Source organism: Pinus tabuliformis, chromosome 2_1 (assembly GCF_031772625.1).
Source record: "Pinus tabuliformis cultivar Carrire ecotype Pingquan chromosome 2_1, CPIR1, whole genome shotgun sequence".
NCBI classification, from domain to species: Eukaryota; Viridiplantae; Streptophyta; class Pinopsida; order Pinales; family Pinaceae; genus Pinus; species Pinus tabuliformis.
In genome coordinates, this window is record NC_142299.1 from 19,507,787 (window position 1) to 19,651,965 (window position 144,179).

Sequence of the window (144,179 nt, forward strand, 5' to 3'; positions counted from 1 at the left end):
TGGATGCTTCGTCTTTGATTGTGACTCGCTTTTCTGCCTTCATCCTTGCTCTTTTGTCATTCAAATTTGCCTCAAAGCTGACAGCAATTTTCTGCATTTCCTCCAAGGTAGGTGGATCTCTGTCTCTCAATGAATACGCCATCTCCGGATCAAAACCATCTGGGAACTTAGGAAGTGCTAATTTTCTAGATGGCCTCAAATCATCGGGAATAGCATTATAAACTGTATTGAACCTGATTATGTAATCTTGAACAGACTCACCCGGATTACGCTTGAGGTTGTTGTATTCGGCATTAATTTGAAGCGGATCCTTTCTGATTTCCCACTGATCTAAAAACTGATTCTAAAGTGCTTCCAAAGTAGTAATGCTGTTAGCTGTCAATCCTCTGAACCATTTTCTAACTTCTCCTGCAAATGTTTGCACGAACAACCGCATGGTGACATCTTCCTCATCTAACTCATATAGATCAAAGAATGTGTTCATCTTGTCAATATGCTGCTGAGCGGTAATACTTTGTGGAGTGCCATCAAACATGGGGATTTTACTTTGGTAATCAGCTGGCATATCATGAAGATATGCAGGTAAAACCAATGGGGCAAATCGGGCAGCCATTGCTCTAGGTGGGGGAGTAGGATAAGTATGAGGTGGAGGAGCTGTGATAAAGTTTAAGTAAGGATTTTTTTGGATTCTAATTAGTCATATGCCCTTCCTAGGATGATTTTACCATAGAAAATGACCAAGGAACCCATATGCTTGATATTAGATTCCCTTAACCAATGAAAGTATGACATGTCACCACCCCTTGGGGTTTTAGCCCAAAAACTAGGATCATCAACTTCAAATTCACTTTTCTCTCAAACCAGGAGGAATTACGTGGTGTGCCATGTCAGAGTCCTATAGTGATAGGATTCATAATTTTGAATTGGCTAAGTTTGAGCCTTGTAATATTGTGCATACCTTTGCTTTCTGCAAATGTTTTCCATATTAAAAATTGAAAAAAAGTAAAGAGGGTATGCCCTAAAAGAAACTCAAAGGACAAAAAGAATAAGAAAAGATCAAAAAATGAAAGTATATGAACCCCAAAAACAAAAATAGACCATGAAAATATGCAACTCTAAATGCCACTACTATTTTACTGCTTTACTATCTTAAATAATGTTTGTGTGCAGCTTGTCATACATGCCACAACCCATGGTAGTCAAACTATTTAATCTTGGTTATTTCATGCTTTCAATTTTATGTTTATAGTTAGAGAATAAAATCTGACCAAACAGTTTAATCTTGGCAGATCATTAGATAGGTAGAGAAAATAAAAGGAGCTCATCAGTTTAATCTGAGCCCTTGGATGATATAAGGTTAGAATTAGATAGTTTACTTTTCAAAAGAAAAATGAATGATAAGGGTCTACTAGCCTAAATGCACCCAAATAAAATGAAGAAAAAATGGTAGGGTAAGTAATGGGTAAGTAGAAGAAAGGTTGTTGAAGTATAAAGTTGATTGGATAAAAGCACATTTATCATGCTTGATTATATGTTTCAATGTGCATGAGCATTTAAGAAGACAAAAAACAATGGTTTACAAGTTAATTTAATTAACTCCCCTTCATTCTTTTCACCCCTTTACTTACTAATTTCCCCATCCACAAGTAAGTTCTAGTACTTAAAATCCTTCAAGTCATAAAGGCTCAGAGCATTTCTCTGACTTTTGGTGGGACCAGACCCTTGGCTTAATGACTTATGGACATCAAGTGTTAGAATTCCCTTCATAAAATTCATTTCCCCTCATTACCCTAATAAAACCCCTTTTCCTAAGGTTAAACTTCATTTGCCTAGGAAAAGTAAATAACCCCAAGTTAAAATTCCATTTCATTCAAAAAACCCACAAAAAGTGCTTTATCCTAAGTGTAAGTGTATGTGAAGAAAGTGCATCAATATTACATTATGCTTAGTGGTATGTTCACTCTGCACATTCATTTCATATTAATTTTTAACTTAATTATATAAATCCCTGATATACCTTTTCCCATATATTAAATAAATCCCCTGTATAAATATCCCAACCCTTAGTTTTAATATAAACTGTACTTTGTCCCATATTCCCAACAAAACCCACTTAATACACCAGTGCGCGGTAAAGCTAAACTAATCTCGTCATTAAGCCTCGCCCGATTGTTTAAACCCATGATTAAATCCTAATTAATCCCAAACTGCCAAGGATTAAAGCTATGGGCCCCCTCGAAGCCTATACTCATATCATCCACGCACATCCCTCGCCCGACTACCGTTCAATCATCATCGCCCCACATCCGACGGTCCACAACCATATTGGTTTCACTCAACGGCCGACCATTACCCGCCTGATAAGGTGGTTTTCCCTGGCCCCCCAACTGCTACGTGTCACACGCTAGCATAGATCAGGTGACCCCTCCCAAATACTACCTCCTCCACAAAAGCGGTGCGATGGCTTGGGAAACCACCTCCCCGCCAAACCCAAAAAAACCGCCCATTGTTCATTCATAAATTACCCGCAAAAAAGTGACCATTGCTCAATAAAAAGCCTGAGAAGCCCTATTTTGCCTTTTTTCGCTCATTTTCTGTGTAAATCTCTGTGAACTAGTGCGACAACTCCAAATGCTGAATTCATCAATTGACCTCCAATTCCACTCTTGAAGAAGCTGCATAGACCCCAATCAAGCTCTCAAATCCATACAGAGCCATTCAAACTTCTGCAATTGCCGTGAACTTTGAATTTGAAGTTAACTCACCCAATTCCAGGTATTTGAAAACAAATTACCAGTCACCCTTTCAAATTTGAAAATGTTCAGTCTATAAAGTGTTTTAATTAAGTAAAATTAATCGAAATTACTTTAAAAGTTAAATTGTGTGCCCAAACCCTTCTGAAAGTTTCCAGTTTCCTTCAAAACCTTTGAATAAACCTATATTTCCAAATTCAAATCCACATGAACTGAATTATGGCTGGCCCCGTCGCCATGGATGTCAGACCTATCACAACTCCCTATTTGGACCTTGACCACCTCCCCCTAGCGGACAGGGATTTTAAAATCAGAGACACAAGTTCATATGAAGTCCTGTTCAAAATTCATTGTTTGAGTAAAGATAGATATCTGAACCATTCTGATGACATTGGCCTTTGGACTCCAATTTGCCTAAATGCCAGTTTCCCCAAGTACATATATTTCCTGAAATTGTCCATATGTGCCATGCCTATTACATTCCGAGCTAGAGAGCTATAATGTCCCATGACCAAAAGGTTTTGTTCACAATTATAGTTGAATCAATCAATGAGATGTTACAAGTCCAACCAGGTCCAAACTTGACCCCGCTCTCAATCGGAGATTTGTTAGACCAGTACACCGAATTGAGTCCATCAAAATTGTCCCAAATGTGCCAAACTTTCATTATAGAAGAGCAGCACATTCCTAAAGATGCCCCTCCATATGTTTCTGCCATTTTCTTTGAAAGGGGCAAGCATATTGTGACTATGATATCATATATTCTGGGCTGTACTACATATGAATTTGTTGATGAGCTCGTCCTAGCCTTCATGTCTATTTTCACCCCAGCAAAGCCTCCTTCTACTTTGTACAATTATGCCCAGTTCATAGCTGAAAGGATGCATGAATAGTTTACCAGAATGCACAATGAGAGAGTATTCAAATACTCATCTGTACTTTACCATATGTTTTTGTATTATCAGTCAGACAGGTTCCCCTTCACCCTCTAGAAGCTGGATACTAGAGGCCACCCCAGATCTGTCATATTTTGGACACCATTGTTCCATAAGTATTCATCACCATACACATATACAGACTTCTTTGACTCTTTTTTCCATCTAGTCATGACTATGCTGACAAGAAGTCCTCCACCTAGAATAAGTCAAGAGATCAAAAGAGTCCTCCAATTGTCTAAGCAAGGTAAGGTGGGAGATTGGTACCTTTACCAAAATCACACTGAAATAAGAATCTATGGTTTCTAGTTAGCCCCATACAAACTCCCCAAATACCTCCCCATGAGGTTATTTGCTCTAGAGTATTATAGGCAGATAATGAACTCTGATGAAGTCAACTTTGTCTCAGCCAAGAAAAGAACTCAGTTCAAAGTCAAAAATCAGTTAGGCCCTTTCATTTGCAATTCTAGAGAAGCAGGGCAGGAAGCAGATCAGATTCTACAACAAATGAAGTTCCAAAACAGTTTTATGTGGAGATATGACCCTCAAGGGTTTATGACTAAACTTAGACAAAAGGTCAAATTGGGGCCTTACATTCATCACCCCATACCAGAGATAGAAAGATATGCCAATCAATCTGAGTGGTTGGAAAACACTCTCATAGACAGGGATAATACAAAGGTAGATGTTGAAAATACCTTGTGTGATTTAGAAAGACAAGCTTGATGAAAGCTCATTGCTGCAGGTACCACAACAAGAAGCAACCATGAGTACCCCTACTATTTTGCAGACTCCTCAGAATGAGGAAAATAATCCTAAGAGGAATAGAGAGGGAGCCTCCAGTTCAGGCATGGACACATCCAATGTGCAGTATGAAGCCAACCAGAGCAAAAGGCCAAGGCTCAATCCAGTTTCAAAACAGGAAGACACAGAAGGCTTAGCAAAAGTAACTAATTCTGAGCTAGACATGAGCAAGGGCACAACTCGATTTGGAGAAACACAGGACCCATCTACATCACAGACTCAAATGTTAGAAAGGGAGCTTAGTGTAGAAGTCTCCTCTTTTAGTAGGCCTGTTGATGAGGATAAGTACATAAAGGACAGGTTCAAAGAAATCAAGATGAGAAATGAGAAATTGAAGGCACAGTCTTATGCATAGTATCTCAAACTTACACCTACAAATCAAACCAGGTTGATGTCAACTTTTGACATCAAAGAAGGAAAGATGTAGATGTCCTTCATAAAACCAACTGTACAACAACCAAGAACATCAACAGATTTCAAGAAGATTGATTTTGAGCTATTGGCAAGGGATATTCATCCCATTGACCAAATTGAATTTCACAAACATGCTGGATAAATGATTTACTTCACCCTTACTGGAAAAGCCATAGCTGCCCATCAGTTGCAAAATTCATTGAAATTTTTTTTAGCTCAGTACCAATTGGAGAAGGCCTCCTCACAAGCCAAACACACCAAAATCAAGTCTTTGGAAGACTTAGTCATTGAATTGGGACATGATCCCAAAGACATCAAGGCCACTGAACAACTGATCAAGAAAAAGAATGATGACATTGCAACACTCAAAAAGCAATTGAAGATACCTCAACTGTAGCATCTCCAGACACAGGAAGTCTTGGAAAACTAAACTAGGCATGAAGAGTTGATGGACTTAGTCCTCAAACTAAATGATCAGTTGAGGGAGACAAAGAAGGAATTGGGCATCCTAATCCAATTAAATCAAATTGATATTGCCTCTACATCAGTGAATGTCATCCCAGCAGTATCAACGGTTGTTCCTTCTACATTGGCAGCCTCATCAGCTCTCACAGCTCCTATGGCCACAACACAACCACTTTCCACAGAGTCTACATTAGCAGCATGTACATCAGGTGAAGAAGCAGCAAAGTTAGTTAAAGCTATGGAAGAGATGTCCATACAGGCAACAAAGATGAACAAGCTCAAAGAAAACTCGACAAGCTTGGAAACTGATTACAAGCTTGCCAAAATCATGCACAAAGAAGAAGTGCAAAAAGTTGCGAGGATGAATGAGAGATTGAAAGCCATGGAGAAGGACCTAACATTGAAAGAACCCCTTGGGCAGGCCAAGGAACTATTATGGGCCAATATCATTGACTCTGTCAATGATATTTGGCCATCTATTCAAGTGATTTTTGAACAGATAGATTTAATAAAGATGGCTACAGAGGCCATCCAAAGAGTAAAAGAAGAATTAGGAGAAATGCCTGAAGATGCTACTAGAATTATCCAATTCCTTAACAGTAAGAATAAGTATGAGCTTCAAGAATTAGAAATAGATGATAGAATAGAGATAATATTGAAGGTGAGAAAAATCCTCTCCGAGAGAAACTTAATGCTAAACTTGGAGGACAAGTGTCAGAATATGCAGGTAGCCATTGACATATTTATGGCTAAGTTTCAAATTTTGAGAGAGAAAGGGTTACCTAGTCCCTTAGTAATAAATGACAAGCTCATGACACAACAGGATTACAACAGAAAAATCAGAGAGCTAGCAAAAGAACAAGTCAATACATCATCAATCAAGGCATTGCCAACATGCAAAGTACTTTATCAGACATTTGAAAACTTGTTTTACCTCCAGCATGAGGTAAAACACTTGTTTATCAATAAGCCTACTTTTTCCAAGTACACCGAGGCAGATGAAATATATAGGAGGATGCTAAAAATCCAATTACCTGATGCTAAAGTATGGGAGAAATTAACTGATTTACTGTAAGAAATATGCAGTAAAAAGGTTAAAGTACAGTAAAAGTAAAACAACCAGGTAAAAAGATGAAGACAGATCAGAAGAGTTAAAGTGTATCAGTGTCAAAGTGTATTAGATGAAAGCCTAAAGTAAATGAAGCTTCCAGCATGAAAGATCAAACAACAAAGCAGCATAAAGGGCTAAAATCAAACCATAAAAGCCAGCAGTACCAAAATAAAAGGGACAACATGAAACAGTTCAATAGCTGTCTCTATCTTATTACAAGAAGATATTTTTATTTCCTAGATTAAATCTCAAATTAGTTTGAGATATTCTATAATAAATTTTTGTATAAATACTTCACAATTCAAATATGTAGGGTGGATTCTATTAGACATTTCTATATACTTTTTGATCAAGAAGAACTAGAAGGTTATTATATCAGTTGATGAGCCAACAAGCTAGATTGATTAATAAAGATCAGAATGTTCCAAGGATTCATGTGTTGAGTGAATATCAAACAAGTATTTTCATGTGTCTTTGTCATTTTCTCAAATTTATTCATAATCTTATATGTGTCTCAATCTAAATGCTATAACTGGAAATATATTTCAGAACTTGTTTAAATCACACTCTGTTTTAACAGTTAAGCATTTGAATGTTTTCTTCTGATATTTAAATTAAAGAATTCTTAATTTCTCTTTAGTTTAAATTGATTTCATAAATAATCTAGATTAAAGGATTCTTAACTACCCTTTGATTTCGATTACCCCTACCTTCCTCATTCATTATCCGGGTCTGAGAACCCTTAACTGCTCTCTCACCCTGAGTGAAACCCTTTCACCCCTCTGTCTCAAACATCTGAAATACACTCTACTATCTTGCCCTTGGAACATCCCCTTTAGTGAGTTTATCCAGCCTTGTTTCCTTATCAGTTGACTCCATAGCCCAATGGTCTGAAAGACATCAATTTATCCATCTGTTTAAAAGATCCCACCACCCAATTTCATACAAAATCACAACCCCTTGAACAATCATATCTAGCCTAAAACATCTTAACTATTAAATCGTAAAGAGAGAGCCCTCTCTGAGCATCAGGAAGGCTAGGTCCTGATCTCCAAAAGTGGATAGTGGTTACCTTTGGTTTTTCCTTCTTATTACTTCAAAGGAATTATCAGAGTGATAACATGCCACATACCATCAGAAACATATTTTTGAGGAAAACCCAATGACATGGATCTCCAAGCCAACCTCAAGGATTTACCATTTCAAAAACACTCAAAAAAGTCAGGTTATGTCCTCAATCTAGGGAACCCAAACCCGAGGACGTTGGTTTTCAACCATCCAATTGTGGAGCTACCAACATCATATAATTCAGATAGTTATAAGAAGCCTTCATTGTCAAGTTGACATCAATGACAGGTGTTTCAGTCAAAGTCAAACCCAGGCAAACTCCATGGGTTGACATCAATGACAACACCATCCAACAAGATCTCGATGGTTTGATCCCAAGTTTATTAATGCTTATGCTTCATCAATCTCTTATGTTTTCACATAATTACAATCTTCAAGCAAGCTCACTTATCTTCCATGTATGTAGATATGCATAAAACTAATCACTTATATTTATTATTATTATTTTTGCAAGCATCTTTCAACAAATTCATGGAAGTAGGGGTTGTAAGTGTGGGAGAATTCTTTATGATATTGAAGGAAAAAAGGAACTTAGAATTTGCACTAACAATAAAGTATAGGTATATACTATCCTCCAAAGATTGGAATCATCATTATCTCATTCAATTTACTCCATAATAGTTTTAGGACATTCTTTAATCATAATTCGAATTCAATCAATGTAGAAAACTCTTAGACCAAACAATTAGAAACTTGCTTTCATCCTTTTCAAAATAGCATATGAAGTGACATTGTTTCAAAAAATCAATTTCTTCTAGGTTCTAAGAATGAAAAACGTGGAATCAAACCAATTGGCGAATGAAGCATTAAGGAACAAAATTGAGGTGTTAATGCTTTAATGGCTCATTGATTTACCAAACCATCACTTAGAATAGTGGATCAATCAACTACAACCACAACAAATTTATGAATGGCACATGTTTACTGTGAGGTAGCTCATATTCCTAGGTGATCCGTAGCTGAATGTTAGTTTTTTTGTGCTAATATCAACTCCATATTTATAAAAATATTCTTGTCAATTGCTTCATGTGCATGGTTCCCTTATAGTGTTTGTGATTCAAAATAGGTAAATTTATGTCAAGTTTTATGTGACATTCATAAGAAAAATAGCATAAAAATGAAGTGTTGAACAACAACAAGTAAATGAACAACAAACCATCAAGAATAACACTTAACACAATGTTTTGATAAAGGAGTTCACCCCTCCTGGGCTACATCTCCTTGGTCTAGCTTCCATGGCTTGGGCCTCTGTATTTGATCAAAATGGAAAAAAGTACAATTTACAATGCTCTACAGCTCCTGAAACCTGCTTCAATGGACTCAGAGCATCCAAAAACCCCTAATATGACTCTCCAAACTCCTCAATTGGACTCTGGCTGATCTAGGCTTGAACTCCTCTCCTGGTGGCCCTAGGGTTCCTTAAACTTCAACGTGGGAAAATCACATACAAAAGTGCCTCTCTGCATTTGCGACCTATTCCATTATGTTAAGAGCCTCTCAATCATCTAGGAACACCTTTTCTTGATCCTCATTTGGTTGAATTTTGCCCAAGTTATGAGAGAAACAATTTTCTCCTAGTAAACCTCCACTAAAACTAGAGGAACTCCAGTTAACTCTGCTAATTTTGGAGTTAAGGTCAAATTTGGGGGCATCACCAAAAACATTGTCGAAATTAACTCAAGTTTAATTAATTACTAAATATGATTAGCGCTAATCGCACGGATTAAGCGAAGGTATCACATGCCTCACATTAAATGTTAACTGTCCGCCGGTTTCAACTGACCACCACCTTAACCTTAACCTTAACCTTCAGAGTTTAATGCGTTCACATGTATGTGGTGAGTGTTATGTGTTGTCCGTCGGTTGTTAACTGTAACGTCCTGCCGGAGCATTCACATGGATTACACTAACCGTTGGGGTCGTGGTTTATGTTGGAGCCGCCGGATGTTACGTTAACTGTTTGCCGCAGTAGTGTTCACTTAGAATAGTGGATCAATCAACTACAACCACAACAAATTTATGAATGGCACATGTTTACTGTGAGGTAGCTCATATTCCTAGGTGATCCGTAGCTGAATGTTAGTTTTTTTGTGCTAATATCAACTCCATATTTATAAAAATATTCTTGTCAATTGCTTCATGTGCATGGTTCCCTTATAGTGTTTGTGATTCAAAACAGGTAAATTTATGTCAAGTTTTATGTGACATTCATAAGAAAAATAGCATAAAAATGAAGTGTAGAACAACAACAAGTAAATGAACAGCAAACCATCGAGAATAACACTTAACACAATGTTTTGATAAAGGAGTTCACCCCAACTGGGCTAAATCTCCTTGGTCTAGCTTCCATGGCTCGAGCCTCTGTATTTGATCAAAATGGAGAAAAGTACAATTTACAATGCTCTACAGCTCCTGAAACCTGCTTCAATGGACTCAGAGCATCCAAAAACCCCTAATATGACTCTCTAAACTCCTCAATTGGACTCTGACTGATCTAGGCTTGAACTCCTCTCCTGGTGGCCCTAGGGTTCCTTAAACTTCAACGTGGGAAAATCACATACAAAAGTGCCTCTCTGCATTTGCGACCTATTCCATTGTGTTAAGAGCCTCTCAATCATCTAGGAACACCTTTTCTTGATCCTCATTTGGTTGAATTTTGCCCAAGTTATGAGAGAAACAATTTTCTCCTAGTAAACCTCCACTAAAACTAGAGGAACTCCAGTTAACTCTGCTAATTTTGGAGTTAAGGTCAAATTTGGGGGCATCACCAAAAACATTGTCGAAATTAACTCAAGTTTAATTAATTACTAAATATGATTAGCGCTAATCGCGCGGATTAGGCAAAGGTATCACATGCCTCACATTAAATGTTAACTGTCCGCCGGTTTCAACTGACCACCACCTTAACCTTAACCTTAACCTTCAGAGTTTAATGCGTTCACATGTATGTGGTGAGTGTTATGTGTTGTCCGTCGGTTGTTAACTGTAACGTCCTGCCGGAGCATTCACATGAATTACACTAACCGTTGGGGTCGTGGTTTATGTTGGAGCCGCCGGATGTTACGTTAACTGTTTGCCGCAGTAGTGTTCACTTAGAATAGTGGATCAATCAACTACAACCACAACAAATTTATGAATGGCACATGTTTACTGTGAGGTAGCTCATATTCCTAGGTGATCCGTAGCTGAATGTTAGTTTTTTTGTGCTAATATCAACTCCATATTTATAAAAATATTCTTGTCAATTGCTTCATGTGCATGGTTCCCTTATAGTGTTTGTGATTCAAAACAGGTAAATTTATGTCAAGTTTTATGTGACATTCATAAGAAAAATAGCATAAAAATGAAGTGTAGAACAACAACAAGTAAATGAACAGCAAACCATCGAGAATAACACTTAACACAATGTTTTGATAAAGGAGTTCACCCCTCCTGGGCTACATCTCCTTGGTCTAGCTTCCATGGCTTGAGCCTCTGTATTTGATCAAAATGGAGAAAAGTACAATTTACAATGCTCTACAGCTCCTGAAACCTGCTTCAATGGACTCAGAGCATCCAAAAACTCCTAATATGACTCTCTAAACTCCTCAATTGGACTCTGACTGATCTAGGCTTGAACTCCTCTCCTGGTGGCCCTAGGGTTCCTTAAACTTCAACGTGGGAAAATCACATACAAAAGTGCCTCTCTGCATTTGCGACCTATTCCATTGTGTTAAGAGCCTCTCAATCATCTAGGAACACCTTTTCTTGATCCTCATTTGGTTGAATTTTGCCCAAGTTATGAGAGAAACAATTTTCTCCTAGTAAACCTCCACTAAAACTAGAGGAACTCCAGTTAACTCTGCTAATTTTGGAGTTAAGGTCAAATTTGGGGGCATCACCAAAAACATTGTCGAAATTAACTCAAGTTTAATTAATTACTAAATATGATTAGCGCTAATCGCGCGGATTAGGCGAAGGTATCACATGCCTCACATTAAATGTTAACTGTCCGCCGGTTTCAACTGACCACCACCTTAACCTTAACCTTAACCTTCAGAGTTTAATGCGTTCACATCTATGTGGTGAGTGTTATGTGTTGTCCGTTGGTTGTTAACTGTAACGTCCTGCCGGAGCATTCACATGGATTACACTAACCGTTGGGGTCGTGGTTTATGTTGGAGCCGCCGGATGTTACGTTAACTGTTTGCCGTAGTAGTGTTCACATGGAGGGCTGGCCCTCCGAACCGCCAATCTTAAAACTATCAAACCATAAATATGTATGGCATGCCATAACTATTAAGTAACACAGTTAGCGGAGATGGTATGTCGTGTGGACTGTGGAGGGGAGGTCGTGGGGTTGAACCCCGACACCTCGATCAAAAATTTTAACATACCATTGTAGGGGCACATGGCGGCCTGTCAGCTTGCCACATGTCACCTTCCCATTGGTTCTTCCACAACCAATCATAAGGTGTCACATCACCAAGATGCAAACCAATCAAATTGTGACACTAGGCGATCCCTCATTGAGCGTTGACCCTGTTGACTTGCACAGTCACCTACCCTATCATCTGCCACGTCAGCAATACGGATCGCTGACTAGGCAGTACGTGCAATTTTTTTTACTATTTGGTGAAACGGTCAGCGGACTCTAACTTCCTCATACGAACTCCATTTTGAATGAAATGAGTTACGTTGGGATCATATCGTTGAGACGGATGCGTTCATTCATCTTTTGAGTGATTATGAGCACTTTGATTTTTGAGTTAATTCTTGCCCCTAATCTAGATTCTAATCACCAGGGCCTTGTAGTGATGATACCCTTTCTCCTCTTATGCATGGTTAAGCAACTACATAATGACATAATTAAATACTCTAGAGTTAAATGCTTCCATGCAGGTGGTATAATGGCACTCTTTAGAGTATTTGGTGGATTTGTGTTGTGATGCTCACTTGTGCTTTACCAATCAAGATGACAAGCCCAAATTTTAGGCTTTGGGGTTCAACAAATCCAATAGGGTTTATGAATTGGACTAAAAAATAATTGAACTTCATTCCAAATTTATTAGTTTGTTACAACCCTGCAAAAACCATCCAATTTTTCATTCACGTGGGATCAAAACAAAGTAAGTCAAAGATGATGATGGTTAACATCCAATAAGACTGAAATGGTCTATTGGATCATAAGATGGTAATAAATTACTCAAAATTATTTAACATTTATTTCTTCGCTTGAAAAGTGTAGAAGCATTCTAAAATCACAATAGTTTTTATCACTTAAAAGGTAAAAGGTGTTGTTAGTGTGACAAATATTTTGAAATTTAGATCAAATATGAATACAAGTTGGACAATCTAAGAGAAGTGCAAAAATGATAGACCCTTGCATCCCTTGATTCTTTGGGTATTTGCCATCATCTAGTTTCATTATGAAGCTCAAGAGAGCTTGTTCTAATTTTAGCAATGTTTTATCTTCTTTACACTAGTCAGGACAAATATTTTATTTTTGAAGAGAGATTCCATACAGGCTGGTAGAGTATTTAATTAATGGAAAGACCTGTGAGTGATTTTGGAACCGACGTTTCGAACTAGCAAGGTGAGTCCATCATCAGGGTAATGAGATCTGCATTTTGAGAAGAGAGAGTCAAGAGAATGAGAACCTATTAATAGAAGGATGGATAGCTTAACCTAGGTTTGGAGAGGTCGGCTTGATTTTCATCCATTTATTAATAACTGGAATAAATAAATTTAAATTTTTTTATTTTTATTTATTATTATTATTTTTTTTAATTAAATTAAATTTAAGACTATATTAAAAGTAAATTTTTTTTATTTAACTAGATTAATTAGACCTAAATTAAAAATAAAATTAATTTAAATTAAATTTCAAATAAAAACACTTTAATTTGTTAATTAATTAATTAATTAAATTAATTTTCAAATCTAGTTTAATTAATAAATTTAAAACTATATTGATTAATCAATTAATTAATTAATTAATTTTTTAAATTGAGCTTAATTAATAAATTTAAAACTTCTCTTCTCTTCTTTTTTTTTTTTTTTTTTTAAATTCACTAAAAGTAATTTGGCCTCATTTAAAAGTAAAATTGGTTTACACTAAAAGGATTAAATAAATTTTAATTATGTTTTAAATTATATACTTTAATTAAAAACATTTTTAAAACTATATTAAAGGTAAAATTTCGAATTAATTTAATTAATTAATTAATCAATTAAATTGATTTAATTAATTAATTAATCAATTAAGTTAATTAATTTAATTAATTGATTTAATTAATTAATCTAGTTAAGAAATTTTACCTTTAATATAGTTTTAAAAATGTTTTTAATTAAAGTATATAATTTAAAACATAATTAAAATTTATTTAATCCTTTTAGTGTAAACCAATTTTACTTTTAAATGAGGCCAAATTACTTTTAGTGAATTTAAAAAAAAAAAAAAAAAAGAAAGAAGAGAAGTTTTAAATTTATTAATTAAGCTCAATTTAAAAATTTAATTAATTAATTAATTGATTAATCAATATAGTTTTAAATTTATTAATTAAACTAGATTTGAAAATTAATTTAATTAATTAATTAATTAACAAATTAAAGTGTTTTTATTTGAAATTTAATTTAAATTAATTTTATTTTTAATTTAGGTCTAATTAATCTAGTTAAATAAAAAAATTTACTTTTAATATAGTCTTAAATTTAATTTAATTAAAAATAATAATAATAATAATAAATAAAAATAAAAAAATTTAAATTTATTTATTCCAGTTATTAATAAATGGATGAAAATCAAGCCGACCTCTCCAAACCTAGGTTAAGCTATCCATCCTTCTATTAATAGGTTCTCATTCTCTTGACTCTCTCTTCTCAAAATGCAGATCTCATTACCCTGATGATGGACTCACCTTGCTAGTCCGAAACGTCGGTTCCAAAATCGCTCACAGGTCTTTCCATTAATTAAATATTTTATTTTTATTTTTGTTTTTAGTTTCGAGATTGGGATTGATCACCTCATTATAATATCTTAGTTTCCTTCTTCCCACTAACTCTTTATCAACCCACGAATTCCCTTTAAATTTTGACATAATACTATTTTTAAGATTATTATTCTTTTGCAAGATGATGTCCTCCTTTGTGCCCAATGGTCTAGCCAAGGCTAGGCATCCTTATGCCATCCTTGCTTGAGATAAAGGTGATGATTTTGGATAGAGTTAGAAGCAATTGTAGGAAACCTCTTTTCTTCCATGTTGTTCCATTTTTTCTTATACACAAGATACCTAGTCATAGCCATGCTTTCAATGGGGGGAAAGCTTGTCTCAATTAGGAGGATACGATAGTGGGTGTTTCCTTTAATCTTGAGATTGCAGGTTATAAACTGATTTTGGATCTCTTCTATATTCCTCTACGACTCTCTGTAGATATTGCAACTCCAAACCTCACATCGATATAAAATAACATGAGTAATGAGAGCCTCAAAGAGGAGTTTATTTTTATGTCATATCTAAAGATCCGTTGACTTACAATTGTTTTTAAGCCCATACTAAACTTTCCATCCTCCACTTATCCTTTTCGCAATGCTATAATTCTAATTGATCTTATAATGGATATCGATTCTAACAACTTGCAGGAAGGAACTTCCTCCTAGTTATTGAAGTCATATATGAAAGTATCACATGTGATATTTCTTAATTTAATTATCATGATTTGTTTTGTCAATATTGACAGTCATACCCACCTTGGATAAAAAATCTTGGAGGATTCTTAGTTGCTTGCTAAGATCGTAAAGACTCCTTGCTAGAAGAACACTATCATCAACATAAAGGAGAAGAGTTATGATTACCAATAATCATGGGGGCCACACAACTTGCACCTTTCAAACACTCTTCTAGCTTATCAATGTATATGCCAAAAAGGGTAAGGCATGTTACCTACCAAAAAGTGGGTAACCCTTAGGAGAAAAATTTTCTCCTCCTTGGACAACTAGCTAGCTAGTAGCCCTATATGATCAACACATAACATGATGCCAGGATCCTCCACTTCTTGCACCAGTTAGATTTCTCTCTCACATATGACATTCCTTCTTAAGGAAGGTGGGTCATTCGCCGACAAGTAATTTAACCATTTTGCAATCATGTGCTTTCACTTAATGTTATGGGAATACTAATACAGATCAAGGGGAAAATTCGATGAATGGTTGATCTTGACTATATTTTTGTTCCCTTAATTCACTTGGGATGTTAGTCTCTGACTTTAGTCCAATGTGACCTCTTTTTAGGCCTTTGGGTTTAGGAAGGGCACTACTTGGGAGCCATTGCTTGAAGTAGCTTATCAAGTATATTCCATGCTTGCCATTTCCATCTTTTCCCTTATTCATCTCCATTCTTCAGGTTGGTGGTCATTAGTCATTAGGATTGGCACCATTCATCTTCGTCCTTAAGTTTGGGCCTAGAAAAATCTACCCTTGAGGTTGATGGAACTAAAAGAAAGATAAAGTATAAGAAAATAGGAAAATACATAATGAAAGAAAAATATAAAATGCAAAAGATGGTTGGGACATTTGATTAGCGTGTGGGAAAAATCCTAGCATGAGCTCTACCTCGCTCATTAGCCATCACTTAGTTCTCAAGAACATGATGCTTCATCTATAAAAGGAACTCTTATATTATCTAGCGATAAACTAACTCATCCTTAAGGATTAATGGAAAGTTTCAAAAGGAAGCTTGGTCTCCTGAGTTATGCACCCAAATAAAGTTAAACTATAAAAAGTAAAAGGTGCACTAAAGGGGTAGAAAAAATAGGCTCAGGAAAGGGGTAACTCATGTCTTCACAATTTCTCTCTCCTTACATTTGTACACTTAGGATATTGGTCCTCCATTAGCTGGTCACATGGCTTGAAACTTGGCCCTAAAGTCTTTCCTGTTGGGTTGTGTTATATTCTTTCCATGACTAGCCCACGTAGTTAACTGGGGGGTTAGAGAGGGGGCAGAGCCCCCCCTTCGTTGCACCGATCTATGGGGTCTAGGGCAGCACCCTGGAAAATTTTGGTTTTAGAACCTATGTTAGGTTGGGCGGACCCACCTGTGGTTTTGTGCATGATTTTCGCACATGTTTTTGGACGCGATGGTTTTCGGTCCATGGTTTTGGACGCGATGGTTTTCGGTCCATGGTATTGGATGCTTCGGCATGTATAAATATGTATTGTAACATTGAAAGGAACATAATGAAAAATCAAGCTGGTAGTCCCAGTTTTGGGATCCAGGGAAAATCTCTGTGTATATGTGTTTTATGTGTTATGCTCTCGCATTGTTTATTTTATGTGTTTTAGAATTCGTATGCAGGTAATTTTTGTATGGGGTTAAAACCTACATTTGGTATCAGCGTTGTTTTGGCTTCAAGGGGATGCATTTGTCGCTGAGGGGTTTCCCTTGGGCCTATGGTAGACCCTGTTCAGTGGGAGATCTGTGAGATCGATTCTGGTGGTGAAAGAAGATGACGAGCAGTGGAAAGATAGAGACCGAGAAATTTAATGGTCAGAGTTTTGAGTTGTGGAAACTCAAGATGGAGGATTTGTTGGTGGATAAAGATCATTGGATCGCGGTAGATCTGGGTACTAAACCAACGGGAGTGTCCGATGAAGAATGGAAGAAGTTGGATCAGAAGGCAAAGAGCACAATACGATTGTGTGTCTCAAATTCAATATTGTTGAATGTATCAGGGGAAGCTACGGCGAAGGCTTTGTGGGACAAGTTAGGGACTTTGTACCAATCTAAGTCTCTGGTGAATAAACTGGTCCTGCGGAAAAAGCTATATAACCTGAGGATAAAAGATGGAGACTCAGTGATAGAGCATCTGAACGCATTTAATACTGTGGTAAGTTAGTTAGCATCTGTTGATATTAAAATTTCAGATGAAGATAAGTGCATCATTTTGTTGTGTTCTCTACTAGATTCGTGGGATAGTCTAGTTATTGCAATAGGTAGTAATGAAACTGCCTTGTAGTTTGATGAAATAGTCTCATCCTTGCTGACGAAGGAGATGAAACGGAAAAATATGGAGAGCCATAATGGTGATGCCTTGTCTGTACGAGGACGGTCCCAGAACAGAAACAAAAATAAGTCATCGAGTGGGAGATCTAAATCTAGAGGGAGATCTAAATCTCCAGGAAAACCTGTAAAGGTTGTGTGCTGGAAATGCGGAAAGGAAGGGCACTACAAAAGGGACTGTAAATCTAAAGCTCCTGAAAAAGGAAAGGGATCTAATGATGCTCCTTCTGCAGAGGCGAAAACCACCTCAGATGAAGGTGGGGATGTGTACTTGGCTTCTTCAAGTACACATGTAGATCATGAGGCATGGTTGATTGACTCAGGTGCATCCTTTCACTTCACTCCCCATAGAGAGTGGTTCCGCGAGTATGAGAAATACGATGGTAGTGATGTCTTCTTAGGGGATGATAGGAAGGCTAGAATCGTTGGTTGTGTAAAAGTAAAGTTGAAGTTGCAAGGTGGAAGGGTTAGAACACTTCCGGGTGTTTTGCATATTCCTGCATTGGCCAGAAATCTGATTTCTGTAAGTAAGTTGGATGATGCAGGTGTAAAGATAGTGTTCGAGAAGGATACCTGCAAGATGGTTTGGGGAGCACTGGTATTGATGTGGGGAGTTCGGATTGGAACTCTGTACAAGCTGCAAGGTAGCACGGTTGTTGATGTGTGCAACAGTTCTGTGGTTCCTGAAAGTGGAGCAGAAAATTTAGTGGTCTCTGGAGAGAAGACCATTCTGTGGCATCAAAGGCTTGGACATATTGGAGAGAAGGGTCTTCGAATACTTCATGGTAAAGGCATGGTAGAAGGTATGAGTAATAGCTCTCTGTATTTTGATTTCTGTGAAAATTGTGTATATGGGAAGCAAAATCGGGTGAGTTTCCCCTCTAGTAGTAAGAGGGCGAAACATATATTAGAGCTTGTGCATAGTGATGTGTTTGGACCTGTGAAGGTTCCATCATTGGGTAAGTCTGTGTACTATGTATCATTTATAGGTGACTTCTCAAGGAATACATGGATATATTTCCTTAAGAAGAAATCTGAAGTCTTTGACAGGTTTAAAGAATTCAAGGCTCTGGTGGAAAATCAGATAGAGGAGAAGATAAAGGTGTTGATGACAGATAACGGTGGAGAGTTTTGCAGTAAGGAATTTGAAGAATTTTGGAAGAAGTGTGGTATAGCACTGCAGAATACTACTCCATATACACCTCAGCAAAATGGAGTTGCAGAAAGAATGAACAAGACATTGATGGAAAGGGAAAGAAGCATGCTCAGTGGTTCTAGGTTAGGACAAGAATTTCAGGCAAAGGCGGTGGAGACAGCATGTTACATGGTCAACAAATCACCTTCATCAGCATTGGAGGATAAAACTCCACAAGAGGTATGGACTGGTAAGAAACCCTCTCTTTCACATCTGAGGGTATTTGGATGTGATGCATATGTACATGTCCCAAAGGAGAAACGAACCAAGTTGGATAGTAGATCTGAAAAGTGCATCTTTATTGGGTATAAGGATGGTTTAAAGGGTTATAAGTTTTGGAACCCAGTAACAAGGAAGGTTGTGTACAGTCAAGATGTGGTGTTCAGAGAGGTGAAAGATGTTATTAAACATGAAGTCTAACCAAAGGAACCTGAGAAGATAGAGATTGAGCTAAAGGAGGAAGAATCAGACTCTACAACAGAGGAGGAATCAGAAGATGAAGAGCCACAAACTCCGGGTGTGAGAAGATCAATTCGAGAAAGAAGGCAGCCAGAAAGGTATAGTCCATCTGCTTTCTGTTCAAATTTTGCTTTATCTATTATTGATGATGATCCCATAACTGTGAAGGAAGCAGTAGATTCAAAGAATGGAAAACTCTGGAAAGAGGCCATGGTTGATGAAATGGCATCTTTGCACAAAAATGAGGCTTGGGATCTGGTGTAGTTGCCAGATGGAAGGAAACCCATTCACAACAAATGGGTGTTCAAGAAGAAGACAAATGCAGAAGGAAAGGTGGAGAAATACAAAGCTCGGTTGGTAGCAAAAGGTTATTCCCAGGTGCCGGGAATTGATTTTGGTGATATTTTTTCTCCTGATGCCATGGTAACTTCTATTAGATTACTTTTATCTGTTGCTGTTGCTTTTGATTTTGAGGTAGAACAGATGGATGTGAAGACAACATTTCTTCACGGGGATCTGGAAGAGGAGATATACATGAAGCAACCTGAAGGCTTTGTGGTGAAGGGTAAGAAAGAACTGGTACGCAAGTTAAAAAAGTCTCTGTATGGGTTAAAACAATCACCAAGGATGTGGTATTAGAAATTTGATACATTTAAATGGGGACTTAGCTTCACCTGAAGCAAAGCAGATCACTGTGTGTATTTTAAATTAATTGGTGATCGTGTTATTTATGTGATATTGTATGTGGATGATATGTTGCTGTTTGGAAATGACAAAGAAATTATCCAGGATTTGAAGACCCAATTATCCTCCAAATTTGACATGAAAGATATTGGTGCTGAAAACTATATTTTGGGCATGGAAATTAAAAGAGATCGGGCAAAGAGGAAGCTCTGGTTAAACCAGAGGAAGTATGTCGAGACAATACTACAGAGGTTTAATATGTAGGATAGTAAACTGGTGAAGGTTCTTATTTCTGTAGGTGTAAAGCTATCTGCTGAACAGTGTCCCAAGACACAAGAAGAGGAAGAGGATATGTCTCGTGTTCCATATATAAGTGCAGTCGGTAGCCTGATGTATGCAATGGTCTGTACTAGACTAGACATTGCACATGCAGTGGGAGTATTGAGCAGGTTTATGTCAAAACCAGGGAAGGAGCACTGGACAACAGCGAAACGGGTTCTCCGATATTTGCGTGGCACTAGTGATTATGGTTTGTGCTACCAAGGAAGATCGGGATTGGACAGAGTTTTGGATATCCGTGGCTTTGTTGATGCAAACTAGGCTGGAGATTTGGATCAAAGAAGATCTACAAGTGGTATGTGTTTAACCTATTTGGAGGAGCAATCAGTTGGATGAGTAAGAAACAATCTGTAGTGGCATTATCAACTACAGAGGCAAAATACATGGCAGCCACTCATGCAAGCAAGGAAGCAATTTGGTTGCAGAGATTGTGTTCAAGTATTGGGTTAGTACAAGGAGCTATAAGGATAGACTGTGATAGCAAAGTGCAATTTTCTTGGCAAAGAACCCCACATATCATTCAAAGACAAAGCATATTGATGTTCAGTATCACTTTGTGAGGGATATGATAGAAGACAAAAAGGTGTTGCTACTAAAGGTGGACAATTTGAAGAATACAGCAAATGCATTGACAAAATATGTGAGCTCTGAGAAGTTCTCTTGGTGTAGAGAAACAATGGGCGTTTCAGGGTTGGATAAATGACTAAGCTCTCTTGTGGCCCCCTATGGAAAGAAAACAACAAGTGAGAGAATGTTGGGTTGTGTTCTATTCTTTCCACGACTAGCCCACGTAGTTAACCAGGTGGTTAGAGAGGGGGCAGAGCCCCCCCTTCGTTGTGATGATTGCGTAGCGAGGGGGTCACAGGTAACCCCACTCTATGGGGTCCAAGGCAGCGCCTCGGAAAATTTTGGTTTTGGAACCTATGTTAGGTTGGGTGGACCCACCTATGGTTTTGTGCATGATTTTCGCACATGTTTTTCGACGCGATGGTTTTTAGTCCATGGTTTTGGACGTGATGGTTTTTGGTCCATGGTACTGGATGCTTCGACATGTATAAATATGTATTGTAACATTGAAAGGAACATAATGAAAAATCAAGCTGGGAAAATCTTTGTGTATATGTGTTTTATGTGTTATGCTCTCGCATTGTTTATTTTATGTGTTTTAGAATTCGTATGCAGGTAATTTTGTATAGGGTTAAAACCTACATTTCCCACTTTGTAGCAACCATTCTCACACACACCTCTGAATTCATGAGCTATCTTAGGACACATCAATTCCTCTTGGAGGCTAGAAATGCCTAATAGGTTATCCATCTAATCATCCCCAACACAAGGAGGCAACCTATTTACATGACTTGATCTAGTTAGACATTTGAAGGTGAGCTTTGGGTGAATTTTTTTGATGTCCCTAGCATTAGGTATAGTCCACTATGATGCATTTATGGTTATTGTCCCTAATGATTGAATATTTCACTTGATCTTGAGAATGTTTTGTTAGGTGACACTATCATTGTAATAGAGGCCTTTATGGAGATGCTTATCACTCCATTTATTAGCATACCAGAGGCCATTTTATCAATTCCAAAGAGCATATATGACCTTGTTGGTGCATCATTACCTACCCAAAGCAGAGCATTGGACTATATGATGGTTCCACATGGTACTTGAAACTTTGAGGTACTCCCATATGCTAAAAAATTGAGCCAATGAGGTTTGGAGTTGGATTTATTGATGATGTACCTAGATGGACCAAGGATGCCCCCATGCTGGTTACTTATTTCAGAGCTTAGATGACGATGGTTATCCTTGAGATGACGAAGGATGGCTTGCACATCATTGATTGACCCCAACACTTGAGCATATTGGTGCCATGTCACCCCTCTTGCCCTTTAAAGGGTGATGTAGGGCACCTTGGTGATGACATATTGGTTTGGGGGCATACCCATCAAATTAGAGCTACTTTTGGAGTATTGAGCACTCATTCGCCTATTTGTCACTTACTTGTGGCATTTTAAGCTCCTTTAGAGGATAATGTCATAGTGGAGGAGGCTCTTCCCCCACATGTGTGGGCTCTTTTGACATTTTTTTTTTGAGTTATTGAGGTTGCTTTGTAACCTCACACTTGTTGAACACTCAAAGTAAACTCGTAATAGGGCTTTTACTTGTATTTTTGTACAAATAAGGGTGCTAAGCCTCATATAAATATAGGCTCCCCTGATTTCATTTCATCATCACACATTTATCACTCTTCTCTAGTAAAGAATGAGTTTTAGTCCTTTTTAGTTGCTTGGGCAGGAAATGACCTTTCTATACTGAAAATTTCTCTTGGAGATGGATTTTTGTGTGGAGATGCTTTCCTATGATTGAAAGAACTGCCTCTTTGAGAATTTTGTAAATTTAATGTTTTATCTTCTATATTTTGCATAGAGTATTTATGCTAGTAAGGTTTTTATTTTGTGCCATGAATAAATGCTAATTCTATGTTGAAATCTTACTCCATCATATTGTGCAAAAATGTTCTCTTGAAACCTATAAGGAAACTCTCATTGTGCATTCCTTATATTTAATTTCTCCCCTCACAAGGAAAATAATTAGGGTTTAAAAGAGTCGTCACCCCTTACTCCATCATAACCTTTTTCATGGAAACTTAACCCAAGAAGACTCCATCAAACCTCTTTAAGATAAAGGCATTGATCATCATTGTGTTGATCATCCATAAAATTTATTATTTTATTCTCCTTTACCTTGTTCCTAGATGTCTAGGGTTAACCATAATCGTTTTAGGGCAAAAAATTGCATAAAATGTGAATTTGTGTTACATGTTTATGGTGCATAAGTTATGAATTGCATCAATAACTCACATAAAATCAAAATCTAGCATTGTGCATGGTTAAATCCTTCCTTATTAGCGCTGATGTCATCTTCATTTGCTGTTTATGCATACTTTTTAGCCATAAAGTTCCATTGCCTAACCCTAACCCTAATGTCTATTAAAAGGCCTTATTTCTCTTTTATTGATTATCCTTGAAAGGCCTTTTTTTTGGCTGTGATATGACATTGTGCACTCTATCATTGCAAATTAGAATAACCATAACTTATAACAACAATCTTTTTGGTCTAGGTGTATAATACTTGAATCTGACATAGAATATCCAGGCCTTTTTAGACTTTGCCATTATTCCATATTATAGATCTCTTATCCATCTCCTTGAGCCATAGTATTAAAATATCTTTTAGGTGATCCAAGGAAGCATCCCTTGTGGTAAATACCATTAGAGAGAAGGAGGTGGGTTGATGAGGTGACAATAGCAATCCTTTCTCTTGTTGCCCTAAGGTCTGATTCTACCTAGTGGGGCTTTGCACTAGGGTTGCTAGGTTTTGCGTCATTAGGGCACAAAAGACACCATTACTTGATTATGATAATGTAGTTACTTTCTTTTGACCAATCCTTAATGGTCCTAAACTTAGTAATAACATCTCATACAACCTTGTCACAACAACCCTTATGAGGGGAATAATTTTCTCTTCTAACCTCTTCCACAATTTTGTTATAGAAACAATACCAAAAACTATCCTATTCTAAAGTCAAGGAATCAATTTTATCATTATGACATTCCTTACACTGATCTTGAAAGTTCACAATTAAAAATCTCCTAAACTAGTAATGAATTTTTAACTCTAAACTAGTCTTCTCCAAAATAATTTGGTAATACATTTATTTTCGATTAAATATACTATAATTAATAAGAAAATTCATAAATAAATTCCCCTATCCACTTCATCCAAATCAAAACTCCCAGATCCGTCGTTTCCAAACCACTATGATAGGAATATCAAAGCAACAAACCCAACCCCACGACCATCGTGGCGTTCTATTAATTTCTTGATTATTTTTCTCCGGACTCTGTCATTCCCACGAATCGCTGAATGGGTCAGAGAACCATGGCATTTTCCACGGTTTAGCATTGTAATCTGCTTACGCGTTTTGGTTTTTAACGTTAAACGTTGGGGTTCCTTCGTCGCATCTGCTTACGCGTTAGTTTTTCACTTTAAATGCTGGGGTTCCTTTGTCGCATCTGCGGTGATGGTGATAAGCAATGTCGGCTCTTTCAAACCTGGCTGGTTGAGACATGCTGGCTGAGACATTGCTTTTCATGCTCTGCCTCTTCAAGGTATGTGCCCTTGCTGAATTATTTATTTGTTTTTTCTTTTAATTTGATGGTTTCACAAGTGTCATTTGCTTGATTTCACGGTTTTGCATGCAGAATTGGGCTTTAATATAAACTTTCGGAAAGTTATGAGAGCCGATGGATTGATGTCGAATCTTAAAAGTTATTGTGGTATTTGATTGATCTGAGCACCCAATTTTATGTCCTGCTTTAAATTGTTGCCAATTCTGTGATTTGATTGAGGCGACCTTCCGAATTCAGTTTTTGAGATTCAATTTTGTCTATAAATATTGGAAAATTTGAGGAAATTTGAGCGGTGGAGTCGGTTAAGAAGGTTGTGGTCGGGTGTTAAATCAAGTGGGCTTTCTTCGCAAAAACCTGGGCTCTCTCTCCCCAATAACATGCAACTGTGTTAATACGACCAATTATTGTGCTCTCTTGTAATGTCTCAAAGTAGGCAGCGGTTTGTCCTAGGTGGTGTCTCTCATGCAAGTTCTGGGTGATTTAGATGGAACATATAGCAATAAGAATATATATACAAATTAATTCTATTTGTCAGTTGAAGTAGAAATATGAGAAGAGTTTCGTGAAGCCGGGGGTTTTGATCATTTCCACCTTCAAATTTCTAGTATGACGGAGGCCAGACTTGGTTGACATCACGTTGGTCAATTTGTATATTTGTGAGCACATTTTGAACATGATGGCAATGCCTGCGACACAGTGGCTAATGCAGGGGCCCCATAGGTTTCAGAAATATATGATGGACACCTACGTCAAAATACTCCCTTTTTTACTTTGCAGTCCCATTATTATACGAGATCTGGATTGAAGGTTGAACTCCAAAATTTCGAAGTTGTTTCTAAAATATAGTGTTTTACAGAAGTTATTAGGTCTTGATGTTTCTGATGAGCATGATCTGCTGCTGAGGGGGTTTAAGAATATCCATTAAGTAGCATTTATGGATTCATCAAGTCTGTCTAGAGAAACTAGTCCACCTGGTTCAGATTCAGGTGTGGGTGGAAGTGGAAGACCAAGTGAAGCAATTGGATATAGTCCTGCACCGTTGTTTTCATGTGATTACTATGAAGTGGAACATGTCCGTAATATTGCACAAGCCTTGCTTTCAGGCTTGGCCGCTGCATGCGTGGAAAGTACCATGGGAGACCTCTTCAAGACTCCGGCATCTGTAGCTGCCAATGTGAGGAAGGAAATGATTGAATATCTTCGGCAACAGAGTGAAGTCTATCCCACACAATATGTGATGATTGTCGGAAATTCGGGCTCTCCAGAAATCCCTGTTGATGTGGTTGGTGACCTGCTTGACAACTTTGTGCACGATAAGCGAAATTTATTTACCAGGATGTCTGGCTGGCTTCTCAGTGAACAGAAGGAAGACAAGGTTGATGACTTTGTTGAAGAACTGGAGACAATGGGCTTTTGGGTGAAGGGGCGAAGAGAAAATTTAGCAAAGGATCTCTTGAAGAGCATTGACCTGAGCAATGCCTACCACTGCGAGATGAAGTTTGACTCTAGTGAAGAACTTGCCTTGCACAAAAGTAAGTGCCCCCTGCGACCTGTAAATTGTGCAAACGAGGGATGCAGGGAAGTATTTTCTTCCTTGTATGCAAAAAAGCACGATGATACATGTCCTTTAAAACTGGTCCCTTGTGAGCAGAATTGCTCTGCAATGGTGAACAGGTCTGAAATGGATAGGCACTGCATAACAGTATGCCCTATGAAAGTTGTTAATTGTCCTTTTTATCAAGTTGGCTGTTTATCCACTATACCTCAGAGTGCAGTTGAGGACCATTGTGCGGGATTTCTACAGTCACATTTGTTTTATGTCCTTCAAATGCTACATAAGCAGGAAGCATCAGTTGGAGATCTGACACAACGTGTGATATTGCTGGAACAGGTAATGCTTTCCTTTTCTTGTATATTATATTGTGTATGTTGTATGCCTTATTTCAGGACTCAAGTTAGCACTACTTAAAATCAATCATAAAGTTTTTCGTTTAGTTGGCTTTCGCTGAAATGCTTCACAAGTTCACAGAAGGTCACCATTTTTTCTTTTTGATATCTTTCTTCTCATGTTTCTATATCATTTTCGACAATCTGAACCACCATCATTACTTACTTTTAATCCTTGCGCAAATACATTATAAAGAATTTGTCCATTAGCAATGGAATTTATATTTTCAGATGTACACATCATAAATATGCTTTTAAAGGCCGTTGTTGCTCGTGAATCGATGACTGTTTTTGTAAGTTGTGATGTAATCCAGAACGGTGTTTTTGCTTTGTTATTAATATAAATGTAAAATTCCGCTAAGAAAATTCCCCAAATATCTCATAAAATTTCTGAATTTTATTCTCTGTTCTCAGTGAATATTTTTGTCAAACAAGTCATGTACATTCTGCTGTAGATGAAATACTTTATTTACAAATATACACAGAGACTCATATATGAAATAACTCACTTCAGATAGCAGCTGATATTTTATTCAACTTCAGAATTTTAACATAACCACTGATAAATCTCCTTAGCATAGATATCCTGAGTTATTTAAATGGTAACAGCTCTCAACATGTAAGGGAAATACACAGCAGAAATTAGAATTTAGCACCTTGAATGAATTAGCTGCTAGCAGAAGGAAATAAGGCTCCAACTCATTGTGTAGAGGCACACTGTTCAAAATTCAAAATTTTCTCTTTTGAAACTGACACGAAGAACATGTCTTGTATTAATCATTACATATATTTCAAGGGCTAAAATATTAATTATGAAGAGCGACCATGGTTACAAAATTCAACATTGGGAAGCAAACCAATGTTTTGTGCAGAAGGCTGGAATTCTGAGCAGCAGACCTGAATTCCGAGGAAGGTGCAGGAGGCTGGAATTTCAGGAGGTTGAAATTTCGTAGTTGTTCAGGAGGCTGAAATTTCTCAGTTTGACCAGGTTTGACCTGGGCTTGTTTGCTGGGATGTTTGACTTTATTTGAATGGAAGAGATCAAATTATATCTCTTGTTGAATTGAATAATTTCTCTAAGAAAGAGTTGTTGGGTTTTTCTCTTGTTAGTATTTTCCTAGTGTAAATTTTTGTTTCTCGTGTTTGGCTGTCTATTTATGATCCTATTGTCATTATTGTTTCTAATGTTGAGATCTTCCGTGTAATTGCTTAATGATGGATGTGAAAACAAGAAGGATTAAATTAATAAATTATTAGAAATAATTATCAGATTAGAAGGTCTTGAAAAATCAACATGGTATCATAGCAAGGTTAAAGAGCAACCAAGAGAAGCCCTAATCTGAATCATGCAGCCTTATTTAAGGGTAGAAAACCTCAGAGCAACTAAAGACAAATTATGGTTTTTGTATCTGCAGCTAAAGAAGAAGAGGGCTGAAGCCCTGGATTAAGGCTGAATACTTTCAAGCCTAATCACAGATGGACCAAATGGCCTCAGGAGGGCCGAAAGGCCTCAGTCCCAAAATAGGAAGGCTGAAGCTCTATTTTTCTATTGAGAATAATGCACCTTTCTTATGGAAGTCGTGATCCATTTCCTTGAAGATCGATTGTATTAAGGAGGTTTATTTGGAGATCATGATAATATTCTAGAAATTCCTCTGTGAAGGCCGAATCCTCTTGGAAAGGACGAGTTATGTCAGAGCTAGAAAGCCCACATTGTTCCTATTGCTACTGTGGTTTTAAGTAAGGCTGAGATCTTTTAGAAGGATGATAATATTCTAGAAATTCCTCTGTGAAGGCCGAATCCTCTTGGAAAGGACGAGTTATGTCAGAGCTAGAAAGCCCGAGTTGTTCCTATTGCTACTGTGATTTTAAGTAAGGCTGAGATCTTTTAGAAGGCCAAACAAAAGTTTCCGATGATTATTTTGCAAAGGAAAGTTTGTTTGAAGTAAGGCTAACCTCACTTTCCTAATTCTTAGATTGAGATTCATTGTTTACACAAATAAATGAGCAAATTCTCTGCGCATTCATCAGAAATTTATTTATAAAATGACATTTCAAAGGTGAATAATAGTTGTCATTGTTGTTCATTAAGAATAGTGTATGACTCAAAGTTTGAAAGTCTATTCAATAATTTTGCACATTATGGAGATCGAAATATTGTTCTATCTGTAGTATCCATGTTACGGGATCCTTGCCTCAAACTTCCTCATATCGATCTTTGGAACATGGTGGGTCTTCAATCCAATGTTAGAGTCACTGAAATCATGATTAACATTTCTTTTGTTCTCATCATGAGTTTCCTTTACTACTCTTTCGCTATTAGTAAACATTTTTTGTAGCAACTTTGTCAAATCTATCTTCAAATCTTCCATGTTGCCTTCAATTTTGCTTCTATACCATCCATCTTAGCTTCAATGCCATCCATCTTAGCTTCCATTCCATTATTTAAACCATCCATTTTAGCTTCAGTTACTTTTTGTGAGAGGGACATTTGTTGCACTTGGTCTCATAATTATTTGTTTCCGCTTTGTATGAGCTCGATCTTGAAACAACTGTAATTTAGCTATCCAAGTCCTGAAATTTCGGCTTGTGATAGCCCTTTGAGTCCTCTTTCCAACCCCACAAGTATGATCGCGATTGGATTCTCCAAGAAAGAGTTATGCCCAATCTCCCCCGATGACCTGATTACAGAGTGGTTATGTAGAGCGAACTTGTATGACATGCCATGTGTCACTGTTTCGACCTTCGGCCCTGAAAACGATACCCAACAAACTACAATATGTCCTCTTTTTGTCACTTTTTACGAAATTTGAATCTGATGCTCAGAGCGAAAGTTATGATGCTTTTTCCATGGTGGCATGTTTGAGATTGAATTCGAGAGCCTGCAAAAACCCTAACTTCCTTAGTTCATATCTTCGAAAATATAGCGAGACAATCTGAAATTCGGTCATGAGGTTCATCACGATTTCGGCTCAAATGGGTTTTAATTTCAGCTTTTGAATCTTTGTAGAAAAAACGTTATAGCGAAAATGCCATGATGGCTTGTATGAAGCAATGAAGCCATAGAATCCAAAGTTCTGATACCAATTGTTATGCAACCATCTCACAAAATAGAAGAAATAGATAGATCAACGACTTCAAAAGTATCCTCTTCGAGGGGGGAACCTACTTTACATTACACAAATGAACAATTATTGGATGATACAAATGACAAGACCTCCTTTCTATATATAGGAGTCTAATCAAAGCCGACATAACAATAATAATGTAAGGGCACAACAAGAATAATAGTGGGCTTCTATGGGGCACAATAATAACAATATGGGGACAACATGGGCACAACAATAACAATAAGGGGCTATAATGACAATAATAATAAGGGAATACACTAATATTATAGGGACCTAACATCTATGAGGTGACATTTGCTCCAATTGTTAGGTACACTTATATTAGAATGATTATTTCCGTTACTTCTATTGTGAGTTGGTAATTACATCAGGTGGATGTGGACATTGCTTTCCTCGATGGAGCAATTGAGGAAGAAGTGTACATAGAGCTACCTCAGGTTTTTGAGGTACATGAGAGGAAATATCATGTTTGTAGAATAAAGAAGGCTTTGCATGAACCTTGGGCATGTTATTCTCGGATGGATGGATATTGGATGAGTCTTTATTGATCTTGTTAACATATGACTTGACGGGAGCAGAAGGACTCACGTGACAGAGGGAGCAACAATGACAGGAGGATTTGTTTCTGTGATAGAGGGAGCAATCAAGCCCTACGTCATGTGAGAGGGAGTTGACCTTTGATTTCAAGATGAAGGATCTTCGTTAGATACATTACTTCTTAGAGCTATAAGTGTGGTAGAAGCTGGGTAAGCATATTATCACGATCCTTCAGGGATATGGGATGATGGACAAACAGTCCATGGCCACTTCCATGATAACTAATTTGAAAAAGCTAAGTGGTAGAGGCAGCAACTAGATTGCTACAACAAGATCTGCTTCATTGTCGAGCAACTGTGGTGATGGTTCCAGTGAAGGAAGCAATTGCAAGAATATACACATTCAGATTGGGCAGAGAGTGTTGAAGACAGAAAGAACACATCATGATGATTGTTTAGTTTTGGATTTTGCTTGGGTAGGAAGCAGACATCTATCCCACTCAGGATTGCAGAGGTCGAGTATATTGCAACTAGTTTGGTGAGTTGTGAAGCAATGTGTCTTCAATAACTGCTCGTAGGATTGTTTGATCAGGTGTAGGAGATGACCATGATGATAGGAGCACATCGAGATCATGGTACTGCCATATCCGTGAAATGGTACAAAAGGAAGCAGTGAGGCTCCAGACATTGTCCCTAGGTCACAATATTGATAAGTGAAAGATACTGACCAGGGGCCATGAAATGTGTTTAGGGAGAATGGCCTAGAGAGCATCAAGGCCCAGAGTGCTCCCCTGGATTGCCAAGAGGTACTTGGCTAGTGGGTAGAGTGAATGCCTTTAACATTTAGCATCGGGTAGGTATGTTACCATTCAATTGACATGAAGGAATGGAAATATCCCAGGGTTTGACCATAGGTCATTGGTGTTGACTAGGTTCTAAGCAACGACTTGGATAATTGGTGACTTTGTTCCGAGTGACGACTTGTTGAGCATGACATTGATGCTAAATGCTTTCCACTTGTTTCTGTAATAGAACATGAGGTGGATGCATTTATCAACATAGCAAGCTCTTTTAACCTTTTCTTGGAATAAAGATTTTTTTCAACAAAAGATCCATTTGAAAAAGTCAAAGTGAATACCTCCCTAGCTAAGAGGGAGTGTTGATTATTTTTTTTGTAGCTACTGCTAGTATTCAAGTTGGCCCTAAAATGAAAATGAAAAGAAGAAAAAATTAATTTAAAAATGAATTTATTTTGCCTCCAAAGTCAAGTTGGCCATGCATGTAGACACACCAATTTAGACTCATTTGATGACTATATATATACACCATTCATATTCCTCCATGGACATCAATTCAGATCACTCAATGGGCAATATATTTTTCTGCTCATCCATACGAAGAAGAGAGAGAGAGATAGTAGACCAAAGTTTGACCTCTTATCTGATCTATTTTATGTTGACTTCACACATGTGGGTAGAGGACTGAAATTTTGGGCTGTAGGACGAGTTTCTGGAAGTAGACTGATGTTTTGGGTAGAAGGTTGAAATTTTGATGAACATACTTGAATTCTAAGGAAGGTGCGGGAGGCTGAAATTTCAAGAGGTCGAAATTTCTCAGTTTGACAAGGTTTGACCTGGGCTTGTTTATTGGGCAATTTGACTTTATTTGGTTGGAAAATATTAGATTGTATCTTTTTTTTTTAACAAGATTGGTTAGATGATATATTACCAAAAAAGGGTGTAGAGCAAGCTCCAGTTACATTAAGCTATATTGCAATGGTAGACTAAGCAACGAGACGAGAGCGCAGTCCCTTCTCCTGTGCTTAATTTCCAAACTTCATAGATTCTTTTAATTATTCTAGAATACTGCCGGACGTATTGACCTACTAAGAAAACAAATTTACATAACATAAATTCTCATTGGGTTTATGGCTTGTTGACTGAGTGTTCTTGGGCTGCTTCAGTTCTGTTGTTGTTGTTGGCTGAGTTTTCTCCTTCACTGCTCGTAGTGTTGCTCCTGTAGTATTTTACTGCTTCCTGCAGATGCTTGCACTTGGTTTTCAGATCCTTTATCTCATGTTGTTGCGCTGCCATATTTTGCTTCTGAAAGCTGTACTCCATTCTCATCTCACTTCTTAGATCTTTGAGAGACTGCTGCAGCCAATGTATCATGACCTTGTTTCCTTTGCATGCTGGGCATGGGTCGTTCCTGGCTGCCTTCTCAATGGGGTTAAACTCCATCTGACTGCTGTTTCCCCTTGCTTTGTTGTAGCTGCATGCGCTCCCTTGATCCATCGTTGCTCCGATTTGGTGGCCTCTGTTCTGAACTTTTTTTGTTGCTGTGGATATTGCCGCTGAAATAGATAATATAATAGAGGGCCTGCGGATGTGAAGAGGGAAAAGTAAAATGCGAAGCTCTGCGATAAGAGCTGGATGAGGGAAGGTAATGACTGAAGGAGCAGAGAGCGGATGGGCCACGGACTTGTGGGCAGAGCCACACATAAACGGAGGGCTGGGGACTGAAATGGCTGCCAACTGAAGCGCGGATGCAGGAGGTCAATGTACAGAGGGCGGAGTTGAGCTGGTTAGAGGAGAGAAGAAAGCTGAGCGTGCTTTTTAAACCACGTGAGAGCCTGCATGAGGAAGGGGATTGTGCAGAGAGCTGATGCTCTTGCTGACCCAAGAGCTGGGCTTTGAGAGTGAAGGCCTGGAGGCGCTATGGAGGGTTGATGGCCAGTCACGGGCCTTGAGCAAATACAAACTACACAGCAAATCATAAATCGCTCCTCTATGCACTCTTTTTTAAGGCGGTGATGCTTCTGCGCTGCCAGCTTACCTTCGAATCTATTGTTGAAACGATCTCCCCATGCTTTGAAGTTGAGAGCTGTCATTTGCGCGCTGTTTCCTTCTCTGGCCCGATTTCCTTCTGAGCGGTGCTTTGCTTGCTCATAATCCTTTTGACTTATATTGCTGTTTCTGACAATGATCATTTGTTTCTCCTTTTTTCCTCGCTTTTTCTTCTGCCTTTCCATGATTTTCTGAGATTTCTTTGGGCTGTATGTTTTTTGATTTTCTGAGTTTTTTGTTTTTTTATTTTTTCCATGATTTGTCTTGCTTTGTCCCTTTTTTCCCCAGTACATTAATCTTTTCAAATTCATTTTGATCTTATGGCACAGAGTGATGGTATTCCTCATTGTTTTCCCGGACTCTTCCTTCATTCATCTCCACTGCTTGATTTGCATGGAAATCTGCCTACTGATTGTGACGCCTCAGTATATGTTTAAAAGTTACACCACCAGAGACTTCTAAATTCCTTCTTATTCTTTTGATAATTCTACTCATAAACTCGTTGCTTGGACTTTTGGTTCGGATCATTGCCTCAATTATGATGGCTGAATCTCCCAGGATTACTGGATTTTGGATTCCTCTTTTTTTAATTATTTTTGTCCCCATGAACAAGCTATAAGCTTCGGCCTTATTATTTGAAATTTGTCCCAATCCCCATTCATATGTGACAATTATTTTCCCACTTGGATAAAAAATTATCCCGCCTGCTCCTGCCTTTCCAGGATTATTCTTGGAGGCTCCATCAAATTGCAAACAATATCTATTTTGTAGTCTTTTCCAACTTTCAATTTCTTCTTCAGTCATTCTCAATTTCCAGTTTTTCCCTGAGCTTTCTTTTCTCTGTCCCTTTTTACCATTGTTGTCTATTATGGCTTTGCTAAGCCATTCTCTTTCTTCTTGTTGAAGGATACTATAATCCGTTGGGGCAGTTCCTTTTTCATTGAATATTTCTGAAGTTAATCCCCATGTTTTTGATAATGTTTTTCCAATTCTAGGATTTTGGTTTTTAAAGATGCACCTGTTCCGAGTCAGCCAAATTTGCCAGCATAGGACTGTTGGAATGCATTTCCAGATTCTTATAATTGTGACTTTCTTCTTTGTTGCATATGGGTAGGCTTTCTCTAGAATTTTGAGGAATTCTGGCAATGGTTTACCATAGTCTATATTTACTTCCAGCGGGCTCAAGAGCTGCTCCCAGCATTCTCTTGAGAATTTACAGTCCTGAAATAAGTGTTGAATGGTTTCTTTTGCCTGTTGGCATAATGGGCATCTTGATGGCCCATGGAATCCTCTTTTTTTAAGGTTTTCGCCAGTCAGGATCTTTCCTTTTAATAGCGTCCAAATGAAATTTTTTATCTTAGGCAAACTTTCAGATTTCCATGCTATTTTCCATGGTTCCCAATCTTGCTGATTGGTTTGATCTTGAAGAATTTTATATCCAGTTTTGACTGTATATTGCCCATTACTTGGGTCCCAAAGGTAATTGTCTTCCTCATCACGATGAATTGGTGTTGCCCCCTTTAGATGCTGCTTGATTTTATTCCATTGTCCTTCCATGTTTGCTGGGATTGTTGGCCTTTTCCATTCCTTCCATTCCTTCTGATTCCACAGGGAGATTGAATGTAAGGTATTAAAGCCTTTCCCTCTCATCCACTCTTGAATGCCATCCATTTCCGGGTGATCCTGTAATGGGTCTTTTCCCATGATTTTGTCTTCCCATATCGAGATTTTTTGTCCATTCCCTGGAGTTTTGGAAATGTGGCTGCCCATTATTGGAATGACTCTTTTGACTAGCTTCCATACTTGGGTGCTTTGTCTTATTGGGATGTTTCCATTCAGCAGATTCTCCTTGGAACCATTTAGATATTTGTTTATGAGGGCTTTTTTCCACCAACTCTCGTTACCTGTTATGAGTCTCCAGACAATTTTCATTCCCAGGGCTGCATTCATGAGCCCAGGCAACCGAATGGACAAGCCTCCTTGTTCATATGGTAGCACTATTAGAATAATGCTATTTTAGTATTTAATGCTCATCTATGATCTTATTTAGCAATTTCTTATTAGAAACTTGTTGTTTCTATTTTCTTAGTAGAAACTTGCTGTTTCTGTAAATACAGTTGTACTATTTATTGAGCTTCATTGCTCATTGTAAATTAATCAATTCATTCCTTGAAATCCATATGCGTGTTTTCGCACTGTTTTATGGTATCAGAGCTAAGTTATTTTTTTCAAAATTTTTCATTGTTTGAAAAATTTCATATTCACCCTTTCCTGCTACCACTTCATCCCGAATCTTTTCTCAGCCACTGATATGCCTTTCTGTGGCTTCGAACGCCCTCTGCTCTGCTGTGGTCTTCTGCGTCGGTGTTCTTTCTCCTTTGCGATAAGCGGGGTTGAGGCGGGCGAGGGAATAAACGAACATCGCTTCTAGACGCTTCTCCTTTCCCCCACCCATCTCGTTCTCCACTTGCAGCCATTATTTGTGGTAGGGAATCTCCTGAAAGCCCTCAAGGAAGAAAGTGGTTTTGGCATTCGCTAGTGGTACTCTTTATTTTAACGTTTTAGCTCAAGAATTTGGCCATATTTCCTTTGCAGGACAGATTTAGTTGATTATGCAGAAATCGTAAAGTGATAGGTGGCAGTGGTGTTGTGAGGCGAGACTTTGGTTCTGGGGTTGTAGAATTCCAGAGTAGGCTGTGTGACGTCTAATACGACGATATTCCTCTGGTTCGCAGGGACCTTCGAAGTTTGGGTCTTCCCCAGCAGGCACGCCACGTCGTTCCTCACCGCGGCCCGCATGATCAACGGAGGGGGAGGGGGCGTAGAAGACTGTTCTATGTGTCTTTTGTTTTCCATCTTTATTCATGGACTGCGGAGAGCGTTAAATCATTCGCAATAGATTGCGGGAGGCTCGAATCTTACCAGGGAGCGCGTTCCTTTCTTTCCACCCTCTGAGATGACGTATTTTGGTTCACAATTTCGTTCTCCAAGGATATTTTTCTGAAGTGTGTTTCCCGGGTGCTTATTTGACCTCCAAACTTGTATTCTTGCCTTCATGGAATGTTCTGCACGCGTTTCAAATCCATTCGCTGTTATCTTTTGTATACAAAACCACTGATATTTGGCTTTTCGTGGTGAGGGTTCCACTGTCTCATTAGGACGAAGCTTGTAGCCTACGGAAAAGATCAACAAAGGATGTGAAATTGCGTTTTGGAGATTCAATTAGAGGTCGGAGCGTAGCATTTGTGTTGTCCTTTGTAAAGATCCGGCTACAGCAATGTCCAGGACTCATTTCATATTCGGCTGAGCTTTCACGTTTTCCAGGATTTATTGAACAAGTTTCGATTTGCGGTAATTTTTTTCGTGGCTCGTTTTTTTTCGACCAAGGTATTTTACTTGTTTCATTTGTCGAATTTTTTTTCTGATTATAGATTTGATGTGGGTTTTGTGATATCTCAACTGGGTAGTCGTCAGAATTTTCTGGGTGCATCGTTTTCCGTGCCTCGATTTTCAAGTCAGTAGATTTGAATTTTGTTTCCAGCACCTGTTAGATTTTGTCCGGATCAGCCGGCATCTGCATTGAAATCCGTGCCAGACTCCTTTATTGTTTTTTGTATCTTGGGAAACGTGCAGATGGCCTCGCTAACCAATCTGATGTTGGAAGGCAGTCAACGCTTTAATGGCACCAATTATAACATCTGGAAACAGAGAATGTTGACCATTTTTGAATATAGGCATCTTGACCAGCTTGTTTTGGACAAAGAGCTCCGTCCTGCTACACTTGGTATAGATCAAGATAAGTTTGATGATCGAAATCGAGAGGCTGTTATGCTTCTCAAACTTTCTATGATCAGTTACCACGGATCCCTTCCGGCAAGACAGCGGTCGAAATCTGGCAACATTTGAAGGAATTGCATGAAACGTCCGACAATAGCAGAGCTTTATTTCTAAAGAATCAGTTGTTCTCCATCATGATGGATGAACATATGTCTTTATAGGAACATCTTAACAAGATTAAAGACATTCGAGATCAGCTTGAAGCCATTGGTCGGACCATGGAGGACGAAGATATGGTAGTCCTCACTTTGAAAAGTCTACCGAAACCTTATGAACACTTCATAGAAACACTCAACATTACCACCACTAATGTTGATCTGAAGTTTCCGGAGTTATGCACCAAACTCCTGCAGCAGGATCGTTGGAAACAACAGTTTGGTAGTGGTGCTTCATCAGCCTCCTTAGAAAATGCTTTTGCTGCCAAATATCAGTCCTCTCAGTCCTTTCAGCAGAAAGGTTCTTCTCAGCTTTCTGATCCTGCTAGGAAGAAAAATGTGCAGTGTAATTACTGTCACAAGTTCGGCCACATGAAGAAGGATTGCCGACAGAGGATTGCTTCTGAACAGAAGAAACAGGGAGGGTCTCATCAGACAGCGAATGTTGCAGAACATTCCGAGCAGACGAAATCTGCTTTTTACGCCTTTATGGCTAAGAGGTCCTCAGATCATGCCCCGTCTTCTGCCTGGTACATTGACTCTGGTGCATCACGTCATTTCTCTCACAGGCGTGACTGGTTTATTGACTTCTCATCTTTCAGTGATTCCGTGGTATTCGGTGGAGGTGAGGAGTACACAGTGGTTGGCAGAGGTACAGTTCAGATCCAGTCTGGTGGGCGCACACTCATCTTCCTGAATGTGTACTATGTTCCTGGTATGGAAATTAATCTGCTGTCTGTCAGCCAGATTATGAGGAACTCTCCTCAGCTCGATGTGGTGTTCAGTGCACACAAGTGCTCCATTATTGACAGGGAAACTCGTCTTACGGTTGTTGTTGGCCTAGAAGATCATGGCCTATACAGGCTTCTTGACACTGGTGATTCTCCAGAAGTGGCTCTAGCAGCTCATGTTTCTCCCATCAGCACTTTGTGGCATCAACGATATGGGCATCTAAACATTCAGTATCTTTCTCAGCTCTCTCGGGAGGGACTTGTGTTAGGGTTACCTAATATTTAGACTCAACAGTTGGGAGTGTGTGGCGCCTGTCAAGTTGGCAAGCAACATCGGTCTTCATTCAAGGATGGAGAATCTTGGCGCGCATCTAAGGTACTCCAGTTAATTCATGCTGATATTTGTGGTCCTATGAATACATCTTTAGTTACTGGTTGAATATTTTTTGCTTATTGTAGATGATTTCAGTAGAAAGATTTGGGTGTACTTTCTAAAACGTAAATCTGATGTATTTAGTATCTTTCAGAAGTTCAAGTCCTTAGTTGAAAGAGTCTGGCTGTAATATCATAACTCTTAGGACAGATAACGGGGGGGGGGAATTTTGTTCTTCTGCTTTCTCCAACTTCTGTGATACCCATGGCATCAAACGCCAGTTAACTACACCCTACACTCCTCAGCAGAACAGTGTTGTCGAATGTCGCAACCGTACGGTTGTTGAAATGGCTCGTTCCATGTTACAACACAGGAGTGTTCCGAACAAATTTTGGGCTGAAGCAGTGTTTACTGTTGTCTATCTTCTTAACCGATCACCTACTCAGGCTGTTAAGGGGAAGACTCCAGAAGAGGTTTGGTCTGGCCGTAAGCCTAAGATCAGCCACCTCAAAGTGTTTGGCTCGGTTGCATATGTTTGGATTCTAGCTGCTAAGCGCTCTAAATTGGATTCCAAAAGCCAGAAACTCATGATGACAGGGTACAGTGATCACCACAAGGCCTATAAGCTGATGGATATAGACACCGGTTGTCTTAGCTTCAGTCGGGACGTAGTATTTGATGAAGACAGAGGGTTGTTTCAGTGTCCTCCTTTTGAGCAGTGTTCTGAGGATTAGCCTCACAATGTTCTTCTTTTGTTAGATCCACCTGATGGGAGGGATGATGCAGTGTCAGCATTTGATGATACACTACCTGAGTTACCTTCAGACAATAATCCTCTGCTTACTGCACCTGTTGTTCCTGAGCCTCCTCCACCTACTCTAGATATTGGTTCTTCTACTCTTCGACCTAAATGGTGGGCTAAAACTATTGGTGATATCTAGGATAATGAGCTCCTTGAAGGTAGAACTTCCAGAAATAAGAGAAAACAACAACCTACAACTAATTTTGCTCTTATGGCTAATCTACATAGTGTTTTTGAGCCTCAAACCTATTCAGAGGCTAAGGGTATACCTGAATGGGAATAGGCTATGGACGCTGAATTCCAGAGTCTTCAAAAGAATCACACTTGGACCCTTTTTGGTCTTCCCTGTAGGAAGAAGCCCATTAGCTGCAAATGGGTGTATAAAGTGAAATACAAAGCTGACGGAACCTTAGACAAGTATAAGGCTCGTCTTGTTGCTCGAGGGTTCTCAGAGAAGGAAGGCATAGACTATGAGGAGACTTTTGCTCCTACAACCAAGATGAGTACCATACGGCTTGTCCTTGCCTTAGCAGCTCAGTTCAGTTGGAAAGTCCATCATATGGATGTAAAGAGTGCTTTTCTGAATGGTGACTTACAGGAAGAAGTCTACATGACGTAGCCTCCAGGATTCAAGGTTGCTGGTCAAGAACAGAAAGTCTGTAGATTAGTCAAAGCACTCTATGGTCTAAAACAAGCCCCTCGGGCTTGGTACATGAAAATTGATAAGTACCTAGTAGATCATGGTTTTCGGCGGAGTCCATCTGATGCAAACTTGTATAACAAACATACTGGTGATGATATTTTGTTTGTGGTTGTCTATGTGGATGACCTTATCACGACTGGTAGTTCAGCACATTTGATCCATGGGATCAAACAGGATTTGTGCAACACTTTTGATATGACAGATTTAGGACTTCTTCATTACTGTTTGGGGTTGAAGTCTGGCAGACTGAGAATAACATCTTTCTCTCTCAGTCCAAGTATGCCAAAAATCTTGTGGACAGGTTCAGAATGCAGGATTGCAAACCTGCCACGACTCCTATGGAACCAGGGCTCAAACTTTCAGCTCAGTCATCCTCACCACTTGTGGATGAAACTTTATTCAGGCAATTAGTGGGCAGCCTCATCTACCTTACTGCCACTAGACCTGATATCAGTTTTGCAGTAAGCTACATTTCCCGCTTCATGTCAGCTCCTAAGGCTGATCATTGGATAGCAGCAAAGCGTGTGCTGCATTATGTGAGTGGCACTCCTGATTATGGACTTCTGTACACTCGGAGTTCAGATCCTACACTCAGTGGTTACACAGATTCCGACTGGGCCGGTTCGGTTGATGACTGTAAATCTACAGCTGGGTATGTGTTTAGTCTGGGATTCGATGCTGTCACATGGACTAGTAAGAAGCAACAGGCAGTGGCTCTCTCCTCGACAGAAGGGGAGTAGTTAAGGCATCTTGTGAGGCAGTTTGGCTTCGACATATGTTTGCGGATATGTATGTTTCCCAGGCAGGTCCTACTCCCTTGTTCTGTGATAATCAGGGAGTGCTCAAACTTGCCAAGAATCTAGTCTTCCATGAACAAACAAAGCATGTGGAAACCCATTGTCACTACATTCGACAGCTTGTTGACGACGGATCCATTCAGTTGCTGTATGTTCCCACCACGGAACAGCTAGCAGACATCTTCACCAAGCCCCTTGGTCTTGATAAAAGTTTGTAAAATTCAGAGGGTCTATAGGTGTTGTAAATAGATTGAGCATTAAGGGAGGGTATTAGAATAATGCTATTTTAGTATTTTATGCTCATCTGTGATCTTATTTAGCAGTTTCTTATTAGAAACTTGCTGTTTCTATTTTTCTAAGTAGAAACTTCTTGTTTCTATTTTTCTAGTAGAAACCTGCTGTTTCTGTAAATACAGTGGTACTATTTATTGAGCTTCATTGGTCATTGTAAATTAATCAATTCATTCCTTGAAATCCATATGTGTGTTTTCGCACTGTTTTAAGCACTACTTGTTCCCACCTCACCAAACTAAACTTTTTGTTTTCCTGCTTCCCTCCCTGCCAGAGAAAACTTCTTAGAATTAATTCCATCTGCTTGTGGGCACTTGCTGGTGCCATGATTAGAGCATATTGATATATTGGTAGTGCAACAAGGAGAGCCTTAATTAATATCACCCTTCCAGCCATATTTAACCACATCATTCCCCAGTTCTTTATCCTGTCTTGCATTTCCCCAATTTGTTTTGTCCATATTTCTGCCTTCATGATCTCTTTTGATATTGGTAATCCCAGATAGAGGAAGTGATTCCAATTTTCCTGTGCTGGGATTTCCATGATTTGGGAAATTCTTTGCATAGTTCTTGGTGGAATGTTCCACCCATAGATCCAGCATTTTGTATTATTCAAAAATCCACCTGACACCTGTAGAAATGCATCCATTATTTTTTTGAATCTTCTTGCTATTATTGTTGATGCTCCTCCCATCAACAATGTATCATCTACAAACAAGGAGTGATTTATGGTCTTTATTCCTTTTGCTATTCTCAGTTCTGTGATAGTTCTTTCTTTCCTCTGAGTTTCCAATGCTCTATTAAGAGTTTCTGCCATTATTATATAAAGAAATGGTGATAGAGGGTAGGCTTGCTTGAGGCCTCTTGTGCTTTGAAGAAATTCACTGGGTCTTCCATTGATGAGGGGGGCTATCCAGGGAGTGGATATGCATTCTTGTATCACTTCTATTATTTCTTTTGAGAACCCCAGTTTCTGAAGTACGACCATTAGATATGGGTGGCTGACTCTATTGAAAGCATTTGCCATATCTAGTTTGATTATCATACCTTTTTCTTGCTTTAAGATACTGGAGTGGACAACTTTTTGAACTATGATGACATTGTCAATGATTTGTCTGTTTGGGACAAACCCTCGGTTTTCTGAGATGATTAAGTGCAACACTTTTTTTATTCTGTTTGCCACTATTTTTGTTATTATCTTGTAGGAGGAATTGCACAGAGAAATGGGCTGGAGCCTATTGAAGGTGGATGCGTTTGAACCAAAGCAAGATAGGAAGATCTTGTGTGGCCTCCCATTTTTTTTTTTAAACATTCTTTGCCATTCTTAAGAAATCCTTTCTGATTGTATACCAATGATTTCCGTAGAAGGCTATTGTGAATCCGTCTGGCCCGAGCGCTTTGTCCGGATGCAGGCTCCAAATGGCCTCCACAATTTCTTCTTCTGTGAGGTCCTTACACATGTCTTTGTTTTGTTCTTTTTTGATTTTCTTCTTTGTATGCTGCAAAATTTCTTCATATTCAGCCGTTTCCTCCGTTGCTGACAGTAAGTTTTTGAAGTGCTTGTGGGCTGCTTTTTTTATTTCTTCTGCTCCTTTGATTTCTTGATTTTCCACTTGTATTTTTTCTATCTGGTTTCTAGCTCTTCTGATTTTCATACTGTTATGAAAAAAAGACGTATTCTTGTCCCCTGCCTTGAGCCAGAGGATTCTAGATTTCAGTCTTGCCTCTTCCTCCTCTTTCTTGTTTTCCCTGTATATCTCCCAGAAAATTTCTTTCTCTTTAAGGTAGTCTTGCTTGCTTTCTTCTTTACATTCTTTTTCAGCCTGCATGCTGTCCATTTTCTGTTGTAGCTCTTTTTTCTTTTCCTTTTTTTTTTTATTTCATTTAACCTTGCCCATTCCTTTAGCTTGGTTCTTACATTTTTTAATTTTGTCTCCCATATGTACTGTGGTGAGCCTGATATTCTTGGTGCCCATGCTGCTTTAACTAATTCGCTGATTTCTGTGCTGCTGTCCCAGATTGAGCTGTACCTGAATGGGAGTGGGCCTTGGTTTTCCATTTTGCCCATTGCTATTACAACCGGCTTATGATCAGAAGCTGTGGTGTGAATGATTTTGGATTTGATAGAGCTGTACATTGCTGCTATGTTGTCTTGGATCAGGATTCTGTCCAGTCTTTCTTTTATGTTACTTTTACCCACTCTCTTGTTATTCCAGGTATATTTTCCATTGTTTGGAGGAATATCTAGAAGGCTATACTGTTCCATTATTTCTTCTAAAGAGTTCCTGGATGGATCCGCTTGAAAGTTTCCTCCAAACTTTTCCTCTATACTTCTAACTAGATTTAAATCTCCTCCTAAAATTATTTTTCCAGCTTGTGTTTCTTGTAATACTTCCTTTATTGTTGCCCAACACTGTTCTTTCTCCTTATAGTGGTTGGGGGCATATATATTTATCACCCTGTATTTCTCTTCTGTGTTGATCCTCCTAAGATCTGTTAAAATCTAGTGCTGCCCTGTTTTTTCCCCATTAATTCCCACCTTCCTTTTTTCCAGATTGTGCATATGCCTCCTGATGCTCCAGTTGCTTGGATTGCTTTCCCTTCATATTGCCTGAACTTTTTTAAAGATTTTCCGATTCTTGGTTGTTTACTTTTGTCTCCTGGATCATAAGGATATCTGGGTTCTCTTTTGTCAAAATGTCTCTTGTTGCATTTTCCTTAACAGGTGTCCCCATTCCTCTGCAGTTCCAGGAGACTATTATCATTATTTACTTGTTGGGTGGTGCATGGCTCCTTTCCCCTTATGCTGGCTTTTCTCCATATTTCTTGTACTTTTCCCTAGATAAGTGTCCATGGGCTGTTGTGTTCCTAGGGCCATTTCTTTTGCTGCTGCTTCATCCCTTATTTCTTTATTTGTCTTTCTTCCAACTTTTTTTTTGGTTTTCTGCATTTGGGAATGTTTCTTTAGCTTGTTTTCTGGTTAATATACTGTCTACTGAGGGAGGGGGAGAGAGGTGAATTGAATCTTTGGGGGAGGGGGGACCGCTGGGTGATTGGAGAGGTTTTGGCTAGCTAAGTTTGCTTTTGGCGAGAGGGAGTGAGCTTCAGCAGATTGTGTGGGTTGAGACGAGTGCGGACTGGTTGTTTGTTGGCTATCTTCTTTCGTTTGACCCGTTCCCATTTATTTTCCGGTTCCTCAATCTTTTCACTTTCATTTTCTCTATTTTTTGTACATCTATTTGCAAAATGACCGTATTCATGACATACCTTGCATTTGAAGGGGATTTGCTCATAGTCTAGCTATTGTATGTGCATCCACTGATCCACTTTTATTTTGATAGCTTATGGGAGACCTTTGCCTAGATCCACTTCCACGCAGATTTGGGCGCATGCATGCATGTTTTCTTTAGGCTCACATCTGTCTATGTATTTTCCAACTGCGTTTCCTATTGCTTTAACTGAATCATCTCCCTAGCAGTGGAGAGGCAGATGCGGCAATCTTACCCATACTGGAACAGCATTTGGGACGTCCATTTCTGGGTCAAAGTCTGGTGTCCATCTGTTCAAATACAGTCCCCTTGTATCCATAAAATATGGACCATTCCTGAATATCAGATCGCGGTCCTCTTTGGTTTCGAAGTGGAAGGTGTAGTAACCTCTACCACAGAATCTGATTGAGATCTTCCCAGATATTGATGCAGCCCAGTTTCTTTCTACCCACTTTTGCACAGTCTTGGGTGATGGCCACAACCCAGTAAACTGCCCTACTAACCCTCATTTTGCCAGGGAGAGTGCTGCTTTTCTTGGGAGTGCTGGAGGGAGAGATATTTCTGGTATTTCTTCCATTCTTTTAACAAACTTTGAAACTGACGGTCTGTTCTTTGCTGGACCCATTGCAGAGATGAGGGAAGCAAAAGCTTTTTCTGTTACTTCTGATTCTTGCTGGTGATCTGTGTGATGATGATCTTCATCTTCCGGTGGATCCATATTGCTCAAACCCCAGCAGTAGGAGGCCGCTGAGGGCCAATACGATCTGGGGCAGTATCTGCCTGCCGAATGCTGCAGCTGCGATCTCGCCTTCCTCTTTCTGCCATTCTGACCTCAGCAGCAAGGGCCACTGAGGCGCAGCGAATGCTGCTTCGCGCTGGGAGCTGTAACAGCAGCTAGGGCTGCATGCTATCCTCAGCTGCTCTCCGTGCCATCGCATGCAAGAAACTACACCACCACCTTTCATTAGATTGTATCTTTTTATGAATTGAACAATTTCTCTAAAAAAAGGTTGTTGGGTTTTTCCCTAGTTAGGGCTTTCCTAGGGTAGAATTTTGTGTCTCTTGTGTTTGGTTGTCTCTTTATGATCCTATTGTAATTATTGTTTCTAATGTTGAGATCTTTTGTGTAATTGCTTAATGATGAATGTGAACACAAGAATGATTAAACTAATAAATCATTAGAGTAATTATTAGATTAGAAGGTTTTGAAAAATCAATAGAAATTAGTTGCACTACCACTTGGAAGGAAGTAGCATTAGTTAGCCATACTCCCAAGGAGAAGGAGATGTTTGAATCATTGCATGTCAAGATTCACACGAGACGGGCTAAACTGGATTGCTTGTTTGATCTTGGTTCATAATCAAATTTGATTTTTGAACAATTGATTGAGAAGCATGGTCCAAAGACTCATGATCATCTATAGCCATATCCTTGGGTTGGGGTGAGATAAGATGTGGAGATGAGAGTGTCCAAACAATGTAGATTCAAGTTTACCATTAATTAAAACTTTGGAGATGAAGTGGAAGTAGATATGGTCCCATTAGATGCGTGTGGAGTCATGTTTGGAATTTGATACGTATATGTCAGAGATGCCATCTTTAAGAGGAGGGTGACTTATCCAAAGATGGCAAGGCTTTCACCATAAATGCACACATAGGCATGGCTAAATCTCTTTGATTAGTGCTCACTTGCAAGGTGAATAATTGATGATACCAAGAAACTTGTTTTGTTGTTCTTAAGAGAAGGGGAAAGAAACAAGGAGAGGGCATTGAAGTGGAAATGATGGCATCTTTGGAAGGATGTTATAGTAAGTAGTGACAACAACTCTAACAGTTGATCAAAGCCTAGAAGGAGGTGTTCCAAGAACCTTAGGGGCTACCACCCAAGAGAGAGGTTGAGCATGATATTTAATTGTAGTTGGAGTTTCTTTTTCTAAGCAGTGTGCAGTATAGACAAACCATCTAAGAAATATATGAGGTGAACAAATAATTGTAGCAATTGCTAGAGTGGGGAGTCATTAGGCCTAGTATGTCATCATGTGGTTCACCAATCATAATGGTGCCCAAGGAGAACAGAAGCTGGAGAATGTGCTTTGACTACCCTGCCTTGAACAAGTCACCATCAAGGACAAACATTGACTACCACAAATTGTTGACTTGTTGTATCAACTACAATAATCCAAGTTCTTCACCACCTAGTTATACCTCAAATTAGATTAGCATCAAGTAAGGATCAAATTAGAGGATGCGTGGAAGACAACATTCAAGACAAGGCAAGGTTTGTATGAATGGTTAGTTATTCCTTTTAGTTTATGTAATGTACTTGAAACTTTCATGTGTTTGATGAATAATGTTCGTTGGTTTTAGTCATGTCCAATTTACAATAGCCATTTGAATTGAGACATATGCAAGTGGATATGCTTTAGGAGCAATGTTTATGCAAGGAGGAAGACTAGTATGTTGTGTTTTAAAATTGTTTTATGGAGTAGTGTTGTATTAACTCTGTGTTTTAGAATTGTTTCATGGAGTAGTGTTGGATTAACCCTGTGTTTTAGAATTGTTTCATTGAGTAGTGTTGGACTACCCCACATTTTTTTCTGACAAAAATTTGGGCAAATCAACCTGAAAGGATCACATCCCACCGGGCAAACTAGCAGAGCCTAGCCCCAAGGATGTCAAGGAGAATTGACCCCATGATCACCCATTGGCGAGGTACTTTAGCAATGAGAAATTGAACAATTGTGCTAACCCTCGGGGCTTATTGGACTACCCCACATATGTTCAGGAACGCTTTGTTATTTATTACTATGTAATTGACAAGAAAGTAGAAGTGCTATCTCCTAGGGAAATGGACCATCATACACATTGACCATCCACTATTGTAGTACTTGAAAGGGTGAAGTAAAATGAAACAAGTGAGTCATTACAAATGGATGGGATTCCTAAAAGAATTCCATCTACTAATCAAGTACAAAAAAGGAGCTACAAATAGGGTTCCTAATATTCTTTCATGATACTGAAGATGATTGCAACTATTGGTATGCTAATACACTTGAGCCCTTCATTCATGATCTACTAAGTGAAGACTATGAAATAGATGAAGATTCGAAAGGCATATACAAATAGCTAAAAGAAACATCTGTTACTGATGTGGAAGGAAATGCGTACCACATCTAAAATTGGCTATTATACAAGCTAGACAAATTATGCATACCATAGGATAAGAAGTGAGGGAAGCTCATGATTCTATGATAGTTGGTCATTTTGAAGTGGCAAAGATAATGTAAAATTTGTAGAGGTATGTCAACTGGCCAATAATGCAAGAATAGGTGGCAAAATTTGTTATGTGCTATGTTGGTCGTACATGTCATCCACATACGAAATAGACCTTAGTAGAGTATCTCCATGTACTTTGTTGGAGGTTTGCACATGTCTCAGAGAGGCCATGATTGCTTGATTGTAATTGTGGACTGATTTAGCAAGATGTGCATGATCATTCCTTGCAAGAAGACCATCACTATTTAGGAAATAGATGATTGTTTTTCACTTATGTGTGGATACCTTTTTGGATTGTCGAGCTTCATCATATTCATTGAGATAGCGGGATTTTGGACAACACTTTGGGAAAAGTTGGATATTAAGCTGAAATATTCTAGGTTATATCCCCAAATCAATGGACAAATTGAAGTTGTCAACTCGATGTTGATGAAATTGTTGATAGATTATAATGACAAGCATATGAGAACATGGGATGTGTAACTTGTGTACATTCAACTCGTACAATTGAGCACTCCCTTTTTTCACAAACATGTTACCTTTTGAGACTTGTTTTAGCTATCTACCTGAGACCGATTAAGGGATGAACAATTGGCTTCTGATCTAAAGGCAAGCTTATGCCACCTCAAACCTTTGGATATATGAGCAACAAAGGGAAGAAATAAAGGTGCAAGGAGAGACGAAGGGAAGCAAATTTGTTCAAAGGATTAAACATATACACTTGAAAGTGTAAGAGCCACTTGAGAAAGGCTAGTAGCATAAAACTAGATATGACCAACACAAAGAACCATAAATTCAATGTTGGAGACACAATGTGGCTTTATCAAGGAACACTTGCAAGGAGTAATGAAGAAATTCTAGCCCTTCAGATATGGACCTTTTGACATTATCAAGTAGGTAAGAAAATGCTTTCAACTTGGGACTTCCTCGTTATATGTAGATTAGTTCCCTGGTGAATTTGGAATATTTGAGGTTGTTTGAGCCTTACATGTTGGATGGAGAAGAGGACCATCAGGTTCTTGTCACCATAGAAGACTTTGTGTCACATATTCTTGAAGGTTGGAGGAGAATACAATCTTGTAGAGAAAAAAAATGGATGATTTGTAGAGGATGGCAAGAGATTTGGCATATCGGCATTAAAAGATTAAAGCTAAGGAGAGCAAAATGGTATGGGAGGAACCAAGTTGAAATCAAGTTCCCTCACCTATCCTTGGAAGCTTTTGGTGACCAGAAGTCTCGCATTGGGGAGTTGTGATCCAATTTGGATCTAGAAGAAATCATTGAATAGTTAACGACTTAGGTTAATGCAAGGCAGTCAACAAATCAAGATGTTTGGCAACATAAAAGAAGTTCGTGGCTAGAGATGTTGATGATGAGGTGGGAGATGTGGTTGATCGTGTGAAGGGTCCCATGCTAAATCAACCAATGCATGGGACCCTTCACACAATCAACCACATCTCCCACCTCATCATCAACATCAAAAATAAATCAAAATAATAAAAATAAATTAAATTGCTGCTATGCACATGCAATGACAAAAGGTGTGATGTTACTATTAGTTGAAATTAATCAACATCAAAAATAAATCAAAAGAATCAAAATCATGAATTAAATTGCTGCTAGGAAAACACAAAAGAGAAATGAAGCATTGGTCTTGGGGGAAGCTAAATAATTCTGTATGCTTGGTCGTCCAATTGACCCTCCAAAAAAGTCCATTCTTCAATATTCATGCATGGCAAGTTAGATGGGTTCTTTGGCAAAGAATTTGAAAGAATGTTGTATTAAATTCCTCTGAAGAGAATGTAAACAAAATCTAGAGCCATTTTGAATTGTAAACCTACAATTTTTGAGAAATAAAGACTCACCATAGCCATTTGATGTTGGATTCTTTTTCCTTTGGGTTTCTTGAGGTTACTTTCCATGTTCATTGTGTTGATTGTTGTGTCCAATGCGTTGATTGCATTGTTTTAATTAGTTGTCGTGTCTTGGTGCATTGTAACATATGTTCCATTGAATAGGGTATCATACGTTGTTTGATTGTGCTCTCTCAAACTCTTTCTCCCTTGGCCACAATGGTTGGCTACTCCAAGGCATTCACACAAACCTTAGAAGATTTTAATGGTGGGTAATATAGAGGTATTACTCCATAGTTTCTATGCTTAACTGTGTTGCTAATACTATTCCTCTTTGTTAGCATTTTATCTGCTTTTCAGATTGTTACCTATCCAACTAGCACTTGAGATCCAAAGTCCAACATCGGTGCTAGCCAATGGGCAACTTAAGATGGATGGTAATATCACCACACAACCCTATTTTCACTTAAGAGCGACACTTCAGTAAAAGGGGGATGTCTCTAAGGTGGGATTACTAAAACAATATGGGCTCAAGGTGAAATGTAGATTGGTCTTAGTAAAACAAATATTTATTGAGTTTATGAAGTTGGTTTTAATGGTGGTTGATGGGGCGAGACTGTAGCCAAAAGTCCAAGAGGATATATTGAGTCATAGAGAAACAAAAAGGGCTGCAAGTGTGTGGTAGATGGGAGTAATTATTGCTTTTACAAACATGCAGAAAATCTCAAGTGGTCATAGGTTTATATGGCTGAAATTAAATGAGTCAGGCCTCTTCCAATGATGACCCTATATGCACATGCAATGACAAAAGGTCTGATGTTACTATTAGTTGAAATTAGTGTGAAATATCATAACATAGATAAATCAAATAGGAACTAAAAACAAGAAATTTGGGCAAAATGGAACTCACCCAAAGCTCGTATCCAACGCACATGACTGCTGTCTTCTTGAAACTCTTATTGTAGCAGATTGAAGCAAAATTTCAGCACATAAACTAGGAATATCACACATGATATGAAACTCAAGTGTCACATTGTCGTTGAATAGAGTTTTAACATAAGACAAACCAAGAGAGAGTATTCTTCCTCGAACCATCAATAACCTTTACAATGGGAGGAGCTCATCTTATATACTTGAAGAGCTAGAAACCTCCTCCAATAAAATAATAATATCCAAACTGGATCCTAGATCTCTCTTAGGGGAGGATTTAACAAACATTATCCTCCAACTGCCAGTTGGCAAGTCAAAACTCTAAAGTACTAAAATAAACAAATAAAATGGACTAGATAGTGGGGGTGCTACTTGTCCCCTCCCATTCGAAAACACCCTCTTTGATCTTAGGCATTTGACCATGTAAAACCTTTTCCTAATTCCAAATGGATCATACTCCAGGAGTGTGCCGTTTAAGATAACCTTCAGTAATTTCCAAGGCACTCTCCAAAAAGGCCCTTGGTCAACCAAATAATATAAAATCACCCTAGAAGTCGTGCACCCTTGATAACATTTCCAATAGTAGTTGTTCCCCTTGATCTAAGGTTAAACAAACAATAAAATAATCTCAAAATGGAGTGTCCTTGAGAGGTGCGCCAAGGCAGTTATAAACTTATCAACAAATAATATAATATATCCAAATAGAGGGCACCCTAGGAATATGTGCCCAAAGGTAGTTATGCTACATAAATAAATGTGCCATGATGGGAGCACTCTCCTAGATGAGGTAGTTGGCCATCTAGAGATGTTAAGTACATGCCCAAAATAGAAGAGGCTATTATGGATTTTTCTCCAAGAAGATAACAACTTGACCTAGAAGAAGATAACATGGGATGTGTGTAAGAGGTCCACAAAGCTGTTATAACAAATCCAAAGAATTGGAATGATCTCAAATGTTGTGCCAAAGTAGCTACATTTTCTTGATAGATGTGCCAAACTAAGTCCCCAGAGTGCATCCTACGAGGATGTGCAAAGGGGGTGGCCATGGGACTTTTACCACTCAAACTAGCAGGGGTCCTAGGAGGGGATCCTATAAAGCAACTACTAGGTCAAGGGCAACAATGGAGCGATAGCCCATTGTCACCTCAGCTAAAGCTCCCTGCTCTTTACGGACTTTCACCGATGGGAGGAGACCTAGTATAAAGGGGAATCACTAGATGAATGGAACAATGAGAGGGCAAGGAGTGATTCCTAAGGCCTATTCACAAGAGAGACTCAATTATATGGCTTTCTTGCTCGGGAAGCAAGGTGATATGCTCTCTAGGAAGGGCTAAGAGGATTCTCAAGGCTAGGGTTTGGGAATATATCTTGCAAAGATGATTCCTAGGCCTGGAAATCCTTATGGAGAATTGGTCTTTGTGTGATCTTTGTGGAATTGGCGTCAATAGGTTGTGGGACCACACGAGACCAAGTAGACCCAAAATTAGGTCAAGGGTATGGAGTTGATCACCCAATGAGGGACTTGACCTAATTAGGGAGGAGAAGAGGATCAAAGGACAAATTTTCTTTGAGATTTTAATTCAATGATCCTAATGAGGACACTAGTCAAGGAAAACTAGGGCAAGAAATGGTCCTTGAGCTAGGGCTTTCTATATCTCAAGATCCCACCGTTGGATTTGCTTCAAATTTGGAGTCTCTCTAGAGAAAACCTCAACGTAGTTGTGGACCAAAAATCTAAGTGTTTGGATAGTTAGTTTGTGAGATAATTGATGCCCTAGGTGACCTATGTAGGCTAGGCCTAGAAAGAGAGGGAGGTGAAAAGAATAAGCGTTGAAAATGATCACCAATGGAGGATTAGTGCCTTATCCTTTGGGAGAGATGGAGTCAAGGAGAATTTATAGTTTGAAATAGATTCACTTGGTCATGGAGGCCTTGAAAACAAATTTGCATGGCATTAGGGCATGAGAGCAGCGACTTAAAGGTCTTTACACTTCGATTTGCAATATTTGATGACTTATCAAGATAAATTTTGACGCAAATTATCTCTAGGAATATTCACTCATTCAGACACGACCCATGACATGATGCAACACTATAAAAGATAAAATTTCCACAATTTCGCATAAGAAAACCAGTAAAATTTAGCCTAGTATAGGAAAAATCCCAGCAACATGCCTGTGACAAAAGTAAATAACAAGAATAGCATTAAAAGAGCACTTACATGTAAGAAAGAGTATATCCAATCATCAACATATGCCAATAGTGAAGCTCCAAGACAAAATGAAAGAGATCCAAACATCAAAATTCATCCATTCATCCAAACTCGTCCTCCAAGAAGGATAGCGAAAATCTCACAAGAGAAGATAACCCAATCCAAGTGATGATGAATGAGAGAGAATGCCTCTCTTCTATTTATACAATCCTCTAAGGGATTCGAATAGCCTAATTTGGAATAATAATGCCTCTAGAATAAAATAATGTGCATAATAACAATACTTTTTGGTGACAAGCCCACCAAAATAACTCAATAACATAAGAATAAGCCTCTCAAGAAGGCAAAACGATCAATATAGTGAGTCATTGGGCCTTTGAGGAGGCCTAATGAAGTCTAAGGGGTGCCATGATGTAGAACTGGACTCGAAACTAATGAAGTCCAAGGGGTGCCATGATGTAGAACTGGACTCGAAACATAATGGACAAGGGGTTGGCTTCCTGTTTTCGAAGCAAGAAGCTGTGGTGCTCCTAAGTGGTTGTGGGGGCAAAAGGACATCCTCATGGGTCTCCAAGTGGATCAAAAATTCTTGTAGACCATCTGTAAGGGCTATGAAAATGATATAAGCCCTCCCTCTGCAGCGGGAGACATCCTTTGGACTCTGGAACATTTTCCAAATGAATGGTGCATGTGTGGAGTTGGCTAGGCATGCTGAATCATCTTCATGATCTCCAAGTGGATCGAAAATTCCTGTAGACCATTTGTAAGGGCTAGGAAAATGATATAAGCCCTCCCTTTACAGCGGGAGACATCCTCTAGACTTTGGAACATTTGCCAAGTGAATGGTGCATGTGTGGAGCTGGCTAGGCATGCATGAACCAGGTGCATCATGCTCATCCTAAAGGTGGAACACGAGCAATCAATGAGTGGTGCTTAGGATCCATGAAGTATGCTCTGCTATGGTGGAGGTCCATGGCTCTCAATGCTCGCCCCACAAGTGCTCATGTGGCCCTTTGGAGGGCTAGAAACCCGTATAGGGAGAGCAAGCCCCACATGGAGACCCACCTGCAATCCTTCATAAGATCCAATGCGTCCCCTTGCCCTCCAATACAACAAATCATTAGAGTAATCAAGTAAAAGAGCTTACAAGTCATGGGATCAATGGGGCACTTCATGTTGGCATGCCCTTACATAGTGGGCTTTGGCATGTACAAGTGTCTCCAAGCTCAATAGCGGGTTAACCAAGGACCCTATTAGGTGGTTTCAACCTCTAAAGATGGTGACATGTCCATGGTACATTCCTCCAATGGTAGGTGGCAAATGATATAATAGTGGAATGGAGTGGGGATCGGGGGAATCATCCGAACCACGTGTCAAGGTGCAAGGGTAGCTATAATAAGGGAAGCCCATACCTGCGTATATGAGTGTAGGAGGGAGCCAATCGTGGTACATGAGTTACCTTGACCTTTGTTTTTCTACCCTTCTGCATATGCCTTTTGCCTTTAATTGTTTTTTCTTCATAACTGCCTAGGGTCCCAGGGGATGGAGGTCATGGTGTGTAATATGTAGCAGTGGATGCCCCCCTTGAGGCGGGATAGTTCATCGTCCACCAAGGGTTGGGACAATCATGGATTCCTTAATGATGGAGGGGACTCATCTAGGGCCCATAGGAACCAGGGTGATGGCCATGGATAAGGGGTAGAGCTCATGTTTGGCTTTTGCCCACGTGCTAAATTTGTGTCCCGACAATCTTTTGCATTTTGTGGTACATTTCCTGTTGAGAGTGGCCAAATTATGCTTTTTATTTTCTTTTTAGCTGCATCAACCTTCGGGGCATCATTCCAGGCCCGACCCAAGGTGTGGACAAGAGGAGGGGGAGGCTAACCCTATGTGAACCCGAATGGGAAAAATGATGAATGAGGCTAGAATGAGCGGAAGGGAGTGATGTATATGGTGTCGGGAAGCGGGACCATGCAACCAAAATTGGGATTTCCCATGTAGTGCCAGTCCTAAAGCTAGTGGCTAGTAAAGGAGATACCATGGGACTAGGATACAAGGGTGATCAAAAAATCAGGCAACGAAGACAAGAATACAGACCCAACCACTATTTCCACCAAATCCCCCCCACCAATCCATCCCCAAAAGTGCCCATGAAAAGTAAACAAATTTACGTAACCAAAGCAATGGAAGGTCATACCCTTGGGGTTGGGAGGCCCACCTTCAAACATACATTCATAGCGGATGGGCGAGGGACCACATGGCTGGATCAGGTGGCGAAGAAGATGGCATATTGAGCTATCTGGGGGTCGCAAGGGGCTGTTGGTTGCTGACTGAGGACCATCTAGGAGAAATTTTTTCTCCCATGCATACAACCCACAGGTGGTGGGTAGCTGGGACCATGCTAGTGAAGCATAAATAATATTAGGCAATGAAGGCTACATCCTTGAGGAATGTGTCAATGTAGTTATGCGTTCACTTGGATCTAGGAATCAACTTCCTTGGGAGACTAACACCATGCTAAAAATAACTAGGGCATTCTCTCCAAGGAACCATCGAGTTCACACATCAAGAGAAATCCAAGGTCCACATAGCTACCGTACATCTTCCAAAGAAGTGAAGTGACCTCAATCCGTGTGCCAAGTTGGCCAGATGCACATGTATAACAAATCTTCTCCAAGAAATTTCACAAAGAATTCACCTCAGGAGATTATGCAATGAGGCTAGAGCTTAGGACGCTCTCCAATATAATAATAAATAAGCTTCTCAAAACCAAGAGAAAATACTTGAAACAATGTGCATATAGTATATACAATAACCATCTATCCAAAACTATGGATGTACATGTCAAGTGACCTAGAAAAATGTGGAATAATGTCCACATAGCTACTATACATCGTCCAAAGAAATGGATTGACCTCAATCCTCGTGCCAAGGTGGTTAGAGGCACATGTACCAACACCTTATTTTATAAATAGTTTGCCCTAAAAGATTGTGCAATGAGGACACGACACTCTCCAATCTAACAATAAATAAGCTTCCCCAAACCAAGAGAAACTGCCTAAAACAATGTGCATATGACATAATGAACTATCCAAAACCATGGTTGTACATGTGGAGCGATCTAGACAATTTGTTAATAGGTCTCCATGCCTCCAAATGTGTGAAAAGATGCCAAACAAGAGGTTTACTCCACATCATCAAGTAGCAATGCCTCAAAAGATGCCACATCATAATCAAACTATTAATATCCAATACGGTGTTTCTCTACCAAGCCATATGACCTACCATGTCATCAAGATATCCATTAAAGGTCCATGATTCAAGCAACTAATTCACCACATTAAGGGGCAATATTTAATCAATAATACTTAGGAAAATGCCTCGTTGATGGGTATCCCTCTCTATAATTGTGCTAAGTGGTCAATCAAATGTGTGATAAATGTTATGCAAGATCCTTAAACACACCTCAAACACCACACCACATGAGCTAGATGTTAGTCTCCAAAGAAGAGACGATGATGCCAATCAGGAAGATAATGCACATTGTTACCCACCCAAGTGGGTGATCCCTAGCAGAAATTTTTTCTCCCATTTGTTCAGGTTGTCAGGCAGTAGCCCTATGATGATCTACATATAGCTATTCCTTAGAGCTCTCCACGTATATGCCCCGGTCAGTGTTTTCTAGCATCTAGCATACTTCTTCAAGGAAGGTGGGTCATTTGTCATGAGGTACACTAACTATTTCTGTAATCATGTGCTTTCATTTAATGTTACGAGCATACTAGTATGAATCACAAGTTGAGCTAGATGATTGACTACCTTTGATTGTATTCTTGTTCCCACACTTCACCTTGGAGGTTATTTCTTGCCTCTAGTCCATTGTGACCTTCCTTGAGGCCTTTCTTTCCACTATCTAGGAGGGGCACAAATAAGAGGCATTGATTGATGTAGCATGCCCAAGGCAATCCATACTTATCACCTTCCTTTTGTCCCTGGTATCCACCTCCATTCTTCGGGCTAATTGTCATTTGTCATTGATATTGGGAACCTTTATCATCATCTATGAGTAAAGCTCTGGAAACATTGCCCTTAAGAGATTGATGTAGTTGAAAGAAAGTTAAAAACATATATAGCCACAAAGGAAAGAAAATGTAAAATGCAAAATATGGCCTGGACAATTGAAAGTTCTCAGCAGAGAGAGTCCAATAATTCAAGGTCAAAATTGACTTGCCAATTTGAAGATCCAATATCGCTGCCCTTAGATACATAGCTAACGCAAAAATGTAATTCCGGAGAAGACAAATTGTGCCCTCTTAGCCTCGAGACATACTGCTGTAGAAGCTTCTGCGTTCTGGTGTTCTGGTTAGGGTTTGATGACAAGCTGCTACAACTCTCTTCATCTGCTCCTAGATCCCTTCCTTGACTGCGACCTCCCTCCAAGTTAATCTACCCACATTCCTCTGTTGTTCTGGGCTATTTCTAGCCCTCTAATATGCCTCACAACCTCCTAGTCAAGGTAATTAGGCATGCGACCCTTCTTGTAGTCACAGACAGTCACACGACCTCTTGATCTAAGGGAGATAAGGCCTGCGGTCCACCTGGAAGAGCTCTTGAAGAATGCGACTTGCTTCTAGGAGACAGACTCTGCCTCAACCAGTCTCAAAATATCCCCAGATCGACCCTCAACAGATGCAACCTTCCTCCAAACATCTCTGCTCCAATTCGCTGCTGATTTGGGCTGGTAACCAACCACAAAAACAAGTGTCACAGCCTTTCGACCCTCCATCCAAGGTTATCTAGGCCTGTGGCCCACCAATAGCATATAGCTAAAGCTGCAAGCTATTGTACGAGAGAAAACCCAACCAAGAATAAGCCCAAACACCATACAAATCTCCCTCATAAATGCGGTTTCCTACCTGCTGCAATTCAGACCTATTGGTGGCACAAAACCACCCACAAAACAATCTCAAACAAACTCATCCTCCTCTTCTTAAGCATGACTACCTCAAAGTATTTCACATGAGATGGATGTGTAAAATGAGGTTGGAGGGAACATCCTTTTATAGGAGATGGAGAGGGGTTTAACTTGGTTAATTAACCCTAAGTCGACCTTGATGAGTTACACGAGTTGGCATAAATTCAAAAGCACATTTCTCCTTATCCAAATTTGATGATCTTTAGGTCGATTTTGATCATCTCGAAAAGAGGAATTTAATGCAATAATCATCTCCATCAAATGAGATGACTAAAGTGGAATTTGGCCCTAGTTGCCAATTTTAACACTTCCTCTCAACTAGGGAGAATTCCACCTGCCAATTCATCATGCCATCCTGTCATCATGAACCATATCGGCATCTTGTCTCAACTCTGTTGAACACTGATATAGATGAAGAAGAATTGATCGAGAGTGAGTCACAAGACCTTGCTACTCTCCACTGACAAAAGTTAGCCCACATAATCGGGGGACGGACCCCAATCGAACTTGATCCCAAGTGATCAAGTTGGTTGAACATTATGCGTCCTAGACATAGGGAGTATGGTAGTACATGATGTGTCCATTGGTAGTGCTATGGTCCCAACCACTTTTCCCAACTCATTGGCCAGATGAGAGGTTCTTCCCATGTGTCCTGAACTACATGGGTAGGATGATGTTGGGGCAACAGTAGGGAAAGAACAAATCACATCTAGCTCACAACCACACGTAGGGAAAGGATAAACCACATTCTACAGTCACATGTCACAATCATCGTAGGGAAAGAATAAACCACATCCTACTTGCATGCAAACCAATAATGGTAGGAAGGATCCTGCACGTGGGGAAATAATGAACCATGTCCCACTGACATGTCAACCATTGATTGTAGGGAATGAGCATCCTGCATGTGGGGAAATGATGAACCATGTCCCACCAACATGTCCACATGTGACAATTGATGAATGCCTATATGCATCTCTCACTATGGTATCCACAGGAGAAGGTGAACCCCTCATCCTACTCATATGCTATAGGAGAAGGTAAAGCACTCATTGTACACACATGACAACCACCATAGGAGAAGGTGAACCACTCACCCTATGTGTCATATATCATCATGGGTTATCACAGGGGAAGTTGAACCACTCACCCTATACACAATGTACCTATAGAGAAGGGTGAACCACTCATCCTATGGTCGCACAAGAAGTACCCTAGGCCCCCCAGGAGCTCCCAAAGCTCAATGTTAAGCCAAGACCCTCATAGGAGAGTCTTTCCACGACTCCCAACCTCTCTTCGAATGAAGATAAATTTTGACCTTACCAAGAAGCTTTGAGAGGATGTCGGTAACCTACACATCCATCCTGAAATGATGGATCTTGATTGTTCCCAGTTATACCATATTCTAAATAAAGTGGTACCTGGGGCTGGTGCCAATCATAGATTCTCTGAAAGGTGAATTCCACTTTGATTATCTCAATATACAACGGTGATTTCCAGCATGTGCACAAATGGCTCACCGAGGAGCTTCTTCAACCAAATGGCTTCATAATGAGCCATGCTCACTGCTTTATATATATATTGAGTGGTGCTTCTAGAGAAACAAACTCCAGCCTTTGATTCATCCACGAAATAAAAGTGGATCCCAAGAAATACAACACCTGGATGTGCTCATTCATCATACTGCCAGCCCAGCCAACATCGAAAAATCCATGGAATCTTAAATTCCTTTTAGTGTAAGTTGATATACAATATGTGAGGCTTAATCATAAATTGTCACAAAGTCTTTGTAGCAAGGTATATGTGTTAACAAGACTACCGGGGTCCCACAAGTTGTTTATATCCAGATCAACAACTTTTCCATTTTATCAGACCTATCTTGAACCACTCACCCTATACACAAAGTACCTATAGAGAAAGGTGAACAACTCATCCTATGGTCGCACAAGAAGTACCCCAGGCCCCCCAGGAGCTCCCAAAGCTCAATGTTATGCCGAGACCCTCATAGGAGAGTATTTCCACGACTCCCAGCCTCTCTCCGAATGAAGATAAATTTTGACTTTACCAAGAGGCTTTGAGAGGATGATGGTAACCTGCACATCCATCCTGAAATGATGGAGCTTGATTGTTCCCAGCTATACCATATTCTAAATAAAGTGGTACCTGGTGCCAATCATGGATTCTCTGAAAGGTGAATTCCACTTTGATTATCGCAGTATACAACGGTGATTTCCAGCATGTGCACAAATGGCTCACTGAGGAGCTTCTTCAACCAAATGGCTTCATAATGAGCCATGCTCACTGCTTTATATATATATATTGAGCGGTGCTTCTAGAGCAGCAAACTCCAGCCTTTGATTCATCCAAGAAATAAAAGTGGATCCCAAGAAATACAACACCTGGATGTGCTCATTCATCATACTGCCAGCCCAGCCAACATCGAAAAATTCATGGAATCTTAAATTCCTGTTAGTGTAAGTTGATATACAATATGCGAGGCTTAACCATGAATTGTAACAAAGTCTTTGTAGCAAGGTATATGTGTTAACAAGAATACCAGGGCCCCCACACGTTGTTTATATCCAGATCAACAACTTTTCCATTTTATCAGACCTATCTTTCATTTTGACTTGAAAAGTCAACTCCCTCTTACATTGATAAATGAGAGGATCATCATCTGTTAGACAGATATCATCAATAGCTGCATCTTCGATTATGTCTCTCTAAATATCAGGAAAGTGACATAACTATCGAGCTATCTGCAAGCTGCTACCTTTCCTGTCATTATTCCTTTGGTCCATGTGCCAAAGTCACTCATTCAATTAAGTGAATCATAATCATATAGATTCCATGCAGCTTCTCAGGCAATCAGAGATATATTGAATCATTTTCAGTCATTAGATCAACGGTCATGTCTTGCTTTAATCAACGTCCTTTGATATGATCTTCCTTCTTGTAATAATCATTGGGCAGGAAGAGTCATCAAGCCATTTTTCCAGGGATTGTATAGCTCCCTCTGAAGTCTTACTTTAGTTGGACATCGGGCCTTCATCAGACGGCTCCTCATTTTTAACTGTATCATCAAACTAGGGGATCATTAAAGATCCCTTTAGACCATCAGTCAGCTGCTTCATTGATAGATGATTGCTGCCAATACGGAGGTCCTTCTCATCCAGACATGTGTATCCATATGACCATTCTTCATAAAATCTAAGTGCCCAATGATCCAACTAAAATCAAGGAGTTCTCCGTTCCCTCCATCAATGCTTTCTCAATGAGGCACCTCTGTCCTTCATGACTATCAGGGCTGCTACAAGATTCTGCTCCAAGATGTCATGAAAACGCTCTTAAAAGAGGAAACTTCCAAAGTTGCTCATATTGCAACCTTCATAACCATATTTTTTCTGAACTTTTGTCTGCTTCAAGACTTCCTTCGGATTAGTCTCTAAACTGGGATATCTTGGATCTATCCAACTTCTGATAGGACCTATTGATGTAGACTGCTTCCTTTTGTAACTAGTCTTTTACAACAACTTTTGCTAGATCCCTTTCAAAGGATGACAACTCTGCTTCTCTTGCTTCAGATTGAGTGTTTCAATGATGCTACTACAGGACTTCAAGATGAATTACTGTATAGAAAGTTTCAAGGAGACTGTTCCTTCTCAAAACTGAAAGAGGATTAATGCCTTTCTATTCTTCTGTTATAGAGTATCAAATGCTTGCTTTGCTTGATAACGTGACTAGATATTCACTGATGTCTATACCTTGGGACTAGGATTTCAGACTAGACCCTTATTTAATAACAATGTTGCCACTGTAAATCAACAATCTTCATAGGTTGGCTCAACTGAATATATATATATATATATATGAGCTGACCATGTCACCTTGTGCATAGAAACGAGATAGGAGTCTCGATTTCTCTTCCTTTGAGACAGGGGCTTGAATTAAGTTCTATTGAAATGTAATTGTGATCAGAACAATGGAAGGACTAGACTTCTTCTTTTCTAGCTTTTACTTGAATGATCAGAATTTTGAAGAGCAACCCAGACCTCATCTTTAAGTTCAAGTACAGTCTCATGCTCAAAATATCCTTCCACAGGTGTAGGCTCAGAATTTTTGTCATACTGTCCAGACTTGGAGAATATATATGCTCAGACTAACTGTCATAAGATTGGCTTCTTAAATGATTGACCAGGCATGATAATAAAGAAAATACAAATCATTTTAGGACTGCAACTTCCTCTTTCAAAGATGAAGACCTCTAATATTTGAGTAATTTCCACAGGACTTCTAATCTCTCACTGTTGAGTTTGCATAGCGTAAATATGAACTTCAAAACTGTACTTTCTTCTATCTGTTGTTTGGACACTCTCATATCGGCCCATCGACATTCTGTCCACATCAGTACTAGGAAACATCCTTCTAGATCAAGGAAACACCGTTGTTTACCTGTGCTAACAATCTGAGTGGCTGTAGCTCGGGGAGAGGGTCTTTCCTAGACCTCTCGGTCCTCCTATCAGTCCTCCATAATCATCTGTACCTAAATCTTTTCTCGTGGTACTGAACAGAGATCCAAACCATACTAAAATATACACAGAAACACCCTTACTTACCTTTGCACCAGCAACCTAAGACAGCAAGAAATTCGCACCAAATTCTGTCCTAGACTTGCCCTTAAGACTCCTCACTCTTTGCCACAGACTTCCTTGCCTCAGATCCATTTTCCCAAATCACAGAGATTTCTTGAGAGAGACTGCGGTCATATTTCAGAGAAGAGGGCTAATAACGATGCCCAGAGCTTTGATCTTTCATGGAGATATTTTCTCCTAGAGGCAAGACTTTAATAGAGCTATTGATCTGGCCATTACTTCACACATTATTCTTGGTCTCCTTTGTAATTTAGTCTCTGTTTAGAGCTTGCAATTATGCCCATATTTAGGATTGCTTTCCTACTGGGAACACGGTCCTGGGTATGCCTTTATCTTTTGATGTGATGAGACCTTTCATAGTGACCCTTACTTGCTAGGACCTTCAGACTTGCAGAGGGAGGAGACCATTGAGACGTGTCAACAAACTTCACTTGGTGATTGCTTTCTCTTACACTCTTGCTTGGGCTTGTCCTCACCTGAGCTCTGAAGCCATGTTAATTTTAGGTTAACATGTTCTTTGTTTAGGACAGTTACTTCAGAGATCCATAGTAGCCCAATTTTCAATTAATTTCATTTCCATTAGCAATCACAACGTTATCACATTGACAGTAACTGACAAAAGAACATAGATGATAAATGTAGAAGACAAGCCGAGACAAGAGGACACAAGAATATGGCTCAAGCCAGGGAAAAACCCCAAGATGGGGAAAACCCTTGATCAATTCTTCTTATTATTAGTATCAAATGCTTAGCAGAGAGAGTACAATAATTCAAAGTCAAATTTGACTTCCCAATTTGAAGATCCAATATCACTGCCCTTAGATACGTAGCTGACGCAAAAATGTAATTCTGGAGAAGACAAATTGTGCCCTCTTAGCCTGAAGACATACTGCTGTAGAAGCTTCTGCATTCTGGTGTTCTGGTTAGGGTTTGATGACAAGCTGCTGTAGAAATTTCTGTTTTCCCACCCCGGTTTTCAGTTTCATCTTATTTCTCCCATGTAGTTAAATGCCCATTCCCATAACCATACATTTAACAGACTGAAAAAAATAAATATGGCTGAAAACACAAATTCTGGAAATTTTTCAGAATGCTGGAAATTGCAGAAATAAAAATCAGCAATTAAAAACAGCCATTAAAACTCATTAAAACACTGATATTTTTGGTCAACTTGACCCTGGAAAAACCCCCTACAACTCTTGGAGAAAACCAGTTTGAGAGCTCTTCTTTATTTCTGAAAATTGCCTTTTTACAGTGAGAATTATTCAGCAAAAAATCAGCAAGCAAATTTACAACTTATCTCCTTTCCCGTGCCTCACAGCAATCTGGAAATTATAGCAAACAGGACAGCAATAAATGCTGTACGACCTCCGTTTTGTGTGCAGAAAAATCAGCAAACTGCTCCTCGATGTTTGTGCAAAAATCTGCCTTTCACTATGTGCTGAATCAGCTGTACAAATCTGCTCAACTGCTGCCTTGGAATGTGTGCCAAGCTGCTGTCTCCTTCTCCTTCCTGCTCAGAAATCTCTCTTGCTCTTTTGCTCTCCTTCTCCCAATCTGCTCATGAAAGAATGAATGACCTTTTCCTCATTTTCCTCCTTTAATATAACTCCAAGTGACTTTTGGGTGATCCAAGTGACTTTTGGGTGATCTCTAAATCCAATGGCTCAAATAGATTTAGATCAATGGTTGAGATTAAATGCTCATTTAAATCTCACTTTCTATTTTTTAATTCACCCCACTTTAATAAAGACCCACTTAGTCATTTATTTCCAAAGTCACTTTTCCTTTCTAATTTTTCATTGACTTTATAAAAGTCACTTTAAAATTAGACTTAATAACTTTATCACTTAAAGTCACTTTTAAATTAGATTTAACTTTATAAAATTATAAAGTCACTTTAGGAGAAAAATTAAATTCTTTTGGACACTTCTCCCTAGGCCAAAGATCAAAGCCTAAGGGAACCACCTGTCCTCCGGTACCAAATTTCAACACTCCCTCTTACCGAGGAAGGTGTTCCTCACCACACCCATCTTGTCTCTGAAGTAGACATGCTTGCCCCGTGGTAAGGCTTTGGTAAGGATATCTGCAACCTGCTCATCAGTGGAAATATACTCAAGCTTCACAGCTCCCTTCTGAACATAGTCTCTGATGAAATGATCTCTGATCCCGATATGCTTTGACCTGTCATGAAATACTGGATTCTCTGTGAGTTTAATGCAACTCTGATTATCACAGTAAATCACTGAAGGTCTCAACGGCTGACCAAATAAGCCAAACAACATCTTGCGAAGCCAGATAGCCTCACAACTAGCTAGACTGGCTGCCATATACTCTGCTTCCACTGAACTCAGTGCTACTGACTGCTGCTTCCGGCTGAACCATGACACTACTGCTGAACCCAACCCAAAACAACACCCTGAAGTGCTCTTCCTATCAGAAGCACAACCTGCCCAATCAGAATCAGTGTATCCTGCCAATCTCACTCCATCTCCCTGCCTGTAGTCCAGACCATAATCCACTGTCCCCTGCAAGTACCGCAAAATGTGTTTTGCAGCCACCCAGTGAACCTTCCTAGGCTCACACATAAACTGACTCATCGTGTTGACTGCAAAACAGATATCTGGTCTAGTGTTGACCAAATACATCAAGGAACCAATCAGCTGCCTGTACAATGTGGGATCCACCAACTCGGAATCCGAAGCATGAAGCTTCTTCCAGTTGGTGATCATCGGTGTCGACATGGGTCTACAATCCTCCATGTGGAATCTGCTAAGGATGTCCACAATATACTTCCCCTGCCCCAGGAAGAAATGCCCCTCCTCCTGCCACACCTCCAAACCCAAAAAGTAATGCATCAAGCCGATGTCCTTCATCTCAAACTCCGCCGCAAGATCTCTCTTGCAGTGCTCTATGAGTCTCTCTGCACCTGTAATGATCAAGTCATCCACATACAGCACCAGAATGAGAGGCTCCTCACCAATCACAATAAAGTAAAGGTTCAGATCTGCCTCACTCTTTGTGAAACCCATCCCCTGCAAGTATGCATCTATCCTGGAGTACCAAGCTCTGGGAGCTTGCTTCAGGCCATAAAGGGCCTTCTTCAATCTGCACACATGGGACTCCTTCCCATGCACCTCAAAGCCCTGTGGCTGCTCAATGTACACCTCCTCCTGTATGAAGCCATTGAGAAATGCGGTTTTCACATCCATCTGGTGGATCTTCCAACCCATCTCTGCTGCTATCGATATAATGGAGCGGATCGAAGTATATCGAGCCACGGGAGCGAAGGTCTCCTCATAATCAACTCCCTCTACCTGGGAGAACCCTCTAGCCACAAACCTCGCTTTGAATTTCTCAATGCTGCCATCTGCAGCATGCTTTACCTTGTAAAGCCATCTGGAAGTAACCACGGATTTGCCCTCAGGCCTCGGCACCACCTCCCAAACATCATTCTTCATGATAGAAGAATACTCCTCCTACATGGCCTCTCTCCAGCCTGCTGGCTAGCTGCCTCCTCATAGCTAGAAGGCTCAGAGTCAAGGATGTTGGTAACCATCGCCATATAGCTACAGAACCTCTCAGGTGGTCTACTCTCTCTGACCGGCCTCTTCGGCTCAGCAACAGATGTGGCATCTCTCAAGGTGTCCTGAAGCCACTTGGGCTTCCTCTTCCCTGAGCATGCTTCTCCCATAGGAGAATGAAACTCCTCCTCATCACCATCAGTAGCCTGAACTCCTGACTGTCTGTCTGCTGTCCTCTTGCCTGCACCTGAACCTGTAGAAGCTGAGGTACCGTGTGAACTGTCCATCAGTGGACTCCCTAGTGAACTGCTCTGCATGCTGCCCGGAGCACCACCCCTCTGGCTCGGCGAGCCACTGCTCACTGATGGACCTGACATCCTCATAGATGTACCTCCGGATCCTCCTGATCCCTGCCCACTGGATCCTTGCGACTGACTCAACTGCTGCTGAAGGTCTGGCTGATCCAGATACTCTTAACTCCCGTGACCTCCTAAAGGCCCTGTCCTCCTCGAACTTCACATCCCGTCTGACAACAACTCTCCTCTGTGCAGGAATGTAAATCCGAAAGGCCTTTGAGGTCTCACTGTAGCCCACAAAGATACCCTTCTCTGCGGTGGGCTCTAGTTTGGTCCTCTTCTCCTTGGGTATATAGGAGTATGTAATGCATCCAAAGATATGAAGATGACCAATATCAGGCTTCTTCCCAGAGAAAGCCTCCTGCGGAGTCATGTGCCCCAAGGCACGATGCGGACTCCTGTTCTGCAAGTAAACAGCTGTGTTGCAGGCCTCTGCCCACAAGAAAAATGGCAACCCCTGATCATGTATCATGGATTTGGCAGCCTCTATGATGGATCTGTTCTTTCTCTCCGCAACCCCGTTCTGCTGGGGGTTGTAAGGAACAGTGAACTCCCTCCTAATGCCTGCCTCCGCACAATAGTCAACAAACTCTCCAAGGGTGTACTCTCCTCCATTGTCCGACCTCAAGGACTTGATCTTTCGACCTGTCTGAGTCTCCACAAGAGCTCTGAACTCCTGAAACCGCTTGAAGACCTCACTCTTGGTCTTCAAAAAATAAATCCAGGTCCTCCTGGAGTGATCATCAATGAATAAAACATAGTACTCATATCCACTCAAGGAAACATGAGACATCCGACCGCTCACATCGGAATGAATCAAATCAAGTATCCCCGTCGCTCTGCTGTCACTGCTGGGAAAAGGGGATTTGGCAAACTTGCGCATCGCACAACCTCTGCAAGTATCAAAGTGATCAGTACTGAAATCTGGCACACCTGTAGTGATCTCCCGCAATGTCCTCAAGGCTCCATGATACATATGTCCCATCCTGCGGTGCCAAATCTCACACAGCTCAGAACTGCTAGCTCTGCTGTCGGTACTACTGCTCAATGCCAAAAGGGGCTGAAATGCAAACTTGTACACCTTTGCATGGCGTACACCTATCACTCTAGCTGAATCAGCTGGAGTGCCCCCGGGATACATCAACACCTGTCCTCCCCTGAACAGTACCTCATATCCTCTGTCCTCCAAAGCTGAGACGGATATGAGGTTCTTCCTCATCCCTGGCACATAAAGAACCTCTGACACCTTCAAGGGAGGTTTGGACTCCCTCTGAAATGTCACTGTCCCCACCCCGACTGCTCTAACAACTCTGTCATCACCGAGTACTACCTCAATATCAGTGCCACTCTCTGAAAGCTCTGAGAAGTACTCACGGACTCCCGTCATATGATGTGAAGCCCCACTGTCCACATACCAGATACCTGTAGATGCTCCGCTAATCGAGGGAAAAGCATGCTCCCTCTGAACCTGTGTGGCAGGTGATCCTGCACTAGAGGACTCACATGTAGTGAACGCAAACTCCTGTTCAAAACGACCTGCAAAGTCCTCAATCTCAGCTGAAGCTGCCACGTCCTGGTTCTTTCCCTTCTTCTTCTTCTTCTCCGGACACACAACTGCATAGTGTCCCATCTTTTGACAATTCCAACACTTCACCTTGGAATAGTCCTTCTGTGTGTTCCCCTGTTTACCTTTACCTTTGCCTTTGCCCCCACCACCGCTTGTGGAAGCCTGCTTCTTCCCTTTGCCTTTCTTGCCTCCTGCCACCAGTGCTACATCCTCATCCAGCTCAACTGGCTTGGCTGCCCCAAGCTGACCTTTCCTGATCTCTGTCTGAATGCAATCATCCCAAAACCTCTCCCATGTGGGAAGGGTCTCACGTGCACAAACCCCATCAGCAAAGTTCAACCATGAACGGGGGAGGCCATTCACTGCAATCCGCACCAACTCAGTGGGTGGAATGGCCTCTCCAATCGCTGCCAACTCATCTCTCACATTGGTAATCTTTGTGAGATATCCAGCTGCACTATCATTCCCCTTCTTAATGTTCTTCAGCTTCTCCTTCAGGACCATCTTCCGGTTCTCATTGGTACTCTGGTAGAGATTGGACAATGCTGTCCACATCTCATGGGCATTGCTCTTTCCTCTCACATGAGGAATGCAATGGTCTTTGATTCCGTCTCGAATCAGCCTCTTACCCTTATTGTTCTTCTTTTTATACTCAGCCAACTGAGTAACATCAGTGGGCACAACAACAGGGTTCTGTGCGGTATGCACCATGATATCCCAGACTTCTGCCTCCTCAAAGATACTCTGCATTCTCTCCTTCCAAACGCTGTAATTTATATGCCCATCTAGCCTATCCTCCACCCTCAATCCCAATGACATCCTGCTGTCCTAAAACTGAAAAATAGCACTGCTGTAGTAAAGATAAAACTGCTGTTTATGAAAAAATCAGCTTGCTGGAATTTTCTGAGTGAAAAATCAGCAACTGTAATTTTTCCTTTTGCTGTCCCAAACTGCCCTTCAGCACTCAAGCTCTGATACCATGTAGAAATTTCTGTTTTCCCACCCCGGTTTTCAGTTTCACCTTATTTCTCCCATGTAGTTAAATGCCCATTCCCATAACCATACATTTAACAGACTGAAAAAAATAAATATGGCTGAAAACACAAATTCTGGAAATTTTTCAGAATGCTGGAAATTGCAGAAATAAAAATCAGCAATTAAAAACAGCCATTAAAACTCATTAAAACACTGATATTTTTGGTCAACTTGACCCTGGAAAACCCCCCTACAACTCTTGGGGAAAACCAGTTTGAGAGCTCTTCTTTATTTCTGAAAATTGTCTTTTTACAGTGAGAATTATTCAGCAAAAAATCAGCAAGCAAATTTACAACTTATCTCCTTTCCCGTGCCTCACAGCAATCTGGAAATTACAGCAAACAGGACAGCAATAAATGCTGTACGACCTCCGTTTTGTGTGCAGAAAAATCAGCAAACTGCTCCTCGATGTTTGTGCAAAAATCTGCCTTTCACTATGTGCTGAATCAGCTGTACAAATCTGCTCAACTGCTGCCTTGGAATGTGTGCCAAGCTGCTGTCTCCTTCTCCTTCTCCTTCCTGCTCAGAAATATCTCTTTCTCTCTTGCTCTCCTTCTCCCAATCTGCTCATGAAAGAATGAATGACCTTTTCCTCCTTTAATATAACTCCAAGTGACTTTTGGGTGATCCAAGTGACTTTTGGGTAATCTCTAAATCCAATGGCTGAAATAGATTTAGATCAATGGTTGAGATTAAATGCTCATTTAAATCTCACTTTCTATTTTTTAATTCACCCCACTTTAATAAAGACCCACTTAGTCATTTATTTCCAAAGTCACTTTTCCTTTCTAATTTTTCATTGACTTTATAAAAGTCACTTTAAAATTAGACTTAATAACTTTATCACTTAAAGTCACTTTTAAATTAGATTTAACTTTATAAAATTATAAAGTCACTTTAGGAGAAAAATTAAATTCTTTTGGACACTTTTCCCTAGGCCAAAGATCAAAGCCTAAGGGAACCACCTGTCCTCCTGTACCAAATTTCAACAGCTGCTACAACTCTCTTCCTCTGCTCCTAGACCCCTTCCTTGACTGTGGCCTCCCTCCAAGTTAATCTGCCCACATTCCTCTGCTGTTATGGGTTATTTCCAACCCTCTAATATGCCTCACGGCCTCCTAGTCAAGGTAATTAGGCCTGCAGCCCTTCCTGTAGTCACATACAGTCACACGGCCTCCTGATCTAAGGGAGATAAGGCCTGCGACCCACCTGGAAGAGCTCCTGAAGAATGCAGCCTGCTTCTAGGAGACAGACTCCACCTCTGTCAGTCTCAAAACATCACTAGATCGGCCCTCAACAGATGTGGCCTTCCTCCAAACATCTCTGCTCCAATTCCCTGCTGATTTTCATTTGGGCTAGTAGCAACCACAAAAACAAGTGTCACAGCCTTTCGGCCCTCCATCCAAGGTTATCTAGGCCTGCAGCCCACCTGTAGCATACAACTAGAGCTGCGGCCTACTGTAGGAGAGAAAATCTAACCAAGAATAAGCACAAACACCATACAAATCCCCCTCATAATTGCGGTTTCCTACCTGCTGCATTTTGGACCTATTGGAGGCACAAAACCACCCACAAAACAGTCCCAAACAAACTCGTCCTCCTCCTCTTAAGCATGGCTACCTCAGAGATGTATTTCACATGAGATGGATGTGTAAAATGAGGTTGGAGGGCACATCCTTTTATGGGATATGGAGAGGGGTTTAACTTGCTTAATTAACCCCAAGCCGACCTTGATGAGTTACACACGAGTGGGCATAAATTCAAAAGCACATTTCTCCTTATCCAAATTTGATGATCTTTAGGTTGATTTTCGTCCTCTCAAAAAGAGGAATTTAATGCAATAATCATCTCCATTAAATGAGATTACCAAAGTGGAATTTGGCCCTAGTTGCCAATTTTAACAATAATTTATGAGGATGATGTCATGTTGAAGAGTCTCTTTTCCCACACAGGTGGAGGAAAGGGGGCAATTTGTTATGTATATCATTATGAGAGCTATCTTATAGGTCTGCTTGTGACCTATTGAACTTGTGAACACTTAATGCCAATTATTAGGGCTTTTACTTGTCTTGGTTACCCTCCTATAAGTAGAGGGGAGTTGAATTGCTTGGATCATTGTGGCAGACACTAAAATATTTCTCTTGCAAAGAGTGCGCAGTAGCTTTTCTTCTTTCTCTTGGACGCAATGGCTCATTAGGGTAGCGAATTGTCTTGGAGAAGATTTTATTGCATGGAGAGACTTTCTTGGATTGATGAAGTGATGCTTGGATGAATGGTGTAAGTTTATTGCTATTTTTCTTCCATTTTGCTATAATTGTTGGAATTAGGGTTTTCTTGAGCCATATTAATAAATGCTATATCTTTTATGAACTCTTGTTTCTTCATATTCAAAATTTTGTCATCAAGTATCCATCAAGGAAACTAGATTGCATTCCTTGACCTTAAATCTCCTTAAAGTGAAAGTCACTAGGGTTTGGTAGAGAGCTAGTTTCTCTCTTCCCCTCTCTATCCAAGGTCCTCTTCCTTTGACCTTGTCCTCTTGATTCCATATGCCCAATTGATTGAAGGCACTAGTCTTTGTGTGTTGATCAATCTAAATTTCCTATCTTTTACTTATCTTATGGTAAACTAGGGTTAGGGTTTGAAAACATTTTATTGCACAATTTAACCTATATGTGTTATTGTCCTAAAAGTGGGCCTTGCATCTATTAATTTTAAAGGGCAAAAGTTATTGTTTCATGCATCCTTCAGCCATAATTTTAGGGTTGACGTCTAGGGTTTTCTTAGCTGTTTTATGCATTTTCAGCCATTAGAAACATTGTGTTAACCTTTCTGTTGTTTACACTTTCAATGGCCTTGAACCTTTTGTTGATAACATCATTGATAAGCTATTTCTCAATTGCTGTTGTAAGTTTTGCATGCTGTAAAAGGTGCCTTTCCCTAAAACCCTAATTTATAACAGCAATCTTCAAATTGATAGTGGCTAGTGGGAAAACTAACTCGATATTTTAGAGGACTTATCTTGGATTCCTAGGCTTAGGTAGTGGTTTCTTTCGAGTTTCAACCCATCATCTCATTCTCACCCCGTGTGTTTCTTTATTGAAAACCTTTCTTGGGTGTATAGGTTAACAAGCTTTTAGAGAACATTGGCTTAGAGACTCTGAGTCATCTAACCTCTCAGTCTTGCTGGGGAAGCTTCCCTTGTGGGAATAATATCTGACCACAAACAACAGGGGAGAAGCCACTATGGTGACAATCATAGCTCGTCTCATTGTTGCCCAAGACCTAGAGTGCCTAGTGAAGCTTTGCACTAGGCTACTCAATTTTGCAGTAATACACACCATGTTAGACTAGTAATAAACCATAGAAACAATCCCCCAATGGTAATGAGCTCTAAGTTGCAACAATCATAGAGAAATAAGTGTGCAGACAACTCTAGGGGAGTCTGATTTTGCAAACCATGATGTCCGTCAATAATCCATGAAGCTCCATCAAATAGCCCTGCATCTGTTTGTCCAGTGTGAAGATAATTCCAACTGACAGTCATTGGTTTTTATTCATTTGATAATAAAATGGGGCAAAAACCCCAACAGCCAATGTGCAGCCTACGTCGCCAAGATCTTTAATTGGATCAAATACCTCGTGTTGTATGAGGGGATAACACAGATTGTTGGGCGCTCGAGTGAAGTCATGATTCCCTCTAGTGCTAATATTTTGTCCAATTGATAGATACAACTTACTCCTCTGCACTTGGATGCCTTGTGGGTTCTCTTCAAATAAATTCGACTTGCTGCATTGGTGGATGGTAGACACATAATATTGAATTATTTTGTTGAATATTTCACTTTCCCAAATAATTGACAATTGCTATGTGAATGCTTTGTGAAAGAGAACAACAATACGCTGCCGACACGATGTTTGACAAGCTTTACATGATGAATTGCCTTAGAACAGGGGGTTCCCATCATTGTGTGTTATTACTTTCCTCAACATTGTGTAGTGACCCTAGCCTAGATTTAGCACATAAAGAGGTAGCATTGGATGGCCAAACACATGGCAACAACAATCTAGTAGTTTGGTTGTTTAATACTTCGTATAACGTCCTTTGCAAATAATTACTTCGTATAACGTCATTTGTAAATAATTACATCCTACTTTGCTTTTAGCTAAGAAACAAGTTGGAGGAAAGTGATGTGCTCATGAGATTGCTTCAATTAGATTGCTAGTGATTAACTGAATGGGAATACAAATGCTGGTTGAGTGCTACACACATGAACATCTTACTATTTGGTTGACATTGTAAGGAAGACAAATCAATCGAATTATAATTGGGCAAAGGATCCATGTTGGTGAAATGGACAGGCCTACCTTTTACTGATCATGGTTAGCTAACTACCCATAGGTTTGCAACAGAACTAAAACCCATGCAAAATACATCATACGATATGAAACTGAACTATTAGAGGAGAAGTTGGTAGCTGTATTTAGAATAGGAGTATAAACTTGTTCAAGAAGGCTAAGATTGTGGAAAGTGAACTCCATAGTGAAAATTGTAAGAAATATTTAAAAATTTGGAGTACTTTACAAAATAGTAAGATGATTTCCCGATATTAGTTTTTATAACTCTATGTTATTGCACAAAGAGTAACCTCTTAATTAATATGCAGTTGTTAAAGATCATAAAAATGAACATTGTGATGAGAATGAGGAAAATTATCTCTCAAAGGAGGGGATCATTAATAGTCTTTTTTGTGCTTGCGAGTGGTTCATTGTTATTCATCGAAGCTGAGATTGCTACATTGATTACAGAGTATTATGTTTCCCATTGCGATAACACAACTTTTACACTGTAAATGCTTCGTTATTTTGATGCTTTTGAAGAGTTAGTTCCAATCAATTTGCGTGTTTTGATATGAGATTGTTGCTCTTGCACCAGAGGTTAGGTAATAGATCCTCTTTATCTGAGAATATACATTTCCCATGTGTTTGCCATGTAAGAATATCCATCCACATTTGTGTCACTAGGTTAAAGGAATGTCATTTTTAATGAGAGTTGGCTGACCTGAACTTTATGTATTCTACAGTCTCTCTCTCTTAGTCAGAGGTCTGCGGCTGTGGACATAGGATCTCTGTGTTTGATTATAAAGGAGCAGGAAGCAAAGATCAAGACACTCGAGCAAGATGTTGGCAAGCTTCAACAAAACATGAAAACTTCTGATGTTTCTGCTGAAGTTTTGCAATTAAGTCGAGAAATGCGGAGTTTACAAAAGAAAATGGATAGTCAGAGCCTTAAATAGAGGGACTGAAAATTGCAAGGAATATAAACTGGATAATTTATTCTCCACTTGGATTTGAGCAGGAAAAGGCCATTAAAGGTGAATGGAATAAAAATGCTTTTAAGGCAAACTGCCTGACAGATAAAGAATCCTATATAATGGGCTTATATGATTTTGGAATCAATTCACTTGGTCTTTGAGATCAAAATGTCTTATTGCTGATTTAGAACTAACAAAATGAGAAGGGGATGCCCGGAAAAGGTACAGTTGCAAGCCATGTTGGATACTCTTTCTTGCATCCACCTATATAAAACTTTTTTTGTTCTTTGTTTAGAGTTGTATTCTTAGCTTATTTTGAATTTAAATAAATTCATATTCTTTGGACCATTGACAAAAACAAGGGTGCAGCAGCATCCAAAAAGTTTCCTTTGTAGTTGGGGAAAAAGTTCCTCACTTTTCTTTAGTCGGAGCGGTGCAAATTATTTCAATTTTTGCATTTCAAGTGGGTATTTTCTGAGTGGGCATAATCAGAAACAGGGTAGATTGTGTGCAAGTTTTTGGCTACATTATTAACGGCTTTACATTATACTTTTACTGTCGATGCTACATCCAAATTTCACCATTTCTTATGGATTTCTAACCTACTCTTTTTTCTTTAGCGCTGCTGCTAGTGATAACGATTCTGTTTACATTCTACCATTGCAGCTTTTATTCCTTATCGATCTCTTGTATCTCTCAGTAATCATAACTAGTTAATGCAGTTATGGAAGTGAACGTGTGGAGAATCAGGGGGACTTTTAATATTTAATAAGAAAAAAAGAAAAGAGGAAGGAAGAAAAAAAAGATTTGGCCCCTTACAAATTGCATCTCCACCAAAATCTCATAAAAATAAGATAATTTTGATTAACTTTAAAACCTTCAATTAAAGGCTCATTATACCTCTTTCGAAACGTTAAGCAGGGATTTCTGAGATTCTCAATCCAAGCTCTATGCCTTGTATGTATATAATTTATAGTTCTTATGTTTGGATTTTGGTTGTGCTCATGCTCAAGTTAGGTTTAGTTCTCTTCAAGAAGAAATCAAGTAGTGCGTGCGGCATTTTTACCCTTGAGATATCATAAAGGTTTGTGTTCTTAGTCTTGCTCTTTGCTTGTAATATTTGTTATTGGAAATTCTTGCTTTTGTGTGATGTGTTTGTTTAACAAACTTCCAACGCCATCGTTTCTTCCACAAATTCTGTGAAATTCTGAAGGTAAAAATGCGACACAGATCTGTGAAATTCTGAAGGTAAAAATGCGACACAGATCTGTGAAATTCTGAAGGTAAAAATGCTACACTATTATGTAATTGTAGTTCGAAGTTTCTTGGTATAAGTGAACATTCCCGAGGAAGGATTGTGACGTTTTGGAAGTGGAAGTGAAATGATGCAGGATGCGTGCCTTGCTGTTAGAGGCCATAAGCTGTTAGTTTTAGAGTATAATCACCTGGTGTTTACCATGTCATGTCTTAAAGGACTTTTATGAGTAGCACCTTTGTTCAGTCTTATGCTTCAAGGATAGCAAGTCTTGTGGAAAGCACAGATGTTCCAGGAGACTCTGCTTATTTGGTGGTTGGAAATGTCTGGTTCCATGATTTTCTTAGACCATATGTTATTATAGGTTAGAGATATACAAGATTTATTAGGTAGGATGGATTACTGAGAGGGTATTTTCATGTTGGATTTTTGTTTTTGTTTTCTGTTATTAGATAAAAAGGCTGGAGATACAAAAGATGTGAATTACTAATAGGGTATTAATATGTTGATAGATATGTTTATTTCTGAATATGATTCTTAAATTTTTAATTTAATTATTAGATAGATAAATGATAGAGATTAAACTTTTATAGAATATTCTAGAATATCTTAGTACTATACACAAATCAAAAGTTAAGATTAATCTTTAAAGTAGTTACGTATTTTTTTTTTACTTTTTAATTAAATTGATTAATTAGAAAAAATGCTGTATAAAGTGACTTATGGTTTTTTTTAGCATATGGTATGGATACGTTATGGTATTGTAACAAGCCCTATTTACATTTTAAGAATCTCCATGGTAAAGTGGGGGTAAATCTCCATGATTAAGAATCTTGTTCATATATATATATATATTTATTTTTATTTTCAAGTTTGACTGGTGAGACATGTCAGGGGGGTTGAATTTATGATCACTTGAATACACAAGGGTTTGCCAACATGTTTTTTTCCAATTGTGCTCCCACCCATGGATGTATATATGTTTATTTATTATTATTATTTCGAACTAGGTTGATCCTAGGTTGGGCCCAACCCCATTGTTGGATGGAAGAACGATTTACCTACTAGTGGGATGGTGATATCGCTAGGATTGTGGACACCTTTTGGTATAGTTTAATTCCCTCAAATGTGGCTTCCATCCTCAACCCCTCCTCGTGAGATTTGAACCTCTAACCTAGTGGGGATTAAATCCCACACAAACCAATTGGTCTACACCTCATAGGTATATATATGTTTCTTATGTATTAATGCTTTTAATGATTAATAATCTATAATAAATTTATAATTTAGTTTTTTTTTTGTTTAATAATATATTTTAGCAAGATAAGATGTACCATAAAGGACATATATGTGTTGTTTTTTTTTCTTGCTCTAATAGGAAGCGTTGTAGGGCCATTTAGTCCCTGATACTCAAGTTGCTCAAGTTAGAAATTATGCTTTGAGAAAAATTGCATAAAAATTTACAACTTACATTGGTCAATGTTAAACTAATAGTGGTCAATTGGAAAATCTAATATGTGAAGTGGATAATTAATTGTTTGCTTTGGCACAAGAACTTGCATACATTTTGGTGGGTTGTAATCACTAATAATTCCACACCTATGAAACTAGAGTCCTTGAAATATGTCGACGTGTCGTGAATCCGGCGAATCGGACACGATTCATGCCAATTCGTGTCCATAAATCAGGACACGACGTGTCCGATTGGAACACAATTGAATCCAGATCGTGTCCCAATCGAACACGACGTGTCTTGATTTCAGGACATGAATCCAGAAAAAGTGACCCACGTGGCATAAAAAAGGCGAGTTGTTGTTCTTTTTATTCATTTTCTCTTCTCTCTTTTGCTGTGGGTTTACTATGAGGGGTTTGGAGCAAGGAGCAAAGGGTGTGGGAGCGTTTTCAAGGAGATTCAAGCAACATGTAAGTGCATTTCCTCTCTATTTTTTTTTGCATTTGTATTACAACAGTTTGCATATGCATTTCTTTTACAAATTTGGGCATTTTTGGTTTATTTTTTTACAGTATCATGGTTCAATCAAGGGCAGTAGGGAAGGGGCAAAGGAAGGGGAAAAATGTCCCCATTGGAGATGCTTCTCCTCCCGCAATTTCATCAGTCTGTTGTAAGTATTCCCTCTACTGCAAGTAATGTTGAGGGAATACTTCCTCCTCAATGTAACATTGAGAAATATCCCTTGCGGAAATATGTCACAAGAGAGCAAGGGCCAAGCAACAAGGTGAAGGGAGGAGTAATGTGAATTGGAGATGCGATCTTTGCCACAATACTTTCACGAGCACATATTTCCTTGTGGAAGGCCATTTGTTGGCTTTACCAGGTTGTGGAGTTGGAGCTTGTACAAAAGTAACTTTACAAAAGAGGAAAGAAATGGAAAGAGAGTTCAATGTCGGTATGGAAAATGTGACTACAAAAAAAAAAAAAAAACCATGAATGATTACCCCCTTTCATTTTTGAGGAAAGGAAACAACAAATTCCCATTTGAGAGTTCTAATGGGGGACAAGCAGGAAAATTAAAGACAATTTCACTTGATCCAATGGACAAGATTTTTCGAAAGGAAAACAGGGAAGAGTTTAATTTCACCGTTGCCTTTTTTTTTTTTCTATCAAAACTTCATATCCTTTAATGTTGCACACTCACCTCTATTTATTGAAATGTGCCGAGCCGTAACTCAAAGGGCTCCATCAGGGTATGTGCCTCCTGGTTCAGAGAAGTTTAGAACCACATTGTTGACGAAGGCAAAAAAATAGGTGCAAAAAACGCTTGAGCCTACTAAAGCATCATGGCCAACATCTGGGGTTAGCATTGTTTCTGATGGATGGACAAATTCAGCACGACACCCACTCATCAACTTCATGGTGTCTTTTTTGAATGGTCCACTTTTTTTGAAAGCAGTGGATACACTTGGAGAATACAAGGATGCACATTATATGGGTGAGTTGTTTATTAAAGTTATTGAAGATGTAGGTGTTGATTCTTGTGTGCAAATCATTACAGATAATGCACTTGTTTGCAAGGCTACTGACATGATTGTGGAAGCTAAATATCCACAAGTGTTTTAGACACATTGCAGTCCATTCATTGAACTTAACACTGAAATCCATTGCTTCTGATGTGCTTTGGATTGGTAACATTATTGAGGATGCACGTCATATCCGTAACTTTGTACAAAATCATACAATGGCCCTCACTATCTACAAGGAATACAACAATCTATCATTGTTGAAGATTGCGGATACACGGTTGAGGGAGGTTAAGGCCGCTCTTGGGGCCATGGTTATTTCAGAGTTTTGGTCTTTTTGGAGAAAGACAAATCAAGTAGCCTCTAAAAGAGCGACAAACACAGTGCTAGATGATGCTTGGTGGGAGAGGGTAGATCTAGTTATTCAAATCATGGACCCTATCATTTCTTTGCTTCGATTTGCAGATACAGACTAATCCATCCTAGGAGAGGTTTATGAGGGATGGGATTCCATGATTGAGTCTGTGAGGAACATTATTTTATAGAGTGAGTGCCCCGAGTACGAGACATCACCAAAGACCTTCTTCACCACTATACATGATATTCTTTTCAGTAGATGGGATAAGAATTGCACACCTTTACATTGTTAAGTAAGTATATTCTTGTCAGTGGTTAGGACAAGAAAGCACCTTTACATTGTGCAATATACTTACCAAGAGTATAAAATAGTTGCAAGAAACAAAAATATGAACCTGGTACTTAGAAATTTAATATGGTATTAGAGCACTAGAAACTCTGAGAGAGAAGGGAGATCAATAGCACACACGTTTACAACAATATTTATTTTCAAGCTAAAGGGTTTCGCAGTCAAGGGTTTGATCTAGGAGAATGACTTTTATTAAGTTGAGGTTTAAGGATTGGTTGGAAGGGGCATCTAATTTGAGTCCATGGAAGGAGAGAATTTCACTGATTCTTATGGAAAACAACCTATGAGAATTTGCTGATACTGATATACAACCTCCTTCAGATGCTACAACATATGTCACTCACAATTTGAAGGATGTGAAAGCTAGACACATAATTTTGGATGTTGTGAAGGACAAAGCTGTACCAGAGTGATATCTAAAACTAGTATATGGTGTTGAGAGAGAAGTTGAGAAACTCCAAGATGAGTAGATCAAACATAGTGGCATCATGACTAGGATTCAATGAGTTCAAGATGAGCTTGCAAATGTTGGGGAAGCTCTGCTTGTTAAGATAATATTGAGCGGTTTTTCCAAATGATGGGCTACCTTTGTGACAAGGATCCTTGCATGTGACAAGCTTCTTGATTGGAAACAAGCTATAAGATGACATCATTCAAAAGGAGATTTCAGAGGAGTCATTGTATGGTCAACAACATAATGGTGGGGATGAGGGGAACCTTGCTTTTGTTAGGCAAGTCAAAGGCCAAACAAAACCCAAGCGTAGGAACATCTTTACATATTGATAAGAAAAGTGACATGAGCAAATTCAACTAGTTTGCATTTCAAATATATGAACATTATGCAGGTCAATGTCTGAACAAGAAGAAGGGTGAAGGGAAGGTACCTATGAATGCATTTGCATAGATGGATGAGTTAGCCAATAAGTTTGAAAAGGAGTTTTCATTGTTGTCATATATTTTTTGGCACCATTACATGAAGAGTTTGGTTCGTGAGAAATGGAGTATCTCATCATATGACATGATCTCGTGATCTCTTCACCAATATGGCTAAGGAGCACATAGACCTACATGTGGAGCTTGGTGACAACACCAATATGCAATAGAGGGTGTGGGAATCACACAATTCCAATTGGATTCAGGGAGTCCTATGGAGGTGAATGAAGTGTTGTATGTACTAGGTCCTTGAGAAGAACTTACTCAGTCTCGATTATGGAGGACAAGGGTGTTAAGGTCAACTTTATGTTGAAGTTCTTGGTAGCTTCAAAAGCTCTTCTAAATAAGCTTGGTGTCCTAGCATGTAGGATATGGATGATTGCCTCTTTCAGTGCTTGCTTGGTGGAGTAAGTGATTTGTGACTTCTTTCCTAAGTCTAGCTTAGGAAAAGTACAATAATTAAAGTTAATGAACTATTGTGGACTATTAAGCCAAAATACTGAGGATAACAAATAAAATTATTTAATTGACTTAGATATGATTTCAACTCTTGATCTAAAGTGAGGCGAGATCTAATTTCGAGCGTCAATCATTTTGGAGATCAGGGTTAGGGATTTTGATTAATGATGTTATAAAATAAACCTAAGGGAGAGGTGAAGGCACACAACTAAAGCATTTTTCTCTAGAGCGAGTGACTAAACTTGACTAAAGAGAAGGGAAAAAAAGTGTAGTGAAATTTTGGGAGTATTTCTAGGAGGCCGAGTAGTTGAAGCATAAAGGAGGCTGATTTATCCAGTGCGATGATTTTTCTTCAGTGTGCAGGGGTTGTACATGGAGGAAAGGAGAGGGTTGATTTACTGGTGGTGGAGCCCGAGTTTCTCTAGGGTCAAATTCTTCAAGAGGTCGATTTTCTAGTTAGCCAAATATCGTGGGTCGAGTTACAAGTTCTAACAGTGTGTATTTTTCTCTATGGGTCTAGGCCCAGATTTTCCTGAGAATTTTAATGAAGGAAAATGGTTATGGGTGTATATTTATTGTTTTGATGTGATTGATCGCTCTCATTTTTATTTTTTTCCATTGCAAATATTTTATTTCAGAAGATAAATACTAGTGATTTTATTTCCATGACAATTTGGAATTTTATTTAATAACCTTTTGGAAATAAAAATTGTTGAGGTATAAATAAATCTAAAATGGTATTATAGTCGCAAGTTATTCCTTCTTATTATAGTAGAAATTTTCATTTTGCAGTTAGAGTTTTGTGGCCAAGGTTGATTTGTGAAATGCCATCAATGAGCTTGAGATATGAAGAGAGGTTGGATGGTTTGCTAATTTTAGTCCATGGAAGGAGCATATCACTATTGTTCTGAAAATGAATGGTTTGTGGATTTTGTAAACAAAAAGATCTAGGTTCATTTTGACCTTGCCCAAGAAGCCGAGCACAATTTGAAGGATGTGAAAGTTATGGGTATTATCTTGGATGGCGTGAGAGATCATACAATTCCTCACATAAAAGGAAATGACACAACACTTTCGATGTTGGTAGCCTTAACTAGTCTTTATTAAAGTAAAAATTGGAATAGGATAATGGTACTATGGGAGAAGTTGAACAACATCCAAATGAAAAGATCACATGCCGTAACCTCATATCTTACTAGGATCCAACACACTTTTGATGAGATGTCAGCTGCGAAGAAGCTGAGTGATTTAGAGATAGTGAAGGTAACTCTAAAGGGATGTGCTAAGCAATGGACCACCTTTATGGAGGGGATCCTTGCTAGACAACTACTGCTTGATTTGAGCTGATTGTGGGTTGAATTCATCCAAAAGAAATTTGAGAGAGTTCAATAACTAGTGGACAACGTGGAAGTGGTGGTGGGGAACTTGATTTTGTTGTGCAAGTGAAGAAGGGAAAGGGGAGGGCTAAGTAGAACCAGGGTAGAGGAGGATCTTCACAAAGTAAAAAGGAGGAGGACATGACCATAGTAAAATGCTTTGCATGTCGTAAGTTCGGTCACTTTGTTGGACAATGTCCAAACCAGAAGAAGGGCAAGGGAAAGAAATTGGTGGCAACCACAACAAAGATGCATGAGTTGGTTGAGAAGTTTGAGAAGAACTTTGCCACTAGTACAAATGGGGCCAAAATTTGACGGCTATTAGTCGGATATGCGACTTATTGGTGTCGGCTATCCGAAACATTGGTGCTCATCAAATCGTTGTTGGCATTCTATCGAATAGTCGATAGTTTAGTTAACATCAAATATTCGACGGTACATATGTCGATTATCCAACACAAAAAAGCCTGAAATTGTCATTAAAAACCGACGTTTTGAAGTCAGTTTTGCGACGCTATAAATCGTCGGATATCCGATGCACCAAATGTCAAATATCCGACAGGTCTCACAATAGTTGGTCGTCGGATATTCAACAAATAATTAATTTTGTCTAATGGGAAAAACCGACGCTTAGGCGTCGGTTAATCGATGATATACATAAATTGTGCGACATGAGTGTTATCGCTCTGATGCTTCCTTCTATCAGTGTTGAGCACCCGTTTGACGTATAAGTGTTGGATAACTGATGTTAAGTTGAATTAGTTCGACGAGAGTTTTGAATATCAAAGACATTGTTTTGTCGGTTTGGGGCACACATGTCGACAGTGACGTGTCAGATATTCGACGGATGAGAGTTCTCTCCAATAGGAGTGTCAAACTACCAATGCTTCTGTCTTTCGGTTGTGGTGTCGATTATCCGACGAGTACGCTGACCGAGAGGGGTCAAATATTCAACAAATAGCCAGTGCTGTCAAATATTCGACAAAAGTTTGCGTATTAAAAAAATATAATTTTCACCAACAGTTGTCAATATATGACAACAATTCACACCTCAGGTAATGAGAAACCCCACATACACTTGTTTTTGGTGTGTTATAACTTGTGTTGTTGCCACTAGTTATAATCCTAGTTTTACTAGCTAGCATTCTTATTCTGAAATTGAGATTATTTCAAAATTGTCTCCTAGCCCACAATAGTTCCTTCAATCTTAAAGCCAAATTTTTTCAAGGGAATGAATCACTCTTGCTCAAGTTCAATGGGGATAACATTCTAAATTATATTGAAGTTGTATTTTCTCTTGAAGCAAAGGATCAAAGTCATTATGAAAATGCAAGCTTGCCACTAATATCATGTAGAGGTACTTCATCATGGTAAAACCATCCTTTGGCCTTTTTCTTTTTCTCTTCCTTGATTTTTGCAACTCAATTTCATTGGATCTAATAGAAGCGTTGGTATACTGGGCTAGGCACTTCTACCATGCCTAGGTTGGGGTGGTCTTATTGGTGCATACCACGGTGGGGTCTTCGACTGGGGTGAAGTCGTAACAAGGTAGCCATAGGGGAACCTGCGGCTAGATCGAATCCCTCTCCTCTCCTCTCCCTCTAGTAGGCTCTTAGTAAATAAAATATTGTACCTTTTCCTTAAAGTGAGCTCAGAACGATGATGTTACTAATACCCAACTCACTCACACCACACCCAATCTCATTGATGAATATCTAATATAAAAGTTATATGGTAAAGTTATGTTGAAAAGTCTCCTCTAGATCTCTCTTTTAAAGAACATTTTTAGCACTTAGGTGGCAGCCCTTGGAATTTGAGGAATCTACATAGGAAGTTACAAGCGAGCTTGTACTATGACATGTAATGAAAATTAATGTAATTTGTAGTAAACTAGCTTAGGGGTCAATTGTGGACCCAAGTAGCATAATTTGCTACAAAAGTTAGCTATTTATACCTGATGGCATGAATAAGATGCAACTGAGTGAGAGTTTGGATCTATTTATCTGTATCAAACTAGTGGAATGATTATTATCGACTTTCTGGTAGTCAGAAATATCTTTGTGTTGTGTGATTGTTTCTTGTCTCTTGGTTTAAGTGCACCAGTGAGCACATAATAGCTAATGTATTGGGTTATCTAATGTGTTGTTTTTCTTTAGCTCACATATGTGAAATTAAAAGTGGCCACACTATTCATTGGCATTTACCCTCCAAAAAGGATACAAAGTGCTAAAACACATAACTTCTAACAAATTTATGCTTTTGGCATCATAGTTTTTTAAGTCGTAACATTTTCATTAAAATATACCAGTAGGCTAATGGAATTTCCATTTTAGCACACACAAAAACCATTAGGTTCAATCTTTCAGTAGATGTGCCTAAATTAAATTTTGACTATGATAACGTGTAGATATTTTGAGATACCCCAAAATTAAGTATAAGACAATATGCTATAAACTTCAAATGCTAAAGTTATGATCATTCCAAGTTACAGGTAAAGAACCTTGGTGATTTCTAAAAGTTCTATGTTTAGAATCAGTTTCCCCTAAGGCATTGACATGATATGCAAATCACTATCCCTTCATATTTAAACATTATTAATAATACACAAAATTATCCAACAACCCTCTCTACAAGTATAGATCTCACCCATAAACTAGGTTTCCTATAACAAAATCATGGGTAGTTTCCTTATGAGGAAAAAATTCATCAATGTATGACAAAATCGATAAGGTTACCTCATAAATGCAACATTCTCCTTTTATGCTTAAATATGTAAGTCACCATTCTCTAATGTCTTAAATTTAAGACATACAAGAGGTTGCAAAGCTGCAATGGAAGACAATTTCCTTCTATTGGAGAAATTCAACCATAAATGACCCAAAACAATGAAATATTGCCTCTAGACAATAATGTCTCACTTCTCCTCAAGATTATCCTACTCTTTGATACAAGATCACTTCAATTCAACCCAAATATTAGAAAATGATGCAAAGATATATGGAAATGATCAATGATAATGAGGCAATGAACAAATCGGGAGAGTCTCAATTATTTATACCATTTTTGTGTTAGAATCATGTGACCTTCTCTATGCTGACTTACTACTTATTCATTATTTCATCTAGTTGGTCTAGTATGGGGCATGCTAATATGGCTAGCATGCCCCCTAATTTAGGTTGACTACCTTATTTCATGTCTGAATGGCATTGCCATCTAAAAGAGAGGTGCTTAAATTTTTGCCTAACTTTCTTCTGCTCATCATTTAATTTTATATATTATCCTAGATGCCTAAGTACAACAATAAGAACCTATACATCAAATTAATTGCCCTTCAATTTTTCTCTTTGACATCAAAACTATTTAGTTATCTTGACACGGTCAAGGGCCGGTTTACTGCAAGTGGTTTATAGTAGCACACAATACTAGCACATGGTCATATATTTAAGTGGTTTCTTGTCTCCATTTTAATGTGTGTGGCTTATTGTCTCCATTGTAAAGTGAATTGAATGGCCATATTGGCCAAGGATAATAGATATATCTATTGGAAGTCAATTTTCTTGATTAAAGGGTTTCCAACGTAAATCTTGGCTTTTATGTGTGCTTGTTATTTCTGCTATTTTCTCTTGTGAATTTAACAGGGTATCAAAGCCCAAGTAGACCTAGACTCTCTCACGAGAATGGTCTGAGAATGGGAACCATGGAGAAAGTGTATGGAATTCATTAGGTTAAAATTTAATGCAAAAAACATGGCAGTTTCCTATTAGTCTAGAATAATGAATGAAAGAGGAAACAAATTTGTAGTTGCTGTTGTTGTGGGGTCCATCCTACAGACTGAAAATGAGAAAGTATTTGCTGGAGAACTTCCCACACAATGGTGATGAAATTCCAGTGGTTGAAGCAAGCATTAGCAAAAGCACACCGAGGCTAGGTGGAATGACGTGAAAATATTACATGTGAAGACCTTGATTCAATGATTCATTTATTAAGGTTGAGACTTGACTTTAGGTGATACAAGGGGGCTATTATAACAATCCTAGATTATCAGATAAACTTAATGGTGGGATTCTTAGGTTAACCTTACTTCAATCAAGGGTCAATTTACTACAAGTGGTTTATGGTGGCACATGATATTCATGTGAAGGAGGCCTATTTAATTGGAATATTGCCTCCATTGTAAAGATCCTCAGGTCACTGGTGTACATTAGATTGGCCAAAGGTAATGAATATATCTTTGTGTGGCTTTCCCTATTATGGGTTTCCACTTTAGATCAAGTCTTTGATATATGGCCCATGGGTGCATGCTTGTGTTTATCTCTCTCTCGCAGATGTAAAATTGAATAAAAACTAGAGATGCAACAATAGCCATCATCCTAATGAGTGTATTGAACCTAATGTTGAGATTTATATATATGTTCCTATAGCAGAGTGGATAGGCTTGTGCCACAGTACAAGGCAACATTTTACTATGCCATGCATGTAAGTTTTCCAAAACAAAGAAAACATATCATAATTAGAAAATAGATACAAACAAGTAGAATAGAATAACTATATACTTTTTGTGTGTTGAAAAAAAAATAATCTTTACCAACAGTTGTCAATATATGACAACAGTTCACACCTCAAGCTCATTTTGTATAAGTTGAATAACTTCAAGAACCAAAGACATTAACCCAATAATTGACTTTGAACATTATTTTTTATGTGATGTATATTGTCCTAGTGAAAACAATGACATGACATGCTAGTTTGAATCATAGGACTTGGCATATTAATAAAAAAAATTACATGACCTTGACTCTTATTGATGATCCAATTTATTGACCATAATTCTAATCTCAACAAACCTATTATATCCTACAACTTGTTAATACCTCAGTTCTATCTTATACCTATGCTCATTATTGTAATATAACAAGGTTACAAACAACACCTTTGTTGACATAGTGAGCATGCTATGATAATATGTTTGAATTTGACACTTTATGAAATGATACATTAATATTGACTTGACAGTTTGACTTATTGTACAATGACCTTGATATATTAAACTTGACATAGAAACAATGACTTGAAGACAATTGCTAACTTAACATAGTGACCTTATGAGTTGTAAAAGTAGTTTCTAAGTATAGATATGCACACATGACAATGTCTTGGACAATGGTACATTGACATGGTCTTGTGTTAATGTGACAACCATAGTGCATGAAGCAACAACACCTTTGGACTATGTTGTAATATAGAATATTGAGCTATGCAAATATGAATTGATAGACCTAACATTGATGCCTTACCATGACAAGTACTATGATGAGTTTCTTGCTTTGAATTAACTCGTTTGACTGTGACATTGACAATGATAACATTGACAAGTAATGTAATGGGACAACAAGTGAAATAGTCCCACTTTGTAAAATATGTGAGTTGAATACCTCCACCTTGGGAATAATGGGAGCAAGGGGATGGGAATAAGATGTGCATTAGTGGTGTGTAATCCTTACTCCCAACCACTAATCCTTCCAAATTCTACTTAAACTAGTACAAATGTAAGTGGACTTGTTGATATTAATTCACTTAAAAATTACCCACTTTTGGAGTGAAAATTAATATATTATTATTTAATTTGGTAATTAGGAAGAATATTTATTTGGAAATATCCAAAAGGTGACACATAGGGATGTTGAGTAATCCTTTGTTAAAAAATTACATTGAAAAAAAGGAAAGGATGCCACATAGGTGGTTAATAATGACTAATTTTAGGAAATTAGAAAATAATTTTTTTGTGAGGGGTTAGATTGCTAGACTTATATATTTTACATATAGATGAGACCTCCATGGGATTTTTTTTGGATGGGGAAATAACATTATATAGAAATACTATTGAAATTCTATTAAATCATAGTGAAGTTTGAGTCACTATGTTAGTTAGCTCTAGAAGGAGGTTGAGTAATTCAAAACTAAACTCCCTTGTCAAAGGATTAAAAGTACAATAGGCGAGAAAAATCATCTACTAAAACATATTCTATTATTGGTTTTATTCTAGTTCTTTGTTGATCCTGCATAACTTAGTGTTCTTAAGGGAAACATGTTTTCCCTGAGTGTGGTCGGCCATCCCATCAAGTTGTTCCCACAAGAGGCACTTGAACCCTACAAAAAGACTATATAAAGGAGAGGTATTGGACCTCATTTGAGTCACACAAGTGATTCAGTCTCTTCAAGAAGTCTAAGGCAAATTTAGAGTGATAAAGAAGGATAACAAGGAAAGAAAGAAGGTCTATTTGTTTGGCTTGTGCATCAATTATTTGTTTGGCAAGCTTGCACGTATGGGAAGAAAGCTATCTTTGTTCATATTTCAAGCTAGAGAAGAGCAACAAACCGAGTTATAGAGAGAAGCATTATTGTTTGGGTGGTTGGCCTATCACTTGGTGAGTTGTATTGATCAAAGGTCTTGGAAGTCTTCCTTGAATTTCTATAAGAAGAGAAGTTTTTGGGTTTTTCCCTTGTGGAGGGGTTTTGCTCTGGCATGGATCCTATTTCTAGTGTTCTTATTTGCATTGTGATCTTCTTTATTGACATTGTTTTGATGATGAACACAAAATAATGATGATGATGATCTAACATTATATCACAAGAATTGTCAATATAACAAGAGAAAACATTATAAAAGAAACTCTAATTCTGTTTGCCCTAGTTTTTCTTAACATCTATGGTCTTGGAAGATTTGCAATGTAGAAATAAAAAATTGCTTGAAATCAAATGCAACACAAAACTAAATCATGCACCTAGTAGCCAAGCGCTTAGTGGGATAAATTTGAGTAGTACTTCAATGAGTTGTTTTCTCGTATATGACTCCAACCCTAGTTAATATTTGAAATCCAGATATGAAAATGAAAGTACCTACAAAACAAAGGAAGGAGGAGAAGTTAGATGCGATAAATAATTAATAAAATAGAAGAAAAATCATACCAATGCCTTATACCTAATTAATAGAGTAAGATTTTCTCCTATTGCCCTACATGAAAAATGACAGTTTATGGTCTTTCACTCAAATACAAACACAATTGTCAAAGAAAGACAAATACTACATGATTTTTTTTCATGGAAAAGTTTGTTATTTCTTATAAACCTTTATGTAACTCCCACTCAGCCAAGACATACAACACAAATATCAAACAAATTTTTTTGTCTCACCTAAAACCTTACCATTTTGAGCTATTTTCTTCAGATAGTTGTTCCACTTCAACATCCGAATTGAAACTAGTTGTCCTACACACATTCATGAGAACAATGAGGCAAACTTAGATTAAATTTGACAAAATATTAAATTTATTTGCATGAATAAATAATAATTAAAAGGACTTGTGTGCATGGATACCTAAATGAGCTCCTCTTGGTTTCAAGAATAAATTGTTGGAGTAGTTTAATCTTGGAGCAAACCTCTCTCCACTCGACGAAGAAATAACAAAGTCAACATTGACTTACTTGTTGCTCTATTGGATTAAGGGTGTTTTTTTCCAAGATGATCCAAATCCTAATTTATTTTCTACTGAACAGGGCCAACCACATGAAGGTAGAAGCTCTTATGCCCTCCGCCGCCCCCGCTAACCCCCCACGCATCACTCTCAATTCCACAGTACCCAATCTATATATTATATAGGAAATAGTTGAAAGCAAGACATTAAGATACATAAAAAACAAATAGCAAACATTCATTCATAAATCCACAAAATATTTCATTTCAATAAATTTTATCATCAAAAATATGTTTACATAATATGAAACAAGGTCATGTACATAAAGAGACATATAACAATTATTCATTAACATATAACATTCATTCATTAATCATAGACACAAAATACTTCATCTCAAATTTTTTTATCATCAAAAATATGTTTTCATAATATGGTACGTGATGTTTCTAATGATATAACTAGCACAATCATTTCTTTTTTTCTTTCTTTATTTTTGATGGTCTGGTCGTGTACTCATGATGTTGTTGAAGCTTCCGTAAGAGGGGTGGACCATCAACTGTAACAAGAAAGAACTGTTAAATTGATTTTTTTGTTATTATTCCTTAATAAGAATAACATTAGAGTTTTCTTTACCTTGTGCACTAGTCGACACTGTTGGAATGGTTGCTATATTTTCTACTATATTTTTTGTAACTAATCTATATACTGATTTGAATTTTCTAATTTGTATTAATATAAAAAATTATAACATATATTAGTTTTCAATTCACAACAATTTGTGATTATGAAGACAATTTAAGTACATATGAGTGTAATGTCCATGATGGGATGTATGAATTGTCCTCCACACATTGCCCATCAATGATTATAACCTTGAATGTGCTAGCATTGGTTTGTCATCACCATCTCAAAATGACCCGGCATATGAAAATTTACCATGTTTGTCATCATCACTTCACATAGTCTCATAAATGAACCCTTTTACAAATTATATGCATGAATTTCTGGCAGAACATCCCTTCTAGATAGCCTATGATTGTTTGTGAGAATAGTTGAACAATTATTTTTTTTATAAGTAGGGGATCTTGTCAACAAAGATCCGTCAATTGTCCCTTATTCACTTGTTGTCATAAATCAATCACAGGATACGTAGAGGGGATGGTCTTCCATAAATTCATGCATATAATTTGTAGAAAGGGCCATCCATGAGATAATGTGAAGTGATGATGAAAAAAAAATGTAAATTTTCATCTGCTAGGACATTTGAGATAATGAGATAGACCGGTGCTAGTCCATTTAAGGTTACAATCATTGACATGTAATTTGGGGAAGACAATTCATATGTCCCATCATGGGCATTACACACATACGTACTCAAATTGTCATCATAATCACAAATTATTGTGATTAGGCATTGAAGCAGGAGTAGCTTGCACCTAAATTAGGAGTGTGGTAGTCTATGGTGAAGTGGGATAGTGATACAAAGTCGTAGATGGTTGAATTATCATGGGCACAAATTGTGTAAAGGCTTAGTTTAACATGAGAATATGATTATAGGCTCTTGGTGTTCGAACCAAACTAATTGAATTATACCACAAATTTATAAAAAAATATGGTATTCTACAACCTCCTTGTATTTGAGGTTAGTGAGCAAGGGTTATCAAACCTAGGTGGGATAGAATGTCCCTGGCGTATAACCTAACCCTACCTATCTCTCTATATGTATGGACCAAAGTGATGATCTACCGACCTATCTGTGCTAGCCAAGATGGATCAACTATGAATTTGTGATGATTGTATTGGGCTATAAATCTATGAACGACCCATCACATTGATTTGTAACCAAAGCCATGGAAGGATCTAAATCTCAAGAAAGTGTCAAAGATTAAATAAAAATCAAGTTAATATTTAAACTAACTCTCTGCCCTAGATTTCTCAATGTGGTAACAAATCCAGGTTTTGAAGTGAGGGCAGAAAAGAAGATCAACTTAGCATCATCTCATCTCAAGAAGAGCGAATTCCTTAATCCAAATTTGTGAAGGCAAGAAGAACAAAAATATGGGCATAATTACTAGCCCTAATTGCAGAGATAAGGTTGATAGTATACACAAAAAGGAGCAAGGGGTTTTGGAGGGATATAAGCACTTTTCTTGATGACCGAATAGCTAGAAGACCTTCTCTCCCTGGACCGAACCTATCAAACAAGAAAGCGAAGTTCTGGGATCATTCTACTAACCCTCTTCTCTATGACATAACCTCATACTTACTTAAGAAGAGTGAGAGATTAAGGAATCTGATCTTGATCAACCGAAAGGCTATTTGATGAGCTCAAGAATGCTAAGCATCTTGATAAACTAAGCAAAAATATGGGGTAACTTTACAAGATTTGAAGTCTTCAAAATTCATCTATCAAGCCTTCGTTCTGGACAAGTTTTGAGTGATCATAGTCTCAAGTTGAAAGGCATGTGCATGAGTCTCTTTTGGAAGCCCTAAAAGGTTTTCCATTGTCACCTTTTCAAAGGGATGCAAAATCACTATTGAAAGAGGATACACCTATGCATAAAATAGATCCAAGATCGATGGTATTGATGACCTTGTTCTAAGCTTAAGTCTTGTTGAAAGAATTCCAAAAACCATACTCTACACCTGTGCATCAAGACATCAAAATTATGAGCACGTAAAGAGACATATAACAATTATTCATTAACATATAACATTCATTCATTCATTCATTAATCATAGACACAAAATACTTCGTTTCAAATTTTTTTATGATAAAAAATATGTTTTCATAATATGGTATGTGATGTTTTTAATGATATAACTAGTAAAATAATTTCTTTTTATTTTTCTTTATTTTTGATGCCCTGGTCATGTACTCATGATGTTGTCGAGGCTGCCACAAGAGGGGTGGATCATCAACTGTAACAAGAAAGAAATTTTAAATTGATATTTTTTGTTATTATTCATTAATAAAAATAACATTAGAGTTTTCTTTATCTCGTGCACTAGTCGACACTGTTGGAATGACTTCCTGATCCAAAATGGATCTAGAATAGAATTCTAAGTCTAAAGTGTTCCTCACAGAGGAAAATTAAAGTCAAGGGCTGCTCCTGGGAATAGTCCCATTGCATAGATCCTTTCATTCTAAATCTACTGCAATTTGAATGGGCTAAAATGGATTTCAGACGAAGAAGTTATTGCAGAAAGAAGATTGCCTTTGTCCTTTGGAAAAGGAGGCATTTCTTATAAAAAATGGACTTAAGGCCTTCTTAAAGGAAAAATCACATCGCAAAAGGCTCAAAGGGCAGACTTAAGCCAAAAGCATGGAGGATTCGCGATGAGCGATGTGCAATTAAAGTGATCGACGATATCAGCGATCAGTGATTGGTCGATCAGAGGAGCAGAACCTAGACCCTTGCGCCAATGCAATTACCGATTGCGATATTGGCGATCGGTGCGATCGACAATCGGAGGAGCAGGGACATAGACCCCTGCCAATGCGATACGTCGATATTGGCAATTGGGTGATCGATGATCCCGATACAAAGGGCCATTCGGTGTAGAAATTTCTGTTTTCCCACCCCGGTTTTCAGTTTCACCTTATTTCTTCCATGTAGTTAAATGCCCTTTCCCATAACCATACATTCAACAAGCTGGAAAAATAAATATTGCTGAAAACACAAATTCTGGAAATTTTACAGAATGCTGGAAATTGCAGAAATAAAAATCAACAGTAACAAACAACCATTAAAACACATTTAAACACTGAGATTTTTGATCAACTTGACCCTGGAAAAACCCCCTACAACTCTTGGGGAAAACCAGTTCGAGAGCTCTTCTTTATTTCTGAAAATTGCCTTTTTACAGTGAGAAATATTTAGCAAAAAATCAGCGAGCAAATTTACAACTTATCTCTTTTCCCGTGCCTCACAGCAATCTGGAAATTACAGCAAACATGACAACAATAAATGCTGTACGACCTCCTTGATTTTCGTGCCCACTTTCAGCATTAAATGCTGCTGTACGACCTGCATTAAATGCGCTGTACAGACCTTGATTTGCGTGCAGAAAAAAACAGCAAACTGCTCCTCAATTTCTGTGCAAACCAATCCTCGATTTCTGTGCAAACCAGCTCTATGGATTTCTAGAAAATCGTGCCAAAATCTACCCTTCACTGTGTGCTGAATCAACTGTAAAAATCTGCTCAAATGTTGCATTGGAATGTGTGCCAAGCTGTTGTCTCCTTCTCCTTCCTGTCCAGAAATCTCCCTTGCTCTCTTGCTCTCCTTCTCCCAATCTGCTCATGAAAGAATGAATGACCTTTTCCTCCTTTAATCTAACCCCAAGTGACTTTTGGGTGATCCAAGTGACTTTTGGGTGATCCCTAAATCCAATGGCTGAAATAGATTGAGATCTAAGGCTGAGATTAAATTCTCATTTAAATCTCACTTTTTATTTTTTAATTCACCCCACTTTAATAAAGACCCACTTAGTCATTTATTTCCAAAGTCATTTTTCCTTTCTAATTTTTCATTGACTTTATAAAAGTCACTTTAAAATTAGACTTAGTAACTTTATCACTTAAAGTCACTTTTAAATTAGATTTAACTTTATAAAATTATAAAGTCACTTTAGGAGAAAAATTAAATTCTTTTGGACACTTTTCCCTAGGCCAAAGATCAAAGCCTAAGGGAACCACCTATCCTCTGGTACCAAATTTCAACCTTGGCCATGCGACTTGCGATAAGCCGATAAGGGCACGGACCCGATAGGGTTTATAGACCTAATTTCATAGAATTTGAAATCCGGGAATTTCGGAATTTCAATGTATTTCTCGTGTAAATGCGGTTTTGGCCATTTCTCCATGCGACTTGCGACTTGCGATAGGAAGGCAGACCCGATGGGATTATGGACGTGATTCTATAAATTTTGAGTTCTGATATAAAAGTGTTTTCAAGCTTTTTCTGTGTATTAGCGCATTTCTGTTATAAAATCGAAATACAAAGGAAATGACCCGAGGCGATAAAGCCGAACCCGAAAGGTTTATAGATGCGGCTTTATATTATTTGAGTTTCGTGGTAAGCGGGATTTCGGGCGGGCCTCAGGCAGTAAGTGGTATTGAACGGGCTCCGCTCGATCCCATACACTGGCCAACACATGGCATGGCGCAGGAGAGAGAAAACTGCCTTTTCGGGCGGGTAATCTCTGTGCATATAAGCCACCGAAATGAATGTCAGCTGTTGGATCGGAGATCAGGCAGATCAATGGTGGGAAATACAAAGGAGCTTGCGACAGCCATAAAAGGCGGATCCGATAGGATTTTAAGCACGATCCTATAATATTTGAAGTCCGGGAAAACGCTCAATCATGTGTTTTTGTCAGTTTTTCCTGTGTATTGCATTTTTGGCTATTTCCGCAAGAGGAAGGCCGAACGGTTGGGTTTTCCTGTGCCCGCCGATTCACGACAATGAGAAACTGATTCTTTTGGGGAAACGCATGGTTTTCCATGATGGAGGACAGTAACCGATGTGTTACAAAAACACAGAGAGCACGATTAACCAGGGGTCGTGGGGAGATTGCTAAAGGTCGCTGGAAGGTTGCTAAGGGGATTTTTTGGAGGTTAAGCGAACCATTGATGCACGCAGAGGCCGAGAGAGAGATCTCAGAGAAGCCAGAGCCGAAGGGCTAGAGTCAAGATCCAGAGCGAGAGCGAGAGCCAAGAGCCGAAGAGCGAGAGCGAGAGCCAGAAAGCCTGAGAGCTTCAGAGCCAGGGATAAGATGGTGTTCTAAACCCATTGTGTTCTGTGTAAACCAGTGGAGTTGAGCATGGAGCTTGTAAAAGGACTTATACCATAATCCCAGAGAGCCTAGTCGAGTTGACTAGAGCTCAAGGAGACGTAGCCCAAGAGTTTTGGGTGAACTCCATATTACATTGCTGTTCTGTGTGTTTGTTTTATTGCTGTATTATTTACTGTTATATGTATTTACATATCAGCATAAGCAACAGAGCTTGAAGCACTTAACAATTAAAGGCAAACAAAAGCATACACCTATTTTCAAGCACTTTTAATTCTACAATTGGTTAATCACTAGATCTTGGGAATATGTATATATATATATATATATAGATACATATTCCCATATATATATATATATATATATATATATATATATATATATATATATCTAAGCTTTGGAAGTGGGAGAGGTTCTTGTAAGTTAGACAAGAAGCCTTTAGTGCCCCATTTTCAGATCAGGTGGTATCAGAGCTTAAAAGTTGATTAACCCCACCTTCAAAGAAGGTTATATCAAAACTGGTTATACCATGAAGCAGGTGATATCATGATGCAAGTGGTATCAGATCAGAATGATTGATTGACAGAGCAAAGATTGCTTGTTTGAAAGGTGTTTGGGCAGTCAAGGATTGATTGTCTGATTGATTGTATGCTTGTTTGCAGACTGACTATTGTTTGAGTTTGCAGAGGTGAAGGGAAAGCTATTGTTAGCTGAGTCCAGGAGAGGACAAGAAGGAAGAAGGGCTGAAGGCATTCTTCTTATCCCAAAGGACCTCAAAGCAATCCTTGAAGCACAAGAGGTTTGTTGCAAAAGGTTCCTTGAATAAGATATTTGATAGTCTTGTTGAAGTTCTTTTGTGAATTTTGATAATGACAACTTCGACAAGTGAGTCCTCAAATTCCTCCTTCATCACAATATTCTTTAATGGAGATATGAAACAAGACTTGTTCATCACGATGACAAGGTGAGAGAAATGTATGAGGATGGAAGGAAGAGCAACATACTTAGAGAATAGTTGAATTCCGTGGAGGAAGAGAAGCAGTTGCTCTCTGACAAATTGCAGGAAATGGAGAGGCAACTTCATATTGCAAATATGAACCTGAAAAGGATGCATGAGTTGGAGACACAACTCTTTGTTGCCAAAGAATCCTTAGTCAAGTATCAACTTGAAGAAGAGGTAAATCGTTCCAGTTTGTCTTCAAATTCTTCTAAGAATTCTTATATTGGTTCTTTTGAAAAGCATACCAGAGGCATAGGTTCCAAGCTAATGTCCAAGATGGGCTATGAGGGGAAAGGCTTGGGTAAACATGCACAAGGTATTGTTGAGCCACTAATGGTTGAGGAAAGGCCTAAGTATTTGGGTCTTGGCTATGGACAGTCTTATGGAGAAAGTTCCAAAGCTACCATCAAGACCATTGAAACAACTCCAAGGAGTTTCATTTCAAGTCTTCTATCCCAAGATTGTGAAGATTGTATTATTGGGAATGCAATGGTGTGAAGCATACTTTGCAGAAAGAAGGTGTATATTAGCATACACTTGAACTAGAGAGTTGTGGAAACTCTGACAACCTTGAAGAGATTGATGGTGTTCCAAAGGGAGCTACTTCTTCGTTCAGCTCACCTCCTCATGAAGGTAAAAGAGGTGGAAGAGAAAGGTATAAATCTGGTTCTTATCATATTCCTTTTGATTATGTTCAGCATGATAAATTTCCACATAAGCATGGGAAAATAATTGCATGTTCCTTTTGTGGTTTGGATAACCATAATGTTTCTAGATGTTGGAAGAGAATGGCCACATACAAGAAACTTTTGAAGGAAAGGAAGCAAGAAGCCAAAGGTCCATTGGACAAGGCAAATCATGCTATCAAGTGGATGCACATGTGTTGCACTTACTGCCATAAGCAAAGGAATCTTGCTGAAAGGTGTTGGACTCTGAATCCAACAATGTTTCCACAAAAGTTGAAGAAAGTGGAAAGAGAATATGGCAGAAATGGAAAGGAAGATTCCATGATAGATGTGTTTCAGGATGATTCACATGTTGATGCTAATGTGTAGACAAAGGAAATACCTTTGAACTGTATTGGTAAGAAATGGCTAGAGTTCTTATCCAATTAAGATTGTATGTCTATTGATGTAAGGAATCTATTTGCATTTATTTGTTAATGGAATGCAAGTTGCAGGATTTTACCAAGAAGGTGAATGGAAAAGTTGAGTAGGAGACTCACTTTATTGCTGCAACATTATGTTCATTTCAGCTTCGAAAGTACAATGTGCTTAAGTAAAAGTTGAAGGATGAAATGCATGCATGAGCTTGATATGCATGAACACAGGGATGTTGATGATTTCCTTGTATTTAAACATGTATGTGTGATTAACTTGAAGGGTTGATTGCTTTGTTTTAAACATGCATGTAATATTGACTTGAGAAAAGTTGATTTGGTCTCCAAGATGGAGATAATGATGAAGTGTTTCATCTTTGAAAAAGAGTCCTAGAGGTCTTTTTCTACATGCTTGACTTGAAGGGTCATTTGTTTTAAAGGCATGTTTTGTGGGCTTGTTATCTAGTCCATCATTTGTATGCAGATGTAAGACATGGAGGTGTTCACAAGATGTGAAATCTGTTTCTTTTGTTGAAGCAGGAGCTTAGGCCATCTAGCTGTTGTCGGTATTTCTGTTGTTGTTAACAGTTGTTGTTGACAGCATGTCAACAAGTACAAATGAAAATTTTGTGAAGCAGATGTAACTTCACATTTATTTGAGCCACCTTGGATCAATGATCAAGGAAGAGCAGTTCAAACTACCTGTGACCTTCTCAGTAGGAGTTCTGCAAGAAGTCAAGGAGGAAGGCAGTTCTTCCCAGGAGGACCAGCAGATCCAGGAAGGAGAGTGGTCAAAGGCTTTGGTTCAGAGGCACTATGCAAGGCAAGTGTATGGAGGCTGAAAGAAGAGGGTGCTGTTACCCTCATTTACTGTTCAGATCAGTATATCAGTCTTTTGGGGACCAAAATTTCTTTTAGTGGGAAGGTGTGATCCAAAATGGATCTAGAATAGACTTCTAAGTCTAAAGTGTTCCTCACAGAGGAAAATGAAAGTCAAGGGCTGCTCCTGGGAATAGTCCCATTGCATAGATCCTTTCATTCTAAATCTAATACAATTTGAATGGGCTAAAATGGACTTCGAACAAAGAAGTTATCGTAGAAAGAAGATTGCCTTTGTCCTTTGGAAAAGGAGGTATTTCTTATAAAAAATGGATGTAAGGCCTTCTTAAAGGAAAATTCGCATCGCAAAAGGCTCAAAGGGCGGACTTAAGCCAAAAGCATGAAGGATTCGCGATGAGCGATATGCGATTAAAGCGGTCGCCGATATCGCTGATCGACGATCGGGCAATCAGAGGAGCAGAACCCAGACCCCTGCGCCAATGCGATTAGTGATTGCGATATCGGCGATCAGAGGAGTAGGGACATAGACCCCTGCCGATGCGATACACCGATATCGGTGATCAGCGATCGGGTGATCGGTGATCCCCGATACAAAGGGCCATTGGGCATGCGACTTGCGATAAGACGATAAGGGCGCAGATATGATAGGGTTTATAGACCCGATTTCATAGAATTTGAAATCTGGGAATTTCAGAATTTCAATGTATTTCCCGTGTAAATGGGGTTTTGGCCATTTTGCCATGCGACTTGGGATAGGAAGGCGGACCCGACGGGATTATGGATGCGATTCTATAAATTTTGAGTTCTAATATAAAAGTGTTTTCGGGATTTTTCTGTGTATTAGCGCATTTCCGTTATAAAACCGAAATACAAAGGAAATGACCCGAGGCGATAAAGTCGGACCCGAAAGGTTTATAGATGCAGCTTTATATTATTTGAGTTCCGTGGTAAGCGGGATTTCGGGCAGGCCTCAGGCGGTAAGTGGTATTGGACGGGTCCTTCTGATCCCATACACTGGCCAACACGTGGCATGGCACAGGAGAGAGAAAACCGCCTTTTCGGGTGGGTAATCTTGTGCATATAAGCCACCCGAAATGAATGTCAGCCGTTGGATCGGAGATTAGGCAGATCAACAGTGGGAAATACAAAGGAGCTTGCGACAACCATAAAAGGCGAATCCGATAGGACTTTAAGCACGATCCTATAATATTTGAAGTCCGAGAAAATGCTCAATCATGTGTTTTTGTCAGTATTTCCTGTGTAATGCATTTTTGGCTATTTCCGCAAGAGGAAGGCTAAACGGTTGGCTTTTCCTATGCTTGTCGATTCACGACAATGAGAAAATGATTCTTTTGAGGAAACACAGGGTTTTCCATGATGGAGGACTGTAACCGATGCGTTACAAAAACACAGAGAGCATGATTAACCAGAGGTCGCTAGAAGATTGCTGAAGGTCACTAGAAGGTTGCTAAGGGGCATTTTTGGAGGTCGAGCAAACCATTTATGCACGCAAAGGTCGAGAGAGAGAGCTTAGAGAAGCCAGAGCTGAAGGGCCAGAGCTGAAAGTGAGAGTGAGAGCTAGAGCCAAGAGCTGAAGAGCCAGAGCGAGAGCCGAGAGCGAGAGCAAGAAAGCCCAAGAGCTTTAGAGCCAGGGATAAGATGGTGTTCTAAACCCATTGTGTTCTGTGTAAACCAGTGGAGTTGAGCATGCAGCTTGTAAAAGGACTTATACCATAATCCTAGAGAGCCTAGTCGAGTTGACTAGAGCTCAAGGAGACGTAGCCCAAGAGTTTTGGGTGAACTCCATATTACATTGCTGTTCTGTGTGTTTGTTTTATTGCTGTATTATTTACTGTTATATGTATTTACATATCAGTATAAGCAACAGAACTTGAAGCACTTAACAGTTAAAGGCAAACATAAGCATACACCTATTTTCAAGCACTTTTAATTCTTCAATTGGTTAATCACTAGATCTTGGGATATATATATATATATATATATATATATATATATATATATATATATATATATATATATATATATAAGCTTTGGAAGTGGGAGAGGTTCTTGTAAGTTAGACAAGAAGCCTTTAGTGCCCCATTTTCAGATCACTTCCTGTGCTCCTCTTCTGGCTTCCCTATGGTGTCTGTATGTTGTGGTGTGATCTCTACCAAAAATTCCTATATAAGAAAGAAAATGTTTTTTCGATTAGACAATGTAAAAGTTAAAAACAAACATTCATACTTGAACTTATGACATAAAAAATTCACTTTAAAATATGGTTATTACCTGATATCTTTGAAGATGTTGTTTAAACATGATCTTATCTTTAATATTAGGACTTTTATTTCTAATGCGAGTCAAACGAGCAAGTTCTTTTTTCTTTCTAACCACAAGCTTATTGAATGTTACGATTGGGTCTAGAGACATGCACAACTCATCATCATCAAACCAATCAGGATCATTAAGCACTTCACTAAGCACTTCCTCAACAACATCTGTGGGTTTCTCTGAGGATGGTGCCTTCCCCTTATCACCCTGTTTATCAAATAAGTGTAATTTGTAATTTTATTTCACCATCCTTAGCTATAAACATTCAAATATTTGAATTTTATGAAACATTTTAGATCAATAAAAAATTCCAATTTAATGAGTTAGCTCAATTGGATTGGGCATCATTTGGTTGAGAACCATCATGAGGTGACTGGACAATGGGATATAATATTTTTGTTAATTGAATTGACTTGGATTAGTTCTAGATTAGGAGGCCTAGTTAGTAGTACTAAGTGAGTCAATGGTATATTTCAATGAGAAGCCTGCCTTTTGTTGATCATGATCTTTTCAAATGGATAGTTGAGTTAATTATCACATGAGTTGAAACCATTATGTAATTGAAAGGGGAACATGAAGATGAACAATTTAATCACTGAAAATTAGAGGATTAAACCCTTAACTATTCATTTGGAAGGTTGATTGAAGCATCACAACTAAGAGAGTAGTTCAGGGAGAAGAGAAGAAAGGTATTATTCAAGGAAAGGAAGGAATCGACTCTTTTATTAAAAAGAACATTAGAAGTATTGTAACACAATATTGTGGATGGAAAATCATAAAGATCATGTATATTTCACTATAAAAATCCATTAATCCACAAACTCAGATTTGGAGTTACTCAAATCCTTCACTAGGAAAATGTTTATAAGTATCTCATCGCCGAGACTAAAATGGGTGATTGATTTAATAAATGTTGGTACATTAAAAACAAGTTCAATGCATGGTAGTTCTAATTATAAAACTTATGGAAACTAGTGTTATAACATATGAAAGCTTCCTTGGTTTGCCTAATCGACATAAGGGTTGTACATATTTCAAAATGACTTGTATACCAAGATGTTCAAAATCCACAAAGTTTATTTGAGACAAAATATTAGAATGCATCTTCTAGATTTTCCCCTTATTTAGTTTACATGGGTTTTGTTTAAGCCTCTACAAACAATTGCTTGCATTATAATTCAAGCATAACATCAAACTAGAGTTGGATGAAGAAATATCACAAATATATGATGCCTTCAAGGGTGTCATCATTCATTCATTCATACATCCAAGAAATATTTATCTCCACAGAACATTTTAAAGCCTTGAAGTTAATTTTTTCTGTCGACTAAAACAATGCCATCGTGGTTGAACTATCTGGTTCACCCAGTTCCTCTTCCTCTCCTCCATCTATAAGATTGTCTGAGGAGCTGTTTCCTGAGTTACCAGAGTCACTCAAGGACCGAGGTGTTGAACTTGGAATTTTTCTGAGTATTCAACCTTTGTCATCTCGTCCTCCACCTACTTTCTATACTGGGTCGTCTGCTGATATTGGCCCAGAATCTCCGGACAATCCCGTTCAAACTCCTAAGGACTTGCCGACCACTGACGATCAACTTGGACTGGTTATCTATCCTTCGAATCCTCTGTTTGACCCTGTTGTGATATCACCAGAACATCCTTACAGTCCGTACAACCAGCTGGGTGTTCCTTTGGAACTATCCCCTCGTACTTCTTTGACCATTCATCGTCATTTGTTTCCAGACATGGAACCCAAAGGCGATGCTCCAGTCACCTCTCCGGAAGAGTCTGAAGTTTCTACTCCACACACTATCGAGGAGGAAGAGTTGCCTTTTCCTCCTGAGGGTTTCCCCTATTCTGGGGGTATTCCCGCCAATTTTCCACCCAACTATGTGTCTTTGGTGCATTTGGTTTCAAGTACACCTAGTGCCTCATCACTTTACCATAATCTTGTTTGGGCATCAGGTGCCATGCCTATGTCAGGTCCGTTCATTGTGAACATGACTTCCTAACAGGCTGTTAACTCAGTCCCGGTGAAACCCACCGTTCCGAATACCCTTGTATCGTCAATCCCAGTTACCCATCAGGCACAACCGACAATTTCGAAGAATGTCTCTGTCAGTTCCTCCATCCCTCTAGTCAGTGGCCAGGCTGTGCCACCGCCTGGGGGGAAAAACCTGAATGTTTCTATGGTGTCAGGTGCCACCAATGTGAGTGGCTCACAAGCTCACATGCTTGGTATGAACCAACCTTCTTCTGGTATTATTCACAACCCTGCTGATCCTACTGGATCAAGCAATGTCCAGTACCAACAGGTTCAGAATCCTGTTGGTCTGTTTGGATCGAGCAATGTTCAGTATCAGCAGCCTTATGGGGCTCAGGTCCAATACCAAACTCCTTACGTTCCATATGGTTCTCAAGGAATGGTTAATCAACCTTACACCTTCCAATCTGGGTAGTACATTCAGCCTGGATATGGCTAGATTCAATTCATAAATTTCCCGGGCACTGTTCAAGTACCCTTGCAACAGTAAGGAAAACCTATACAACAACAAGGCAACCTTTGTTACCGCAAGGGAAACCTTTGTTGCAGCAAGGGCTCTCCGCGCAACTGCAAGGGCAAATGATCCCGCAACAAGGTCAACCGCAACAACCGCAAGGTCAACCCTTGCAATAGTTGCAGCAAACCATGCAACAACAAATGCAATATTCTCCACACACCTCGCAGCCCATGTCCTCGCAGGGCCAACCTCTGCAGCCTTAGGGACAAATTTTAACCACAAGGTCAACCCTTGCAACAACAAAACCAACTAGGGCAGCAACAACCCTTGTATACATATTAGTAGGGTCAAACCTTGCAAGGGTAGGGTCAAGGTCAAGTCCTGCAACAGTAGGTTTAAAATCCTAATGTCCTAGGCCAACAGGTCCATAATCTTGCCGGTCAAGGGCATCAGGTACAAAACCCTAATGCCTTAGGTCACCAGGTTCAAAATCCTTTTGGTTAAGGGCAACAAGTACAAAATCCCTATGTCCAAGGGCAACAAGTGTATCAACCTTATGCCCAAGGAAAGTAGCTCCAAAATCCTCTTTTTCAGGGGCAACATGTTCATCACCCGTATGTTCAAGGACAACAGGTCCAATATCCATATATCCAAGGTCAATAGGCTCAACAACCTTTTAACCCGTATGTTGCTTATCAACAACCTATGGCCGAATAGTTCCAAAGTATTCAAGGTCAAAATCCTCCCTATGGTCAAGGTAATCCACAATGGGGGCAGCCTCAGATGCCATATGGAAAAAATCCCCCACTGTGGGGCCAAAATCCTTACCAGCAGGGATGGGCTCCTCCGTTTAGACCCGCTTATCAACCTCCCGTATCTTTTAACACCCAATTGCCATTCTTGGCTACACTCGAGTTGCCAGATGTATCTCGCCTTACGAATGATCCAATCCTTCATTCGCCATACTAGCCTCTGATGTTGTCCAAGATACCAAGCGATTGTCCAAAGTTCGATGGGAAAGCTAAAGAATATCCTCAGGCCCATGTGATGACATATCACCTCTGGTGCTCGTCGAACTCATACGTTGACGATTCCATTCATCTCTGTATTTTCCAACGAACCCTCACGGGCACTGCAGCTAAGTGGTACATCGAGTTTCCTCGAAGTACTTACCATGACTTTAACTCTTTAGCCATGGCTTTCCTCACGCATTTTCAGTTGCGATTTCGCTATGAAATTGGTACCTATTTGCTCACATCGCTTAAGAAAGATATTGCGACACACATCTCTGATCACATCCATGAATGGAGACGTAGACGTCGCCTGATCAAATTTGAGATTGCTGATCAACTGCTCACTGAATGGTTCACCAAATCATTCGTGGCCCTAATTGCTCGTGATATAGCTATGGGTGGATGCGTCACTGAAGAGCAAGCCATCACTCGTGCCCAGTACTTGGATCTAGTTTACTCTCAGTCTAGCACTTTGTATGAGTTATTACCCAATGCTCCACGACCATCATCTGATCCCGCAACATCAAAGTCACAAGCTATACCTCATGTTGATGGAGTTATTGGTTCAGTATCCCAGACCCTTGCTAAATCTTCTTCCAAACAAAAGTCGGTCTCAAATGCTGTTCCTAATAGTTCGTCCCAGAATCCACTTGGCCCTGGTAAAACCTCAGAGGTCCATGCTGTCTAGTCTACCGCAATGGACAAATCCTTGAAAGGAAATAAGAAAGGCAAAGGCAAGGGTAAAGCTGATGCCCCAAAATAGGGTCCTCCCAAATCGTCTGCTGGTGAATCTTCGCAACGGAAACCTAAGTATCCTTGCCTCATTTTCGAGGAAGATCACTACACTAAGGATTGTCTGTGACGATCCGAAGTTAGTCACTTTCTCAAAGGGACCCCCACTGTCCTCAAAGAGCCGTTTCCATCTCAGCAAACCCAAATGGTAGACCAACCCCAATCTGCTTCCTCCGGATCTCAAGTGTTCATGATGAGTATGCCTATTAATGTGGCTACTAGATCGAAAGATTATCAAACTCCTGCTTCAACAACTGGGAAAGAGAAAGAAGTCGCACCTTCTTCTTCTACCCCGAGTTTTGGCCCTCTTCATATTGAGCGCCCTAACCTTGATTCCGCTATATGGCCACCCTCTCGAGGTGTGTTGCAGAAATCCTCGTATAATCCCAATGCCCGAGCTACTCAGCACTACAATATTGTTGAGGATTTGGCTCAGGTGCCGTTAGCCATGTCGGCTCTCGAGGTGCTCCAAAGCTGCCCATCACAGCAGAAATCTTTACTGTCAGCTATCGGGGGCATTGATCCCACCGATTCCAATTTGATATGTTTTGATCTAGAAAACCATGTTCTACGTCTCCCTCATCAGATTGCCTTTCTCATTCAGGTAATCATCAATGATAAGACCATCCACCAGACTGTCATTGATAAAGGTGCCTCCACCTACATCATGTCGACCGCATGTTGGAAGGCTACTGGTTCTGCTTTGAACCAATCTCCGAACACTGGAAGCTTTTGATGGGTGCAATTCGCGACCCTTTGGTGTCTTACCTAACCTTTCCATCACTCTAGAAGGCAAGACAGTGCAAGTCGAGGTAGAAATTGTTGACACCAATCTCAATTATAATCTTCTACTCGGCCGAAGCTAGACCCATGCCATGCATGCCGTGGCCTCCTCTTTATTTCATGTGATTCATTTTCCCCATCAAGGGAAGATTGTCACTGTCGACCAGCTGTCTTTCTTTGCCTCTTCCTCCTTAGATGGAAATGTTCCGTACGTCAAGAACACTGGTGCTCCCTATGAGAGTGTGGGGGTAGGTCTTTTCAAAGATTCTTCCTTAATGGGAATTTTTCCACTCCCACCTCCTCATGTTGCCTCTGTCAACATGATCTCGGTCAAATATGATCCTTGGGTCATACCTTCACCAGATCTTGTTGATACCTGGGGCGAGGTTATGTCGCTTAGTCCCACCGAAATCAATTACGTGGAAATTTCTTCGGCTTCAAGTTCCGCATCCTTTGATTCTTTTATGTCGAAGACCTCTCTCAATACGTACTCTCAATCCCCGTGGCTTGGCACTTTGGAATCACTTGATCCCTTAGCCGAGACCTTCCTTGCTGATGAAGGTATCATGGAAGTCATGTCTCTCGAGGAACCACCTTGGATCGATACTCATCATCGCTTCTTGTTCTTGCCTCGCGTGGCGGTCATGTTTATGTGTTTTGAGAGGTTTTATTCTCAGCCATTTATTAACGTGTCAATTTATCCTCACGTGGTGAAGATATTTCAACTAAGGGAACCTTTATCGCTTCATGGATTCAGGATTTTTTTCCCTCCCTGAGTTTTTACTGATTGCCCATTATTGCAATGGGGTTGCCATTCGACTCGTAACCCTCCCTCGCCTAGGGGGCATGGGGGCAAAGCCTTATATGAGTTCTAATCAATTATTTGGCTGAGTTGATGCTTAATCGTCACCGAAATGGTTAAACTCTGGTGTCCTTCTGTGTTGATCGAATACCCGAGTCCCAACATGGACTCTCACCTCAAGAACTATGATGCTTAGTTCATCTTGCATGGTTACTTGTGTACATTAGTGTGTCATTCATTTTTGTGCAGTATGGTTTTGTGCGTTAGTTTTCAAACAATTTCCTGTTTACTATGCTTTTCTTGCTTTGTAGATGTTTGCGACTCCCCACATTGGTTTCGCTGATGGTGCTTTCCATGGTACCCAGAACCTATCATTCGTGACATGGGCTATTTATGACCCTAATGGTGAGTTGATTGACCTTCAAGGTATCTGTATAGGTCGCACAACTAACAACATTGCTGCATACAATGTGGTCATCGAACTATTGTCAGAAGCCATTGCTCTTGACATTAGAGAGTTGGTTGTCAACCTAGATTCACAGCTTGTCATCCTTCAATTCAACGGGAAATACTCCGTCAGAAACCCTCAAATATTGAGAATGTATCTCCGTATCCATATATTCGAAAGACATTTTGATTACATTACATTTCATCATATTCCTAGATGCATGAATACATTGACAGATGCATTAGCTAATCATGTGTTGGATAGACATTTACGAAACATGTGAAAAGATAAAACAAACCATTTGTACCATAATAGACAAGAAAATATAGCATTTATATATCGTGATAATGTTTGATACATCAGAACCCCAAAAATTAATATGTGTCCAAAATAACATCGGTGGCTCACAGGCCTCATATATCCGTGGCACGCAGGCCTCAAAAAATGTAAGTGCTGGACCTAGGAACTAATCAGCATGGTGGTTGTGGTAGCATGATACAGCTCATGCAACACGAGTCAGCAATCGGCGGATCCGATCCGAGACTCCTACCGTGTGTTGCTGGTACTGACGAGGAATGTCTCCTACCCAAGCATACTCCGTGATGCCACGAGTCAACCCCTCAAGGTTCATCGTGATCTCCTCCTCGTTTTCACTCCCTTATTGATAAGGAGCGACAACATCAATAGGGCGGGGGACGCGCCTGGCTATTGGGGACATCTCATCAGGTCGCTTTGGTCCAACGTCTACATTAACAAGAAAAATGTTATAAGCACATATATACCAAAAACAATTAAAAAATCTCAAAATTAAAAAGCTGATTTTTTACCTTCATCGTCAAAATCCTCTCCATCTGGTAAGGGCATATCTGGATCTCCACGAAAGTCAGTGCCACTGTATGGCTAGTCCACGATGATCTTCTGTCATCGTAGCCATGAAAAGAATGCAGGTCGGTATGACATGTGCTGACCCCTAGTGATCCTGGGCGTCAAACAACTCCAGCGGGCCATTCACAGATCACGTGGCATAGGAGGATCTACCTCAGTCAGCTGATATTGGAACAATGGTATTCGTTCCAAGAAGAAGGTCACAAGCACAGATCCGAAGAAAAATTGCTTCAGATTCTCTGCCTTAGATTTGGACAACTGGCATTTTATGTTGGTCTTCATGGCCTTGACCCAATTGAAGATCGTAGGAGTTGTACAGTCGATAGCATAAAGGAACTTCGACTTGTTGGTCTCATGTTCTGCCTAAGACCCCACCACTCTGTTGATGGTCAATAAAAGCACTCTTAGTGTCAGATCCCAAACACTGGAAATCTCTATCTTCCCACTTTTGGATTTCAGGGCCTCAGGGCAGTGTTCAACAAGCAATGAAGATATGCTTGCCCCAATTGGTCGTGACCCATACAAGTTCACTGGTTCCCCTCGGTGAGACAGTCCAGTGATGAAGTATATATCTAAAGTTTCCAACTCCAGCTCCTAGTCACCAATGACAAATATCTCCCGATTAATGTCCCAAAGACTAATCAGGTACCGAAGCAACTTGGGTTGGGCCTGCATCCCTGGTGTGAGAAAGAATTTGAGGAGCCCACAAGCCCTCAAAGCTTCCAGGCAATTTGGGTCATTCATTGCCTGGGTGTCAACATCCTCATGTTCCCGTTCTTTCCAGTCCACCATTTTCAACAATTCTTTCCTGCAAAATCCATTAATTTGAGTCAACAATCGTGCTTGCCCCATAAAATTTGAGTTTTAACGGTGATTTTTTGAGGAAATAGGGTTTTTCCCTATTCACGCCGCCAACGTGCCTGTTTTAAAAATAGTTGTGCCGACGACACGACTGGATTTGTTAATAACCCTCGGCCAGCACGGTTTCGTGCCCAGAAGTCGCGCCGACCGAGGGCGAATTTTTTTTTACAAAACCCCCTCAAAAAACTAAAAAAATTGTTAAAAACAGAAATAAAGGACATGAAAATGGAGCTCAGGGCTTTGGCTTTTACCTGGAACTGGCGGCTCGGCAATTGACCTCTTGGATCTCCTGCAATCTGCTCCAGAACAATTAGGGAAAAAGTGAGTAAAAAGTTTTCACAGCAAGGTAAAATGGTAAATGGTAAAAATATATTTACTTTTCTCCTTTTTATTCATTTTTTCATGAAAATATCAGGTTTTTGTAAATATTTTAACCTATTTTGCCTCAAGAACTAGATAATACACTTTACCTTTTTGCGCAGCGACAGGTGATGGATGTTCGACGATGATGACGAGTCACGTTTCAACTCTTTTCTCGACTTGTTAAGCTCATATGAAAAGATTGCCAAGTGTTTTTCCCTTTTGACTCGTAAAAGAAAATAAAATGGGGGGCCCACTTTCAAGCTCTTTTCCAACCCTTTAAAAGTGAAAAGATGGTTGAGCCCTTGTCATTTCGAACTTGTTAACGGATACGAAACGTCGTGTGCCCAATATAAGTTTACCCCTTTTTCGGGCTGGGAGGCACTATTTACGAAAAAGGTACTCCTTGACTGAAATGGTCAAGCGGTTCTCTCAAGTATCGTTTTCTACCTTTTTGGGCTCGAGAGACACAAACGTATGAAAAGGGACCATGTGGAGTTTTCTTTTCTGTATCTTTTTTAAACTCTCTAAACATGAAAAGGATATCGAGTTACACCTTTGTCGGACTTGTTAAACTATTAAACGACATCGGATTTGTCATCATGACGAACATGAGCTTCTCCTTCCTAGGGCTCGTTAAACTTACTAGGTCGGATTCATCCGAAGGATGAACTTACAGTGCAAGAATATGATATCCCATTAAAGCCTATGATTAAAAAATAAGTTGGGTACTTGCCAGGAATGGTGGGGGAAAATTTGGAAATCTATCAGTTGTGTCGGCAGCTTATTCTTAAACATGACACTTTTTGCTTCGTGTCGGGTTGGGATATCCTCCTTTGTATCGTTGACCTTCCTGGGCTTGGGCCATTCATTTTGCGTTCCATTTGATCTTTGCCATGTCATCATGACCACCGATCTGATGGATCCAAAAGCTGCCAAACTTCAAGTCGTGTCGCTGATATGTTCAAGAGTTGTCCTTATGCAGTTACATTTACATATGATTCTTTGTATCATCCAAAATCATTCTTCATCCTTTCATCTCGTGTCGATGATGTGGGAAACATTATGGCCCTCCTTCGACACGGTTGCTTTCCATCGACTGGGAAGTTGACCGAGGGACTCCCTTCCAGTACCTTAGAGCTTGCATGCCCTAATGGCAAGTTCTTCGCACTCGACAACAAGTTCACATCATTGGCTTTCGATCGAGTGATTTCACGGGTGTTTGACTTCAGTTCCTCTATTCACATTCCATGGATTGTGCTGATAGTACCTTGAGGACCATTGTCATTATTGGTGGTTTCTCTCGTGCTTGTTAACAGTTTACATCATTGACTGGTAATCAAGCGACTTTCTAGCATGTTTGACGTCAACACATCTATTCACATGTTAGAATTTGTACTTTGATCGGGTCGTGTTGGAGCGCAAGACCCTGGACTCAGATCACAAAAGTCTAGGTTGCGAAGTGATGTGACATGATTATGTTGATATGCATGTCTCTTTCAGATGGATGGCTGTGACCATACCATGAGTTATCATATGTGATCCTTCTCATTATTGGATGGCTGCAACCATACCTTGGTTTCATTATGATCCTCTTTGACGGATGGCTGCGCCCATACCTGGATCCATTTACATGATCATTCTCTGGATGGTTGCGTCCATGCCATGATTCATGTATCATTTGATAGAGTTCTCAGTTATGTATATGTATTTATACTTGCTTGCAGGTTTTCCGACGGTAGACTACGATTCCCCACACTGATTCATAAAGCATTTCATCCCTCACTCTAGTTCGGCCTTCATATTTTAGGGGGCATCTGTTACACAAATTTTTTTCATTGTCCCTATACTCCCCGTTCCTTGATCCTGGAGGACCTCTACAGTGAACCCCACATGCTTTGAATTCATGAAGAAACTCCCATTGTGTCCCTCTTCATGAGCAAATCAATTCCCTTTTGCACCATTTCCCCTGAAACTTCTGTTTTGCCCAATTTACAAGACCGAAGCTAATGACCTTTGTCTCCCCCGCACCGATGTGCAGAGATTAGCACTATCCTTAGCGCCAACTGGAGTGACTGAGCTGTGTTCCAGTCGTGTTGGTCCTGTTATGGATTTTTTTTTTAAATTAAGAGCCGAAGCTTCCAGCTCTAGAAGCTTCATAATGGAAGTATGGTAAATGGTATGGTCGGAAGTGGTCGAGGATGTCAGTTTGGGCTCCTTTCCCCTATAATTATGGACCTACCTCAATGGATAAGACCTTCTCCCATGAGAAGAGGATCCATCTCCCATCCATTCATCCTATATAAACCTCCCTTCTTCCCAAGCACAAGCTAGTGTTGGTGTGCTAGTGCTATTTTGGTTTGGAGTAAACAACAAGCTATTCATAGTTGTAGGCATCTAGTTGTGTGAGGGAGAAGTGTGATTTGGTTTGGAGTGAAGCCTAAAGGGAAGAGCCTTAAAACTATTGTTGATTGAGGCCATCATGGAATGCTAGCAGAAGTGTGTGGGAGCTTGGCCTTGTCAGAGGAGAACCGCAACGTCAAGACAATGGTTGTAATCTCTTCTTGATATCAATATATATGCAAGTATCAATTGATTTCCTACAAATTTTTTCATCTTACATATTCATGGCTTAATGTTTTTTGACTTGTTAAGTAGGTTGAGTTACAATTTGTCTATTATCACAATTGTTGTTTGCTGTTGTTTACTTGTTTCAGGTGCTTGAAGAAGGAAGCGAGAGATAGATGGAGCGAGAAAGCAAGGACATCATCAAACAGGATAAGCGTACTAAGAGGTAGGCCCTCTTAATTGGTTCTAACCTAAGGAAATCTTCCATAGATTGTATCTGTTGTGGCTAGACCCATTATCGGGCTAGAGGAATTTGTTTGTATCCGCACTTATAATTTTACTTCATCACAGTATGTGCATGATTTCTTAGAGGAAAACCGACATACAAATATGAAATCACTGAATCATACCTTCGCTACAACCAAAACATATGTCGAACCCAAATATCAAAATACAAACCATTATAGTCACACATCATTATATCATCATCATATATCTAAGAAATAATGAATAGATTAACCAATATATATTCATTTTGGATCTATCAGATTTGATCCATCTTCATGTTCCCTGGTGCACACATGTTCCAAATCAAGTCATTCATAAACAATTCAAAACTTTCACGCGTAACACTTTGATCTACGTCTCCTTATATAGATTTATCCTTAGCCAATACCTTAGGCCAATCCCTTAGTAATGTCATTAGTATTATTTGACGATATCAAATAACTGTTGTCACATTCATTACTATGGGTCAATACCATGGTAAAGACCCCCTTGTATTCCAATTAACATGTTGCAGATTATGTACACTACTTCTCTTCACCATACCTACGTATGTATGTGGTATTTCTTCAGAGGACACACACATACTTTATCACACTTTATATTTATCATCCATCTGTTTCTGAATTGATATTCCTTGGTACATATCACCCGTAGCATCTGCATAAACATCATTTTGACATCTCTATCAAGTAGGTTTCCATCAAGCACAACACATTAGCCATAATTTCAACAATCTCCTCCTTTGGACTTGATGGAAAATAATTTGGTGTTTGGACACCACCACCTGTAAATACCCACAAACACATATGTAAACATATCAAGACACATATGGAAATATATAAATCTAAACACCAAGCTTATTTCCCAAGACATCTCTCCAAACACCAAGCTTCTCTCCCCATTTGACATCAAGGGAAAAGGGCTGACCAATGCTGAATGAAGACTTCACTTCCCCTGTGTAGAGAGGATCACTGTAGGGTTTATCTAATGGATATGAAGACTGTATATTGACCATGCTCCTCATGAGCATATGCTGAATCTGTTGGAATATATTCAATGTAGTACCTTACTCTATGACTTAATCAAATATGACCTTTCCTATCACCAAGAACATAGGCTTACATCAATCAACCAACACAGTGGGTTTACATATTTGACTCCACATTACATCAAATTCCCAAAGTAATTGGATTACATACATAAATGACTTGACTCTAATACTCCATACATGCCTACATTTTACAATTTTTTACAATATGGGTCTTTACATGACCTTTACATCAAGAGACAAATATAACATATATAACCAAACTAGAGACCTCAATAGTGAGCTAGCAAGACCATGATTTTCATCAAAAACCATCATACACCATATAGGAACTTGCAATGTGAACATATTCATCACCATCATGAAGTAGGATATAGCATCAATCTTCAAGATCATCAATATACGACCAATGCTTTCATGCATGACCAAGAAACTCTAGTAGCACAAGACATAGAATTGAGAAAAAGCATCATCAAAAATATCTTTAGCATATCTCTTCATCAATGCCAACAAGTAATCAATGACCCATGAAAACATCATCATTTAGAAAGTAGTGCACAAGCAATTATAATGCCAACAATGTTCTATTAGAGGCATAATAAATGCCCGCCCTAAACCTGTGCCAACTATTTACTATCAAGTCTGATCATATCCAACTCATCAAGCAACAAAGCCATCAAAAGAACAAAAGCAGTAGTGACATATTGTAGCAACTCATGAATCATCATAAACCAATATCATTTATAAGTAAAACCTGAGCATCATCAACAAAATGTAACCAATCAATGTCCGAACTAGAAAGATAAATAATAACTGACCGCAACATATCAAAAACTCTCCCTGAGTCTATCCCATTTTTTCTTTATCTCAAATAAACATACATGACTGCATAGATCAAAAATCACGTATATACACGATTATCCTTCAGATAATCCACGCACAGAAAGTAAACTATAGTAATTTACAGTCTGAGCTCCTCTCGAACATGAAATGCTAGTCAAAATAATTAGCAGAGTGATGAAGCAAAGATCATTCCTAATTTCTATCTGAGATATTCAAAGGAATCACGTGGAAGTGGATTTGTAAATATATCTACAACTTGTTCCTTTGAAGGAACATATTCCAGTTTGACCTTTTGTTCAAGCACCTGTTCTCTCAGAAAATGATATTTGATTGGAATATGCTTGGTTTTTGAGTGCATGACAAGATTTTTAGAGATACTTATGGCACTATTATTGTCACAAAGAATAGGTACAGGTTGAGGAAAAGTGATTTGAATGTCTTGCAATGTTTGCATCATCCATATAAGTTGAGTACAACAAGATGAAACAACAACATATTCTGCTTTAGCAGTAGATAAAGCGATGGAGCTTTGTTTCTTACTGAACCATGATACCAAACAAGGTCCAAATAAAATGCTCCTCCACTAGTACTCTTTCAATCATCAATATGGTCTTCCCAATCTGCGTCTGTGTAACACTGAAATGAAAAATCTACATTTTTGGGGTACCATATACCAAAATCTTGAGTTCTTTGTAGATAATTAAACATTATCTTAAATTCTTGGAGATGAGTTTCTTTAGTATTTGCTTCAAATCGTCCAACAATCCCAATTGCATGCATAATATTTGGTCTCGTTCCTGTAAGGTAGAGCAAGCTTATGACCATAGAGCTGTATTCTAGTTGATTAACTGAAGGAGAATCATCATTTTGACTAATATTTCATCTTGTTACCATTGGTGTGCATACAAGCTTGCAATATTCCATTCCATATTTCTTCAAAATCTTCTTGAGGTACTTGGTTTGTGAGAGAAAGATACCATTCTTTGTTTGTTGAACTTGAAGACCAAGAAAGTATGTTAGTTCACCAAGTAGAGACATCTCAAATTCTTGCTACATAACTGAAGCAAATTCTTGACTCATAGATTCTACATTACTTCCAAATATGATGTCATCTACATAAACAACAACTATCAAAATTTTGTCTGTATCAAATTTTATATATAGGTTTCTATGTGCAGATCCTTTTGTGAATCCCTGTTGTTGAAGATACCCATTAAGACGATAATACCATGCATAAGGAGCTTGTTTTAACCCATATAATGCCTTCTTAAGTTCTCAAACAATATTTTTATCATTGCCTAGAATGAAGCCTTCAGATTGTTCAATATAAACTTCTTCTAGATCCGTATTGAAAATTGCAAATTTAACATCCATTTGATATACTTATGGCTTCAAGTCGAAAGAAAGAAAGAAACATTCTTATGGCTTCAAGTCGAGCTACAGGTGCAAATGTTTCTTCAAAGTCTATTCCTTCTTGTTGAACATAGCCTTTTCATACAAGTTTTGGTTTGTTTCTAATTACTTGTCTATTTTCATTCAATTTGTTCTTAAACACCCATTTTGTCCCAATAACATTTTTATCATGAGGTCTTGGTACTAATTCCCATGTATGGTTCTTTTCTATTTGATCAAGTTCTTCATTCATTGCCTTAATCCAACATTCATCTTTGCTTGATTGATTCACATTTTGAGGTTCAATTGTGGATATTAAGGCTAAGTAACTAGAAGTTCCAACAAGAGTTCTTCTAGTTTGTACTCCAACTACCTTTTCACCTAGAATTTGAGATTCTGAATGATTTTTATGAACATACCTTGAAGGAGTATTTTTTGATGTTTTTGTGTTTTCATTTCCCTATTTTGATTCTTCACTAATTCCCTCTCCTACAATATTTTGGCTTGTAGTAGGAACAATTTCATCATCTACTGGTGCTTCCTTTTTGATAAATGTAGATGGTTCATCAATCACAACATCAATGCATTCAACAATATTTTGAAGCCTTTTATTATAGAATTTATATCCTTTGCTTCTATAAGAGTATCCAAGGATGATTCCTTCATCAAATCTAGATTCAAACTTTCCAATCTTATCATATTTATTCTTTACGTAACACTTGCTTCCAAAAATTCTAAAGTGTTTTATGGTTGGAGGCTTACCAAACCATAGTTCATAAGGAGTCTTATCACTATTTACATGAACATGATCTTTGTTAAGGATATTCACGAATGTATGTGCTGCTTATCCCCAGAAGATATGAGGCATTCTAGACTCATCAAGCATGGCACGTTCCATTTGTTGGATTGTTCTGTTCATTCTTTCTACCACTCCATTTTTTTGAGGAGTCTTGGATATAGAAAACTGTCTTTTCATGCCATGCTATTCACAGAAATCGAAAAACTCATCTGATATACAATTTCCTCCTCTATCAGATCTAAGACATTTGATTTTAAAATCTAACTCATTTTCTACTAGAGCCTTGAGTACTTTAAATTTATCAAATGCTTCATCTTTATGTTTAAGTAAACCAATCCAACACATTCTTGTAAAATAATCAATGAATAATATGAAGTATTGTTCACCTCGAGGGGACTTCTTTCTCATAGGGCCACATAGATAAATATGAATAAGTTCAAGTGGATTACTTGAAGTACCTTCTTTAGCATTAAACTAAAATCTGGTTTTCTTACCAAATTGACATGATTTGCATATGCTATTTTCGGGTGGAGAGATGTTGGGAATGTCACGAACTGCTCCCATTCTGCTTGACTTGTGTAATTGATAAAAGCTTAGATGTCTCAACCTTTTGTGCCAAAGTTAACTTTCTTATGATTTTCTTAAGTATCAATTCTCTTGGATGCCTTCCAACACATAGACAATACCTAGAGTTCTTGTTCCCTTTATTATAATCTTACATGTTGTTATCCATGATAACCACTTGTTCTAGCAACTACAACCACCCTCCAAAATTTTTCCTTAACTTCATCTTGGAGCCTCCCTACCGACCATCCTTAGCAGCATGTCTTGCACTTTTAAGCACATTAGCTTCAGCTATTTTCTAGAGTCTTTTCATCCTATGAATGCAATTTTGTTCCACCCCCTTCACAGGCTGCTTTTCGGACTTAGTGTCAGTTGCTAGTTGAGAAAATCCTTATGGGAATTGCGCAATTCTGGAGGGGAACCAACCTTCCCTCCATAAATTGCGCAAACCTAGCTAGACACCCAGTTGGGCTCCAGAATTGCACAATTCTTCCTGACAATATTCCTCTAAAAAATTGCGCAATTCATCCCAGGACAACTGCTCAGCCCAGAAATTGCGCAATTTTGTGTGGCAGTCACCTGCTGCTCCCAGAAATTGTGTAATCCCTCTGAGACAACCAGCCCAGGAGCTAGAAAAAATTGCGTGAATCCAACCCCGACAATTGCTCAGCTCATAAATTGCGAGATACAGTTAGAAAAACTTCCTTGAGAAAATTGCGAGGTCTGACCCAGGACAGCTGCTCAGCTGAGAAGTTGCGAGATACAATCAACAAGCTTCCTTGAGAAAATTGCGAGGTCTGACCTAGGACAACTGCTCAACCCAAAAATTGCGTAATCCTGGGAGACAGTCACCTGTTCCTCTTAGAAATTACGCAATCCCTCTGGGACAACCATCTTTGCTCAACCCAGAAACTGCACAGATTTTCAACCCAGGCTTGTAGAATGATGCATGTGCCTTCAGGTTGACCGGTTGCCTCTGAGACTAAGAAAAAATGATTTTCATGCATGGACTGCTTCGCCCAAGGCAAAATTCAAAGGCATCCCTTGATTCATGGATATATTTTTAGCAGCTGGAGGTTACATGCTAGGATCATTTCAGAAACCTCCCGCCAAGTGTCGCTTTTCTTAGATATGTGGCATGCGCGTCACAACCTCGATTTTATAAAAACCCATCGACCGAACGCTATAGAGATCATTCCTCACATTGACCTTGTGTCTATAACAATCCACATTTCATCTAGGAGTCGTCGGCACATTCATCTCAACTGTTTCGGGGTAAGCCCACTTTTCATGTCTCGCGCTGCGTTTTTGTCGCTTTTTGTGTTTCGCTTTGTGTGAATGTTTTCTACTTGATATCAGTGAGCGCTTGCTTTTGTTTTGATGTATGTAGCTTGTAGAAGCACCATTTTAGTTTTCATTCGCATCTCACTACTGTTGCATGCATAACACTGTTTTTACACGAACGATCGCCGTTGTGACAACTCGCTTCACACACATGAATGATTTCCCATTTCGTGAATCCTACACTTGCTGTTTACATGTATGATCATTCACTCTTGACTGCACTCATCTCATCATGCATTTAGACTTCTCATGTTTTCAGTCACCGTCGGCCGGTTTAGGCTGCCTTGGCCCGTATCGTTCCTTGCCCGGCTAGCACTGTGAATTTACGGAAGCGAAGCCTCTGCCCTCCCTCCAAAAATTGTGCAAGTCTAGCCCAGCATTGACCTCCAGGGTTGCATTTCACAATTCTTGGGGGCAGTGTCCTGCTAGCCCCAGAAACTGCGCAATGCAGTTTGCTGGTTACATGTCACTGCTGACTGAAATTCTGCATTGCACAGTTTGAGTCGTCAGCAGGCCAGGCTGGACTATGCATTGCGCAATTACAACAGTTAGTCAGCCTCTCGACAGCCCGGAATATGTCTTAAGAAGTTTTGGCAGCCAGTCTCCCGACCTCCCAACGAAAATTGCGCAACCTTCACGATCAATCACGCAAGTATGTTGCAGGTCAGTCCTCAAGTTTGTTTTGGTTTTCAACTGATAGATTGCTTGTCATGAGTGTTGCTATGTCTCCAGGCATCACAGGTGCTCGTTTGCCTCTCATCAGCACAGGTATAATGGCTTCCAGGAGAGCAGAGTCGAAGACACCGTTCAGAGCACATTTGGGGATGTAGTCAATCAAGTGTCTATGAACTTTCCTATCTATGAAGACATCGAGTTTTTCATGGAAAAGGATATCAAGATAAAATGGCAATAGCGTCATAGCGAGTAGCACCATCAGCAGCAATAGAAGGGAGCACACCTACACGCAACAAATTCAAGAGAAAGTTTGTTCACAACACAGAGGCATAACAAAGTTTCAATCTCAAGGAGATCCACTTGTGATGAAAGCAACTTTGGAGACTGAGGCTATGAGGTGACAACGCGACACGAAGATCGCGCGAAGGTAGAGAGAGAAACAAAGAAGGAGTTTCATGTGCTGAAGTGGCAAATCAAGGAATAACAAGAGCTGCACAGACAAGAGAATGAGTTGCAGCAGGAACAGGTACAACAGGGGGCACAACCTATACAGATAGATGAAACTGTGTCCGTAAAAGTTATAGATCCATCCTAGCAGCTGGCACGAAGAAGACAAGGTGAGAAGTGCTATTGATCGCATGCAAAGGTAATCAGAAGCATGGATGTCATTGTGTGCACGTATGCGATCCCACCCATTTGGCACACTCACCGAGGCGTAGAAAAGAAGCAAGATCGACTGGAGCCGAACATGTATTTTGACAAGTTGATGTGCATGATTACCAACACATGCTTAGAGATCAACGAAGAGACTATGCATCAACATGTTACCGGTTTGGTCACACCCAGGACCACCATGCGCATGCTATCAGACGAGTTGGATAGAGGGGACATATCAGTGTACCCGGATGCAACGAAGGCAAGAGTTTGCTTTCAGCAGGATGTCACCATTGAGGACACGGACACCATCATGGACGACCAAGATTGGCATCAGTTCACCGCCATCGACCATCACAAGGATGTTAAAGAGTTGGTCTCACCACAACTGTCCGAGTGTTAGTGATGTCTTGCATGGCTTGCTCAAGCCATTTTGTCTCACATGGGTACATGTGCAGATTGTATGTAACGTCTTGTCAAGTGGAAGTTCAAGTGTCGATAGTTGAATGTAACAATCATAGAGTAGTTGAAGGGTCATGAGGGTAGATGAACGGTCATAAAGGGGAATGTTAAGGGTCACCCCACCCTTTGCTATAAATAGTCCCTCATAACCCATTGTAAAGGCTGTTGATCAGCCAAGATTCTTATAGGAGTATCTTAAAGAAATATTGGACAGTATTGTAATGAGCCTTGGCTTCTCCATTATGCAGAGCTAGTATATCTCTTTGGAGGAGTAGGTGGCAATGACTGTAACATTATGCTATCGGAACTAGTGGTTGGTCATGGATGTATTGTATGACTGGAACTCACACTTCTTAATATAACAGATCCAACACATTTCATGCATATGTCATATTGTATTTCAGTTATCTGTTTACTCTAAATGATATATGTATCGGTTTGCTTACGCATGCATGTGTAGCTATTTTGTATATGTGTATGTATGAATCTTACTGAAATGTGCTGTTGGTTTAACCATCACTTTGGATTGCTAGCTTACTTGCCTTCCATGTTGTGATGTATCTTTGCTTGTGTGTTCCCTTCTTAACTCTGTGTTATCACAGGTTTCCAAGGGGCGCACTCACCTCACCCTCCGTGTGTTAGAACCACTCATGCATCTTCCTTGACTTGCCGCACATGTCACACCCTTGCTACAAATAGGGACATCTTACTGTCCTCTATGTGAAACCACGGTCAAGGAGATACCGTACGACCCACTGTTGGGACTCCTACACCAGATGGTCTGAGGTCTAATTGGGACTTCTTACCGGGGAGATCCCTTGACATGTTGGCAGGTTAAACACCATCAATGTTTTTGGCGCTAGGAGGGAAAGATGACAAGATGAGTCCTCATCATCTGTTTTGAATCTTAGCACAACTATCATGGAGTTTGTTATAGTTCACCCTCCGAAATGTTTGTCCAACAGACAAATCTTTCGCATCGAGAGGGATTTCTGGGATCACTTTCCACAAATCACATATGATGGTGAAGGCGAAGTAGCCTGGCTTGAGCACTTAGATGACTTCCATGCACTCATGGAGGGCATGGTAGATTTTAATGAAACAGACGTCTGTTCACTGTTTGCACACACACTTCACGACCACCCATCACAATGGTGTGACACACTACCTCATAACTCTGTGCACTCATTCAAGCAGTTTAGTGATCTAATCGAATCTATTTTACACCATTTTGATCCTAAAGTACTTGATGAAAAATTGTTAAAATGGAAGGCCCTGCACGAATCACCTATGGAGTTTTCGAAGTGCTTTCGTCTATTCATGTTTGAAGCCCCGCAAATTCAGATGAAATTTCAGTATCTCATGGATATATTTGAATATTTACTTATCCAATCAGTCAATCCGAAGAATAAGTTCAAGCTCAAACCCCGCTCAGCATACTTCGGTGATGGAGTTGCGCAATCACAGACGGACAAGGTCGCTGTCATGAGTGACTGTCCACCATCCCCTCATCAAACAACTCCACCACCGCAGAGTGGTGTGAGAGAATATGCACACATATCTGTTCAACTGTCACATCCTCCTGACATCGCTCCTTCTGATTTTCATGCAAGCCTGGTTGCGAATCCATTGGGTTATCACATGTATTTTGTACCTCAAGCAACATCTTCATACTCGAATGATCCTCCAGATGACACTGTCTTGTGTTCTCCCATTCTGGACTCTACGCTTGTTGTGAACGAGGATCAAGCCATCAACGGAGTTGGTGTTGCACAACCAACATGCGCTGTCATTCATGAAGAGTATGAATGGGAGCTTGAACATCCACCGACAGTAGAGGACCATCCTTGTTTGTCCGTACCTCCTCCATTTTTTCCTGACATCCTTGATGATCCTACCATCCATAATTTTTCATGTGTATCTCCGTCCACAGATGCACCCATAGTTGATCATTCGTAGAACACACCGGATGTCAGTCCATCATCTGACAACGGAGAGGAAAAATCATTCATTGAAGATCCACTTGGTTTTTCACCTGCTTTTTCCAGAAACAGAGAGGGTGAACATTCTTTCTTCTCATATACCCCTCTGTGTGATTCATCAAATCATGAGGATGCCGACAAACATCTTGAATTTTTTGATCTTGGTTGTCGTGATCTATTTACCTCATCATCCGATCACGTTGTTGATTCACTCATTGTTAATCCATCTAAGCCACTGGTCTACGATGATCCATCTGTCAACAAAGTCGAAACCTGACAGACTGTCAAGGCACTTCAACCTGAGATGATGGTTATGTCAGGCCCTTGCTGTCCCGAGGTTGGTTTCACTTCTGATCAGGAAATTTTTGAAACACGCAAGGCTCCTCATCACTCATCTGTATGCATTGAGAATCAATCTAACACTCAGATTTCACTTCCTCCACTCCAACTACACGATCCCATAGCTCATGCATTGGAGGAATATTACTCAGCAAGCACACTTACGCAACGTAAGTGGTCTACCTTCCTCACATGTGATTGCATGTCACAGTCAAGAGTATCCGTGTGCTTAACATCTGCACGTAGTGTCGCACAACATCATGGTATGTCCACAGACTGCATGTGTTATGAAACCAGCTCAAGAAAAGATAGAAAAGATAGACAACGCCTTAGAATTCAGCCTCTTCGAGGGGGCAACCTCCTTTACATTACATAAATGAACAATTCTTAGATGATACAAATGAAAAGACCTCCTTTCTATATATAGGAGTCTAAGGGGTTATAACATAATCAGAGCCGACATAACAATAATAATGTAAGGGCACAATAATAACAATAGTGGGCTTCTAAGGGGCACAATAGTAACAATATGGGCACTACATGGGTACATCAATATAATAAGTGGGTTATACTAATAACAATAAGGGGTTACACTAGTAGTATAGGGGCCTAACATGCTTCTCTCCTTCAAAAAGCGTTGTCCTCAACGCTTGAGTAGTTCCTGATGCTTCTGTATAAAATTCTTGTCCTCCCATGTGGAATATTCAGCGGGTAAGTTCTTCCACTTGATGAGATACTATGAAATTGATCGATTTCGTAGCTGTCGGGTTCTTGTTTCTGTGACTGCTCCAGGTTCCAATATGATTTTTTCTTCCTCTTCAATTTCTGGCAATATTGCTTGAATTGGGATCTTTTGTAACTTTTGAATAAGTGGCCATACTTCTTTGTCCTTCTTCCATTCATCCCTTGCTTCATTTATCCAATTTGGTTGGATAATATAAATAGCACAAAACAAGCTTCCACATCCTCATCCTTGAAGAGTCTTCCCATTCGATAAGGTCGCCATTTTTTAAGTGCATGTAGTATTGCCAACATTTCCTTCTCATAAATAGCTTGCTTGAGATGTAGCAGTAAAAATACCCAATCACCTACATCAAAACATTTTTCACTACGATGTTGATCTACCTGTTGTTTCATTTGATTTTGCACCGAAGTGGCGTTATCCTTTAAAAGTTGGAGAACTTGCTGTTGATGCTCGATGTGATCTTTCTCTGCTTGAATCTTTTTCTTCTTGATATGTCCTTCTATATTTTGAGGAGTGGTAATTTCTTCCAGTCCTTTACAAGATATGGTTGGATTCATTTCTTGATGCTCGATGTGATCTTTTACTTCTTGAACATTTTTCTTCTTGATGTGTCCTTCTATCTTGATAGTTTGAGGAGTGGTAATTCTTGCTAATGCTTTACAAGATATGGTCTGATTCATTTCTTCTTTCTCTGGGGTGGTGTCCTGGTGTATATCCTCTTCTTTTGATGTTTCTTGATCCTTTTCTTCCTCCTCTTCATATTCTATGTAAAATAATTTCTTCTCAACACACCTATGACCTTTAGTGCATTTGCTATCACAATTGTAACAAATCCCTTTTTCTCTTTTTTCTTCCAATTGTTGTGGTGTAACCCTTGTAGGTTGTGGAAGGCTGGGAGAAACAACACTTCCATCTTTATAGTTGTGAGGGGTATGCTTCCTGGTTTCCATAATTTTGCTTTCCATTATGTCACAAAGCTCTTTTACTCTTTCCAATTGTTGTGGTGTTACTCTAAAGAAGGTGTTGCTCTTTGTATCCTCATAATGCGCTATCATTTCCTCTGAGAAAATTGACCACGTAACAAGTTTTTTACGAGAAAAAAGCCCTTCATACCATAAAATTGATCTGGTTCTAAATATGAAGATGCAATACATACCTTTTGTAACAATTGTACACCATGTAGATCAAAATATTGCTCCATCTGAAGTATCCAATTTACCGGATCCTTGCCATCAAACTTCCTCATCTTGCTTTTTCTTGATTTTAGGAGCTCAACCTTGAAACGACTGTAACTCTGTACTTTCAGATCTTTAAGTTCTGAAATTATGAACTATAGTATCCCTCTGTGTCCTCCTTCCAATGCCACCAGTCTGATCCAAATTGGATTCTCTAAGAAAGAGTTATGCACAATCTCCCAAGATGACCTAATTATAGACCTTTGCAGAAGAGCGAAATTGTATGAAGTGCCACGTGTCACTTTTTCAACATTTGGATCTGAAAAATGCATACAAGAAACTACAATCCATCCTTTTTCTATACCTTCTTACAAAATTTCAATCCGATCCCCAGAAAGAAAGTTATGACGATTTTCCCCAGGTCACCTATTTTGAATGTAATTTAGGAGTTTGCAAAAAGACCAACTTCCTCAGATCATATCTCCGCAAATATCGTGTGAAAAGCTCTGAAATTCGGACCCAAGGTTCAGCGTGATTTCTTCTCCAATGGGTTTGTTTTTCGACTTCTGAAACGTCACAGAAAAAAAGTTATAGCTAAAATTCCACGATGACCTGTTTGGAGCAGCGAAACCCTAGAATCCAAAGCTCTGATACCAAATGTTATGAAACCAGCTCAAGAAAAGATAGAAAAGATAGATCAAAGCCTTAGAATTCAGCCTCTTCGAGGGGGCAACCTCCTTTACATTACATAAATGAACAATTCTTAGATGATACAAATGAAAAGACCTCCTTTCTATATATAGGAGTCTAAGGGGTTATAACATAATCAGAGCCGACATAACAATAATAGTGTAAGGGCACAATAATAACAATAGTGGGCTTCTAAGGGGCACAATAGTAACAATATGGGCACTACATGGGTATATCAATATAATAAGTGGGTTATACTAATAACAATAAGCGGTTACACTAGTAGTATAGGGGCCTAACAACATGTCATGCTCTTTCACTCATTTTTGTTTCGTGGATGCTTGTAAGATCGGAGTGTGTCTGTCTTCATTGTTGTATCTTTCACATCTGCGGGTTGGCACAACTGTGTTGTTCGTGAACCATGCCTTCACTGACATGGGTCAACCACTACGCCGGTGGCTGCATTGGAAGTATCACTTCACGTGAGACGACCCATGCATTGTTAGTTTAGGAGTAGGAGTAGTATTTGCTTTGAGTTGCTTGCTTGCATGCATGTTTGCTTCTTTCTTTGTGTGTTTGTTTTCTTTCTTGTTTATTTTCTCATTCACTTTGCTTATGCATTTTCTTCTACTTGTTGCTTTTCATTTTGTTTTGTTTGCTTGTTTTTGTTCGTAGGTTAGTTTCGCATGGACTGTATGCGACTCTTGAAACAAGCCTGGGTAAAGTACAAGAGGACTTGTACAACTATTAACATTTGGTTATTTGTTGTCCACTCTCTCATGAAGAACTTGTCACTTTCAGTCCATGATACATCAATGGAAAATACATACTGTTCGAAGTGAACCTTGGTGAAAACACAACGCTTGCGCATTAACTAGTATCACCTACTCTAGTCGGTTTTTTTTGGGTTAATCTTTGTCAGTTCAGTCAAGTAGAGTAAGGTGAGGGGGAAACGTTAACAAGCACGTCAGAAGTATATATAAACTACTTCCCTGAAGGAGAAACGTCTTCTTCTCTCAATAAGTCAGGATCCCTCTTCTGCCTCTGAAATGAATAAGTGCTATGCACAGTTATAAAAATGAAAAATGAAAAAGTGGAAAAGTGAAAAATTTCGAAAAAATGAAAATGAATAAGGAAAAAGAAGAGAACGGCTTCTTGCACATAGTGGTGATGTAAGTAACTTTGCCGAGGTACTGACCAGGCTTGCTAGTAGCGAAGTGATGCTTGTTTTCCTGCATGACTCCACCACGGTACTGTCCAGGCCTGCTGGAAGTGGAGCAACACTAGAGGTGAAACTAAAACTCTGATGACTATATTGCTTGTTCACCAATATACCCCTCATCCCCAATTGAAAAAAATGTGTTGGCTTGTCTTGGAATGTGTGTCGACCGACCAAGAGCTTGGAAGATTCCACATCTTACAATCAAGCAAGTGTGGAAACCAAGACGAACAAAGAACTGAATAATACTTTCGGAGGTGTTAGACTTGATTTTCATGAACAAGGTCCATTCAGAGAGCTGGAGTTTTACCATTGTGTCGCCAAGTGTTGCAGCGGCTACAAACACCCTCTAAAATTTTTCCTTAGCTTCTTTTTGGAGCCTCCCTACCAACCATCCTCAGCAACATGTCTTGCACTGTCAAGCACATCAGCCTCAACTATTTTATAGAGTCTTGTCATCCTGTGCATGCAAGTTTTTTCCACTCCCTTCAGAGGTTACTTTCAGGAATTAGTGTCAGTTGCTGGTTGAGCTGCTCCCTCTGGGAATTGCGCAATTATGGAGGGGAACCAACCTTCCTTCCAGAAATTGCGCAAACCCAGCTGGACACCCAGCTAGGCTCCAGAATTGTGCAATTCTTCCTAACAATATTCCTCTAAAAAATTACGCAATTCACCCCAGGACAGCTGCTCAACCCGAAAATTGCACAATTCTGGGCAGTAGTCACCTGCTGGTCCCAGAAATTGCACAATCCCTCTGAGACAACCAACCCAATAGCAAAAATTGTGCGAATGCAGCCAGGATAGTTGCTCAACTCAGAAATTTTGAGATATAATCAGACATGCTTCCTTGAGAAAATTGCGAGGTCTGAACCATGATAGCTGCTCAGCTCAGAAATTGCGAGGTCTGAACCATGATAGCTGCTCAGCTCAGAAATTGCGAGATACAGTATACAAGATTCCTTGAGAAAATTGAGAGCTCTGACCCAAGGTAGCTGCTCAGCCCAGAAATTGCACAATCCTGGGAGACAGTCACCTGTTCCTCTCAGAAATTGCGCAATCCCTCTGGGACAACCATCTCTCCTCAACCTAGAAACTATGTAGATTTTCATGCAAGGCTCGCAGACCGATGCATGTGCCTTTAGGTTGACCGGTTCCCTCCGGGACCGAGCAAAAATGATTTGCATGCACGGAATGCTTCTCCCAAGGCAACATGCAAAGACATCCCTTGATTCAGGGATATATTTTTAGCAGCTGGAGGTTACATGCTAGGATCATTTCAGAAACCTCCCACCAAGTGTCGCTTTTCCTAGATTTGTGGCATGCGCATCACAACCTCGATTTGATAAAAAATCATCAACTGAATGCTGCAGAGCTCATTCCTCACATCGAGCTTGCGGCTCTGACATCCCACGTTGCATCTAGGAGTCGTTGACACATTCAGCTCAGCTATTTCGGGGTAATCCCTCTTTTCATGTCTTGCACCGCGTTTCTATCACCTTTTGTGTTTCACTTCTTGTGAGTGCTGTTTGATTGATTTCAATGAGCGCTTGCTGTATTTTTGATGTATGTTAGCTTGTAGAAGCACTGTTTTAGTTTTCGTTCGCATCTCATTACTGTTGCATGCATGACATTGTTTTTGCACGAATGGTCACTGTTGCGGCGAATCGCTTCACACACATGCATGATTTCCCATTTCCTGAATCCTGAACTTGCTATTTACATGTATGATCATTGACTCTTGTTTGCACTCATCTCATCATGCATTCAGACTTCTCATGTTTTCACTCACTTGTCGGCCAGTCTAGGCTGCCTTAGCCCGGACCGTGCCTTGCCCAGCTAGCACTGCGCATTTCCGGAAGTGAAGGCTCTACCTTCCCTCTAGAAATTGTGGAAGGCTGGGCCAACACTGACCTCCAGGGTTGCATTGCACAATTATTGGAGGCAGTGTCCTGCTGGCCCCAAAAACTTCGCAATGCAGTCTTCTAGTTGCATGTCACTACTGACTAAAATTGTGCATTGCGTAGTTTCAGTTCCTTAGCAGGCTAGGATGGACTGTGCATTGCATAGTTCCAGTATCCATTCATCCTCCTGAAAACCCAGAATGTGCCTTGCGCAGTTTTGGCAGTTAGTCTCCTGACCTCCCAACGGAAATTGCACAACCTTCATGATCAATCACATAGGTATGTTGCAGGTCAGTCCTCAAGTTTGTTTTGGTTTTTGAATGATAGATTACTTATCATGAGCATTTTTATGTCTCCAGGTATCACAGGTGTTCATCTGCCTCTCGTCGGCACATGTATAATGGCTTCCAGGAGAGCAGAGTCGAAGACAATGTTCAGAGAACACTTGGGGATGCAGTCGATCAAGTGTCTATAAAATTGCCTATCTATGAAGACATCGAGTTGTTCATGGACAAGGATATCAAGATGAAATGGAAATAACGTCACAATGAGCAACACCATCATTAACAACATAAGGTAGCACACCTACACACAAGGAATGGAAGAAAAAGGTTGTTGACAACATAGAGGCGGAACAAAGTTGCAAGCTCAAGCAGATCCACTTGTGATGAAAGAAACTTTGGAGACTGAGGCTATGAGGTGATGACGTGACACGAAGATCGCACGAAGGAAGAGAGAGAAATAGAGAAGGAGTTTCATGTGCCGAAGCGGAAACTCAAGGAAGAATAGGAGCTGCACAGATGAGAGAATGAGTTGCAGCAGGAACATGTAAAACATGGGGCGCAACATGCACAGACGGATGAAACTGCGGCCGTACAAGTTATAGATCCATCCCAACAATTGGCATATAGTAGACAAGGTGAGAAGTGTTATTGATTGTGTTATCTCAAAATCAGACCCTGATAGGCTGCTGGTCAGGTTGACTCTAAGTAACTATTTCAAACCTACTTTAGGCTGAGGCTTAGCCTCCTAAACCTGAGAGGGCTCTCTCTAGATGAGTTAATGATTTTGATTAAGATAAGATGGCTAACTCTTTGTGAAATAACTGTGACAAATATGGATGCTGGAAAAACATTAAACAAGTTTCCATTGGGCCTATGGAGTCAAAAACACCTCAATAAACAATGATCTTGATTTTACATAGAAGTCAGGGCATTTAACATTTGAATATTCAGAACATAACTCATAGGGAACCACAGTTTATAAATGCATACAGGAAATCAGAGCACAATCAGTGAATTCTGAGTGATTATACATCTATACAACTGTAAAAAACATTAAGGAAAGGATAAGATCACACATTCTGAACATAGAAATCCTTCATGAATCCTGAGAAGTAAAGCCAAATTATATTACTGAAACTGTGTCTTCACATAAGCCAAATACAATGCTCTGTCATAAAGTTTTCCAACCCCCATTACATTGATGTTTCAGCTATATATAGAATTCTTATTCTACCTGATCGAGATTCCTCCTCCAGCATGAGGGGAATTCGATAACTACCTCTAATGACACCTATCAACTATTTAATTAACTAATTAATACAATAAAGTGCTGACTGGAGCTTTTTTAGAGTTCTAAATCTACTATGACTCTAACTCCCTATTGTATGCATGATGGCTTCTCCTCGTTCTTTGACACCTGGTCCTCTTTCAGTTTGGCTGAAATGGCTGAGATGGGTATTTAATGCCCCATGTTGACCTGGAATGTTGAAACTTTTTAACTGCTCAGAGATATTTGGAGGTTACCCTTGCTTCTCGGCTTCAGTTTTTTCCAAAATCTTCGAATGCACAGAAGCATGTTCTTTAGCTTTTAATTACCCAAGATGTGGAAGACTGCCACGTCCTTGATGCGTTGTAAGCTCTTTTCATGAACATGTGTATAGGCAAAAATTCCTTGCAGGCAAATCGTTTGATATATTTTGAACTGTGATAAAGGGGCTTTATGACAAAAATTCAAAATTGGTTTTGAATATTCAATCCTTTTAAACATCCATCTGTCTTGACCTGATTGGTTGTTGTTTGCTCCAGCTGATGTCTTGTACACCCTTTAGCCGTTTCCCTTTCAAAATTCTTGCTTATAATTCAAACTACTTGATTTGCGTTAAAAACAACATCTTCAGCAGTTTCGTAGCGCGCTACGAAACTGTTGAATTATTTGAAACAGTTTGCCTTTGACCCGAGATCTTTATCAACTGAGTATTTGATTGCCAAAAAACTCCCTTCGACTTTCCACATGTTGAACAGGGATTATATTTCTTCAGAAAAATAAGATTTAAGCAAATTTGCCAAAAATTTGAAACAAAACCTTTCTTGAAAAGAAAAAACTCATTTAGCAGGCAGTCGGCTCAGCTGTGTCTTCAAATCTTCAATTTGTTTCCTCATAGATCTATTCCCAGCTCTCAGTTGCATATTAATCCTTCTGATATACCTGGCTTCTTTGATGGCTGGTACTGTCCAGGTGTGAAATTGTTCGTGGCCATCAACCACTGAATTCAACTGAGCTTTTACAACTTCATTTCCTTCCCATAAGGTTTTATAATATTTTGCATGTATGGCTGCATGCTTTCTAGCGGCCTTCTTCAGTTTAGCAATCTCATACTTGGCTGACTCTAATTGTCTCTGTATGGCTGCTATATTATCTTCTTGAGATGCAATGGCTGTTTTGCCCGTGTCTTTTTGTGTTCCTTCCCCTGTTTCCTCTGTTCTCGGCAGTGCTTCCTGTACTTGTTGGAACCTCCTTGTCATAGGTCTTCTAGGTTTAAAAATGAATTCTTCAGCTGGCTTATCAAATTTAAGCCTTTTTGAAGCCTTGGATTTTTTGGTACCTTCTTGCTCTAACTACATCAATTCAATTTGGACTGGTAGAGACTGCTCGAATTCAATGGCCTGTAATAAATCATTCAGATTTGCCTTGGACACTGGGCTCTCTTCAACTACTACACCTTTACCTTTTTTCTTATTTATTTGACTTCTTGTTCTTACCCTTGAGACTGCTTCAGATGTGCTTGTTTCAGGTATAGTCTTCTTACCCTGAGCCTTTTCCTTAGTTGTTTGCTGAGGTTGATCTTGGATGATGAGAGGCTTCACTGGTTTTCTTAGCTATGACTTTGGAACCCTTTTAGCTCTTGCCTCTTTTTGGAGCTCAACTATTGTAAAATCTCTGGCCGGTTGTGGAGTGAGGCCAGTCTTGCTTTGGAATCCAGCCATAAAAATAAAAGAATTCCAGTCTCTGTCTATCTTTCGGAGGCCATCTAAAACCAACAGCTTGATCAAACCATGATGAAACAAAGAGGTTTCAGAATCCTCTTTTCTCAGCTGAACTTTATCACACATCTTGCTCAAACTATGAAACAAATAAAAAGGTAGGTCTATGGAGACTTTCCCAGTGAAATGCAAAAGCAGTTTGAAATGGTAAGAATAAACCTTGTTATACCTTCCCTCACAAGTCAAATATTTTTGTATGCAGGTGAGTAAGAGAGCATAATGTTCTTTGACATAATTCCTGGGTACTCCCCTACTCAAGTCTTCATTTACATGTGCATCCTTTAAAAACTCCTTACAAGGATTCATGTCAAATTTGAAATTTTTTAACCATTCCTCTTGTCCTCTTGGGATCTCTGTCACAACAGATATTGCTTCTGGAGAAACCTGCACTTCTAACATGGCTACCTTTGAATTTAAACCGGTGAAGTTTAGTGCAAATTCTTTAGTTACCTGCGCATGCCCTCCTTGTAACTTTTTGCAAAAGTTCCAGCACCCGGCATTTTTAAACGCTTTCTTCACCCCCTCATCTCTCAGCGTTATATCCAGGCCCTCTGGTTCAGTCCTTAGAGGTTTATCGGATCTGTGCTCTTTTTTCTCCATGGATTCTTCCAGATCTCCACACACAAAGACTACCAGCTCCGGTTGAATTGTGATTTAGCTTCTTTTTTGAATTCAGCCTCGCTTGATTATCAGCCTCGCTTGAAATTTAAACTTTCCGCTTAAAACCTTTCAAGACATAATCTTGCAGATTTGTCCTTCATGCCAGACTTACGGCCATCATTAAAGCTTATGCATGGTGAAATTTCATGGGAATAATAATACATGCGTATCAACAGTTCTAGTGGTGGTGATAGTGGCAATGAGCGTTAAAACGTGATGGGAGAGATATATGAACTGACATGAGAAGACATGACTGATGACTCACCTAACGGACTTGATATTTCGGGAAAGATTCGCTGTGGAAGTACGAATCCATGATTTCGCAACGCTGTTAGTTTTAAACTTTAATGATGCGCTGCGAAACTGCCTAATCCTGATGCGCTGCGAAACTGCTTTAATCATGATTGCGTTGCGAAACTGGTGAATTGGAATTGTGCTGCGAAACTACTAAAAGACACGGTGGCTTACATAAGACACAGAGGTGGCTATAAAACAATGATGGGTAGAGGAGGACCAATGGGAGTTGAGAATGATTTGAGTTAAAAACTCTTTTAAACTCCAAATCCTAAGGGAAGAAAATTAAAACTCAATTAAACTAACACAGACCTTTGTCATCGGGCTAGGATAGAAAATTATATGCATCAAATTTTTTAGTTCTAAGTGATAACAGATTGCATGCAAGGGTAATCAGAAGCATGGATATCATTGTGTGCACACATGCGATCCCACCCATTTGGCACACTCACTGAGGCAAAGACAAGAAGAAAGTTCGACTGGAGCTAAACATGTATTTTGACAAGTTGATGCACACGACCACCAACACGTGCTTGGAGATCAGTACAGACACTATGCATCAACATGTTGCCAGTCCGGTCATTCCCAGGATGACCATGTGCATGCTATTAGACAAGTTGGATAGAGGGGCCGTATCAGTGTACTCGGATGTAGCAAAGGCAAGAGTTCTCTTTCAGCAAGAAGCACACAGACACCATCACATATGACTAAGCTTGGCATCAGTTCACCACCATCAACCATCACAAGGATGTCAAAGAGTTGGTCTCACCACAACGGTCCGAGTGTCAGTTATGTCTTACATGGCTTGCTCAAGCCATTTTGTCTCACATGGGTACATGTATAGATTGCATGTAATGCCTTGTCAAGTGGAAGTTCAAGTGTCGATAGTTGAATGTAACATTCAGAGTAGTTGAAGAGTCATGAAGGTAGATGAACTGTCACAAAGGAATGTCAAGGGTCACCCCACCCTTTGCTATAAATAGTCCCTCATAACTCATTGTAAAGGATTTTGGTCAACCAAGCTTCTGATAGGAGTATCTTAAAAAAATCTTGGATAGTATTGTAATGAGCCTTGGATTCTCCACTGTGCAGAGCTAGTATATCTCTTTGGAGGAGAATGCGGCAATGAATGTAATGTTCCGCTGTCGGAACTAGTGTTGGCCATGGATGTATTGTATGACTGGAACATACACTTCTTAATATAACAGAGCCAACACGTTTCATGCATATGTCGTATTGTATTTCAGCTATATGTTTACTCTAAATGATATATGTATCACTTTGCTTACGCATGCATGTGTAGCTATTTTCTGTATGTGTATGTATGAATCCTATTGAAATGTGCTGTTGGTTTAACAATCACTTTGGATTGCTAGCTTACTTGCCTTTGATGTTGTGATGTATCTTTTCTCGTGTGTTCGCTTCTTAACTCCGTGTTATCATAGGTTTCCAAGGGGCGCACTCACCTCACCCTCTGTGTGTTAGAACCGCTCATGCACCTTCCTTGACTTGCTACACATGTCACACCCTTGCTACCAATAGGGACATCTTACTTGCCTCTGTGCGAAACTGCGGTCAAGGTGATACCGTACGACCCAATGTTGGGACTCCTACACCAAACAGTCTGAGGTCTAATTGGGACTTCTTACCGGAGAGATCCCCTAATATGTTGGCAAGTTCAGAACTGTCAACACCACTAGAAATAATGTTTAGTTTTATTAGTCAAGGTTTTCCATCACTGATCTTTGCATCTATCTGTTGTTTTTTCCGAAAGAGGTTGCCTTTCTTCGCATTTGGAGATTAAAGAAGGAAGGACATGTCTATTCTAATTTTTTTGGAGAAATTCCCATATTCTCTAAAACCCATTTATCTCACTCATCCCTTTTCAATTCCAGAACCATTTCCAACTCTAGCTGTAACCCATTTTTCAACTCTAGCCTTAATCCCTTTGTATTTCTAACTCTAGCCGCATTTCCACATTTTCCTTTGTAATACTTCAAAACCTTCATAAAACATGCCGAAATCCTTTTATAATTCTTAGACACGAAAACATATCGTTGTCGACCCTTTTCCCTTTTGCAATACATATCCGCTCATCCACTTTTCCTTTTGCTATTTCAATATCGCATATCGCATATCCAAAAGCTTCCCACCTATCGCAATTAAGTTCCTCCTTCCACTAGCCGATTGCGATATTTCTTTCCCTGCCGATATCACATAACCCTTCTGCTCGCCGATTGTGATATCGCCCCGCTTGCCAATTGGCCCCCTTCGCCGATATCACATATTGCAACATCCTTCACTGATTACGATATCTCAAGTCTTCCCTCCTCCTTGCCGATTGCAATATCCCTCCTCCTCGCTGATTGCGATATCTATTCTACTGCCAATTGCGATAACCCTTCTCCTACTGATTGCAATATCACAATCGGGCATCGCACAATCATAAGTTCCTCCTCCCCGAAGTCCTTTTCAACTTGCGATTGTGATGTGTGAGAACCCTCCCGGATGTGATATTTTATGTCATGCGTTCTATAAACCATCACGCCTGAAAAATCGGGGAATTACCATAAATGAATGTTAAAATTACCTTCTCCTGTGTTGCGATTGCGAAGTGAAAAGGCCCTGATCAATGGCCCAGGTTAAATAAGCTCAGATCAATGACCCAGATCATGGATATTAAAATATCTATTCCGCTTCCACTCTGTGAGATAGCGAGGGTGTTTTTCGGCATTTCTTCAGCAACATGGTCATTAAATGGAATGTGAGAAAAGAGGGAAGTAAGCATAAAGGGAAGTGAAACATAGAGGACAATGAGGCACTCTTAACACATTTTACCATAAACAACACAACAAGATTTCAAAGAGCCAGATGTTCGAGTTTCCACAAATACAGTGCCACACTACAACAATTTGATTTTCCTAAATAATTGTAACTGTTAGATAGGTTCTGTTCATACGACTCCCATTTGTATTCGAACTCTATTGTAACAGAAATTCCTATGAAGGCTCAAAGTTTTATTAATCAGATAGGATTTGATCTCATAGATATCGATGGAATCTAGCCGAGGTGGCAGATTTTGTAAAAGAGATATTTCTCTATAAATATGTAGATTCTCAACTCTGCATAGGGGGGGGGGATTGATGTAGTGAGAAAACCACTGTTGTATTGTTTTCAATTAATATAAAATATAGTTGCAGCATACTCTGTTTTAACCCGAGATTCATTTCGGTTTCAATCCTATCCTATCATGCTCCTTTGTTATTAGTTTTCAGAGCTTATTTTATTACTTGGAATTCAATGTTGCATTGCTCCAACTTCCTTCAATTTGCTGTGATTAATATGAATGTCCATTTCTAAATTAGTAAACCAAAGATGCCTAAGCTTCCATAAAACAATGTTTTTTGTTGTTGTTTTTCTTTAATTGGCTCCATGCCCAATGGTGGATGTCCTCACACTCTTTAACTTGAGAGAGCCCTCTCAGATTGGAAGGGCTAACTTCCAATCAAAAGATGGTTTGAAATAGTTACAGTGGGTTGAAGGGTTGACACAGCCCAACCCCCACCAACCCGGTTGATAACATTTTGGTGCATCTGCCGGGAGCCGAAAATCTCCTTTTCTAGGATTCTTTTTGAGTCTCTTCATTTTGATTCCTGAGGGTAACAAGAAATCAAAAATTCCGAAGGTTGTGATATTACCTTGGAGACTACACTCTTAAAATATACTGAAGATCAAAGTTTCACGGTGACTCCACTGCTTTCAAATCAGTAACTTGAAGGATTTTCAAGATGAGTTCTACCGCAAGTCTATTCTAGTGATTAGTGAAGGTGAAGTTTCTTCCATTTACAAGCTCAAGTGATGGATTTAGTTTTATTTCTGAGTTGCCAATATATGATCCACTACTGATTTTGTTCAAGCACAGTCAAGGAGCCCAGGTGTTGGATCAACTCTTTGTCTGGTTATACTAGAGATTTTATATTGCTTGAATTAAGCAGGTGGATTTTTAGATATTAGAGTAGGTACATAAATAAACTTGTTGGGCAAGTATTTCCTTCAGCTTTAGATTACATTTTGCAGTTTGCTTTTCAGTTTGGTGAAGTGGGTTTGAATGTAGTCTTTAGATGGGATCAACCCAATGGTCAGGCAACTGGTCTGCTGGTTCTTTGCTGCACCATAGGGGCACAACATCCCCATTGGAGCCAATGTTATCCATGATAACCACTAGAAATAATTTTTAGTTTTATTAGTCAAGGTTTTCCATCACTGATCTTTGCATCTATCTGTTGTTTTTCTGAAAGAGGTTGTTGTGCTTCGCATTTGGAGATTAAAGAAGGAAGGACAAGTCTATTCTAATTTTTTTGGAGAAATTCCCATATTCTCTAAAACCCATTTCTCTCACTCATCCCATTTCATCCACAGACCCATTTCCAACTCTAGTTGTAACCCATTTTTCAACTCTAGCCGTAATCCCTTTGTATTTCTAACTCTAGCCGCATTTCCACATTTTCCTTTGTAATACTTCAAAACCTTCATAAAACATGCCATAGTCCTTTTATAAGTCTTAGACCCAAAAACATATCGTTGTCGGCCCTTTTCCCTTTTGCAATACATATCCACTCATCCCCTTTTCCTTTTGCGATTACAATATCACATATTGCAAAAGCTTCCCACCTATCGCAATTAAGTTCCTCCTTCCACTGGATGATTGTGATATTTCTTTCCCTACCGATATTGCATAACCCTTCTGCTCACCGATTGCAATATCGTCCCACTTGTCGATTGGCCCCCTCTACTGATATCACATATCGCAACATCCTCTGCTGATTGCGATATCACAATTCTTCCCTCCTCCTTGCCGATTACGATATCTGTTTGCATTGCTGATTGTGATATCCCTCCTCGCCGATTGCGATATTTGTTTCACTGCCGATTGTGATAACCCTTCTCCCTTCGATTGTGATATCGCAATTGAGAATTGCATAGTCATAAGTTCCTCCTCCCCGAAGTCCTTTCCGACTTGTGATTGCGATGTGTGAGAAACCTCCTGGATGCGATATTTTATGTGATGCATTCTATAAACCATCATGTTCGGAAAATCGGGGAATTACCATGAATCAATGTTAAAATTACCTTCTCATGTGTTGTGATTGCGATGTAAAAAGGCCCGACTGCCTAGGTTAAATCAGCTCGGATCAACGACCCAGATCATGAATATTAAAATATCTATTCCACTTCCACTCCGTGAGACAATGAGGGTGTTTTTCGACGTTTCTTCAGCAGCATGGTCATTAAACGGAATGCGAGAAAAGAGGGCAGCAAGACATAGAGGGCAGCGAAACACAAAGGACAACGAGGCACTCTCAACACATTTTACCAGAAACAACACAACAAGATTTCAAAGAGCCAGATGTTCAAGTTTCCACAAATACAGTGCCACGCTACAACAATTTGATTTTCCTAAATAATTGTAATTGTTAGATAGGTTCTATTCATATGACTCCCATTTGTATTCAAACTTTGTTGTAATAGAAATTCCTATGAAGGCTCAAAGTTTTGTTAACTAGATAGGATTTGATCTCATAGATATCGATGGAATCTAGCCCAAGTGGTAGATTTTGTAAAAGAGTTATTTCTCTATAAATATGTAGATTCTCGACTCTACATAGAGGGGGGGGATCAATGTAGTGTAGATTCTCGACTCTACATAGAGGGGAGGATCAATGTAGTGAGAAAACCACTATTGTATTGTTTTCAGTTAATAGAAAATACAATTGCAACATACTCTATTTTAAACTGAGATTCATTCCGGTTTCAATCCTATCCTATCATGCTCCTTTGTTATTAGTTTTAAGAGATTATTTGATTACTTGGAATCCAATGTTGCATTGCTCCAACTTCCTTAAATTTGCTGTGATTAATATGAATTTCCAATTCCACATTAGTAAACCAAAGATGCCCCAGCTTCCATAAAACAATGTTGTTTGTTGTTGTTTTTCTTTAATTGGATCCATGCCCAATGGTGGCTGTCCTCACACTCTTTAACCTAAAAAATCACATAGAAAACCAGAGTTATCCATCTGTATTTAAAAAAAATATATTGAGAGATCCCTCTCAGATTGGAAGGGCTAACTTCCAATCAAAAGCTGGTTTGAAATAGTTATGTTGGGTTGAAGGGTTGACATAGCCCAACCCCCACTAGCCCAGTTGATAACACCTATATTACGATTATGTACCATACAATTCTTTGATCTAAAAACAATCTCATGCCCTTGGTCACACATTTTACTAATACTCAAAAAGTTATGTCTTAATCTATGAACAAATAAAACATTTCCAGCCTTAACCATTTTCTTTAAGAAAATAATTCCCTTCCCTTTGGTAGCAGTAGGTGAGTTTTTTCCAAAGGTTACATTCTTTTCTTTGTTTATTTCATTAAAAGATATAAACTTGTCTTTGTCGCCTGTCATATGCTTGGAAAATCCACTATCAATGTACCACAAATTTTCTTGATCTCCTGCATACAAATATATACCATAATTTTCAGATTCTATGGTTTTCTTTTTCCATACCTTGGGTCTTGTTTCCTTTTATTCATGTTGATGGGATGGTGTCATTATGCTTCTACATTCAGTTTCTTTATGCCCAAATTTATTGCAAAAATAACATTCCGTTTCATCTTGAAGACGTGAGAAAACATTATAAGAGTATTTCTTTGACCCAATCTCACTCTTTTGTTTTCTTTCTTCTATAGTCATAATAGTTTTATAAGCAACACACTGAACAAATTTATGACCAAAATTATGACAAGTGAAGCATTGACCATTGAAGTAGGAGTACTTTTTTATAGCTTCCCCATTTATTGTGGTAACAATATTTTACTTGAGAGATTTGATCCCTCATTCCTTTGCTAAGAGCTGAAATTTTGATGACTACTTCCCTTTACAACATTGAGATAGCTTCCCGTACTTGTTTCAAATGATTTTATAGTTTTTGATGATTCACCATTGTATCCAAGACCTACCTTTATTAGAGGAGAGTGTTGTCCTTTGATGATTTATTATAAAGTCTCAGATCCTTTAGAAAATCTAAGCTTTAGAACCTTTGTTTCCTCAATTTCCTTTCTTAGAGCCACTATTTCAAGTTCTAACCTTTCACTGTGCCTTTCCTTTTCTAGAATTTTTTCTTCAAAACTTCTTCAACTAATTTAGCTTCTTCTAGACGAATTTTTAGCTGAGTTATTTCTTGAATGAGAGTATCCTTTTCTTCTAGAGCATCCATAAAACATCATTGGATTCATGTACACATTTCTCTTCAAATTCCATAAGTATTTGATATTCTTGATCATATTCAACATCTTCATTATTGGAAGAATAATCACTATCTTCGTGTGTATAAAAACTTTTCTTGTCACTCAAACCTTCCTCTAACATTCAATTTTTAGTAATTTTTTCCTTTCTCATGATTTTATTTATAAGGGAATTTAGCAGTGTAGTGACTAACTCTTCCACAAGAAAATAATTTGAAATGAAGATAACCTATAAAATTTCCAGTTCCTAGTTGGATTTTATTTACGAAATTTGCTTCTTCTTTGTTTGATATGTAACCCGTTTCCTTGGGCTCCTCCTTTTCATTTCCTTTATAAGTAGCTTTGAATGTTTCTTCTCTGATATATGATGGACCCCCTTTTCTCATTTCATAAGCTGTTAAGATCCCATGGAGTTGCTCAATATTAAGGTTCTTCAAATCTTGCATTTCTTCAATGGCAAAGAATTTTGAATCGAATTTTGGGGTTAGAGATCTTATAATTTTCTCAACAAGCATCGAATTTTTTACTTCATCACCAATATTTCTCATTAAGTTAACGATCTCATATACCCCAAGGAAAAAAATTGCAATGATTTCATCGTTAACATTATGAGAGTCTCATATTGAATTATAAATGTTTGAAGTTTGGAACTCTTTACCTTATTGTCACCTTCATAAATTTGGATGATCTTGTCCCATATAGCCTTTGCAATATTCAGCTGCATGACCTTCACAAATTTTGATTCTTCCAAGCTTCCTAAGAGAGCGTTGACTGCCTTGGAATTGGTCTCATATTGTTTCTTCCCTTCATCGAGGATGGATACTGATAGCCTCCTTCAATGATTTCCCAAACATTAGCTCCAAGTGACTACAAATATGCTCTCATTATGAATTTCCAGAAAACCAAGTTCATTCCATTAAACAATGGTGGCTGGATAGATGATACTCCCTCTTGATTTCTCATCTTCATGAATCTCCCTTCAAGCGATAAATCTTCTTCTAAAGGACCTAATCTGAAACCAATTGTTAGCAAAAATATTGAGAGGGGGGGGGGGGGTGAATTAGTATTTTACTCACTTCAAATTTCCAATTTCTTATTCTAATTTTTGTACGCTACTGTTATAAATGAAACTAGCATATGTACATGACTATTATTAAGGTACCCTGTGTATATCTAGATAACTAATTGATAGTCAGTTTTATCATGTTTTAAACTTTAATCAGTGCATCATTACTTAATTATTCATCAATTAAGCATTAATCATGAGAAGTAAGAAGAAAAAATATCATAAACACATAAGAATCGTATCAACAAACATGAACACCAGGATTTTTAGGTGGAAACCCAATGTGGGATAAAACACCGCTCCTGTCATCTATGTATTCTTATTTTATTAAAATAAAATCTTATTACAATCTTGTACCAATGTAGACTCTAACCAGTACACAGGAACCCACATGTAGAAGGTTACAAACTTCTCTCTTTTTCCAACACCTACTATAAGGGAGCTCCAACCCCCTAACTTCATTTACCGACTCCCACTAGAAGGGTGGACCATATTTCATAATATTTCATACTAGATCCAATTGCATCATTAATCCCAAACCAAGTTGTTATAGACATTTTTGTGCCCTGCAACCCCAATCATGAAATGTCCATAAACCAAGGGCTCCTAAGTCCCTAAAAGTGTTGTTCTAACCCCTAAAGGAACAAGGTCAACAGATTACAGCTTCTCCCAGAAGTTCTCCATGAAAAACTACTCAGAATTGGTCAAAACAGGATCATTGCAGCTGCTCCACTGGCTAGGTGCATTGCATCTCACCCAAATACACTATGAGGGTGCGTTGCATTTCAAAAGTCCCTTCTGTGGGGTGTGATGGGTGAGAAATGACAAATGGCAGTGTCATTCCGCAAGGTGGAGAGGCAATGGAAGCTTCCAGAATCTTCTCCTGTGACATTTGCCTCACTGAATTCGACCAAGGATGAGTAAGAGGCCCTCAGTCTCCAAGTGGAAGCAAGAACTGTCAGAGAGAAGACACTAATCAAATCACAAGATGACTCATCCCCCTTACAGATATCTATATATGGATCCCTCATCCCAGAGATCCGGAGGCTGGAATTTTGCATATTGTAAGGAATTGCTGTTGGTTTCTAGAGACAAATATCAGATTGTTGGGTGATCTAAGCTTTGTTTGAGGTGAAGAGGGGCTTCTTTGCTAGGAGGTTGATGCTGGGTCAGAACAACCGGTTGTAACTCCTCCAGGATCTTTTCTTGTTTTATCAATAAAAGCTATTTGAGTTTTCCTCCATGCTTTTGTATCATTGATGCTTGTTACATTTGTATGGTCAATTTACATCTGATCCTAGATTGTTTATGATTATAGATCCATGTCTTTGTATAGTGTTATGCTTCTGTGATCTTACAGGTACTTTGTGAAGCTGGGCGTGCAAGGGAGCATGTAGCTGAGGACTATCAAAGAAGAGAGGAATCAAATCGAAGGATTACCGCAAGACAGAGGTTGGTCTTTCTGTTCCTCTCTATCTATAATTCATAAAGGAAATACAAAAGTAGTTTTTCTCTGTTTGTTTCTAAGGAAGCTGTCACACCTTAGTGGGATAGAGCAGTTCTATATAGAAACTTTTCCCTGTAACAAAATGGCGACTCCGCTAGGGAAGTATTAGTTTGTTTGTTTATCATTCTTTGTTGTTTGTTTCATAAACTTACAAGTAGCATTCGAACTGCATTTGCCATAACAAATGCAAAGTAGACAACTACTACTTCAATCCATCTACTGGATCTGTTTATGATTTAAACAACTGATTCACAAACTATCTGATTTCCCTTGTGATAGCTCTTAGATCCTCCTTAGATCTACCCCTGATTGTTGCATTACTGATTGCTTTTTACTCGACCAAAACCCAAGAAATGAACTGCAAACTGTGACTCGGAACCCGAACAGAGTCTCGTTTATGGCCCAGCTCAGGTACTGTCCAGTGATTCTGAATTTCAGCGCACTTCCCGAGTGGACAACCTGCGCTGCATTTCAGATTCTCTGTGTTACAGGTGCGCTGATCAGACTAGCTCTATGCAGCTGTGGCTTCTGTGATTCATTCTTTCCAGTTCTATTCCTGAATTTTGCTGCCTGTGATCAATATATGTCTGTTTGAAACCCCTTTTCCTTACTGTTATTTCACCTCCTTTGTACAAAAGAATTGTGGATGTTTTTGTGTGTTTGTTGAGTCATTTACAGTTCTCCTTTGCAAAAGTAGCATAGTCGTACTGTCGTCCTTTGATTTGAATATGTCGCAAGTGTCGATTTCGATCGTAGGAAAAAGTTTGATTGCTGTTGATGGTCGATTATCCTGTTACTATTGCTTTTGGTTTGAATTTGTAATTTTCTTGTGTCAAAAACAAGTATTCATTTCAAAATCGTAAGGTGTCGTAATCGTCTCCATTTTTGATTTCGAAAAGAAGCTTGTTTATATTCGTCGCTTGAAAAGAAATTCAGATTTGTGCATCAACTTTCTTTTTAGCATCCATATACTAAGAAAGTCGAAAAAAAATACATGCATGTGAATTTGCATATAGACAGTCTGATTGGCTTGATTTAGAAAAGTGCATTTAGAGTGTGCTCTTTTCTCTTTGTGAAAAGATTCTGTCTTTCTTTTCCCTAGTAGCTAGGATTTTCATTGCATAAAAGAGATAAAAAGTTTGTTTATCATCTTAGATTGCATTTTAGGAATTACATCTACATCTCGTGGTGAACCCGAAAGGCAAACTTCATAAACAAGATCAACTTAAAATAAATTCAATGAATCTAACAACGCTTTGGAACTTAACGCACAACATTTATAGGTCTAGGCTAGAGACGTATTCCGGCATCGTAAAGCCTGGTAACTGTTGTTCTCACTGATGGTTGGGTGATTCCTCCACTTTGAGACGATAAGTGCCAGTATGGACTTGTGCCCTCACGTACCGTCGAGTATATTTTGGGAGACCCCAATAGGCTTAATCCTTTATCCATAGGAAGCCGTGTCTGTCGCCCTATCGATCGCAATGCACTGAACACAACACTCGGGAAGATTGACTGCCGTACCGTAAAAATTATTCTGCAGTTTTGCGATTGGTTTGGTACTCCCTCTACCTAGACTTCCAGAGTAGTCCCTTTCGTTCCTTTTCAGACTCCTTAACGGAAAAGGTCCATCTGAGCACTTGTCACTTCAGGCTCATTAAAAATCGAAGGAGACCAGAGTCATCTTTTGTTTTTTCTCGACTCTTAAAAACTGAAAAAACAAGTTGTGTCAAAGCGTCTAAAATATATTTTAAACGGAATATTCATTACCCTTTCCTACGTTGATCTTGGGTTGAGAAAATGGAATCCACCAACCAAGGGATCCCCCTTGGAGGAAATCCTAGTCCCTTCTCCTCTTGGGGAGATGTTGGTGCACCCCATATGGCCACATTGTCGCTTCCAGGACTGACAATTGGTTTACCTGTATGGCTCTTCTCAACCTCTGTCATTCAGAACACCGCAATTCCTGAACAATTAAATCAGCAATTAGATGAGTCCAGAGTTACCCACCAACCTTCTACTTCCTATAATTCTTCCTCTCCTCCTTCCTCTTCGCTTGATGGGGTTGGTAAAGCCAAAAGTCAAGTACCTAAGGAGAAGAAGGAAAAGAAGAAGAAAGAGAAGAAGAAGAAGGAGCCAAAAGCGAATGGGGGAAAATGAGTGTCGTCTAACAAAAATCCACTCACTGCACCGACCAGGCCTAAATCGCCATGTATCATTTGCAGAGGAGACCAAAATCACAGAGATTGTCCTTGCATCCCTCGGATCTTAAGGGATTGGTCTCCTCGTTTGCACAACCCGGTGTTGTCAACCTCTGATGATCATGTTGAAAACACACCGTCAATTAGTGAAAGTGAAGCCCCAGGAAAAAAATGAAAATATAGATTTCCTTGTAAACTGTGTGAAGGAAATCATGCCGTCCATCATTGTCCCTTCTTAGACGAAGCTAAAAGAGTTTTGGACGATCATCCGGTTTCACCGTTACGACTTCCTCCTGGATATAAAAAACTCTTGCCGAGTCCATCACTAGTTGAAAATCCAGCTAGCCCGCTCAGGTGGTCGGCCGAAGCATCTGTCATTGAAGATAAACCATCTGAACCCATACTAGACGAAAGTCAAAAGGTCGAGGCGGCAGTTGACCCGGTCTTGCCTTCAGAGGTTCCATCTTCAGATGATACAGTCACTGAAGAGAACAAGGATGACACTGTCCAAATTCTTTTCATAAGCACAGACTCCAACAAACATGGGGGCAATTTACTCGTTCCTTTACCGCAGGAAGGAAGTTCGTCAGAGTCGTACCCGGCCGTCTATTCGGTCCCACCTCCAAGCAACCTAGTTGTCTCCTTCGACTGGAATCAACTAGGCAGACCCCGTTTACCAGCTAGTGTACCATTCCGAATCATTGTTCAAATATATAGAATGGTTATGGCTGGTACCATCATAGATGAAGGGGCTTCTGTGAGTATCCTTTCCTCAACTGCTTGGAAAGCGCTTGGTTCGC

At 39.3% G+C, this 144,179-nt stretch overlaps 1 protein-coding gene across 1 annotated transcript; it reads left to right on the forward strand.

The window, feature by feature from the left end:
- Positions 1-24,140: 24,140 nt before the first annotated feature.
- On the forward strand, positions 24,141-73,979 carry LOC149198468 (uncharacterized). The gene is made up of 3 exons (XM_089402068.1): positions 24,141-24,499; positions 24,593-26,411; positions 73,401-73,979. Exons 2-3 carry the CDS (start codon positions 25,455-25,457, stop codon positions 73,611-73,613), a joined length of 1,170 nt encoding a protein of 389 aa, XP_089258194.1. The 5' UTR covers positions 24,141-24,499; positions 24,593-25,454; the 3' UTR covers positions 73,614-73,979.
- The last annotated feature ends 70,200 nt before the right edge of the window (positions 73,980-144,179 follow it).

Excerpts from the sequence above, each read along its gene's own strand:
- LOC149198468 (XM_089402068.1), top strand. The coding sequence starts at position 25,455 with ATGGATTCATCAAGTCTGTCTAGAGAAACTAGTCCACCTGGTTCAGAT. Across the intron at positions 26,412-73,400 it reads GTGTGATATTGCTGGAACAG|TCTCTCTCTCTTAGTCAGAG; the intron begins GTAATGCTTTCC and ends TGTATTCTACAG.